The sequence below is a fragment of the Lemur catta genome, chromosome 3 (genome assembly GCF_020740605.2).
Source record: "Lemur catta isolate mLemCat1 chromosome 3, mLemCat1.pri, whole genome shotgun sequence".
Lineage (NCBI taxonomy): Eukaryota > Metazoa > Chordata > Mammalia > Primates > Lemuridae > Lemur > Lemur catta.
In genome coordinates this window covers 10016920-10156472 of record NC_059130.1, presented here as the reverse complement: position 1 = coordinate 10156472, position 139553 = coordinate 10016920, and the positions used below count along the sequence as shown (strand labels likewise).

At 38.5% G+C, this 139553-nt stretch overlaps 2 protein-coding genes and 1 pseudogene across 2 annotated transcripts; 2 read left to right on the top strand and 1 right to left on the bottom strand.

Moving 5' to 3' along the window:
• Nucleotides 1-266: 266 nt before the first annotated feature.
• Nucleotides 267-48249, top strand: LOC123634575 (calcium-binding mitochondrial carrier protein SCaMC-1-like). Its single transcript, XM_045546305.1, has 11 exons — nucleotides 267-440; nucleotides 4065-4191; nucleotides 5295-5382; nucleotides 9704-9815; nucleotides 14373-14528; nucleotides 22122-22274; nucleotides 24377-24484; nucleotides 28509-28676; nucleotides 30766-30907; nucleotides 39539-39622; nucleotides 48113-48249. The coding sequence occupies exons 1-11, from the start codon at nucleotides 267-269 to the stop codon at nucleotides 48247-48249; spliced, it is 1449 nt and encodes a 482-aa protein (XP_045402261.1).
• LOC123636101 lies at nucleotides 4419-4587 on the bottom strand (annotated as a pseudogene).
• Nucleotides 48250-76246: 27997 nt separating the features above from the next.
• Nucleotides 76247-117110, top strand: SLC25A24 (solute carrier family 25 member 24). Its single transcript, XM_045546672.1, has 10 exons — nucleotides 76247-76568; nucleotides 85410-85536; nucleotides 89126-89213; nucleotides 94967-95078; nucleotides 96872-97030; nucleotides 99386-99538; nucleotides 105437-105544; nucleotides 107452-107619; nucleotides 112795-112945; nucleotides 115179-117110. Exons 1-10 carry the CDS (start codon nucleotides 76386-76388, stop codon nucleotides 115361-115363), a joined length of 1434 nt encoding a protein of 477 aa, XP_045402628.1. The 5' UTR covers nucleotides 76247-76385; the 3' UTR covers nucleotides 115364-117110.
• Nucleotides 117111-139553: the final 22443 nt, after the last annotated feature.

The following is a 139553-nucleotide window of genomic DNA, read 5'->3' as shown; positions in this document are numbered from 1 at the left end:
AGGACAGGAAGGTGGGCGGCGGTGGCGCCCGGGCGCAGGGTGGGGGGAGTGCGCGGCTCGAGGCCGGGTGGAGAAGACCCCCCAGACCCCCCAGCACTCCCGCAGCTCCCGGCGGGGCTCCGACGCCCCTTCCGTGCGAGCTGCTTCTCTGCAAAGACCCCGCTTCCGAAATACTTCCCGCACGCTGGTTTTCTGTCAGCGAGCTGCTATGGGGGAACACAGGGAAACTTCACCGTCTTGCCTAAGTGGGGCCCGGCCATGGGGACATGTGGAAACCCGGGTTGCATCACTGTCACGTCAACTACTCCCTATACCCGCGCTGGGAACCAGTTGCCAACGCCTGTGTCCGAAGTCGGTTATATCTTGGGAACCTGAGGGCCCACCTTGGTGGCCGGCGAGGGCCCATCCGGAGCTCTCTCACGGGCATCCCACAGCTTGCGGTCAGCACAGGGCCTTGCTCCAGAAAGCCCCATCCGCAGGGCCAGTGCTCACCCCGAGCTCCAGCACCGCTTTTGGGGCTTTCTTGTGTGTGTGCACGTGCCGTTCGTCTGACGCAGCCAGTGGGCGATGCTCTGAGACTAATCCATTAATTAGAGCCACGTATTTTCAGTTTAACCTAATACCATAGAAATACCTGTACTGTACTATAATACTAGACTATACGTTATGGTATAGAATTGTCACTAAGCTTAACAAATGACGATATAAATAATTACTGTTGTATTTTCAGAGGATCCACATTTCCACAGCTGTTCATTTGACCAGTTGACCTGTTGGTTAAAAAAAAGTCAGTCTTTGTTTTACTGTAAGCTTCTCGGAGAGACCATAAGGTTGGGCAGCAGCATGGGCGTGTGGGTCTATGTACATTTGAAAAGGGGACACCAGTTTTTGTAGAAATCTTTTTCTTGTGAAAAGACTGAATTTAATTCGGTAAGAGAAAATACATAATATTTAATAAGTTTCTATCTGGCAGGCTTGAATTAAATGATGGATGTGAAGGCAAAGATCTCTGAGTCCAGAAAAAGCATATATTTCACACAATACCATTTAGTGTTAAGCCTGTAATTCTTAGGATTTATAAAGTTTGTGCCAGAGAAATGGGGAGATAACTACATACCATAGATAATGCTATATCACATTTTTATTATGGAAATTGATGATTTAGTCTCTGAGGCCTGCCCCACCACAGATGCCAGTCAGTTAGAAACAATATGCATTGATTTCACTGGATTCTGTGTGCCAAGGCTTGTTGCTGCATTCGCTTTGAATTACACAGAATCAGAAAACAAACTGGTGATATTATGCTTTCTTTCTGGATGTATCCCCAGAATCTTCTTAATTCCTTTCTCTTCGCAGTGAAGAGCTGAGTCCTCTGCTTCATCGGACTATGTGCAGTCAGCCCTCTCTTCTGTGCAGCTATCCCCGTGGTTCCCAACCAGGGAGGGATGATTCTGCCCCTCCGGGACATTTGGCATTTTTGACCTTTTTGATGGTCATGACAGCAGGGTGTGTGTGTGTGTGTGTGTGTGTGTGTGTGGGCGTGTGAGACACTAGCATCTACTGAGCAAAGACCAGGGGTGCTGCTAAACATGCACAATGCATGGGACAACAAAGAATTATCTGGTCCCAAATGCCAGTAGTGTTGAGGCTGGGAAACCCTGACTTGTCTCAACCACAAGCCCCCAGGGTCCCTTGCTCTTCCTCATGCCAATGAATATGCCACTTACTTCACACACTACATTGAGGTGAACTGGCCTGAACATCTTTGGATTTCTGGCCCTCTCAGGAAGTTTCCTCAACTGTAAAGTGGGGATATTAATAGCGCTTACCTCATAGGATTGTTATGATGATTAGTGGGAAAGTAAATAATGAAAAATGCTTAACATTGTTTATTGAGCTTAAAGCCATTAGTAAGTCTCAATAAATATAGTATGAGTATGATCTTACCTTTATTTACACCCATGATCATTTTCTTTCCTTTAGTCTCAGGGAGTGAGGTGTTTCTCCTCCTTTTCAAGGTTGATTATTCTACTTACATTTTCAATCTCATGTCCTTTCATTTCCTTTAAAACATGGAAAGTACACTTGCCCTTCATTTATCCTCTATTTCTGAGTTCTTCCTCTCTAATAACAACAATCCTCCCTTGGCCCTGGTCCCCCATCTAGATATTGTCCTACCTCTGTCCTCCCTTTGCAATCAAGGCAGAGCTAAATCTACACTTTCTGCCATGACTTCTCTTACTCTTCAAGGTGGGGCTATCATCTTAGTGTGGGTGACTCACAAATTGATAGCTGTCCCCAGCTTCTGAGTCTCTCCACTTCCTCTGCAATCACAGTCTTGGTGAAGCACTCCACTACCCAGTCATTCTAGACTTTTCCTTTTTCCTCATCTCACATCCCGTTAATCACAGGGTCCGGTGTAATTCCTTAATATGTTTCATAACCAACTCACTTCCTCCCCATCCCCTATTGCTCTTGGTAAGCCCAGGCCCCCACCATGTCTCTCATGTAAGTTAGTGTAACAGTCTTATAAACAGTCTTCCTGCCTTTACTGTTTGCCATTCCTTCCTCCACACTGTTACCATATGACACTTCTGAAAGGTACATCTGATTATTTCATGCTCCTGCTTAAAAGTATTCAGGGGCTTGACAATGTCAGTGGGAAAGTCCAAGACCCTTAGTCTTGTACACAAGGCTCTTCATGATTTCTTGGTGGGTGTTGAGTTTGCTGGGCAGTTCTCCACCTTGCATTTGTTTGGGGATCCAGGCTCCTTCCGTCTGTGGGTCTGCCATTCTCAAGGGTCTCATCATCTTCATTCAGCTAGTGAAAGTGGAGTGAGCATGAAGTAATATGTGTGGGAGATTTATTGGCCAGGCCCGGAAGTGGTACACGTTACTTTCATTCATATTTCACTGGAGAGATCTTGTTCACACAACCATGCTTAACTACAAGGGAGACTGAGAAATGTAATCTAGCTGTGTGCCCAAAGAAGGTGAGAAGAAATTTTGGTAGACAGCTCATGGTCTCTGCCACATCCTTCACCCACCCATCCCTTTGCTCCCCTTTTGCTATTCGTCTTTTTTTAATTTCAGAATATTACAGGGGTACAAATGTTTAGGTTTCATATATTGCCTCTGCCCCACCCAAGTCAGAGCTACAAGCATGCCCATCCCCCAGATGGTGCACACCACACCTATGAGGTGTGAATATATCCATCCCCTCCTCCCCCCCGTACCTGCCCAACACCTGATGAATGTTACTACTGTATGCGCACATAACTGTTGATCAATTAGTACCAATTTGATGGTGAGTACATGGGGTACTTGTTTTTCCATTCTTGCAATACTTCACTTAGTAGAATGGGCTCCAGCTCCGCTATTTGTTTTTTACTATTTAGCTTGTCATCTCTTTTACGAAGATTTCCCTCATCTTTATCCCTTCTTCAGAGCTTACCACTTGCATCTTTGTTCTCCACTGAACCTTGAATATTTTCTGTTGTAGTGGCTTTAGCACATTATTACACTTACTTGCTTACATATGTGTGTACATGTCTGTCTGCATTATTATACAAAATCTATTATTTTTCTCATTTCACAGATGAGGAAATTGTTGAATAGAGAGGTTAAATAACTTGCCTGAGCCTCTCCAGTCTCTTTGTGTCTTGGCAAATAGAAGAAATAATTGGGATATTAATATTTTATGGAGTGTTGCAATATGTGCTAAATATTATACTGTAAAGTTCTTAAGGACAAGGACTATGGCTGATTCATTTCTTTTTCCCCAAGTGTTTAGAGCAGTGCCTTACAGATTTACTGAGTGAATGAATAAATGAATGACTCCTGAGTGGAAGAGCAGACTAGTCAGTCTCTAAAGTTCTTTAAAGTTCTAATACTCAAATATTCTATGCTTTTAGTGTTAGAAATTTTACTCTAAAATTAGGGTACCAGTAATTTATGGCAGAATATCTAATTTACATGAGATAAAGGTACAACTGTTTAAATGCTGCAATTTGTAATCTACCTTGCCTGAAGCTGTCTTTAATATCATTTTTTCTTTCTTGTAGATAATTTTACAATCTGTTGATAATGGCAAGCATAATCTGCTGACCCTTGGCACATTTATGCAGTACCTTAGAGATAATGAGAAAAAAATGAAGTTGACTTTTAAGAGTTTGGACACAAATAATGATGGTTTGTTTTTATATAGTTAGCAAACTTGTATATCTATAAAGAGTAAAGTCTGTTTTAGTAAAGGTTTATTATTAGATATCTGGCTTTCCTTAAGAGTTATAAAAATCTCATTTATTTAATTCTTTCATTTTTTTGCTGTTATTTCTTCTAAGGAATATTTTTAAATGATGTAGTTTTTATTTACATACTATCTTTCAAAAATAAAAACCACCAACAAAAAAGGCTGTACCCTTTGAACAATATGCTTTTTAGCAAGGGTCTGAGGGACTGTTAAAAATTGCCAATGCCAACTGTATTTCAAGTCGTCATGGCAGGGTATTGGGAAAACTTTTCAATTAGCAATAATCGCGCCTTGGATAAACCTCATTGGCTATGATACTGCCACTGTGCAAAGCTCATTTGTAACATTTTGATAGAGTTTTTACATGAAAAAAGGTCCTTGTGGCAGTGGTGGTTAAGGTGTATCTTGAGAGATAAATGTTAGCTAAGTGAAGAATGGGGAAGAGAGTTCCTGACAGAAGAACTAGCTCACTGGGAGGTCATGTCTGAGGAACTAGAGGAAGACCAATAAGGCACAAATGGAGGGCAAGGGGAAGCATGGTCAGAGATGAGGCCTGAGAGCCAGGGGCAGGCAAGATTATGTAGGGCCTTGGGGCCTGGGGAAGTTTCTGGACTTGATCCTAAAGGATAGTGAGGTGGGAAGCTACGGAGGAGTTTTCAGCCGTGGGAGTAATACCATCAGATTTGTGTGGAGCATGGATTGACATCAGAGCTAAAATGGGACTGTGGTGTTGGAAATAAACGATTTGGGAGATATTTGAGAGATATTTAGGCATAGACTATATCCCATTTGGTTATGGGTAAGGGAATGGAAAAAGGCAAGAATGATTGATTGGTTTGAGCAACATTGGAGGGTGGTGGTATTATTTTTTGACACAAGGAATATCATATGGGATCTCCAGTCTCTTTGTATCTTGTCAAATAGAAGAAATAATTGGGATATTGATGTTTTATGGAGTGTTGCAATAATGCACCAACTACTATTTGCCTTTGTATCTTTTCAAACTTTCCAGTTGATCCTAATTTTCTTTATTCCTTTAAAGGGGTGATTGATGCTTCAGAAATTGTCTATGCTTTCAAGTTAATAGGTATAAATATTTCTAAAAAAGAGGCACAGAAGATTCTTGAAAGGTCAGTCCTTATATATGTATATACATTTTAAAATTATTTTTTATTTACTTTAAACCTTTTTAATTATAAAAGTGACAACTATGGACACTTTAGAAAAGTGTGAATAACAGCTTATAGTTAATCTATTAGCAGTCTTCTAAGACCTTCACATACTTTATTTCATTTACTCCTCTCAAGTCTTTAGAGTAAAATCTATTATTTTCCTCATTTCATAGATGAGGAAATTGTTGAATAGTGAGGTTAAATAATTTGCCTAAAGTCACCATAATACATCACCCAAATGTTAACCCATTGATATCATTTCAGTGCATATATTTTTTGCTTTTTATTATTTAAGATGATATACCTTTTATATTATTAGTCAATCAACCAATCAGTAATGTTATCTATCAACCAAATATTGATCCTTTTTGCCAGGTGTGTACTAGCTAATGAGGATGCAATTGTAAACAGGATGGCCCTGGTGCCTGCTTTTACAGAGCAAACAGTCCAATGTGTGTGTGTGTGTGTGTGTGTTTGCATGTGCACGCTAGCAGAGAACAGGGAGTTGCAGTGTGGCAAGGGTTATGATAAGACTATATAGAAAAACAACAAAGAAAAATATCAGGAGAGAGTGCTGAAATTTATCAAACAGTATTTTGTTTGTCATTTGACCTATTTATATCATGAATTACATTGATGAGATATAACAGATTTTCTGATGTTAAACATTCCTAGTATAGGTTAAGTTGTTAAGGACTATTTCATACAGGAACGTATGCAGAACAATAAAGAGAATAATATAACCAAAAAACATAACCTTCATTGGATTTATCATATTTAATATTTTACTATATTTGGTTGAGTTTTTTTTGAGGGGGGGACAGAATCTCACTCTGTTTCTTGGGATAAAGTGCCATGGTGTCAGTCTAGCTCACAGCAACCTCAAACTTCTGGGCTCAGGCAATCCTCCTGCCTCAGCCTCTTGTGTAGCTGAGACTATAGGTGTGTGCCACCACACCTAGATAATTTTTTCTATTTTTAGTTGCCTGGCTACTTTTTTTCTATTTTTTAGTAGAGATGGGGTCTTGCTCTTGCTCAGGCTGGTCTCGAATTCCTGACCTGAAGCCATCCTCCCACCTTGGCCTCCCAGAGTGCTAGGATTACAGGCATGAGCTGCCACGCTGGCCTTGAGATTTTTAAAAATAAATAAAATATTACAGACGGCCATTTTCTGTGCATTCTCCACTAAACCCATTTCCTTCTTTACTGCCAGAAGTAGCTGCTATCCTGAATTTATCCCTCATATAGATTTTTATATTTGCATTTATTTTATTATATATGTACCCTTAAAATATATGATATTGTTTCTGAGGTCTTAAGACTAAGTGGTGACATACTGCATATATATATTTTTTGATGACTATTCTCTTATCCTTCAATTTTGGAGATTTATTGATATTAATGCCTGTAGCTCTAGTTCAATCAATTTATCCCAATGGGATAAAATGGGTCCCATTTAATAAATATATCTCAATTTATTTATAAATTCTCCTATTGATGGTCATTTAGGTTAAAAAAATTTTTTTTGTTGCTAATGTGAGACATTTTTGCAATGAGTATTTTTGTATAAATCTCCTTTTATATTATTTGTAGTGGAGTTGCTCAGTTGTAGGGTATACAGACTTTAATTAGGTATTCCAAATTGCTCTCTAAAGTAGTTGTACAACTTTATGTTTCTACCAGAAATGTATTTTCATCCCAACACTTGATACTGTTGTATTCTAATATTTTAATATTTTCTAAACCTATGGCTCAGAAATATTATCTCATTGTTTTTAAATTTAATGTAACTTAATGTAATTCATTACATTTCACATTACTGGTGAGACTATCTTTTCATGTATTTAGTGGCCATTGGATATTTCTTTTATATAAAGTACTTGTTTGTGCCTTTTGCCAGTTTTTCAGCTAGATTGGTTGTCGTTTTCTTAATAACTTGTAGGTGTTCTTTCTAAATTCTGAATATTAATCCTATGTTGGTATTATGCATTGCAAATATCTTTTCCTGGCTTTTGCTTATTTAAAAAACATTTGTAGGGTTTTTTTTTATTCTGTGCAGAAAATTTATATTTTAATGTAGTCATATTTGTCCATCTTTTTCTCGTTTGGTTGTGCTTTTGACATCTTGAGAAAGTCTTTCTTACCTTGGGTCATAAAGATATTCATCTATATCTCATTTAAGTGTTTTTTTAAATATTTTGTATTTAGTTTTTAAGTTTACCTGTAATTTATGTTTGCATATTGTATGAAATATGGGTCCCATTTCATTTTTGTCTATATAGTCAGTTCTATCACCATTTATTGACTGGTCCTATCCTTTTCCCATAGATTTGAAAAGCTTACCTCTCTCATATATTAAATTTCCATCTGTGTATGGGTGTGTTTCTGGTCTCTTTATTTTATTACATTGGTTGTTGTCTATAATGCATCAATACCATATGTCTCATTACTAATACTTTATAATTCATCTTGTCATCTAGTTTTACTTTCTTCATTTTCAATAGTGTCAGTGCTATTCTTGGCCCTTTGCTCTTCAATATGAATTTCAGAATCAGCTTGTTTAGTTACATACACGTGTGTACACATGTACACACTCACCCACACTGTCTTTTCAAATTTTGATTGTAATTTATTGAATTTATAGATCAATTGAGGGGGGAGAATTGCCATATTTGTGATGTTAAATCTTCTCTTCCATTAACATTTTATGTGTCTTCATTTATTTAGATCATTTTTTAACAGAAAGAAACAACAATGAAACTATTGAAAAATATCCATTGGATCTGGCATTTGGGAGATTTCAGGAAGCAGTTTGAGTGGGACAAGAAAGGGTTAAGTCAGATTGAATATGGCTGTTGAGTGATTGGTGGTGAAGACTCTGGACAGTGCATGTAGCTTGCTGATTTGGGAAATTTAGATGAGGAGAGGACAACTAAGTAAATCTTTTAAAATTGTATTTTAATTATTTTTTAAGGATAAGTGAGATTTTAGGAGAGGTACCTGCCAGAGAGGGAGACTCTGGATATGTTGTAGAGAGAGGACATAACTGATTGGGAGGGAATGGCACCAGCAATGAGAGAGAGACAGAGAGAGACAGAGAGAGACCTTAAATAGGACTCAACAATTTATCCTCTGAGTGTTCACTTAGTTAACAAATACCTACTGAGTGCCTGCTATATGCCTGGCATTCATCCAGGTGCTAGGGTTGCAGTAGTGAAGGAAATAGGTAAAAATCCTTGCTTTCATGGAGTTCACAATAAATAGAAGGAGAAAAACCATAAACTAGATAGATAAGTAAACTATGTTAGATAGTGAAAAGTGCTAAGGGGAAAAATAAAGCAGGGGAGGGAAACTGTGTGTGTGTGTGTGTGTGTGTGTGTGTGTGTGTGTGTGTGTGTGCGCGCGCGCGCGCGCGCATGCGTGTGTGTGTTGGGGAGCTGCAATTTAGACAGGGAGAGTAGGAAAGCCCTTGAAGGTTACAGTTGAGTAGAGATCGGAAGGAGCAGAGAGGAGCCATTATGATCTTTAGGGGAAGAGCCAAAGGAAATAACAAGAGCAACGGGCCAAGTGGGCAGTGTGTCTGACAGGGCTAGGGCGTTGAGAGGAGGCCAGTGTGTTTGCAATAGAGTAAATGAGGGAGAGCATGGTAGGAGAAGAGATCTCCTAGAGAGGTTACAAGAAGCTACAAAATGAGGTTATAAGACAGAAAGAAGGAGAAATGTTTAAGAGATGCTAGAAAATTAGGATGCAGTAATACTGACACAGTTCTGTAGTTCTTTATAATTTACAAGGCCATCATTGTACATACAGTGTCATATTAGTACTGTAATAGCTCTGTGTTGTAGGAATTATTCCCATGTAATCTGACGTTCAGAAATGTTAGTTGACTCTATATCACCAAAGTAACAATAGGCTCAACTGTAGCCCAGGTTTTCTGACTTTGAGAATATAAGATTTCGACTCCCTCTCCACTTCCCACCTCCACATACCACTATTTTCATATCACAGGTCCTGTCATGCTTTTAGTCCTCTGGACCTTTGCATGTGCTTCTCAATCAGTAATTGAAACGTCACTGTCCTTTCATCTCCTTCCCCATTGTTCTCTACAAGCACTTACAGACAAGGAAAAAGAATTTTTCTTCTACCCTTCTGAGTTCTCAGGTGTGACTCCTGTACCCCCCCCCAAAAAGAATATAAAATTTCACTTTGATAATATTTTTTGAAATTTATGAATCATAATTTATATTTCAGTGTATTCCTTTTTTTAAAAAATATGCAGCATGGACATTGATGGGTCAATGACAGTGGACTGGGCAGAATGGAGGAAGTATTTTTTACTTGAACCTGCAAAAAATGTTGAGGATGTTATACGTTACTGGAACCGTTTTACTGTAAGTGGTCTCCTTTTTCTTATTTGTATACTTTATGCCATGAATCATGGCATAAAAATGTAATAAATTGTAAACTGTTAGAAAATTATGGGGTGAGAAAACTAGCTAGTTAGGTCTTGATTAAACAAGTCATGCTATAGAATGTTGTTTCCTCAGAAATTTGTACAATGCCAAAAAGAATTGGCATATATCTTCAACCAAATTTCGACTTGCAAAAGGCACCCATTTATTGAGAATAACCTCACACTTAAGAGTTGATTATTCCTACTCAGCACCATCATTCTGTATTATAATTGCCTATTTGCCTGAAAATGGGGATTGTGAATTGAGGATTGCTGTGTCATAGAGTACTTTCCAAGTGCGTGTGTGTGTGTGTGTGTGTGTGTGTGTGTGTTTTGAGACAGCATCTCACTCTGTTGCCCTGGCTAGCATGCAGTGGCATCATCAAAGTTCACTGCAACCCTAAACTCCTGGGGTTGAGCAATCCTCCTGCCTCAACCTCCCAAGTAGCTGGGACTACAGGTACATGCCACCACGCCTGGCTAATTTTTCTATTTTTTGTAGGCATGAGGCCTTGCTCTTGCTCAGGCTGGTCTTGAATTCCTGGCCTCAAGCTATTCTCCTGCCATGGCCTCCCAGAGTGCTAGGATTACAGGCATGAACCACCGTGCCTGGCCCCAATAAATATATATTTTTTCTTTTCTTATTTGTTTATTTTTTTGATACAGGGTCTTACTCTGTTGACTGGGCTAGGGTGCAGTGACATTAACAAAGCTCATTGCAACCCCAAACTCCTGGGCTCAAGTGATCCTTCTACCTCCAGATTCCCAAGTAGCTGGGACTGTAGGCCCATGCCACCATGCCTGGCTAATTTTTAAAAAATTTTTTGTAGAGATGGGGTCTAGCTATGTTTCCCTGTCTTGTCTCAGAATCCTGGCCTCAGGTGATCCTCCCACCTCAGTCTCCCAAAGTGCTAGGATTACAGGCATGGGCCACTGCACCTGGCCCCAATAAATATTTGTTGGCTGAATGAATAAACCATAACTGGAATTGAAAGAGTGGCAAGTTTCATATTCGTATATATATCATAGTCTGCATAGCTCTTGTCTTCAAGTACACTTAGAGATCTGTGCTTCATAATTTCTTCAAATTTTCAAAGTTTCTTAAAATTGTATAAAATTTTTGCTTGGTAATTCTCAATTATATTAAATAATCTACACTGTTCTTCTATGTCCCATGAATATATGTACATCCTTGTACAACTCTTTGAGATAGGGATTATTATTCCTATGTTATAGATGTGGAAACCTAGGTAAAGAGAAGTTAAGTTATTGGCCTCCCCCTTATGAGGTAAGGAGGCCAGTGTAACATTTAAGGCCATCAATTCTATAGCCATACTACCTGGATGTGCTTCCTAGTGCACCTACCTACTAGCCCTGTGACCTTGGGGACATCATTTAACCTTTCTAAGCCTCATTGTTTTCAGCTATAAAATAGATATGAAAATAATATTACCTACTGCATAGGGCTGATGTGAGGATGCAAGAGACAGTCCTACTGAAATACTGAATGCAATGTCTGGTGAACAGAAAATTATTTATTTATTTATTTATTTTTGAGACAGAGTCTCACTCTGTTGCCCAGGCTAGAATGCCATGGCATCAGCCTAGCTCACAGCAACCTCAAATGCCTGGGCTCAAGCAATCCTCCTGCCTCAGCCTCCCGAGTAGCTGGGACTACAGGCATGCACCACCATGCCTGGCTAATTTTTCTATATATATTTTTAGCTGTCCATATAATTTCTTTCTATTTTTAGTAGAAACGGGGTCTCGCTCTTGCTCAGGCTAGTCTCAAACTCCTGAGCTCAAACAATCCGCCTGCCTTGGCCTCCCAGAGTGCTAGGATTACAGGAGTGAGAGGAAATTATTAATGAATGCTGGCAGGTGCTCAGGAACAAGGGCTCTGGAGCTAGTCTGCTTGAATTCAGATGCTAGTTCCACCCTTATAAGCTGTGTGCCCTCTCTTTACCTCAGTTTCGTAATGTTTGTAAAATAAAACAAAGAACGATACCTACTCCTTAGGTTTCTGTAAGGATGAAATTAGTTAATATGTGTAAAGCACTTACAACAGCAGCTAACACGTGTTAAGCACCATATGCATTAACTATTATTATTACTGGTAAAAAATAAAGGACTTTGAACTGAACTTGTATTTCAAATCCTCTGAGGCCTAGTCTTCCTTTATGAAATCTGTGTCTCTTTTTTCATTTTTAACACTTGGGCTTTCTTTCAGTAGTCTACATTAAGTTTAAGAAAAGTTGCATTCTGGGATCTGGCCTGGCCTTTGTCTTTCAAGCCTGCATGTCCACTGCTGAGGTCCATCTTCACTGCTCCTTCTCCTTTGCTCTGGGAGGTCCTGGTGGCTCTACCACAGCCTCTGTGTCAGCCTGTGACCAGCAGGTCCTGCAAGATCCATAGGGAGGATGGGGCGACACCCCTGTCCTGTAATCAGGAAAAGAATATTGTGGACCTATGGATAGCTCTTTTGTGAGGAACATTGTGAAACCCCAGAGAAGTGAGGTAGGACACTGGACTGAAGAGAATTTCCAGCTCTGAGGCTCTTGTGCTAGAGCTTGAGGCTCCACCCTGTTCACCACCTCCAAGATTCTAGCACTGCACCTGGACCCCAAGATCCCACCTCTGAATCTCTACCACTGCCACTGGGTGGGCAGAATGTCCCAAGGGGGCCCTGCCAGGGACCTCCCACCCTCGAGCTGCTGTTACACCTGGACCTGGTTCAAGCAAACACCCATAGCCTGGGTACCCATGACTTCTGCCTAGATAGCCTCACCCAGCTGCCACTGTCACTTCTACATGGAGAACCTGGGCAGAACAATCCCAACATTGGCCTTTGTGGAGATGGTCTCACCCAGTCCCCAACAACATACACTGGAGAAAAGACGCCCTATTCGATAAATGGTGCTGGGAAAATTGGATAGCCACATGCAGAAGAATGAAGCAGGACCCCTATCTCTCAACATTTACAAAAATTAATTCAAGATGGATAAAGGCTTAAATGTAAGACATGAAACCATAGAAATTCTAGAATAAAATGTAGTAAAAACTGTTCTAGACATCAGTCTAGGCAAAGAATTTATGACTAAGACCCCAAAGGCAATTACCGCAGCAACAAAAATAAATAAATAAATAAATAAATAATTAAATGGCACTTGATTAAATTAAAAATGTTCTGCATAGCAAAGGAAATAATCAACAGAGCAAACAGACAACTTATAGAATGGGAGAAAATATTTACAAACTATACATCTGATAAAGGGCTAATATCCAGAATCTACAAAGAGCTCAAACAAATCAGCAAGAAAAAAACAAACAACCCTATTAATAAGTGGGCAAAAGACATAAACAGAAACTTTTGAAAAGAAGATAGACATATGGCCAACAAACATATGAAAAAATGCCATCATCAGGGAAATGCAAATTAAAACCAAAATGAGTTATCACCTTACCCCTGTTAGAATGGCTTTTATTGAAAAGTCCAAAACCAATAGATGCTGAGGTGGATGCAGAGAGAAAGGAACACTTCAACACTCTTGGTAGGAGTGCAAATTAGTACAACCTCTATGGCAAACAATATGGAGATTTCTCAAAGAACTAAAAGTAGACCTACCAGCAATCCCACTATTGGGTATCAATAGGAAAAGAAGTCATTTTATCCAAAGACACCTGCACTCAAATGTTTACAGCAGTACAATTCACAATTGTAAAGATGTGGAATCAACCCAAGTGCCCATCAATTCATGGATGGATTAACAAAATGTGGTGTGTGTATGTGTGTTTATTAGTAGTTTGTGTAGCCTGTGTTTCACCATAGCTAAAAATATTTATTAGAATTTGAAAGATTCTTCTTTTTGTATTCAATCTTAGACAAATAATTTTTAATTGAAAATGGTTTAGATTTTTAGATTTATGGGTTATTTAAAATTGTACCAGTTAGTGGAGCATAATATTCTTTTTTTTCCATTTTAAATTTTTAATTACTATGGGTACATAATATTTCTATGTATTTATAGGGTACATATGAGGCTTTGATACAGGCATACAATGTGTAATAATCAAAGCAGGGTAATTGAGGTCTGCATCACGTCAAGCATTTATCATTTCTTTGTGTTAGGAATACTCCAATTCCACTCTTTTAGTTATTTTAAAGTATACCACAACTTATTATTGACTATAGTCACTTTGTTATGCTATCAAATATTGTTCATTCTATCTATCTAAATATATTTTTGTATGCATTAACCATCCTCACTTTATATCCTGTCCCCACTACCCTTCCCACCCTCTGGTAATCATCATTCTACTCTCTGCCTCCATGAAATCAATTGTTTTAATATTTAGCTCCCACATATGATGAAGCACAATATTCTAGGATAAGATATTACTGGGGAGCTGAGATATATAAAACATTATTTAGATCTTGTAAGGAGGTAAAATTTTCGCTTGAGATCATATAATTATTATTTTTTCATTTTAAAAGGGAATTGATATGGGAGATAGATGGACTTTTCATAATTTAATTGATGAAGAAAGACAATCTGGCCTCTTGTGGAAATATCTATTGGCTGGAGGCATAGCTGGCACTTGTGCTCGGACATGCACAGCGCCATTGGATCGCCTAAAAATCCTGATGCAGGTATGTTGCATAGTTCACGTGTATGTGTGTGAGTAATGTGGATAATGTTTGATGATTTTAAAAAGAAGGATTTCAGAGGTGTTAATACTATTCTTTGATACTCTTACGTGCAAACTACTTCATTGCCAGTAATCTCCTAGACTCATTTATTCAACAAGCTGTCAGGCACTGAGCTCATCTTGAAGGTACAAATCCCAAATAATACACCATTTTTATTCATATGCATTTTGGAATTTAGTGATGGAGACAGATATGTAAACAAATAATTAAACACAGTCTGATAACACAGCACTAATATTCTAGGGAGGGCCAAAATTAGAGAAGTCTCTTTTTTTTCAGGGTATTGGGGGTGGACCTAGACCAGTCTGTCTCCATGAAGTAGAAATTGTGACACCAAGAGACAGAGATTGGTCAAAGAGTTGCACTCACTGTTTGTTCCTTACCAAATGCAGGGTCCTATAGGTGGAATTCTTCAATTGTCTGAAAGGTTTTGGGTCCTAGAACTGTTGTGGTTCCTTTGGAAATGGGACAGGTGATGGAGAGATTGATGAGCAACTGGGAGGTGGGGGTTCCACCCTCTTCATTATTCTACTCAAGGCAAAAATTATGGGCTCATGAGAACATTGAGTCACTATGTCCTTTTACAGTTTTGGGACCACCAAGGAACAAATTTCTCTCTAATTTTTATAGAAACATGCAAAGCAAGCAAAGCAAGCAAAGATGCTTAGCTGCTAGTGTTCTGGGTTCAAAGTAAGGTAAAAGGGAAGAAGGCCTACTGTCCACTGTGCATATTTTTTTCACTGAACCCACCTGTTTCCAGTCCTGAGCCTCACAGAATTATTGAATTCTCTATTCCTGAATAAATAATCTCTTTGCTTTCCTCAGAGAATAAAGCCTCAGGGATTTCCAAGGGCACATTGACTTCTACGTGCATTCCCTTCTGCAGAACTTAAGTTGTAATTTTTATTCTACTAAATAAGTTATCATTTTTCTGTTTGTTTTCCACCTCCCCCAGATCTGTTGAAATTGCTAGGGCATTTTTTTCCCTTGCAGATTAGTAACAGGTGACCATATAATTTTCATTTGGACCAAGACATTTTTGAAAGTGAAAGGGAGTGCTGAATAATGGTGGAGGGACAACCCTTGGGCAAACTAGGATGTGTGGCCACCCTAACTACTGCCTTCTTTATTACTTTACTATTGTTTTTGTGTGGCTTTGGGAGGGAGAGGGAATAAACATATGTGATCACCTGCCATTTTTACTGAAAGTTAATATCTTACATGTCTAGAATTATTTTATTATGCTTTTCCCCTTGACTGGCAGTTTGCTGAGTATAGACATCAAGGTCAAAAATGCTTTAAAAGGTCGAACTTTTAAGCCATTATCCTATTATTTTCCAGCATCCAGTGTTATTTCTGTGAAGTCTGAGGCCACTCTGATTTTTGTGTGTGACCTCTCTGGAAGCTTTTAGTCATGCCTCTACCCTGGCTGTTGTGAAATTTTGCAGTGTGAGTTTAGGGAGATTCTTTTTTCGTTTACTGTGCTTGCCATTTGGTGGGTTCTTCCTAACTATAAACTTATATCTTTCCTAAGCATTAGTGTATTTTATAATTTCATTCTTAATTTTCTTCCTTCTATTTTCTCCCTCTAGAATTCTTATTAGTGGGATGTTGTACCTTCTGGATTGACCCTCTGTATTAGTCAGGGGTCTCCAGACAAACAGAACCAATAGTATATACATATGCTTATGGAGATTATGTGATTATAGAAGCTGAGAGGTTCCATGATTTGCTGTTTGCAAGCTGGAGAACCAGGAAAGCTGGTGGTGTAATTCAGTCCAAGTCCAAAAGCCTGAGAACCAGGGGAGCCAATGGTGGAACTCCTGGTTCAAGGCCTGAGAACTGGGGTGGAGGGTGAGGCCATCAATGTAAGTCTTAGAGTCCTGTGGCCCAAGAATCATAGGCTCTGATGTCCAAGGGCAGAAGATGAATGTCCCAGCCAAAGGAGGGCGGGGGGAGAGAGAGAGAGAGAGAAAGAGAGAGAGAGAGAGAGAGAATGAATGAATATGAATTTGTCCTTCCTCTGCCTTTTTGTTCTATGTGGGCTCTCAAAAGATTGGATGATGTCCACCCACATTGGTGAGGGTAGATCTTCTTTACTCAGTCTACTAACTCAAATGCTAACGTCTTCCTGAAACACTCTCATAGACACACCCAGAAATCATGTTTCACCACCTATCAAGTTAATACATAAAATTATAGTCAAGTTGATAGGTAAAATTAACCATCACACCCTGTATGCATTTTAGCTTTTCATAAATATTTTCTATCACTATGTCATTTTACTCAAAATTCTGGGAAATTTCTTCAATCGTATTTTTCAACCCGTCTATTGAACTTCTTATTTCAACAATCACATCTTTACTTCTAAGAGCTCTGTTTATCTCTTTGATTGTTATCTTTTCATAGTATTTGCTTCTTGTTTGGTATTTTTTTCTTGAGTCGGTATCACCTTGATTCTTTCTGAGGATATTAAAAAGTACTTTAAATTATTTTGTTTTAGTTAACTGTAGTTTCCTGAATTGTCACTGTTTCCTCAGGAACTAGTTACTCTGTTTATCTTAGTTTTAGATTTTTATGCTGCCATTCGTGCCTCCACCCCCCACCATATATGGTAATCCTTTATTATTTTTTGCTGGTCAAAATGAAGGACTAGATATTTTAGGTAGCTGGTATAGATTTCCTCTACAGTTAGTTTTATTTTACAGCTATGTTCCTCCCACAGAATTTTTGTTATAAAAGGAATTTACACATCCTGTTTATTTGCATTCTCTCTTTTTCATCAAGAGGCCCAAGGAATGACCATAGAACTAAATTCCCTACAAATCAGTTTCTTGAGAATTCCACAATCTTTTGTACCTTCATTGTTTCTTTTGCCAGCTTTCTTTCCCCTCCTTACTTGAACGGGTTAAGGTTCTGCACTCTGCCACCCTTCCTCAGACTTCTCTGCTGAGGCTGAGCCTGCAGGGCCAGGCTGCAGAAACTCTCTCCCAGGCTTTGTCCTCCCCTTGTAGCTCTATCAGTTTTTCCATAATATATCTTTAGTCCAAACATTTGTATACTCTTGGTGAATTAGACCTTTCATCATTGTCAAGTGACCCTCTTCATCTCTGGAAATGCTTTTAGTTCTATTTTGTCTGATATTAATATAGATAACCACATTCCCTTTTTCTGGTGGAATTTGTGTGATATATCCATTGCCACCCTTTTGCTTTCAAACTTTCTGTAACTGTGTGTTTTAGGTAAGTCACTTGTAAACAGCATATGGTTGGATTTTTATTTAATTATTTATTTATTTATTTATTGAGACAGAGTCTCACTCTGTTGCCCTGGCTAGAATGCTATGGCGTTAGCCTAGATCACAGCAACCTCAGACTCCTGGGCTTAAGCAATCCTCTTGCCTCAGCCTCCCGAGTAGCTGGGACTACAGGCATGCGCCACCATGCCCGGCTAATTTTTCTATATATATTTTTAGCTGTCCATATAATTTCTTTCTATTTTTAGTAGAGACGGGGTCTTGCTCTTGCTCAGGCTGGTCTCGAACTCCTGAGCTCAAACAATCCAACTGCCTCAGCCTCCCAGAGTGCTAGGATTACAGGTGTGAGCCACCGTGCCCGGCCTGGTTGGATTTTTAACTGGGAGATTTATTCCATTTATAGTTAGTGTGCTTATTGACATTTTTGTTTAAAACTACCATCTTATTTTGTGCTTTCTATTTGTGCTGCCTCATCTAAGATTCTCTTTTTCTCGTTTCTTGACTTCTGTTGTAGTTTTTAAAACCAACCTGATTTTTCCCCCTCCATTAGTTTTTTTTTAAAATATCATTTGTAGCAGTAATTTGAGGACTTGAGTGATCATATCCAATTTAAGATTAGATTTTTGTTTGTTTCTGTCAGGTGCTTGGGAGGGCTGTTAGTCTGGGATCGCTTTAATCCCAGCTGAGCCTTGAGACTCCCTGGATCACTCAGGTGATACACAGCCATGCTGCAAGTCCTGGCAGATGCTGGGGTATTTTGGTTAATTCTTATCATGAGTATAGCCCTCCAAATTCCCAGTTCAAAATGTAGGTGATTTATCTGAGACCTCCACCTTTGGTGGGCCCTAGGCTTTGTCTTTTATTCTTTCTTAACCTTATGAAGCCACCAAAACAACATCCTATTCTCAAAATTATTTCTTCTGGATCCAGAAATACACTTGAGTCTTAGTCTCACCTTTCTGGGTTTTCTCATTCTTTCCTAGATATTGGCCCTATAATTTGTTTCTGTCTTGTTAGCTTATAGGTTCCTTTAAGGAAACTTTAAGAAATATATATTTCATCAGCTTTTTCAGTCGTCATTAGTACGAAGTTCATTTCTGATTATGTAGCTTGCCATTACCAAAAGGGGAATCCTCCTATACATATTTCAAGGCTTTTGATATATTGTCATATTTCCCTCCAGAAAGGTAATATCAATTTATATTTTTCCTAGTAATGTGTGATATTACCTGTCTCCCTGTATCCTCGCCAACACTAGGTAATATTATTTTACAAAAGGTCTTTCTGGTAAGAGAGACAATAATTGGTGGACCAAATTTCCAGAAGGATCTAAATATTGGAATAAACCCTATCACATATACTTTAACCTTATTATTGGCATTTTTGACAATATGGGATAGTGTTGGAGTGTAACCTTTTCAAAACCATAAAGGTTGTTAATATTGCATGCTTTCTATAATATAATCATTTTTACATCTGCTATGCTTTGCCAATAGGATAATTTTAAATGTTTAAAATCAATAAATAGCATATACATTCTTATGATGATATTATTTATTATAATGCCAAGTGATGTGCTAGAACTGTATTTCTTTCCCTGTGAATCTAATGCCATACCTCTTTGTGGTAGATTGTTTGCATACACAGCCTTCATCATTCTTCCCGTGTTTGTATGCACACCACTTTGCAACGTGACTTTGCTTCTCCTTCTATCAAGAGGTGGAATTTGGCCGGGTGCGGTGGCTCATGCCTGTAATCGTAGCACTCTGGGAGGCCGAGGCGGGTGGATTGTTTGAGCTCAGGAGTTCGAGACCAGCTTGAGCAAGAGCGAGACCCCGTCTCTACTAAAAATAGAAATAAATAATTTGGACAGCTAAAAATATATATAGAAAAAAAAAATTAGACGGGCATGGTGGCGCATGCCTGTAGTCCCAGCTACTCGGGAGGCTGAGGCAGGAGGATTGCTTAAGCCCAGGAGTTTGAGGTTGCTGTGAGCTAGGCTGAAACCATGGCACTCTAGCCAGGGCAAAAAAGTGAGACTCTGTCTCAAAAAAAAAAAAAAAAAAAAAAAAAATCAAAAACAAAGAGGTGGAATTTTTTTCTCCATTCTTTGAATCTGGACTGGCTTTGTCCAGTGATGTTGAGGGACTTCCAAATCTAGGCTTCAAAAAGTCTTGCAGCTTTTTCTCTTACCCTCTTAATGCCATGAGACCGTTATGTAAAGAAGTTTGTACTAATCTCCTGTAGATGAGAAACCACATGGAGAGAGAGAGAGGCTCAGCTAACAGCCAGCACAACCACCAGCCATATGCTTGAAGCCAATTTGGACCGTACAGCCCTAGTGAAACTGCCAGATGATGATAGCCATAGCCACTTAAGTGGCCACAGGAGAGAATAGCAGAAAAACCATCTAACTGAGCCTAGCCAAAATTGCTAATCTACAGAATCAAGAGAAAATAAAATGGTTGGGGTCAAGTCACTAAGTTTTGTAGGGTAGTTTGTTACGCAGCAATAGTTAACTGATTTATACCTTTTTATGTCACTCAAAGGAGAATATTTGAGAAAAACTAAATTACATTATGACTTGACTCTATAGGAGTGATTTAAAAAAATATTTAACAATCTGTGAAGACTAAAGAATACCCATAGGCTGCGGTACCAATTAATGGCCACATGAGGGTAATTTTTGGAATACAGTGGCTGTACTCCAACCTCTGAGACCACATGGATACCTAGCATTTGCCTATCAGGGCACAAATGTTACCATCATGGGTCTGTCTCCACTCTCTTGGTCTGGACGTGCTCTGAACAGAGAGGGCCAGGGATGATGCGAGGGGTGGTTGGCTGGTAGGAAGGCAGGTATGTACACTGATTGGTGGTCACCTGGGCAAGCACCCCTTCAAGGTGGAGCCCACTGGAGACTCCCTGGAGCCAGAATGACTATTCAAGAGCTTGGTGACTATATACCAGCAAGCATAGAACTATTTCCTTATTTTGAATATTGGCTGAACATAGGCCTTCCTACGTTCACTCATATGCCGAATGACATTGCTCTAGGCTTAGTTTTTCTTCTGCAGTACTCAGTATGTTCAATGCACAGGGCACATTCTCTGATGCTTTTATTACCTCCCAACCAGCTTCATGGCCTGCTGCTCAAGAGGAAGCCAATACACTGAAACAGCAGGGGTTACAGCAGAGAGAGTTTAATATCACAAGCACCATGTGAGGAGACAGGAGGAATTTCTCAAATCTGTCTCCCCAAGAATTTAAAAGAAAGGGTTTGTAAAGATAGTTTGGCAGGCAAAGGGCTAGGGAATTGGGTCTGCTGATTGGCTGGGGATGAACTCATAGGATTGGGAAGCAGAAATTGTCTTCTCCTACTGAGTCAATTCCCAGGTCGCAAGACCAGGTGAGTTCGTTCCTTGGGCCACTGGTCTGGTAGGGTCAGTTGGTCCACCAGAATGCAGGGTCTGGAAGTTATCTCAAAGACCAGCCTTAGGTTTCACAAGGGTGATGCTATCTATGGGAGCAATGAAGAAAGCTAAGAATCTTTATGACCATCAGCTATATGACTCTTGAGTAGTAAGCAATTATAGGAAAGCAAGCTAGGGAACAATTGCTGGTGATATATGTAAATATATATTTTAACTATGCCTATACCTTTGCAGAGCTCAGGCCCCTACCACAGTTCCCACCTTGCGGCACTTTATTAATTTTATAAAGGGTGGTTTCACTTTCTCAAGTCTTAACTGCATATCCCTTTTCCAATATGCACCCTGGAGAAAGGTCTCAGGTCTTTTGGCCACGGAGTTAAGTTGGATTCCTTCTTTTTTCTCTGTTCACACTGATCCTACTTGTTAGAGCCCTCACAGCTTTTTCTTAGCAGTAAGTTCTGAGTTTTAGTGGCCTTAACTTTTCAGGAATGTTGCTTGCCTGGTTATTCTTTTGAAATTTACACCCAATTCACTCTTTTCATGATGGGGAGACATTGGTGTGTCCCCTTGAAGAGTAGGAAACAGAGCAACCACTTCTCCAGCATGTTTGTGTGTGTCCCATATCTAAAGCGTCCTCCTTAACCTGTCGTGTGGGCACAAGAGACACACACTTCCAAAGCTGTCTGGTCACCCACACAGCTGCCACTTCCCTAACAGGAGAGACTTTCAACATTTTTGGACCTTTAACTCTTTCCTGCCTACCACATGAAAATCACAGTATGTGATTTCAAAATTCCTCAAATCCTATTGTGATTTTTCAAAGTTCTTCCTTTCCTTTCCAAGGCTCACAGCTTAGAAACAAAGAATGTGAAGATAATGGGCCGCTTAATAGAGATGGTGAAAGAGGGTGGAGTAATTTCTCTGTGGAGAGGAAATGGTGTGAATGTTCTCAAGATTGCTCCTGAAACGGCTGTTAAAGTCTGGTCATATGAACAGGTAAAGCCATACGGCTGTGACATTTACTAACAAGGAAAAGTCATTGCATTTTATTTAAAAAAAAAATCACCTGAGATTATTACAAAATGGAAGGGAAGAGTTGCTAATGTCTATATTGGAACACTATCATAAGGTTATGTTGTTATATTATTTTTATATAATTATAATGGTGTTTTTTCTTAATACTGTTTTAAAAATAAATCCCTTCCTTTTGGTCTTATTATTTCCCCAATAAAAGATATTTCACATAAATAATTTGGGCCTCTACAGGAAAACTCACAATAGTCTTCTAAGTTCACCGAAGTCTGACGGGAATATGGTTGAATCGAGGGAGACAAAATGAAGCAATGGGCAGAGGAAGGCTTTAGAGACGGCAGACTTGTAGTTGAACTTCAGCTCTGGCACATTTTAGCTGTGTGGACTTGGACAGGTTCCCATAATGTCTCTGAACTTCAGTTGTCTCACCCATGAAATGTGGAAAACAATATCTACTTTTCAGGGGCCTGGCACGCAGTGAGCGCTCCATAAGCCGTGCTCACAAGTATCTCATATAGCACAGCGCAGGATAAGGTGGGGAAATGATACTGAGGGACCCAAACTAGGCCAAAGGCCTCCTTGAGGAGGAAATGTTTAAGTTGAAACCCAAAGGGTAAGTGGAAGATTTCTAGTCAAAAGACAGAGAGAAGAATGTTCCAGGCAGAGGGAACAACGTGTTCAAGGTCCTGGAGGCGAAAGGCGAGGTGTGTTTGAGGTACAGAAAGAAGCTCAGTGTGGCGAGAGCGGAGAGAGTGGCTAAGGATGAGGCTGGAGAGGCAGGCAGGTGAAGTGGGGACGGGCATCGTGTATGCAGAGGACCGGTTAGGAGGGTCTGCAGTAACCCAGGTGGGGCATTAGAGGAGGGGGAAGGTGTATGTTCAGTTTGGGGCATGTGGAGCTTGAGGTGCCTGTATCAGTTAGGAATCTTTAGGTTATAAATAAGAGAAAATGGCTTACTGACATTTTAAACGGAATTTATTTTCTCACAAAACTGAAAAGTCCAGAAATAGGGTGGACTTCTGATGAGGCTTCATTTAGCACTTAACAATGTCACCCAAAACTCTATTTCTCCTCATCCCTTCTCTCTGTCTTCCACTGAATGCTTTATCCTAACACATGCTCCCCTCGTGGTTGAAAGATGATCGCCAGAAGCTTCCAGGGGTTCGTGCTTCTTTGTTCATGTGTAGAAGGCAGAGAACTGATTCTTCCTGCAGTTCTCTCAGAAAAGCAGGAAGCCCCTTTTGAATCTTAAGTCTCCCCAAAACATTTCCTTGAGTCCCACTGGTCTAGACTGTGTCAGATGTCCACTCTTGAACTAATCACTATGGGAGAGAGAGAGGATACACTGATTGACTTGGAACAAGAAGCTAAAATAGAGACCACAGAGGCCAAGGAAATATGTTACCGAAAACCCATTCTGTCAGGAAAAGCTTATTCTCATTAAATATGCAATAGCAATGACCACTTCTTCAGTTTCTGTGTGGCAAGTGCATTACACATCTGCATTATGGCATGTAGTCTTCACAGCAGTCCTGCGAAGTAGGACCTGTGGGTACAATAGTGACCACTATAGATAAACAAGGAAGGCACTTGCCTTTATTTTCCGGCTGAAGAAACTGAGTTATAGAGAAGTTAAGTGACTTGTCCTGGATCACTCAGTAAGTGACTGTGCCAAGATTGAAACTTGGGTTTGTTTGTCCTGTCATATTGCTTCATTAAAATTTGACACAGTTGTCATCAGAACTTATTGCATAAGATTCTTAGTTTCTATCTCGGTGGTTCTATTCTCATGATATTAATATTAATTCCTAATCATAATCAACACGTATTAGATGTCTGCTGTATGCCAGGTCTTATTCTAGGCAAAAAGAGGTACAAAATGAAGTCTCTACTGTTAGGGTTGGGGTCTGTTATCTAATATGCATGACTTTATTTAGGTACTGGGTAATGTGCATCATAGTTTTTGACTATGAATTAAATGACCAGGTATTCACTGATATTAAGTAAGTTGTAAGCCCTCTGAGGAGTTTAAGTGCTGACATAACTTTGACCTCTTATTTTCCCAGTTTAAGAGGTTTCTTGCTGAAGAAGAAAGCAAAGTAGGAACTCTTGAGAAATTTGCTTCTGGTGGTTTGGCTGGTGCGACTTCACAGTTTTTAATTTACCCTTTGGAGGTAAGTACTGTTGAACAAATTATGATCAAATTATGATTTAATTGCTATCTTTAATGAAAATTCTGGCCAACTTTCTTTTCAAATGGGCTACAGTCCTCTTCTAAGTAGTACATACAGAGCAGGGAAAATCTGCTGCCAGGGCAGTGTCAACCAGAGCTGTGACATCAAAGCTGGTGTTTCTGTTGATGGTTTTTTGTTTTTTTTTTTTTTGCATTTTCCTTCAATATGAACTTTAGAATGGTTTGCCAAGTTTCTTTAACAAAAAAATACACGAAACATTCAATTGGGATTTTTGCCTCTAGTTGTACTGAATAAATTTTGAGAAGAAATAACAATTACAATATTGAATCTTTTTGTCCCGGAAGGAGATATGTCTGTCTCTATTTAGAGCTTCTGTTATAATTTTTGATAAAGTTTTATAATTTTTTCATATAGGTCTTGCACATTGTGAGGCTTTTATATTACTAGATACTTGTGATATTTGATCCTGTTAATGTATTCCATTATGTTTTCTTCATATTTATTGCTGGTATGTATGAAAACTCTTGAATTTTTATGTTTAACTTGTATCCAACCACTCTACATTACTCTCATTAATTATAATAATCTGGAAGCTCTAAAGATTTTCTTTTAATCCTTGTTTTTCTGAAATTTCACCATGAATGTCTAGATTTGGACCTTTTTTCCTCATCTTACTCAATTAATTTTGGGTATTTTCAGTGAAAATGCTTGCATTTTTTAAGCCCTGGACAATTCTGCTATTAAATTTTGGATTATATTTTTCTTGTTGAACTTTCTGTATTCTTCTTCTGGAACTCTTATTTGATGGATATTGGAATTCCTTATAATAGTATCCAAAAATCCATGAGTCTTTTTCTTATACTTTCTCTTTCTGTATTATGTTCTTGGGAGAGTTCATTAACTTGATATGCCTGTCATAAATTTACTCCTTATCTGTTTCCATGATGCTCTTCAGTCTATTTTGTTGAAATTTTTTACAATGATAAAAATTTAATTTCCAATGTGTCTAGTTTTTTTTAAATAAAAAGTTTTTTTCCAATGTGTCTAGATGCAGTATATTCTTGAATTCCTCTCAAGATTTTAATTGTACTTATTTTAAAATATTCTCTAGTTTAATCTGTTAATTTTTAACTTTATTTTTCCTAACTTCCAAATTAATGAATGCACCGTGACCTGGATTAAACATGAAAGTGATTAATTTTGGAGGTATGAGTCAGAACAACTATAAGTAATTTAAATATGGTTTGAATACTTTTTTCTATAATGTTGATTCTTTTTTACTCCTTTGTAATCACAAGGATGAAACATCCAACTTTTAAAAACAATATAGATTTTGCATTTGGCGTTTTAATTGTAAGGTTATTTTCCCCTAAGGTCTAAACTGGCCTGTGTATTTGTGTCACAGGATTTATATATAACCTAGGATAAATAGTGCTTCCTTTAGATTATGTAGCTTCACATTTGCACAGTAAGGAGACAATGAATTTAGTAGGAAATGAGGAGATTCTTTCATATACATTTGTATCATAGCATCTCTTAGCGAAAAAGTATAAAATTGAGGACTGCTTACTTGGTAAAGAGCTATAGCTCTTTTCTCTCATACTGAACTTTATCATCAGCAGGATTTTCTGTATGTTTTCCTTTCTGACTCCTGTCTATGCCTCTTTGCCTTTCAATTTTATTCTGTCATCTCCCCAGGGGTTCTAGATTCCTGTTACATATGTTGTATCAGCTTTTGTACTTGCCCAGGATTAGTAGAGAAGTTGTAGTTTGGTCAAGGCAAGTCTAAAAGAAAAATGTGTAAGGAAACCAATCACTGTGGGGTGTGGGGTTTTTGCTTCTCTTTTTTGAGGAGGTGAGATACATTTTTGTTCTGATAATAATTTCAAACTAAACTTATAGAATAATTCAAGGAAATCCTGGATAGCCTTTACACAGATTCCCAATTTACATTTTGCTGCATTTACTCACACACACGTGCATGCACCCACACATTCTCTCTTTCTCTTCACATACGTGTGCAGGTGTGAGTGTGTACTTGTGTGTGTGTGTGTGTGTGTGTGTGTATGGCATAGGGAAAGAGAGAGAGGAAGTTGAAAATCATTGTGCCCTTTTACCTCTAAATATTGTAGTGTGGATTTCCTAAGAAGAGCTTTCTTTTATTTATTATCAAAATCAGGAAGTTTAACAATGATACAATGCTATTATCCAATCCACAGTCCTTATTCAAAGGTCATTAATTTTTAATTGTCCTAGTAATGTTGTAATTTAAAAAAAACTTGTCTGGGATCCAATTCAGGATCATGTGTCAGGTCTCCTTAATATCTTTTAATCTGGAATAGTTACTCAGTCTTTTCTTTTTGGTCTTTCTTTACCTAGCTCGGTATGGGGGGGTTAGGGCTTTCACTTTTGCTTTTTTATGTGTATCTCTACCTTTAAAAATAACACCACCACCACCAAAGAGAATTATTACTTTGTCCTTAAAAGAAGAAAGTCATTTTGATTGTAAGGACCCTAGACTGGACTTTTTAAACTTTTGAAATCAAGGAATCTTTATCCTCTTAAAAATTTATGGTACTTTGATTGATTTATTCATCTATTGAGTGCCTATTACTTGCCAGGCACTCTTTTAAGCACTTGAGAGACTTATGTTCTAGCAGTGGAGATAGACAATAAACAATAAATGTTGTGAATAAGTAAATAATATTTAGAAAGTGAAAAATACTTTTTAAGGTGATAAGTGCTATGGGAAAAAAAATTAGAAGAGTGGAAGGGGAAGCAGAAGAAGTATTGGGGGTGGGAATAGCAATTTCAGAGAGGTTGGGGCAAGCTCTCTCAGAGAGTGGCTTTTGAGCAAAGACTTGAGGGAACAGCCAGAGGGGTACCTGGGGGTGCGAGCATTCCAGGCAGAGGAAACAGTGCAGAGGCTCTCAGGTGGGACAGTGTCTGGCTGCTTCCAGGAAGAGTAAAGGGAGTGTCCGGAGCAAAGTGCATGGTGGAGGAGGGTGCAGCTGTAGAGGTGAGATTAGAGTAATGGAGAAGGCAGATCAGATAGATCCAAGTAAACTTTGCCTCTTACTCTGGTGATATGGGGAGCCAGTGTTGGACTAGATGACCTAACTCTCTTTATAAAAGGATCACTCTGGCTGTTGTATTGAGAATAGATTGTAGTTGGCAAGGGAGAAAGTTAGGAAGAAGTGGAACTGATCCAGTAGAAAGAATGTAGCAGTTCAAACCATGGTGTTAACAGTGAAGTTGGTGAGATTCTGGATGTATTTTGAAGGTAGAACCAATAGGATTCCCTGACGGATTAGACGTCAGGCGTAAAAGAAAGAGGAGACAGGGTAACTTCAAGTTTTTCATCTTGGGCAGCTGAGAGGATGGAGATACACTCAATTAAGATGGGGAAGGCTGCAGGTAGAGCAGGTTGAAGAAGGAAGATCAAAAGATCAGTTGTGGAAATCTTGATCAAACAAAATGTTTATTGACTTACATGACAAGTATAAGAAATAACTTTTATCTGTAGCTATTCACAAGATACAAGTGTATATATGTGTGCAGATGTGTGTGAAATCCTATTATGAGTTTATTAGGGTCTAAGGTTGGGGAGGGGGGTTGTAAGAGCCTCTCTTTTTTTATGGTTCCTTATCTGAGTCATAGTACAATAGCTGTGGCTATACTCTTGTAATTTGGACAAAAAGAAGATGGTGCTGAATGAGATACTCGATCTTATAAAGTTAAGTTCAGAAATTTGGCAAAAGAATTTAAGCACTGTATTTATAAAATACTTCTATGGAAGACTAAAATGTCCCAGGGAATAGTAGGAAAATATCTAGATATACTGTCATTGACAATACAGTTTAACCTAAGATTGCTTTCTCTTTTTACTTCTTTAATAATAGATGAGCTCTGTAGCCCACAATTTAAATTAAATTTAGCCCACAATCCTCTGAATTGCATAACTGTTAAATGACCTTATAACATTACTTTCTTTCACATTTAGGTTTTAAAAACTAATTTGGCTGTAGGTAAAACTGGACAGTACTCTGGGTTGTTGGATTGTGCCAGGAAGATTTGGAAGCTGGAAAAGGGTAGAGGCTTTTACAGAGGCCTTATTCCTAGTCTTTTGGCTGTCATACCATACGCAGGCATAGATATTACTGCTAATGAGGTGAGTTTGTTTCCATCATGGACTTACAACAGGTTTATTACACCTGAAAATATAATACAATTTTTAAACTTTTTATCAAATCATACATTTAAGGCAGAGTTAATAGAAAAGATGTTTTCCAGAGCCTATTTTGATGGTTCCTCTTCTTTAGGAATATATGCTGTAATGGTTTCCTAAAAGTGTTGGCCTCAGTCTCCTCTCTTCTCTCCCTGCACACAACCCCCTTGGTGACTCTGTGGCTGGCTTTCAGCACAGCTGGCATACCAGACCCTCACAGATCTGTGGTTTAACTTCTCTTCTGATCTCTAGACCACCAAGGAGATTGAATGACATTGTTTTGCTCTCCATATTTTCTAGCATCAGAAGTCTGATTTGGCTCATGTTACTTTTGCTCTGGGTTTCCTTGTGAATAATTTCTGGTAATAATTATCTACTCTAAATCAATAGGCACTTAATTCTCAAAAAAAAAAAACAAAAGTAAGAGAAGAATGTAAGTTTTTTTTGGAGTGGGAGAGGAATGTAAAATAATGACCTATTTTCTACATTAGTAGTGTCCAGTTTCACTTTGGTCATTCTCTGGAACTGATAACTGATTCTGACAGACCATTGAGCACGGCCTTCCTCACCCAACTCCCTCCCTTTTGGTGATCCTGAGTACCTCCTGCCCCACCAGACTTCTTAGCAGTGGTTAGGATAATGATTAGGATCATGGGCTCAGACTGCTGGAATTCACATTCTGGCTCCGAGCTTTGCTTAACCTCTCTGTGCCTGAATTCTCTCACCTTTAAAATGAGAATTATTGATTCAACAGGGAATTATTGAGTGGCATGTATCACGTTCTGTACTAGGCGCACCAAACACAAGAGACAGAAATTCCTGTCCTTGGGGTGCTCATGTTCTTTTATTGGGGGACAGACAATAAACAATTGAAACTTATGTTATATAGGTGACAAAGGGTATGGAGAAGAAGTAAGGAAGGACAGTACATATTGTTAGGCATTGAAATTTTAGAGGGGGATGGCCTGGGAAGATATTCCTGAGAGGGTGAATTTTGAGTGAAGACTGAGGGAAGTGGGGGTGAGCCATGCATACATCTACAGGGAGAACAGTTAGGGAGGGTGATGCCTGTGCAGCTGACATGGAGTGAAGCCAGAACAGGTTAGGGGATGAGGTCAGAGAGCAAGTGGGAGACCAGATTTAGCAGGGCCTTGTAGGTCATAGAAAGGACTTTAATTTTTACTCTAGGTAAAATGGGAAACCATTGGAGGGTTTTAAGCAGAGGCGTACCATATCTGGGAAGTATTTTAAAATAACAGCTTTATTAAGATATAAATCATATACAATGTAATTCTCCATTTTAAAGTATACAGTTCAGTAGTTTTTAGTATATTCACAGGGTTATGCAACCATCACTACTATATAATTTGAGAACATTTTCATCACTCCAAAAAGAAACCGTGTACCCATTAGCAATCACTCTCCATTCCCATCTCACCCTAGTCCCTGGCAACTACTAGTCTACTTTCTCTCTCACTAGATTATTCCAACTAGGACACTTTATATAAATGGAGTCTTACCATATGTGGTCTTTTGTGACTGGATTCTTTAATTCAGCATGTTTTCAAAGTTCATCCATTTTGTATCATGTGTTAGAATTTCATTCCCTTTTCATTGGCTTCCCTATCTTGGTTAGGCGATTGGGGCTCTTATAGTCCAGGGTGAGTAGTCAGTTTCCATCACTAAAGTTCTCTGATTTCTTGTTGTTTGTACATAGAGAACACTTCTGGATAAATCTAATCTCTAGGTTGGTGCTTAGAGAAAGAGGCAATACTTAGATAATTTGAGTCCTTGAAATATTGAGGGCTTTATTAACTTTAACTGCATTAAATTACAGTAAAAATTGGCAGTTTGTACGTGTATGTCCTATGGTTCTTCTTTGTACTGGATTGCTGCATTCTGTATTTTATGCTCTTCGATATAATGTAACACAGATGTTAGCAGTGTATGCCTATGGTGAGAAAAGATTATTATTATTTTGGTTCATCTTGTAGTAATTGTTAAAGTGTATTCATACTTTGTTCTTTGTCAGCTTTTGAAGACTTATTGGCTAAACACCTTTGCAGAAGACCCTGAGTTGGTGACTTTGCTGGGATGTAGTGCCTTATCTAACTTTTGTGGGCAGCTTATCAGCTACCCCCTGTTCTTAGTGAGAACTCGTATGCAGGTCCAAGGTGAGTTTTTGTGAGAAGAATGCCAGTGTAAAAAGTTCTATGTAGTTTATGGATTTCTTTTTTACTTCTGCTCTGAAGAGTGTCTTAGAATCCTCCTCACTTCCATCATTCAATACTGGCTTTTTTTTAAAAAAAAACAAACAGGAAATCCTTCTCATATGAGCAGTAATGATGCTACTTATTTCATATTGAGTTTTAAAAACCAAACCTGAACCTTATAACCACATAAAGATGGAATATACTGTGTTGGGCGATTATGAATACCTCCACATTGGAGGAATGCAGTCTATTCTTAAACTAAAATTCGTAAGATTGTGATAATAAAGGATTCAGAATTTAGACATCCATCTAAATGACTTTAAAAGTTTTTTGTGACATAAGATGTAATGAATCTATTTCACTTAAAAAGAGCTCAATGAAATACTTGCTGATTATTAGGAAAAATTATTTATTGAATTTAGACTGGGTGTGGTGGCTCACGCCTGTAATCCTAGCACTCTGGGAGGCTGAGGCAGGAGGATTGCTTGAGCTCAGGAGTTTGAGACCAGCCTCAGCAACAGTGAAACCCTGTCTCTCCAAAAAATAGAAAAATTAGCCAGGCTAGGTGGCATGTACCTATAGTCCCAGCTACTTGGGAGGCTGAGGTGGGAGGCTGAGTCAGGAGGCTTGCTTGAGCCCAGATGTGTGAGGTTGCAGTGAGCTATAATCATGCTACTGCACTCTATTCTGGGCAACAGAATGAGACTCTGCCTCAAAAAAAAAAATTATTTATTGAATTCAGAAAAAGAAAATTCTATATTTCACTCCAGGGTAGTTGATTGTAGAGATTTTACAATTGCATGCATCCCATCCATGTAATTACCAACTAGATCAATACCTAGCATACTTCCAGCATTCCAGAATGCTCCTTTATGCCCCCTCAGTCAATAATCACCTCCACCCCAAGGTAATTATTATTCTGACTTTTATCTTCATTGATTAGTTTGCCTGTTCTTGAAAACTATGTACTAGGAGAATCATCTACGTTGATGCATATAGCATTTTTCTTTGCTGTATAGTATTTCATTATGTGAATACCACATTTTATTTGTCCATTGTACTGTTGATGGACACCTGGGTTGTTTCCAATTCAGGGTCATTATGAATAAAGCTGCTATGAACATTTATGTACTTGTGTTTTGGAAAACACTCATTTCCTTCAGGTATATACCAGGAGAAGAATTGTTGAGTCACAGGATAAATGCATATTCAGCTTTAGTAGGCATTTGCCAAATTGGCTTTCCAAAGTGTTTGTGTTGCTTTACACTGTACCAGTAATGTGAAAGATTTCCAGCTGCTCTACATCTTTGCCAACGCTTGTTGTAAGTCTTTTAATTAATTAATTAATCAATTAATTATTATTATTATTTTTTAGAGACAGGGTCTTGCTCTGTTGCCCAGGCTGGGGTGCAGTGGTGCTGTCATAGCCCACTGCAGCATCAAACTCCTGGAGTCAAGCAATCCCCCTGCCTCAGCCTCCTGAGTAGCTGGGACTACAGGTGTGTGCCACCATGCCTAGCTAATTTTTCCCATTTTTTTTTTTGTAGAGATAGGGGTCTTACTATGTTGCCCAGGTTTGTCTGGAACTCCTTGCCTCATGTGATCCTTCCACCTTGGTCTCCCAGAGTGATGAGATTTCGGGCAAGAGGCCACTCTTTTAACTTAGATATTCTGATGAATGTGCAATAAAGTCTCATTGTGGCTGTCATTTGCATCTTTTGATGACTAATAAAATTTAGCAACATTTTATATGCTTATTTGACATTTTGATATCCTTTGCTTAAAGTGCCTGACCAAATATTTTGCCCATTAAAAAAAATTAGATTGCCTTTTTTTTTCTTTCTGATTTGTAGAAGTTCTTCATATAGTCTAGGTAAGAGTTCTTTTTCAAATTTATATATTGCAAACATCTTGTCAAAGTCTCTGGCCTGTGTTTTCACTCTTTTAATGGTATCTTTTGATGAACAGATGTTCTTAATTTTAACAAAGTCCAAATTAGCAATCTTTTCTTTTGGTCTCCTGTTTAAAAAACTGCCTACTCCAAGATGACAAAATTTTTCAGTTTTCTTATAGAAAATTTATTGTCTTATCTTTTCATATTTTGACCTGCAACCCATTTATGATATTTTGTGTGTATTTATTGTTTGAGGTCAGGGTCAAAATTAATTTTTTTTCCATGTAGATATTCATTGACCCAGCACAATTCATTGAAAATACCCATTCTTTCCCACTGAATGTGGTAGACCAGGTTAGTCTATGCGCATGGGCCTGGAATGCTACACTCCGTTTAATTGGACTATTTGTTAATCCTATCAGTAGTCAACTGTTTTAATTACTGTAGCTTTATAAGAAGTCTTCATATCAGATATTATAAGTTCTCCAGTGTTATTCTTTAAAATTATCTTGGCAATTCTTGGTTCTTTACATTTTTATATAAATTTTAAAATGATCTTGTCAATTCCCTCAAAAACTATCCTCTGAGCTTTTGAAATTGGTTTGAATCTATAGATCAACTTGGAATGTTTACATCTTAAAAATCCATGAACATGATATTTCCCTCCATTTTCTTAGGTCTTACTTAATACCTAATGTTTTATAATTTTCAGTGTAGAGGTGGAGTAAATCTTTTGTTAGGTGTATTTCTAGGTATTTGATGTTTTGGGTATTTGAATAAATGGGATTTTACACAAAATTTGTTTTCTAAGTTATTTTTGCCAGCTTTTAGAAGTACAGTTGGTTCTAGAACATTGATCTTGTATCCAGCAATTTTGCTAAACATATATATTAATTGTAATAGTTTATATGTTTTTTTGGATATTATGTGTATACAATCATGCCTTCTATGAATAATGATAGTTATGCATATAATATATGTAACTATGTATATTATATATATGTAATGATAATTTTCCACCTTTTTTTCTTTTCTAGTATATGAATTTAAAGTTTTGAATTTCCCTCTAAGTACTGCTTTACCTGTACTCCATAAATTTTGATATATAATATTTTCATTATTATTCATTTCAAAATATTGTCTAGTTTCCACTGTGATTTCTTTTTGATCCATTGGATTTTTCTGAAATATATTTTAAAATTTATAAACATTTGAGGATTGCCAATTATCTTTCTGACTTTGAACTTCTATTGTAATTGTACTGTGGTCAGAAAATGTGCTCTGTATGATTTCAATTCTTTGAAATTTATTGAGACTTATTTTATTGGCCTACAATATGGTCTATTTTGGTAAATATTCATTGTATACTTGAAAAGAAAGTGGATTTTGGAGTTGTATTCAGGGTTCTACATATGTGTTCTGTAAGATCAGTTGGTTAAATGTGGTTATTCAATTGTTTTATATCCTTACTATTTTTTTTATATGTTTTTCCTATTGGTTACTGAAAGTGGTACTTTTAAATCTCTAACCATGATTGTGAATTTCTCTATTCCTCCTTTAATTTTGTCAACTTTAGCTTTATATATTTTGAAGCTGTGTTATTATGTGTATACAAATTTAGGATTGACCCTTTTACTACTACAAAATGTCTTTATTGCTAGTAATATTTTTTGCCTTTAAAAGTCTACTTTGTCTGATAGTAATGTAGTTACAATAGCTTTCTTTTGGTTAGTGCTTGCTTGGTATAGTTTTTAAAATCCTGTTGCTTTCAGCTTTTCTCTGTCCTTGTAATTAGTGTGTCCATTTTGAAAAGCACATAGTTAGATCTTTTAAAAAAATCCAGTGTGATTTTAAAAAATCTTAGTGTTCAGGACATTTATATTTTAAATTATCGTAATAGTTGGGTTTAAGTAGACACCACGTATTATCTTGCTACTTATTTTCTATTGATTATAGATATGTCCTTTTTCCTTCCTTTCTTTTTTTGGCTTCCTTTTGAATTAATCAGGTATGTTCATTATTTCTCCTCTATTAGCTTGTTGGTTGTATATTCTTTTCTTTTTTGATGGTTACCCTTGAGATTACAATAGGAATGCTTGTTAATTACAGCTGACCTTACATTAGTATTTTTTATTGGTAATTTTTAAACTTAATTTACACTGCCCCCTTTTGTGTGACTGTTGCCATATATTTTACTTTAGAATGTATTTTAAACCTCATAAGACATTATTATTTTAAAAATAAATATTAATTTATATTTTCTTCTCTTTTTGTTTGTCTGTTTTCCTTCCTGAATTTCTTCGCTTCCACCTGGGATCATTATTCTACTTAAAGATGTCCCTTTAGTATTTCTTCTAGTGGATATCTGCTAAACAGATTCTCTTAGCTTTTGTTTGTCTCTTTTTATGGCACATTGAAGGCATTATTCCAATGTCTTCTGGATTCCATTGTTTTTGTTGAGAAATTTGCCATTGGTTATATTGATGCTCTTTTAAGGTACTTTTTCTTTCATTTTTCTTTAAATGATTTTAAGATTTTCACTTTATCTCAGGTTTTCAGGAGTTTGACTACGATGTGCCTAAAATGTAGTTGGCTTTCTGTTTACCCTTCTTATGGTTTTAAAATCTGTGATTTGATGGCTTTTGTCAATTTTGGGAAAATTTCCAGCCAAAATTTCCTCAAATATTGCTCCATCATACTCTCTCTCTTTTCTCCTTATGGTTTTCCAGTTACATACATGCATACTACATCTTTTCCACATGTCCCATATATCTTTGTGCTCTTTTCTGTGTCTTCTATTCTTTTCTTCTCTCTCTGTGTTTTAGTTCGGATGTTTTTTCTGACTGGACATATCTTCCAGAGTTCACTAATCCTGTTTTGTTTTATCTAATCTGCCATTAAATTCATACATTGAAGACTTAATTTTAGTATTTTTAAATTTTAGACTTTCCATTTAATTTTTTTTAAAGTAGATTTCAGGTTTCTTGTGAAAGTCTCTATCTTTCTCTCTAATATCTTGAAAATATTACTCACAATTATTTAAAAATTTAATATATGAATTGCCTGTGGCCTGTTTTGTTTTTATTGTCTATTTTTCTCTGTAAGTTTTGAGTGTTTTCATTCTGTTTTTTTAGCATGCTTCATTATATTTGCTTGAATGATGGACATTTTTGTGAAAAGTTGTATACTCTGGGTGATGTATGTTTTAGACTTTGTTGGGGATGATGTATTTCAGCTTTACCCTTTCTCTGTGGTTCTTACTCCTAGATAGCAACCCTTATTGGGTATTCCCTGAAAGCCTAGAGTGATTACCAAGGCCCCTGCACCTTATTGAACTTGAACTACAACCTCTGTCTACCCAGAACTGTAACACTGTTAAAATCTCCCCTTATGTGTTTAGCCTTTTGGCTGCTTTTTCTCTGCTGGGCTTCTTGGGTTCTTATCTTGTGGCCCTTTAGATTTGGCAGTGCCTCAGCACAGAGATTTTTGGGCTCGCTTCACTAGTAGTAACTCCAATTCCGAATTTTGCTCTTCATGTCTCAGGCACTTTGGCATTCTTGAGCTCCAACTTATGTCTCTTCAGCTCAATAACACTTCTGTTTTCTCTTTGAAATACTCTCTGGCCAATAACTTGGGCCCTATTCTTCCCTGCTGAAAATTGTCAAGTGCCTAAGGAAAAACCAGGGTGAAGGCATTGCTTACCTCATAGTACTTTTCTTCTTTCTCCTAGTCTTGCTTGCATTGTTTGCTCTCTCATAACTTTAAACAGTCACTTTATGTATTTTATTCACTTTTTTTTTAAGAGACAAAGTCTCCTTAGGTTGCCCAGGCTGGTCTTGAACTCCTGAGCTCAAGGTATTCTCCCAGCTCAGCCTCTTGAGTTGCTGAGATTAAAGGTGTGAATCATCACGCTCTTGTTCACCTTTTAACAGTTATTTTTATTTTGAGGGTTTGTCTAACGCAAACTACTCTGTCATAACCCAAACTGAAAATTATCCTTTGTTCTTTCAACATGTCAACATTAATTTCTGAACTTTTCTGTGTTTTCTGGAAAAAGATGTCTTATGATCACTTGTACTTTCCCTGCCCTCTAACCTGTAGTCAACTGTTTTTTCTTTCGGTGAGCAGTGATAGTTCAAAATCAATATCTGAGTGTTAGGATCACCAGTGGGTATTAAAACCATTAAGTTAAAGAGAGTTAGGGCATAGTATAATATGTTCGTTCACATGGTGCCAAGGTATTATCCATCAGATTTCTTGCTGATTGCAAAGAGGAAAAAAATACCTTTATAATGGAGAGACTTAGCATTGATAACAGTTAAAAAAAAACCAACCTGACCTTTATGTGCTTCCTGATGTAGTGTAATATGGATTACATGGCATCTCCTATGAAGTATTTTTGCCAAAAATGTTTTATTGACATCTGACCATGCATTTACACCTATATATAGGAAATATAGGGGATGGAGGAACAAGTTAAATGATACTATTAAACAACAATCAGACAAATCCAGAATGTGGGATATTCTATAAGACAATTGGCCTGGACTCTTCAAAAAGTCATTGTCATAGAAAAAATTGTGGTTGTGCTGGTGGTGGTGGACTGGTACTAGTCTTGATTTAGAGAATAAAGAAACATCACAATCAAGTACCATGGGTGAATTTTGTTAGGATATCAACTTGAAAAAAAATCTATAAATGGCATTTTGGGGACAATTGGGAAAATCTGAATATGGAATGGTTATCTATGGTATAGAGATCTTTTCTTTTCTTTTGTTTTCTTTTTTATGAAACAGAGTCTCACTGTGTTGCCAGGCTAAACTCAAACTCTAGGGCTCAAGTAATCCTCCCACCTCAGCCTCCTAAGTAATAGAGAATTATTTTTATTTTTCTAAGGTGTAATTATGGTATTATGGTTATGTAGGCTAATGTTCTTGTTTTTAGGAGATGTCTGAGTATTTAAGGGTGAAGTGTCATGTCTGTGACTTACTTTCAAAATGGCTCAGACACACATGCACACACACACGTTTATATATGTATAGATAGGAGAGAGGAAGACAAAACATAAGTATGGCAAAATGTTACATTTTTAATCTAGGTGGTGAGTGTACAAATGTTCATTGTGCTATTCTTTCCGGAGTTTACAATTTTCACAGTAAGTTGGGGGAAGTCAATGGGGCAAGTAGGTTCAACATTAGAAAAAAAGTAAGCATGTTCCATATTCCATTATAAAATTATAGAAATTGGAGGGGATGTTAGTTTCTGATTAAAAAAATGCAAAAGAAGTGCGAATAGTAGTAGAACATTCTCTAAGAAATTCCTTGGCAAGTAAGAATTTTCTAAATTTTCAAAGCACCTTTTCTAGATTTTAGAGGAATTATTTAATTTTGGGGGTGGGTGGGAGGAGGGATGGAATGTTTAGACTAAAATAGTGAAAGTCATACTTTTCAGTTCTCTACTGATTTTTACTCAATTTAGCTTTAATACATCATTTTTGAGAACCTAATATAAGAATTAGAGAGAAAAATGCTAGCTAAAGAGTATGAGAATTTAATGTTGCCAGGTATTGTGCAATGTGCTAGATATATGGGGTTTGGGTGAGCAAAAGGAAACTGGTCCCTGTCATGAAATTGATAGTCTTGTATGGAAGATAGATATTAATTAAACATTTATACAAGTATATAGTTATAAACTGTGATTAGAGGTACAAAGAAAAAGCAGAAAGAATCCTCTAAGGGCTGTAATGGGGGCATCTGAGGGAGTTCTGGAAAGACTTTCCTAGAGAAGTGTTCTTGAACTGAGAGCTGAGGGCTGAGGGGAGTTAAATAGGCAAAGAGCAGGCAGTGACTCTCATGCAAAGGGAAGGTCATGTGCAATTAGCCTGAAGAGGGAAGCAGCCTGATATACCTGAGAAACTGAAAAGTGGCCTGAGTGGCTGGAGTGCAGAAAGCAAGGGGTGGTGCAGGGGAGGTAGGAGTAGGAAACAGAGGCCAGACCACTGTCTGTACTCACAGTGGGAAATGACTGAAGCAGGAGAGTTACATAATCAGATCTGCATTATTAAAGGTTCACCCTGGTCATAGTATGGGGAAAAAATGGAAAGAATGGGTAAAAGCCTGTTCTAACAGTCTAGGCAAGAGATGAAGGTGGTTTGGGTGGCATGGAGAGAAGTGGATGGATTTGAGAGACACTTAGAGAGTAAAATTGATAGGTCATGGCTTGGATGTGTAAGATGAGGGAGAGGGAAACGTCATGGATGCTTTCCAGTTTTTCAGTTTCAAAAGCTAGGATAATGGTGGAGCCATCCCCTGAGAAAGGAAATATTGAATGAGAAACATATTTTTGTTTGTTTCCAAGTTTGAGATGGTCTTAAGACATGAGATATTGAATAAAGGTAACTCTATATATCTAGAGAGTTTTTAAAATTATAAATCTACAATAATAATAAGTAAATTTCACCACTAGTGGACAAACTTTGTTTCTAAAAGGAAAGAAAATCAAATAGTGATGAGCATGAAATATTTCCATTAGAGTGCCTGATTATATGCTATGATGAACCAGAGATGTGCCCTTGGGGCTCCTTTGAAATAATTTAATTTAATTTTATTATCTGTTTTAGCATATGTTTTACCTTAGTATTTGAAAGAAGGCTAAAATATCAAATTAATTTGACTTTTCCCCTTCCTTTCATTTTCTAGCCGTAATAGGAGTTCCACAGCTAAATATGATCAGCTTCTTTTCTCAAATTTATAAAAGGACCGGAGTGACAGGATTTTTCAGAGGCATGACTCCAAATTTTTTAAAGTTGCTTCCTTCAGTATGCATAAACTGTGTGGCTTATGAGTCAATAAAACCATTCTTGGGAATATTTTAGAAATGAAATATTGAGCATTATCTGTACACTTTGTTTATAAGCATGCAAATGTCTTGGCTTTTTCCTTAAATTGCAAAAGATCTGTGTGAAAAGATGTTATATCCATTTTCCAAAAAGGTAAACATGCAAATTAGACTTAAATATCAAGTTTTAATTTTATATAAGCCAGAATTGTAGTTTACTAATTTCTTGATGAATTAAAAATTTTATTTTTAAATTTAGAGATGAGATCTTGCTCACCCAGGCTAGAGTCTAGTGGCACAATCATAGCTCACTGTAACCTTGAACTTCTGGGCTCATGCAATCCTCTTGCCTGGGCCTCCTGAGTAGCTGCAACTAAAGGCTAAAGGCATGTATGACAGCACCTGGTTAATTTTAAAATTATTTTTAGAGACAAGGTGTTGCTATGTTACCCAGGCTGACCTTGAACTCCTGCTTCAAGCAGTCCTCCCTTCTCAGCCTCCTGAGTTGCTGGGATTACAGGTGTGAGCCACTGCACCTAATAAAATTTTTAATATTCATAAAATGTACTTAGATTTATCCAAATTTTAAGGAATATTCACAGCTATTTGCATTTAAGTGGATTAAATGAAATTTATATTGCCCATTGTGACCTACTTATATAATTAACCTAATATAATTTCATATTAGAGAGTTGGAATATTTGGAAGCTTTTCAGAATTATCTACTTGATATTTCAAAAAGCTAACATTTCAGTGCCTTATATGTATATTTTAAATGTTTGAAAGCATTAAAAGAAAACCAATGCATTTCAAATTGCAAATAATAGCAAAACAATGAAGTGTGAGGTCCTTTTCTTTCTCTAAACTAACAGAACAAAATAGAAAGTACTAAATAGAATTGTGTGGCATCAGAATACCTCAGTTTCCTACTAGTGTTGTGTATAGAATAATGGTGGCCTATTGCTCTTTTACTGAGCACTCTTACTTGTAGATACAGACATTTGTAGCTTGTTCTTTAATATTACAAATAGTACAAGAAAGTCACCAATGTGAACACAGTAATTCAGAAAAATTTGAGAGCTCTGTACTTAAATCTGTATTTTTAAAAAGGCAGGAAAATTACTGAGTGAATTCTTCATATTTTTTCCTGCCATTTATACTGTACTTTTAAACTCAGTTTTATTAGAATAAAGAAAGGCTGACTGAAACTCCCATTTGAAATTTTAAATATATGAAGGATGCAAAATATTCTTATCCACACCCTCTTTTTTTGCCTCTATCTTTTCAATTTATGTCAAGAGAGAATAGGCCAAAGATATTGTAAGATGTCTATATATAATTACATTATAAAGATTAGAATTATTCTAAAATTGTGATTTAATAAGATACAACTATAAATTATATAATTTATAATATATTAATAGCTAATAACTCATAACTACATTTGATCAGCCCACTTTTTAGATTTTTCAGGACACAGATATTTCTGCCATTTTATTTATTTATTTATTTATTTATTTATTTATTTATTTATTTGAGACAGAGTCTCGCTCTGTTGCCCGGGCTAGAGTGAGTGCCGTGGCATCAGCCTAGCTCACAGCAACCTCAAACTCCTGGGCTTAACCGATCCTACTGCCTCAGCCTCCCGAGTAGCTGGGACTACAGGCATGAGCCACCATGCCCGGCTAATTTTTTCTATATATAGTTTAAGTTGGCCAGATAATTTCTTTTTTTTATTTTTAGTAGAGACGGGGTCTCGCTCTTGCTCAGGCTGGTCTCGAACTCCTGACCTTGAGCGATCCACCTGCCTCGGCCTCCCAGAGTGCTAGGATTACAGGCGTGAGCCACCGCGCCCGGCCTATTTCTGCCATTTTAGATAACATATTTTGAGTTACCTGAATATTTGGAATCTTCTCATACTTCTCAAGGTTATTAAATTTAATTAAAATATGCTCTCACTGTAAAGAGTGTTAAAACTCAAAATAATAATTGATATAGTCTTTTCCTGTCTTGTTAAATGGAATGATTTCATTTGCTGTGAAATTCGAGGAATTTAGTTTCCTTAGGTTGGAATAGGGTACTTAATAAACTATTAATGATGGGATTAAGTTGTTAAATTTTCTAAAAGTTGAAATGAATATAAATGCACAACTAACATAAATTTGAGTAACAAAACCGCACCAATTATTTTAGTCAGATTCCCCCCCACTTTTAAAAATAGGGTTTATTATAAGGATTCTTATTAATTTATAATCAGTTCCTAAAGTTCACATAATTATAAATGCCAGTATTTTATTGCATAGTAGTATTCCACTGAATGGATATATGCAATTTGTTTATCTACTTATTTGTTGAAGAACATTTGGGTTGCTGCCAGTTTTTGACTATTATAAATAAAGATGCTATGAACATTGGTGTATAGGTCTTTTTTGGAGATGTATTTTCATATCTCTAGGGTAGAATCCTAGAGGTGGACATGTGTATATATATATACACACACACACACACATACACACACGTTTTTTCTCAGTAATTGTCTTACCTTTCCATTTTCTTAACAGTGTCTTTTAAAGACACAAAGTTTCAAGTTTTTTTTTATGGATACCTTGTTGTTCCACTGCCATTTGTTGAAAAGACCATCCTTTCCTTGTTTAATTACATTAACATCATTGTTGAAAATCAATCAGTCATACACATGTAGGTTTATTTCTGGACTGAAAGTTTTTCTTTTTCCAAAGTTGTTTTAGCTATTTGACATCCTTTGCATTTCCATATAAATTTTAGAATCAGCTTATCAGTTTTTACAAAAAAGCCTGCTGTTCTTTAGATTGGGATTGCATTGAATCTCTAGATCAAATTGGAGAGAATTGATATCTTAACAATATTGAGTCTTATAATCCATGAAGATTATTTTTCCATTTATTTAGGTTTTCTTTCAACAATGTTTTCACTTTTTTAGTGTCATGAGTCTTGCACATTTTTTTAATCACTATTTCACTTTTGATGCTAATGTAAGTGGTATTAAATTTTGTTTTCCAATTGTTGTTAGTATATAGAAATATAATTGATTTTTTAAATTGACATTGTACCTGGCAACCTTGCCAAATTCACTTATTAATTCAGTAGCCTTTTTGTAGATTCCTGAGGATTTTCTAAGCACATGATCATGTCATTTGAGAATAAAGAAAGTTTGACTTGCCCCTGGCCGACATATATGCCTTTTACTTTTTCTTGCCTTATTGCACTGGCTAGATATCCAGTACAGTATTGAATAGAAGGGGTGAGGACATTCTTGCCTTGTTCCCAATCTTAGTGGGGAAAACATTTAGTCTTTCACTGTTAAGTATGATTGATAGCATTAGGTTTTATGTACATGGCTATTCAGATTTACCATTTCTTCTTGTGTCAGTTTTGTTAATATGTTTTTCAAGAAATGTCTCCATTCCAAGTTACCAAATTTATTGGCATGGAGGTATTCGTATGCTTCCTTATTATTTTAGCATGTATAGAATTTTTAGTGATGTCACCTTGATATTGATAATTTACATTTTTCTTATTTCTTGATTGGTCTAGTTATAGGTTGACCAATCAATTGGTCAACTTTTTATTAATTTTATTAATCAATTGTATTAATTTTTTCAAAGCAAATAGTTTTTGTTTCTCTGTTGTCTTCTATTTCATTGATTTCAAGTCCTTATTTCTTTCTACTTATTTAGAATTAATTGGCTTTTCTTTTTCTAGTTTCTTAGGATGGGACCTTAAATCACGGATTTTAGACCTTTCTTGTTTTCTAACACAACCATCTAAAGCTGTAATGTTAATTCCAGGTACTGTATTAGCTGCATTCTACATATTTTGATATGCTTTCATTATCATCCAATTCAAAATATTTTCTAATTTTCCCTGCTATTTCTTCTTTGATCGATGTGTTATTTAAAAGATTGTTATTTAATTTGTACATGTTTGGGTATTTCCAAATACCTTTTTATAATTGATTTCAAATTTAATTTCATTGTGGTCAGAGAACATACTCTGTATGAGTTCAGTCATTTAAAATTTATTGACTTGTTTTATATCCTAGCAGATGGTCTTTCCTTGTGATTTTTACATGTGCAGTTGAAAATAATGGGTATTTTGCTGTTGCTGGGTGTGGTGTTCTATAAATGTCAATCAGTTGGTCTTATTGAAGTCTTCTACACCTTTACTGACTTTTTGTTTCCTTATTTTATCAATTGCTTGGAGGTTATTGACATCTCTGACTCTAATTGTGGATTTATCTATTTCTTTTTGCAGTTTATCAGTTTTTGCTTCATGTATTTTAAAGCTTTGTTATTAGGTGCATACACATTGTGATTGTTATGTCATCTTGATGAATAAACCCTTCTGACATTATGTCTTTCTTGTCTTGAAGTCTTGTCTGATAATTAATATAACCACTCATGATTAGTGTTTCTTTTTTCATTTCTTTATTTTCTTTCTTTTTTTTTTTTGAGACAGAGTCTTGCTCTGTTGCCCGGGCTAGAGTGAGTGCCGTGGCATCAGCCTAGCTCACAGCAACCTCAAACTCCTGGGCTTAAGCAATCCTACTGCCTCAGCCTCCCGAGTAGCTGGGACTACAGGCATGCGCCACCATGCCCGGCTAATTTTTTCTATATAGATTTTTAGCTGTCCAAATCATTTCTTTCTATTTTTAGTAGAGACAGGGTCTCGCTCTTGCTCAGGCTGGTCTCGAACTCCTGAGCTCAAGCGATCCACCTGCATCGGCCTCCCAGAGTGCTAGGATTACAGGCGTGAGCCACCGTGCCTGGCCTCTCATTTCTTTATTTTTAACCTTTATGTGTCTTTATATTTCATTTTTATAGAAAACATATAATTGAGTCTTGCTTGCTTTGCCTTTTAATTTGGGTGTTTAGAACATTATTTTTATTTTTTAATTTTTTATTTCAGCATATTACAGGGGTAAAAATGTTTAGGTTACATATATTAGAACATTATGTTTAATGTTACATACATGGTTGGCTGTAAGTCTAACATCTTATTTGTTTTGTTTATACCAACTATTTCTTCTTTTTTTTCCTCTTTTGGATTAATTCAGTATTTTTTAATATTCCATCTTATCTCTTCTATTGGTTTATTAGCTACAACTCCATGTTTTTTTAATGGTTGCTCTAGGGTTTATAGCATGTATTTTATTTTATTTTATTTTATTTTTTTCCAGAGTTTTTTTACTTTATTTGTTTATATACTCTAACAAGCACAAAGCAAGCACAGGATTCTCAGACCCTTCAATGGGCTGCTCTGAGTTTATGTGTACTTTTTATGGGTGCTTTCAGTTTTATTGTTCTTACCAAGAAGGCAATCATAGCCAATATGTTCATATAGTAGCATATGAGAGTGGCTAAGAATGACAAAAACTAACAATTGACTTTGCATTTAAAGTTCAAACAGAATAATGTGTATTTTTCTTTCTTTCTTTTTTTTTTTATTTCAGCTCTTCATGGGGGTACAAAAGCTCAGGTTATATACATTGTCCGTGTCCTGCCCATCCCCCTGAGTCAGAGCCTCAAGCGTGTCCATTCTCCAGACAGTGCACCTGGCGCTCACCATGTAGTCATACCTCCATCCCCTCCTGCCCCCCACCTCCCCGAGTCAGCACTTTCAAGCATGACCATTCCCCAGACGATGCGCAACGCACTCATCATGTAGGCATACACCCATCTCCTCCTCCCACCCCCTGTCTCAGTCTGATATCCAATTGGTGTCCTTCCCCGATGGGCATTTAGGTGATGGGCTCTGGCACCTGCCAAGCTCTGAACGTTCTCCCCGGATGCTGGCGACTTGCCATCTTGGGACCCACAGAGTAGCCGCTGCGGATCCATAGGGGGCCGCGCAGGTCCCCGCGCAGCTCCCTTTTATAGTCCGTGACCCCATGCTAAGAGCTGTGGCTTTATATGAACTCTGTGGACAGGAGACATCAGCGGGAAAGAGCTCAGACTCTTGGTCATGGAATAACAGGTTTTTTTTTTTTTCTTATTTTCTCTTTTTCTTTTTCTTTTTATTCATATTGTTTTTTTTAAAATATTATTATTATTTTTTATTATTATTAGTTTTTTGTTTGTTTTTTCTTGTTTTGTTTCTCTTTTTCGTTTTGTTTTTATTTGTATTTTTATTTTATTTATTTATTTATTTATTTTTTTTCTCTTTCTTTCTTTTTCTTTTCTCCTTTTCAGTGGCCCTCTAGCTGGGGAGCTACTGTATACTCCTAAGGTCTCCAGGCCCCCAGCTCTGGTTCCTACTGGACCCCAAACATTCCCCCTCAGTGCCGGTGATCTGCGGGTGGGCAGCGGCCATTGTGGGGTCCAAGGCCTAGCTGCTGCAGAGCCATAGGGTGCCAGGCGGCTCCCTAGGGGGCTCCATCCCCTGGTCCATGGACCCTCTCCAGGTCCCCTTCCCGGGTGTGAACACTGAGTGCTTCCCCAGATGCAAGAGTGTGGAGCCTGGACCTTGGGGACATTGGGACAGGGTAGACCTTTGCACGTGGGAGCTGCAGCTGCTGGGGCACTGAGTGAGCGAGGGCACCGCCTCCTCCTCCTAGCCAGTGTCTTTCCTGCGGAAAGAGACAGAAACCACACATCTAGAGGAAGAACCAAAAGACAGGGAAAAAAAAAGAGAGAGAGAGACTTTCTGCTTGCAAATAGTGTGAATCCCGCCTGCTAACTGAAAGTCCACAACACAGTGACTTAACATGCCAAACCGGTCTTAGGTCAAGCCAATCCTCTGAGGGTGGACCCATCAGAAGCAGTCCCCCAACTGAGATAGAAAAAACTCTAAACAACACACAACAGTCTCCCCCTCTGGACAAAGGAAGCAACATATCTAGATTGTTTCACAGCCTAAGAACAGAGTACAAGGCGTGCTGTTAGCCAGACTAAAGCTGTGAGAAAAGATCTAACGATAGAGCCAGATGGGAAGGGCTCAGCAGAAAAATATGGGGAGCACAAAAAAACCAAATGGAAACCTCACCCCCAAAGAGAAATACCAGCTCTCCTCCAATTGGCACAAACCAGACTCAAAATACCAACATGTTACCGGAAGAATTTCAGTTATGGATTATAAATAAGCTGAATAATATACAAGAAAAAATGGATAACCAACACAAAGAAACCACAAAAAAAATCCAGGATTTGGAAGAAAAATTCACTAAGGAAATTGAAATATTGAAGAAAAACCAAACTGAACTCCTAGAAATGAAGAATTTATTCAGGGAGCTACAAAACACAGTGGAAAGTCTCAAGAACAGGGTAGATCAAACAGAAGAAAGAATCTCAGAGATTGAAGATAACTCTTTCCAATTAAATACGTCAGTCACAGAGATAGAGCAAAGAAATAAGAAAAAAGTATAGCATGTATTTTAAAAATGTATATGACTTCACATTTAATGCAAAAACCTTTTAACTATATAATTCCATGTCCCCCCTTCCATCCTTTTTAATATTCTTGTCATACATTTTATTTATACATATTAGCACCACAATATATTGTTATATTTGCTTTTGACAGTTAATTGTCTTTTAAAGAAAAGTCTTTTATAATTATAAATGCCTAGCACTTATAGTATTTTCTAAAATGTTAATAGCTTTGTTTTATTATTAGTTTGTAAGCTTATTCAACTAAATAATACATATTTTATTATATTTTGTCACATTTTTATTATAGTGCTTAAGTTGAATTTTATTTGTTTAAAATCCTAGAGCACACTAGATGGTAACCTTTTATGAGAGCAGGTTTAATATTCTCTATTTTTATATCTTTAGCACTTAGCAAAATGTCTGGTACAAAAAAATATACATGAAATAAGTAACATTATAAAATATATCTGTTATTTTAGAAATAAGTGAATTTTACTCTGTAGTCTAAGACTTGGGATTTTACAAGAAACAATAATTCATTTAGAAACACTGGTCTGGGCCTGCCATTATCCTGTGCTGCTGGTTTTCAAAGGATGTGACCAGAAATCAAGGACACAAAGTTTCAACGCAATAAATTACAGCACTGGTTTTCTACGTAATCCCCCAAGCCCCATCTACCGCAGTTCTCCAGGGCCTCAGCTTCGGACGATCTCAGGCGCACGCAGGAGCCAGGGGAGGTCAAGACGTGGCAGAAACGTGTGCTGTCTCAGAAGACAAAGGAAAAGGTGTTTCAGGATGGAGGGCTTGGTCGGCACCATCTATTAATAAATGGGACCTGGATTAAACAAATCAAGAATTTTAAAGTGTCCTTTGTATGTCGTGACAAAGAATTTCAGTAATGCAGGTGGTGGTGGCAGAAATGAGACTGCGGCTTTAGGAGGAAGTGGGCGGCGAGGGAGGGGAGAGAGAGACGGGGATGGGGGCAGAGGCTCCGGGGAGGACTCTTGTCCTCAGACCCTGCCGCAGGGTTACGGTCCGATCCCGAGGCGCTGGTCTTCCCTGGGAGGAGAGGTGGCAGCCAGGTCACTCACTACATGCTGGGGTCGGGGGAGCGCTTTGGCGCGACTCACTTCTCCGCGCCCCACTGCCGCTCGTCGCAATGACTCCTTCCTTCGGTCACTTCACACAGACACCGCGATTGTGCAGGGACATTCCGGACACCCTTCCACCGCGCAACGCCCTTTCGACGCCACCTAGGGAATGCGCGTCCCTTCCCCAGACTGCCCTCAGCTCTCCCGTCGGCCTCCGCTCCGGACCGTCCAGGGTATCACACGCGGCTGGGTCAGGCGCCTCAGCTTCCGGCTTCCGACTTCCGGTGCTGGAGGGCTCTCGCGAGGCGCCTCGGCGGGGATCCCCGGCGGCGGCGCTCCGAGTTCCGCGGGCCGTTCCTTCCGCAGCGGAGAGCCCAGGGGCACCGGTGCTGTCGCCCACGCGGGCTCCGAACTGCAGCCGTTCTGCCAGGCAGCTGCTGAAGCTGCGCGGACGGCGCTGCCCGGCTGCCTTGCGCGGGCTGCGCGTCGAGGAGGCGGCGGCGGTGGCGGCGAGCGGCACGGGGCTGGCGGGGCGGCCGCAGGCCCTCGCTCAGGCGCCCAGTGGTCCCCGCCGTCGTGCGCTGGCGCCAGACGGGCCATACTGCGCTGCCTGCGGGGCTTCGCGCTGCCCGCGGCGGCCCACCAGGAGGAAGATGACTACTTACGCCATGGGATCCTCCTCGAAGACCTGGACCGCAGTGGGGACGGAGTGTTGGACATCCTTGGGCTCCAGGAGGGGCTGAAAAACTGGAGCTCCTCGTTTGGCCTGCACTCGGAGAAGGTGAGCGACCGGAATGTGGCAGCGCGAGTATGGAGACGCTTTGGGGGAAGTCAGACTTGCCTTTTCCAGAGCTTCTTTCAAAGGCACATGGGGTAAGGGTGGGCTTCTCTGTGAGCCTCCAACACGCAGACTAATGTGCCCCAGCGAGACATGTTCTCAGACTTCTTACAATAAAATAGTCACTTTTCACAATGACAAAAGCCGTCTGGGCTATTTGGGAGATGCTCAGTGCTTCTGGTGACTCGTTCAGCATTTACTGAACCAGCACAGAATGTCAGGGGCTATGTTAGCCTTCGAGTAGAAGTAAAGGACCGTTTATTTCTTTTCTCAGGAGGTTCTCAGCCCAGGGGAGTGCTTCAGGGTCTCCTCCAAAGGACAGGCCCGTGACTGTCACAGAGCTGCTCTCTCTCTGGCATCCACATCGAAAGTCTAGAGGGAGTCAGACCTTGATCCATGGTTTACACTTCAGCTGATTGTTCTAGAACTTCGCCTAAATTAGGGATGCTTTCTTACTCTAAAGTGGTCTTATTTTTATTAATAAAACCATTTAGATGGAAGTTTCAGGGTATCAAGAGAAAGATTGTTTTGTTTCACCTTCCTCAATGCTAAGCAGTCTTCAGATATTACTCCTACTGGTTTCAGCTCTCTATCAGTGAACTTTTGTTGTAGTTGTTAGAAGTCCAAACCATCCAGACCCCTATTTATTTAGCCATGGAGCCAGACACAGGAAGGAGATTTGCTTTCAATTTACAGCCAGGTTTTGCAGGCAAGACAGACAGGCATTTGTTTTAAAGGTGAGGGATCAGAACATCTAACCTCTCCCCTCACTTTTTAAAGTCACGTTATTTGAGTCAGATTTTTGGTCAGGTCTCTCCTTATTTATTTATTTTTTGAGACAAGATCTCTGTCACTCAGGCTGTAGTGCAGTGGTGCAATCGTAGCTCACTGCAACCTTGGACTTACAAGCTGAAACAATCCTCCCACATCCTCCTCAGTAGCTAGGATTACAGGTGCTTTCCAGCAGGCCTGGCTAACTTTTAAATTTGTTTTTTTTTTAAGAGATCAGGTCTTGCTATGTTTCCCAGGCTGGTCTGGAACTCCTGGCTTTGAATGATCCTCCCACCTTGGCCTCCCAAAGGTCTAGGACTATAGGCATGAGCCACTGCACCTGGCCCCCTCCCTCTTTTTTTTAGTAGAAACCTTAAAATAGCAAGCAAGCAGAAAGTTCTCATTCTTTTTAGGAAGACCATAGATGGGTTCCCAATCTCTTCTGGCTTGTAAGGTCGCCACTGAGAAGTCTACAGTTAGGCTGATGGGTTTTCTTTTGTAGGTTAGTTGTTGCTTTCGTCTTACTGCTTGTAGCATTTTCTCCTTCATTTTGACCTTGGCCAGGTTGATTACTATGTGTCTTGGAGATGTCTGAAGATGATGAATCTTCCTGGTGTTCGATGATCATCTTGTATCTGGATGTCTGAATCTCTGATGATACCAGGGAAGTTTTCCTCGATAATTCCCTGGAATAGGTTTTCCTCACTTTCTGCCCTTTTTTTTTTTCTGCCTTGGGAATAGCTATAATTTGTATATTAGTTTGCTTTGTGTAGTTCCCTATTTCTCTGAGTGATTGTTCAGTCTTCTTTATTCTCTTTTCTGCATCTTTGAATGACTGTTAGCTTGAGAGGTTTGTCTTCAAGCTCTGAGATTCTTTCTTCTGCTTGGTTTAGCCTGTTGTAGCTTTCTGCCATATTTTGAAATTCTCTAAATGACTCTTTCATTTTTTTAAGTTCTATTACAACCTTTCCTACGTTTAACTTTTTAGTGACTTTTTCATTTTTTAATTGATTTCCTGAAATTTTTTTTGGTCTCTTTTTGTTTCTTTCAACTTTCTCTTCAATTCCATTCATCTTATTTGCCATCCATATTCTGAATTCCATTTCTGACATTTCACTTATTTCCTTCTGTTCGGGGTCCACTACTTGAGCTCTGTGATGCCTTGGGGGTGTCAAACTGTTTTGTTTTTTTTCATGTTGCCAGAGTTCTTTTGCTGGTTTCTTCTCATCTGAATCCTTTTCTTCAGCTCATGGCTGATAGGTTTACAGGGCATCTGTTTTCCTTTGTTGGGAACTGTCCTATTTAGTGAGAAGAAGTGGACGTCCCTAGGTGGCACTTTTGTGTCCTTTTCTGGAACATTGATCTAGCCTGGGAGGGGCGGGTGCACTGAGTGCCTGTAGTGTAGCTGTTCGTATTGCCCCTTTCCCTTGTGATTGTCACAGTTCAAGCTGGTGCTGGATGATCTTTGTGCAGTGTAGTGATCTGTTCCCCAGATTATTGTTGGAAATTCGAGTTGGGGTCTGGGTGGGACCTCTCCATGGAGGCTGGCATTGTGGGCGATTGCTGTGCCTGGGATCTCCCTGCAGAGGTGAGAGTGGCAGCTGGGTGAGGCTATCTAGGCAGTGGTTGTGGGTGTCCACATTGTGGGTGTTTACTTGAACCAGGTTTGGGTACAATGTCGGTTTGCAGCTGGGGGATCCTGGCAGAGTATTGGACCCTGGGGCTATTCTGTGGTCCCGGGGACAGTGATGGAGCCTCAGGGAGGCAGCTCTAGTGGCATAGGAACCATGGTGGTGGAGTCGTGCCAGGTGGGTGGCAGTGTGAGGGTTGCAACGGGTGGGGCTGTGATCTAGGGCTGCCAGGGGGGTGGGGTTCTCCCCCTGCCCCAGTCCTGTTGAGGGCATTGCCACAGCCTTTCAGGTGGTGTCTGTGGTGCCTTAGGTGCCCCCTCTGCTCAGATCCTGCATTTGATCTGGCTCGATACCCAGTCACAGGGTACCACACTGGGGAGCATCTGCTCTGCCTACTCTCTCCCCAGCCTGGCCAGGGTATGTGAAGGCTGATGTTGCAAAGCCAAGCCCTGTACCGATCTGGTGCCCTGTACCTGAGAGCTCACAATGGTATCAGTTGTAGCAACCTGGGATCTGTAGCCTCCAAATCCCTGCTGTGCCTGCTCTCTCCAATGCAATGTCTGCAGAGACTCCAAGCAGCTCCTGGATCAGTGCCTGCAGGGTGAGTGTGGAGCCCCTGGGTTCTGTCCTCCTGATTTTCCCCACATATGGATGCCCCCCTACAATAGTTCCCTTTGATCTTGCCAATTGAATTGCCCTATCACCTTGTCCTTTACTATGAATGCCCCCTTTGCTTCTCTGGAGTTTTATAATGTTCTTTTGAAGAAGAGCCATCCATAGATAGGCATCTGCTGCAACTTTTGATCCTCTTCTTGAGAGCTGAGTGCATGAGCTGCTTCTAGTTCACCATCTTCTCCCCTCTCTCCAGTATGCATATTTTTGTTTTCATTTGTCTAAAGATATTTTCTAATTTTTCTTGTGATTTTTCTTTGACCCACTGATTGTGCAAAGTGTGTTATTTAATTTCCTCCTATTTGTAAATTTTCCTGTTTTTCTTCTGTTGATTTCTATTTTCTGTTATTATTATTATTAGAGATTGGGTTTCACTCTGTTGCCCAGGCTGGAGTGCAGTGGTGTGGTCATAGCTCAATGTAGTTTTGAACTTATGGGCTCAAGCAATCCTCCTGCCTCAGCCTCCTGAGTATTCGGGACTATAGCCATACACCACCACACCTAGCTAATTTTTCTTTCTTTCTCTTGCCTAATTTCTCTGGCTAGGAATTCCAGTACTGTGTTGAACAGAGGTGGTGAGAATGGGCATTCTTCTTTTGTTCCAGATCTTAGAGGAAATGCTTTCAATTTTTCACTGTTGAGTATAAATCTACCTGTGGGATTCTTATATATAGCCATTATTGCGGTATATATTATTAGGTATATGTTCCTTATATACCTAATTTGATGAGAGGTTTTATCATGAAAGGGTATTGAGTCTTGTCAAATTCTTTCTTTCTGTCTGATGAGATGATCACATGGTTTTTGTCCTTCATTCTGTTAATGTGATGTTTCACATTTATTGATTTGTGTGTGTTGAACCATCTTTGCCTCCAAGGGATAAATACCACTTGATCATGGTAGATGATCCTTTTAATGTGTTGTTGAATTTGGTTTGCTAGTATTTTGTTAAGTATGTTTGCACCTATGTTTATCAAGGATATTGGCCTGTAATTTGTTTTCCTTTTAATGTTGTTGTCTGGCTTTGGTATCAGGGCAATGCTGGCCTTGTAAACAGAGTTTGGAAGTATTTTCTCCTATTTTACTTTTTGGAAGAATTTGAGAACTTGTTCTTTTTAAAATGTTTTTAATTGTATTTATTCTTTTTTAAATATTTAGTAGGATTCAACAGTGAAGCCATCAGGTCCTGGGCTTTTCTTTGATGAGAGACTTTTTATTACTGATTTATTCTCCTTTCTTATTATCGATCTGTTCTGAATTTCTGTTTCTTTATGATTCAGTCTTGGTAGGATGGATGTGTCTAGGAATTTATCCATTCTTCTAGGTTATCCAGTTTATTGGCATATCATTGTTTATAGAATTCTCTTATAATTCTTTGTATTTGTATGGTATCAGTTTGTAATGTCTCCTTTTTCATTTCTGATATTATTTATTTGAGTCTTCTCTTTCTCTTTTTTTAGTTAGTCTAGCTAAAGGTTTTTCAATTTTGCTATATTAAAAAAACCCAACTATTAGTTTTATTTATCTATTTATTGTTTTTCTACTTTTTATTTCATTTATTTGTGCTCTGATTTTTATCATTTCCTTTCTTCTGTTAACTTTTGGATTAGTTTTTTCTTCTTATTCTAGTTCCTTTAGGTATAACATTAGGTTGTTTGAGATCTTTCTGCTTTTTTAATATAGGCATTTATTGATGTAAACTTTCCTTTTAGAACTGCTTCTCTGTATCTTATCAGTTTTGGTATGTCATGTTTCCATTTTCATTTCTCTCAAAATATTTTTAAATTTCCTTTTAAATTTCTTCATTGAACTGTTGGTTGCTTGGGAGCATGTTTTTTAATTTCTATGTATCTGAATTTTCAGAAATTCCTCCTGTTATTGATTTCTAAATTCCTAGTATTGTGTTAGGAAAGATAATTGGTATTATTTCATTTTTAACTTTGCTAAGGCAAGCTTGTTTTGTGCCCTAATATGTGAACTATCCTGGAAAATGTTTCGTGTGCCCTTGAGAAAAATATGAATTCTGTTGCTGTTGAATGAAAGGTTCTGTGTATGTCTGTTAGGTACATTTGGTCAAAAGTGTTATTCATACCCAATGTTTCATTATTAATGTTCTGTCTAGATCATTTATCCTTTGTTGAAACTAGGGTATTGAAGTCCTCTAGTATTATTGTATTACAATCTATTTCTCTCTTCAGGTCCTTTAATATTTGTTTTATGTATTTATTGTGTTCCAATGTTGGGTGCATACATATTTACAGTTGTTATATCCTCTTGATGAATTGACCCCGTTTATCATTATATAATATCCTTCTTTGTCTCCTTTTATAGTCTTTGACTTAAAGTCTATTTTGTATGAAATAAGTATAGTTATCCCTGTTCTCTTTTGGTTTCCAAAATAATTACAGTTTGTATATATCCTTAAAAGTGAGGTGAGTCTCTTGTAGGCAATATATTGTTAGGTCTTGATTTTTTAAATTTATTTAGTTACTCTATATATTTTTATTGGAGAATTTAATCCATTTATATTCAAGGTAATTGTTGATAGGTAAGGACTTGTAAGTGCCTTTTGTTACTTGTTTTCTATTTGTTTTGTAGATGCTTTGTTTCTTCCTCTTGCAGTCCTCCTTTGTGGTTTGTTGGTTTTCTGTAACAGTATGCTTTGAATCATTTCTGTTTTTGTTCTACTAAAGATGTTTGCTTTGTGGTTACCATGAGGCTTACATAGAACATCTTATACTTATAACAGCCTATTTCAAGCTGATCAACCTAACTTTAATTGCATATAGGAACTCTGCACTTTTACTCCTCCCTACATTTTATGTTTTTAATGTCACAATTTACATCATTTATAATGTGTATTCCTTGAAAATTTATTGTAGCTACTGTTGTTATTAGTAGTTTTATCTTTTAACCCTTGCACTAGGGATAAAATTGCTTTACTTGCTATTATTACAATCTTAGAGTATTCTGAATATGGCTCTATTTTACTTATACCATTGGGTTTTATGTTTTCATATGTTCCATGTTATTAATTAGTGGCTTTTTGTTTCAGTTTAAGGAACTCCCTCTAGCAATTCCCATATGATAGGTCTCATGGAAATTAACTTTTGTTTGGGAAAATTTTTATCTTGTTCTTTCTTTCTTTCTTTGAGAGGTTAAATTAAGTTTTATTTGTTCTCTCTCATTTTACAGTAATCACTCACAAATATCCTTCACAGAGCATATATACAGGGTTGTGATACAAAATTGTAAGTTAGTTGTGTTTTTCACACAAGTTGTAAGGTATCAATGTATCATATGAGAGTTCTCCTAATAGGGCACCAAATTTAAAACAAAAAAACTATCCTGAGTTTACTAAGCAGAGAAATTTTTCAGTAATCATTTATCTCTGCATTCACATTCTATGTATTTTCTCATGGTCAACAAAGTGATTCAAATGATTTAAGTTATCCCACCATTTAAAGAGAAAAGTTCCTACAATAATTTTAAACCATGGCATTATCTTAATTTCACCACTGGCTTCTTTTTTTTTCCTCCAGAAGTTCTTCCAGTTCTTCCTTTGACACAAAACAATAGCTTTTAATCTCATTGGGACCTGGATTCAAAGTTACATTCTTCCTCACAAACACAATGTAATAAATTTCATGTTCATCTCAGATACCATCAGACTGAACCTTGTAGCGAATTTGTGTTAGATAATCAATTTCTTTTGGTTTTTCCTTTAGCACTTGGAATAATCATCCCATCCATCCCGGCCTGCAGGGTTTCTGCTAAGAAATCTGTTAATAATCATAGTGGTACTACTTTGTATTTGATGTGTTTCTTATCTCTTTCTGCTCTCATAATTTTTTCTTTTTCTTTGAATTTTGATAGTTTGATTATTATGTGTCTTAGTGAACTTCTTTTTGGGTTGAATTTGATTGCACATCTCTGCCCTTCCTGTACCTGGATGTTGGCATCTATCCCCAGATTAGGGAAGTCTTTAGCCATTGTATCTTATATATATATATATATATATATATATATATATTTTTTAGTTGTCCATATAATTTCTTTCTACTTTTAGTAGAGACGAGATCTTGCTCTTGCTCAGGCTGGTCTCGAACTCCTGAGCTCAAATGATCCTCCCGCCTTGGCCTCCCAGAGTGGTAGGATTACAGGCATGAGCCACCATGCCTGGCCTCATTGTATCTTTTTTTTTTTTTTTGGGGACAGAGTCTTACTCTGTTGCCCTGGCTAGAGTGCCATGGCGTCAGCCTAGCTCACAGCAACCTCAAACTCCTGAGCTCAAGCAATCCTCCTGCCTCAGCCTCCCGAGTAGCTGGGATTACAGGCATGTGCTACCATGCCTGGCTAATTTTTTCTATATATATTTTTAGATGTCCAAATAATTTTTTTCTATTTTTAGTAGAGATGGGGTCTGGCTCTTGCTCAGGCTGGTCTTGAACTCCTGAGCTCAAACCATCCGCCCGCCTTGGCCTCCCAGAGTGTTAGGATTACAGGAGTGAGCCACCATGCCTGGCCTCATTGTATCTTTTTTTTTTTTTTTGGGGACAGAGTCTTACTCTGTTGCCCTGGCTAGAGTGCCATGGCGTCAGCCTAGCTCACAGCAACCTCAAACTCCTGAGCTCAAGCAATCCTCCTGCCTCAGCCTCCCGAGTAGCTGGGATTACAGGCATGTGCTACCATGCCTGGCTAATTTTTTCTATATATATTTTTAGATGTCCAAATAATTTTTTTCTATTTTTAGTAGAGATGGGGTCTGGCTCTTGCTCAGGCTGGTCTTGAACTCCTGAGCTCAAACCATCCGCCCGCCTTGGCCTCCCAGAGTGTTAGGATTACAGGAGTGAGCCACCACGCCTGGCCCCTGTATCTTTAAATAAGCTTTCTTGACCTTCTTCTCCTTTTGCACTTCCTATTTATATGCAGGTTTGGTCTTTTGATGACCCGTAATTCTGATAGGCTTTCTTCATTCTTTTTTAGTCTTTTGTTTTTTGCTCCTCTGACTGGATAATTTCAAATGTTCTGTCTTCTAGCCCACTGATTCTTTCTTCCGATTGATTGAGCTTGTCGTTGATGATTTCTGTTCTTTTCTTTTTCCTTTTTTTTTCTTTGAGATAGGGTCTTGCTCTGTTGCCCAGGCTAGAGTACAGTGGCATCATCATACTTTACTACAGCCCCCACTCCTGGGCTCAAGCAATCCTCCTGCTTTAGCCTTTAAGTAGCTGGGACTACAGGCATGTACCACAATGCCTGGCTAATTTTTTTTCCCTATTTTTTATAGAGATGGGGTTTCACTATGTTGCTCATGCTGGTCAACTCCTGGCCTCAAACAACCCTTCTGCCTCAACCTCCCAAAGTGCTAGGATTACAGGCTTGAGCTACTGCACCTGGCCTGTTATTTATACTTTATATTGAATTTTTCAATTGAGTCATTGTATTTCTATTTGGTTTCTAGGATTTCCATTTGGTTCAGTTTAATGTTTCTATTTCTTTCTCAAACTTCTAACTTTGTTTGCATATTTTTTTCTAAATTTCATTAAATTTTATTTTTGTATATTCTTGTTCACTAATCTTGTTCACTAATAATTAGTATGAGTGAAATGTGCAAATGTTAGCATGGTATAGTGGTTTTGCTTATGATGTATTTCTGCAATGAGTTTCTTCATTCTTGTAGAAAATTTTTAAGGCCGTAGATACCAACGCTGATTCAAAATTAGACTTTGGAGAATTTTTGCAGTACCTTCAAGACCACGAGAAAAAAATGAGACTGGCATTTAATAGTCTGGACAAAAATAATGATGGTATGTATGTGGGTTTTTAAAAAAAATTTTATTTCAGCATAATATGGGAGTACAAATGTTTAGGTTACGTATATTGTCTTTGCCCTGCCTGAGTCAGAGCTTCAAGTGTGTCCATCCCCCAGATGGTGCGAATATAGGTGTGAATATACCCATTCCCTCCTCCCTGCTCCCACCTGCCTGACAGCCGATTAATGTTACTACTATATGTGCTCATAAGTATTGATCAACTGATACCAATTTGATGGTGAGTACATGTGGTACTTGTTTTTCCATTCTTGTTATACTTCATTTTGTAGAATGGGCTCCAGATCTATCCAGAATAATACAAGAGGTGCTAGATCACCATTGTTTTTTGTGGCTGAGTAGTACTCCATGGTATACATATACCACATTTTATTAATCCACTCACGTATTGATGGATACTTAGGTTGTTTCCACATCTTTGCAATTGTGAATTGTGCTACTATAAACATTCTAGTGCAGATGTCTTTTTTATAGATTGTCTTTTGTTCTTTTGGGTAGATGCCCAGTAATGGGATTGCTGGATCAAATGACAGTTCTACTTTTAGCTCTTTGAGGTATCTCATATTACTTTCCATAGAGGTTGTACTGGTGTTCGGTTCCACCAGCAGTGTATGAGTGTTCCCATCTCTCCATATACATGCCCACATTAATTGTTTTGGGAGTTTCTGATAAAAGCCATTCTCATTGGAGTTAAGTGATATCTTGTGGTTTTGATTTGCATTTCCCTGATTATTAGAAATATTGAGCATTTTTTCATGTTTGTTGGCCATTAGTCTGTCTTCTTTTGAAAAGTTTGTTCATGTCCTTTGGCCACTTTTTAATGGGTTGTTTGATTTTTTCTTGCTAATTTTCCTGAGTTCTATATAGTTTCTAGTTATCAGTGCTTTATTGGATGTATAGCATGTGAATATTTTCTCCCATTCTTTAGGTTGTCTGTTTGCTCTCATGATAGTTTCTTTGGCTGTGCAGAAGCTTTTTAATTTGATCAGGTCCCATTTATTTATTTTTGTTGTTGCTGTGATTGCCTTTGGGGCCTTCTTCATAAATTCTTTGCCTAGGCCGATGTCTATAAGAGTTTTCCCAACATTTTCTTCCAGAATTCTTAAGGTTTCATGTCTTAGGTTTAAGTCTGTTATCCATCATGAGTTGATTTTTGTGAAACATGAGAGGTATGGATCCAGTTTCAATCTTCTGCATGTGGTTATCCAATTTTACAGCACCATTTATTGAATACAGATTCTTTTCCCCAGTGTATATTTTTGTCTGCTTTGACAAAGAGTAGATGACAATATGAGGATGGTTTTATATCTGGGTTCTCAGTCTTATATCTCTGTTCTAGTGAAGCACCATGGTATTTTGGTTACTATAACATGGTGGTATAGCTTGAAGTCTGGTAGACTGATGCCTCCCAATTTGTTTTTTTTTTTTTACTTAAGATTGCTTTGGCTATACAAGGTCTTCTCTGGTTCCATATGAAGTGTAAAATTATTTTTTCTAGATCTACAAAAAATGATGATGGCATTTTGATAGGGATTGCATTGATTCTGTAGGTCACTTTAGGTAGTATGGATATTTTAACAATATTGATTCTGCCGATCCATGAGCATGGTAAGGTTTTCCATCTGTTTACGTCCTCTATAATTTCTTTCCTCAGTTTTTCATAGTTCTGCCTATATAGGTCTCTCACCTCCTTCGTTAGATGTATTCCTAAATATTTAATTTTCTTTGATGCTATTGTGAAAGATGTTGCATCTCTGATTTGATTTTTGGCTTGACTCTGACAGGGATAAGGTGATATCTCATTGTGTTTTAATTTTCATTTCCCTGATGATGAGTGATGTTCATCATTTTTTCATATGATTCTTGGCCATTTGATTATCTTCTTTTGTTAAATTTCTGTTCCTATTTTTTGCCTACCTTTTAATGGGGTTGTTTGTTCTTTTCTTGCTGATTTGTTGGAATTCTTTGTAGATTCTAGATATTAGCCCTTTACTGGATGTATAGTTTTCAAATATTTTCTCCCATTCTGTAGGCTGTTTGCTCTGTTGATTATTTCTTTTGATGTGCAGAAGCTTTTAATTTAAAGAAGTCCCATTTATTTATTTTTGTTGTTGCTGTAATTGCCTTTGGGGTTTTAGTCATAAATTCTTTGCCTAGGCTGATGTCTGGAAGAGTTTTTACTAAATTTTCCTCTAGAATTTTTGTGGTTTTATGCCTTAAAGTTGTCTTTTGCCCATCATGAATTAATTTTTGTAAATGTTGAGAGATAGGGGTCCTGCTTCATTCTTCTGCATGTAGCTGTCCAATTCTTTGAGCACCATTTATTGAACAGGGCTTTGTTTCCCCAGTGTATGTTGTTGTCAGCTTTGTTGAAGATCTGTTGGTTGTAGATAGATGGTTTTATATCTAGGCTCTCCATTCTATTCCATTGGTCTATGTCTCTATTTTTATACCAATACCATGCTGTTTTGGTTACCATAGCCTTATAGTATAGCTTAACATCTGGTAATGTGATACCTCTAAATCTGTTCTTTTTGCTTAAGATTGCTTTGGCTATCTGGACCCTTTATTGGTTCTGGATGAAGTGAAGAATTATTTTTTCTAGATCAATGATAATATTTTGATGGGGATTATGTTGAATCTGTAAATCACTTTGGGCAGTATGGACATTTTAACAATGATGAGTCTTCTAATCTGTGAGAATGATATGTTTTTCCATCTGTTTGTGTCATCTGTAATATTTTTCATCAGTGATTCATAGTTCTCCTGTAGAGAACTTTCACCTCCTTGGTTAAGTATATTGCTAAACATTTTATTTTCATTGTAGGCATTATGAATGATACTGAGTTTTTTATTTGACTCTCAGATTGACTGTTATTGGTATATAGAAATGTTACTGATTTGTGTACATTGATTTTATATCCTGAGACTTTGCTGAATTTATTTATCAATTCTGGGAGTCTCTGGGTGGAGTCTTTGGGATTTTCTAGATACAAGATCATATCCTCAGTGAAAAGTGATAGTTTGACCTCCTCTTTCCCAATTTGGATACCCTTTATTTCTTTCTCTTGCATGACTGCTCTGGCTAGGACTTTCGGCACTATGTTGAATAGAAGTGGGGACAGTGGACACTGTTGTCTTGTTTCTGTTCTTAGTGGAAATGATTTCACTTTCCTCCATTTAGTATGATGTTGGCTGTGGGTTTGTCTTATGTGGCTTTTATAATTTTAAGATATGTTCCTTCTATGTTTAGTCTGTTGAAGGTTTTTATCATCAAGGAGTACTGGATTTTGCTGAATGGTTTTTCTGCATCTGTTGAGATGATTGCATGATCTTTGTTTTGGCTTCTGTTTATGGAGTGAATCACATTTATTGATTTACATATGTTGAAACATCCTTGCATCTCTGAGATGAAGCCCACTTGGTCATGGTGGATTATTTTTTTGATGCATGGTTGAATTTGGTTTGCTAGTATTTTATTGATGATTTTTTCATTTATATCCATGGGAGATAGTGGTCTGTAGTTTTCTTTTTTTGATGTGTCCTTTCCTGGCTTTGGTATCAAGGTGATACTGGCTGCATAGAATGAGTTAGAAAGGATTACTTCCTTCTTGATGTGATAGAATAATTTCTGTAGTATGGGTACCAGCTGTTCTTCATAGGTCTGATAGAATTTGGCTGTGAATCCATCTGGTCTGGGGCTTTTATTTGTTGGGAGATTTTTTTGTCACTGCTTCTACCTCCCTGCTCATTTTTGGTCTGTTCAGGAGTTCTGTTTCTTCCTAATTGAGCCTTGAAAGGTTGTGTGTTTCCAGGACTTTGTCCATTTTCTCTAGGTTTTCTAGTTTATGTGCATAGGGATTTTTATAGTTTTCATGGACGATATTTCGTATTTCTGTGGTATAAATTGTAATATCTTCTTTTTCATTTCTGAGTGCAATTATTTGGGTCCTTTTCCTTCTATTCCTGATTAATCTAGCAAGAGATCTATTGAATGTGTTTATCTTTTCAAAGAACCAACTTTTTTTCATAGATTCTTTGTATTTTTTGTTTTGTTTTGTTTTCCATTCCTTTAGTTCTGCTCTGAGAATTATTATTTCTTTTATTCTACTGGCTTTGGGTTTGGTTTACTCTCTCTTTTCTAGTTCCTTGAAATGTGACAATAGGTTGTCAATGTCTGATCTTCCTGTCTTTTTGATATAGGCATTTAAGGCTATGAATTTTGCCCTGATGACTGCTTTTGCCTAATCCCATAGATTTTGATAGCTTGTGTCCCCTTTGTCATTCAGTTCAAGGAATCTTTTGATTCCCATCTTAATTTCATTATTGACCCAATCATTGTTCAGCAGCATCAAATTGTGTAATTTTCATGACTTTGTGTAGTTTTAAGTGTTTCTGTTGGTATTGATTTTTATTAATAGTTTTATTCCACTGTGGTCTGAGAAGATACATGGTATGATTTGAATTTTTTGAATTTGTTGAGACATGTTTTGTGGCCCAAGATATGGTCAGTCTTGGAGAATGTCCCGTGTGCTGATGAGAAGAATGTATATTTAGTAGTTTTGTGGTAGAATGTTCTGTAAATTTATGTTAGTTACATTTGTTCTATTGTCCCTTTTAAGTTCAGTTTTAACAAAATTTATTTTCTGCTTCAATGACCTATTCAGTTCTGAAAGTGTGGTCTTGAAGTCTCTGGAAATTATAATGTTACTGTTTCTCTGTCTGCTTAGATCTAGTAGAATTTGCTTTATGAATCTGGGAGGTCCTATGTTAGGTGCATATATATTTGGAATTGTTATGTCTTCTTGTGGAATTGCTCCTTTTACCATTATGTAATGACCATCCTTATATTTCTTTACTATTGTTGATTTAAAGTCAATTTTATCTGATATGAAAATGGCCACACCTGCTCTGTTTGGTTTCCATTTGTGTGGAACATTTTTTTTCCATACCTTCAGCTTTAGTCTGTGTGAATCCTTGTGGATTAGATGTGTTTCCTGGAATTAGCAGATGCTTGGGCTACAAGCCTCATGTAAGAGTAGTATCATTTTTAGGGGAAATAACATGTGTGGTGAGGTAGAAAGTAAGGGTAGTTTGATTCAGAAAGACTTAAGTTCCAGTGCTGTCTTCATCGTTAATTATCTAGTGATATGTGGAGATTCAGTTAACCTTGGAGCTTCAGTTTTCATGTTTTTTTATGTGGGGATGATAACATTGCCTTTTATAAACTTTTATTTCAGTATTATCTTCAGAACTGAATGAGATAAGGGATATGAAACTGATTTTGTAACATATGAATAGCCATATAAGCCTTAGTTTATTAATTAATTCAGTATGGGCAGAATACATGTGGACTTTGTAGGACATACTTAGACTTCACAAAATGGGCAGCTATAATGTTGGTTATGATCCAAATTATTTGTATAATATACAAAGATGGTAAACTCTTATATGCCATTGTCTAGCTAGGAAGGAGTCAAGTATCACTTTGGCTGCACAGGGGAAAACTGTACAGAAGTTGGACCAATTTGAGGGTCCCAGCTTCATAATGACTGCTCTGCAGACAGATTATTCAATTCTGACATTTCTGTTTTTCTTCTTGCGCAAGGTTGTTTATATCTGAGGCTTAGGTCATGGGTATAGGAACGCTCTAACATCTAATAATAGTTCTAACCAAAACAATGGGACGATTTCTTTTCTGTTTCTTCTGAGGTTAGGTAGATAGCAGTCAATTTGGATAGAGAGCCTAAAATGTCCTTAGACTAAGGGAATTAAATGTTATTGTTTGTCTGAGCCCATTGGTCAATAGTAACTAAATTTTGACTCCAAAATATAATATTATAGATAATGAACCCATTTTATTCTCATCTTTGTTTCTTTGTAAACTAACAGGTAATTGCAATTTATTGCAGCCCCACTATGTTTCTTACATATTTTACCTCATTTAATTCTCTCATGTTTTCTATAAAATAAGTCACCACCATTTTACAATTAAGACAGACTCATTATGAAGCTGCGACCCTCAATTTGTCCATAGAGAGATAAGTAATTTATTCAAGGTCACACAGTTGTTAATTCAAATTCAGTTCTTTTGATACAAAGCTAACGGCTAATGCTTTTTCTATGATTGCATAATCAACCTAGGTATTACCTAAGTCCTGTGCAACTGTTTCAGCCCCTTACAAAAATATGACATTGAGACAGAATGAGATTAAACAGCTTATCATTTTTTCTGCTTCACTCAAGACAATTTTTTGTTTAGACTAGCCTGGAAGTCTGTACAAAGCTGGGTTTTGAAGGCTCGTAACTCTACAAGGATGGGTAGTGCTGTAGACTGAATTGTGTCCCCTGCAGATTCATATGTTGAAGCCCTAACCCTTAATGTGACTGTATTTGGAGATAGGGCTTTTAGGAGGTAATTAAGGTTATAAGGTCATAAGGGTGGGGCCCCAATATGATAGCATTGGTGGCCTCATAAGAAGAGGAAGAGAGAGATCTTTATTTCTCTCAGCCCTATGAGAACATAGTGAGAAAGTGACTGTCTTTAAGCCAGGAAAAGAGCCCTCATCAGGAACTCTGCCAGCATCTTGATTTGGACTTTCCAGCCTTCAGAACTGTGAGAAAATCAATTTCTGTTCAAGCCATCCGGTCTGTGGTAATTTTAAAAGAATTTTTTTTTTTTTTTTAAATTTTAGAGATGGAGTCTCACTCTGTCACCTAGACTGGAGTTCCTCAGACTACTTTTTAAATTTATAATCTTTACTGGGGTAATCATACATAGTCTCAAAGCTTTTGTTATACCTATATGCTGACAACTTTACAATTTTTATCATCAACTGAATATTTCTCTGAATTTGTGACTTGTTATTCCAGCTGACTACTTCACATCTCCACTTGGATACCTAATAGACATTGTCAAAAACTTATTATTGTCAAAACAGCTCCTAATATTTCATTCACACTCAAACTGCCTTTCTGTCTTCCCCATGTCATTTAACTGCAACTCATTTCTTCTAGTAATTTGTGACAAAAACAAAACAAAAAACAAAGAAAAAACTCCACCTAAATGAAAAAACCTATGGATTCATACTGGAGGGTTTTTTTCTTTCTCTTATACCTCATATTTGGTCTAACATGAAATTCCATCATTCTTACTTTTAAAATATATACAGAATCTGGAGAGTTCTGTTTCTGGCAATGGAAGACTAGCTTATATTTTACAAAGCCTCCAACAAATAACAAGTATAAGCTCTTTACAAAATATAAAACGTAACTATTCGACAGGACTGGAGAACAACCAAAAATAGACAGAAGCTGGAGAGGATGTGACCTCTCATTAAAACAAGAGAAACAAATCAGGTGAGCACAGCATTTACTTTACCCTGAGGGCTTCTCCTAGTTCTTGGAAACACACATAGGGCAGAGTGCTCAAATTGAGACAGGGCTGAAAGACAGATGTTGGCATTTGGGATTAAGACACCAGCTGGAAATTAAGAAGATCCAGAAAAGAGAGGGCCATAGGGTGGGGAGATCCAAAATCTGCATATAACTTACTCTTAAATCTTTGGTTGACTCCTATATTGCTTATGAGAAGGGAAACACCCCAAGGAGCAAAACAGAAAGTAGCATCTGTGAAGTAGGAATTTCAGCAGCTGTCTGGTTCTGTCTGGGAAGAGAGAGTTTGAAGTTCAAATCCTGCCAAGTTAGCAAGGCTTGGGTAAAACTTTCCACTGAAACCCCAGAAGGGCGATGCCTTAGAAGTAAGTCTAGAACTAAAGTCTACTACTTAGAACTAAGGGCTAATATAAACCTGCCCTAACAAAACCTAAAGCGCTACCTCCATAGAATCAAAGTGATCCATCAGTAATTTTAACTCATCAGAACAAAACTCAACTTTCTTTAGTAAGTATAACAAAATCCAGAGTCTCTATAATGTATTTTCAATAATTTCCAGTAAAAAAACAAGCAAAAAATTACTGCAAGTGAGGAAGCAGGAAAAAAATCACCCATAGTCAAGAGAAAACCTCTCTATAATCTAGCAGACTCACAGATAATCTAAGTGTTGTCATTAGCAGAGAAAGACATTTTGAAAAGATACTATAAGTAGGTTAAGGATTTAAGGGAAAAAATGGACAAGATGGGTTTAAAGATGGGGAATCTTGGTAGAGAAATGAAAATTATAAAAGAACTAAGTAGAAATTCTAGAATTATATGTGGAAAAAAACCCTACATGCAGTTAACAGCAAATTAGAGATGACTGAAGAACGAGTCTATGAAATGAAAGATCAATAGAAATTATCTAATTTGAAGAACAATTTAAAAAAAAGATTGGGGAAAAATGAGTTTCAATGGTCCGTGACACAGTATCTATAGGTCAAAATGCATGTAATTATAGCTCAGAAGATGAAGAGAGAGAAAATAGGGTATAAAAAATATTTATAGAAATAATGGGCAAAAATATCCCCAATTCAGTGAGAGGCAAATGTACGAAAAGTCAACAAACTTTAGGCAAGATAGAAACAAAACATATCTGAACACATAACAGCAAAACCACTGAAAAACAAAGATAAAGAGAAATAATGAAAGCAGCTTTCAAATTAAAATCCCAAAATAATCTTTTCCTTCTGTTACTTTTCTTGAGTTATGTCACTTCCCACTTCACATCTTCATGTTGTCTGGTCATAACCTCCTGTTTGGCCATCTCTTTCCCAAGTTTCTCTATGTCTGCTTATGTTCTTCCTTCACAGTTTCAACAGCTTCATTGCATTTTTTTCTTTTTAAAAACTATAGGTAGGAATGTTATAATTTTCATCTACACGTAGCAGGCATTTTTCTGCATGTGAGTTTTCAATTATAGGAAGGTTAGTACTATAATTTTTTTCTCTAATATCTTAGTTTAAATGTTGATCATGCTTATTTTTGTTAATCGTAGTTGAATGAGATGGGAATTTCTGGATTAGAATTAGAAGTTCCAGTGGAGTTCATGAGGGAAGCCAGGGTAGATTTCCAAGCTTCACAGCTCAGGGGAACAGCTTAAAATAGTTGTTTTTGTAACTCATGTCTTTTCTGGTCCTCAGAATCTAGCCTTGTTTAGGACCCCTGGGCTTCCACAGATTTTTTTATAGGTTGCTATCACCAAGAAACCCAGTAATCACATTCCAAGAGAATAAGCTCACTTTTCTTTATTTCCCTTTTTTTCTTTTTAAAATTTATTTCAGAATATTATGGGGGTACAAATGTTTTGGTTACATAAATTGCTTTTGTACTGTTTGAGTCAAAGTGTGCCCATCCCCCAGATAATATGCATTGTACCCATTAGGTGTGACTGCAAACTGGTACAACCTCTATGGAAAGTAGTATGGAGATAACTCAAAGAACTAAAAGTAGAACTACCATTTGATCCAGCAATACCACTACTGAGTATTTACCCAAAGGAAAAAAAGACATTCCATAAGAAAGACACCTGCACTCGAATGTTTATAGCGGCACAATTCACAATTGCAAAGATGTGGAAACAACCCAAGTGTCCATGAATACATGAGTGGATTAATAAAATATGGTATGTGTATACCATGGAGTTCTACTCAGCCTTAAAAAAATGGTGAATTAATAACTCTTGTAATTTACCTGGATGGAACCAGAGACCATTCTTCTAAATGAGGGATCACAAGAGTAGAAAAACAAACACCACACATACTCACCATTAAATTGGAACTAATCAATCAACGCTTATGTGCACATATGGAAATAACATTCATCAGAAGTCAAGCAGGTGGGAGGGGGGAGGAGGGATGGGTAAATTCACACCTAATGGGTGTGGCCATTTTTCTGTCGCTGGCATGCCTTTCTTTTAGAAGTAAAATTTCACCTTGAAAATATACTAAAGATGGACTCTCTGCAAATCCAATTTCTCTCAAACTACTTGAAACTTGTTATAAGTGGTGTTGAGTTTGAAGATACTACAAAGATACAATGAAACAAAATGTAAAGGACATTCAGTTTTTGAGTATATGTAGCGAAAAAGCATGAAAGAAATGAAAGAACAAAAAGTCCTATTTTCAAAATAAGAAATAAATATTTTAAAATAGGAAATATGCATTTAAATTTTTTCTCTGCACAGTATTAATTTTTAAAATGAATGTTATGGGAGCAATTTTTATAGTTGTATAGATTTTTAGTTTTACTGTTATTTATATGACCCAAATTTCTTCTAGCTATGGAAACTAGCTTAGGTATAATTAAATTATTTTCTGTCTCCCTTGACTAGATTGTATGCTCCATGAGGACAGAGACTTTTGTTGGTTTTCTTTACTGCTTTATTCCCTATATGGAGATCTGTGTTTGGCACATAGTGGGCACTCAATAAATAAATATTTTCAACAAATATTTAATAGTTGAATGAACAAAGTATGTAGGAAGAAATATCTATTCACACCTGCTTTGTAAATCGTAAAGGACAAAAGATTTTCTTATAGAACCACTTGTGATTAGTCCTTTTCTTTCAATCTTAATTAAACCCTTGTCTTCTTAGAACTTTGATCATCATTATTATAATGTGGTAATAACTTTTCAGTGTTTAAATCTCTTTTCTTCTAGTAATACTTCATATATCTAATATTATTGGAGAGAGTAGTTTGTATAGGAGAATGAATATAACTGTGGTTTCTCTTCTCTTTAAATAATCCTGTGTAAGTTTTTGTTAAAGTATTAGTAATTTCCCTATCTTCTCAAGCAAAGAATGTGGATAATAATTAACCTTATCTAGGAGTCATGCTTTCTTTTTGTTTTAACATATTTTATTGTCCTATGTTGTAATAAAATTGTAGCTTGGATTTTAGTTTTTCCTCCACCCAGTGGTCACTTCTGTCATTGTGCCTCAGACATTCCTGACCATTCCCAGCTACCCTTTGGACTTTCTGCTTTGAATCTGCTCTCTTGCTGGAAAGCAAGTAAACAAACATGACAAGAACTGTGTATTACATAAAATTGAATATGTCTGTGGATGAGGATCAAAAATCATGGTTTAAGTGTATATGCTGTGTGTAGAGTTGACAATACCATCTTTTTATAAATGAGACGCTACTCCCATGTACCGCCTTAGAATTACAACAAATCAAGCTTTCTCACAGCATATGAAAGTTGGGCAAGTTTGGAATTTCTATGAACTTTTTCCGTAGAATATATTCTACAGGTAGGTAAGAGATGACATAAATTATACTCAGTGCCCATTGTATACATTGCATCTTGCCTGTCAGTGCTTGTTTGAAGCATCTCCTATCGAGGAAGAAATGTGAGTATTAGGAGAATTTGGTTTATCCTTCATTCGCCCTTTCTTTTATAAATTTGGCGCCAAAATAAGCAGATGAGAGGTGTTATACAGGGACTTTTTGAAACTGATGTCAAATTAATCTTACCCTGTGATCCTTTCAGGTTAAGGATGTATCATGTACTCTGTTCCCAGTATGCTATTTCCTTTTTCCTAAGAGACCAGTGGGTATGGAATAACCATTGCTTCCACTCACCTTTGTAGCCCTCTTCATGCCAGCGTCCTAACTAAATCCTAACCTCCCCTCCATGGTGCTAGCAGCATCAGAGAAAGAAAGCATCACAAGTGAAGAGAATGCATGGAGGCAAATTATTAATATCTGCTGTAACTTCATTCCTGGGCATCAAACTAGGCGACAGTAACTATTGTTCCTGCTGCACATAATCACCTTGACCACTTTTACTGTACTGTGCTGCTGATTGAATAAATTAAAGTATTATAAGTTTTGTTTTGGTTTTGTTTTGATCATACAGAGCCAGTTTTATTTAGTTAGCTACTGCAAGGGAAAATATATCATAGGCAATCCTGAGAAGTGTTTCAATCTGAGGAAGTCAGCAAGGGCTTTTTAAGAAGGGTGTTAGGGCTTTGTTCATTTAAAAGATTAATTAACAAAAAAGTTGCAAACACAATTCAAAGAATGCTCATATATGTTCATCTGGGGATTACATTCCAAGTTTCACCCAATAATATCCTTTGGGATCCCACATTGCACTTACTTGTCATATTTATTTAGTCTCCTTCATCCCAGAACAGCTTCTCAGTTGTCCCCTGACCTTCGTTATCTGTGTATATTTTAAGGTTACATGCTGGTTATTCTGTAGAATATTCCCAACTTTGGCTTATCTGATATTTCCTCATGATTAGATTCAGGTTATGCATTTTGGTGGGACTATTGCAGAAGTGATGTTCTCTCTTCATCCCATCAGGTGGCCTATGATCTTATGTCCTGTCACTAGTGACATTAACGTTGGTCATTTGAGTAAGGTGGTATTTGCTAGGCTTCTTCACTGTAAAATTATTCTTTTTCTATTTGTAATGTATAATATTTTGTGGGACATTGTTTGAAACAAGGTAAATATCACACTTTTCATCCAACTTTCACCCACTGGCATTAGCATTTATTGATATTTCTTGCCTGAATTAATTACTGATGTCATGATGATCACCAGATGGTCATATCCTAATTCCATCATTCCACCAGCATTCAACTATAGAGAAGAATTTTCTCTTATTTGGGTTGTATGACATCCATGTGGACCGATGGATTCCTGTTATATTTAATCTGCTAACATCATTTACTTTGATGCTCCAATTATCCTAGATTTGGACAATGCGAATTCCTTCAAGCTGACTCTGTGACTGTTTGGCACATCTCCATTTTTTGAGCACTTTCTGCTGAAACAAGATGTTCTATGCTCATCTTATACCTTTGCTGTTCCTGTCCTGGAATCAGCATTTCTCCAAGGTGCCCGGGGTTATTTTGGAGAATCGTACCTAGAAAGAAAGATCTGGAGCTGGATATGCTCATTGCCATGTGGATATTACTGCTACTAGGCCCTGTCCGTGGACAGAGCTAGGAAATATATGTATGTGTGTACACACATGCACATGCCCCTTTATTTTTTTGTATCTAAAAATATTTAAAACCATGAATTCACACCAATACCGCTAATTAAAATCCAATACTACAGGGTTCATTCTAGCTTAACCCTTTCCATATAAGTAACTTGCTTCTCTGACAGCAAGACACCTAGCTCTCACTGTCCTCAGCATGTTTATTTGCTCAATCCCTTTGCATGTAACTGGTTTCCCAGCCCCATGGGGCTAAGGCCCTGCTCAGCCACCTTCCTTCCTTGAGCTCTGACTCCTGCTGGGCAGCTTTCCTCATTCAAACCTGCCTAGTGGTTTTTAACTGGTGATTCAGGAAGAAAGGAAGAAAGGGAAGGGAGTCTAACTTCATCAACTATACAATTCATCCATTTTTCCAAAAACCACTTGGACTGCCTAAATCTATTGAAATAAAAAAAATTTTTAACAAATACATAAAATTTAAAAAAAGAGAAGGGAAAGAGGAAGAGATGAGGGAGAGAAGGTGATGGGGGTTTTACATATAAAAATGTAAGTATAGAATATTGATCCAATGTCAATAATTATTGATTTTTAGATGTGCAAATTAATTTTTGCATTTTAAAATATCAATCTTCAGAAAATAATTTAAATAAACTTGGAAAAACTAGAGACAGTCTTAATATAGCCTTTTTAAACATTTTCAAAATGCTGAAGTTTGTGGTTTTGAAGCCAGTTTGAATTCCACATACTTGTTTTGAAATGGGAAGTATTTGCATGATTAGTAATTAGGGCAATTTTCCAGTAATTAAGTGCCATGTTTTTATGAGAGTTCTTTGCATTTATTTATTTATTTTATAAATTTTTAAAATAGCCTTTATTCTCTTAAAAGTTAATATATGCAGTACAGAAAACTGAAAAACACAAGAAGCAAAGAACAAAGTCATCCACAATCACAAGCAGTTTACAGTTTGAGTGTCCTTCTAGGTCCTGAGTATATATATATGCAACATTCAATTTTATGAGATTGAGATGATACAGTAGGTATCATGATTTTTCACACACCGTGAATATTTACCAATCCAAAATCCCAAAGATGTATGAGTATTTTGATAACTAAGAATATACTACATCAACCCAATCTGTTAGGAAAAAATGTAATCCTGCCTTTCTTGGGACAAAAATTTCATAGAAGACAAAAATGGCAATAGGCCTCTAGATAAAAGTATTGGCAGATAAATACTGCATTCCCTTAAATGTTCGATTTAAAATGAAACATAAAGCAACAGATTACACTAAGTGTAATGTTTCAAAGAGAATTCATTATCAAATATATACCATTAAAATATTAACAGGAAGGTATGTTTCCACTGAATTACTTAATATATTCTTATAGCCAAAAGAGATGCATATACATCAATGGCTACTGTCAAAATGTAAACAGGAACAGATCTGCATACATCTCTCCTTTCATACTTCCTTCTGCCCCTCTGCTTTCAACCTAATGAACAAGTTCTGTTATACACTGGTCAGAGGTGGTTTAGCAATTCCATGTCCAACATGCATCTTTTCTGTCAATTGTAACAAAAAAATACTCACAAAACGTCTAATTCACTAGTTCTACTTTTTATCATACATCTCAGGACATCTCCAAAGCTTAGATGTTGCAAAATAATGAACTTTGTCCACAATAAACACAGACACTTTACTAAAAATGCACATATAGACCTATGGTTATAATCTAAAACCATCTTCTAGATACGGAGATACTAGCAAAGAGCCCTTCCCTTTACCCTTCGTATTCTCCCTCTTCCCCTACTCCAGTGACTAAGCACAGGACTGCATCTAGCTTCAAGCAGTGGATAACAAAGGTCATTCCCAGAAGACAGTCCTTCCTAAAAACTAACAAAAGGACATTTATAAAGGGATTATTTTACTACCTCTACTTTTAACATACTTTGAGCATTAGGACATGTTTATCCTTTAATACACAGCAATATTAACTAAAATGCACATACAGCGCAATGGTACATTTATTTTTGAGGATGGGGTAGGGTTAGTAGACAAGCTGAGCAAGAAACAGAATTCACCTTATTTGGAATTCTGTCTCCTAAATAACTTGGAAAAATCTGATGGACTTTCCAGTTAGCTTAATGTGGTATAAATGAGCCAAAATTTAAAATGATTATTGTTTTACTAAAAACTACTAGGACATCCAAGTTCAAAATTCATCGCATAAAGTTATCTTCCCAGTGATAGTGATGGCTTTACTCTGGACCAATCAAATTCTCTTACATAGCCTACTTTGTGATGACTCAAATTTAAAAGAGCAATGACAGGGATTTTGAGATAGAATCGGTCCTTTGAAGAGGCTGATACTTTGTTCTTATTAGCACCACACAATAACTAAGTGGTTCAGCAGATAAAAAGGGTAAGCATGTTTTCCAGCTAGAACTATGAGAATCTAGAGTGATTATTCAAGGAATTCAAAGTAGGTGCTGAAAGAGGTCTTCAAGGACCAAAATCGATGACATTGATAAAGTCTGAAGTTTGTTCTGGTGGAAAATGGTAGTATCTGAAAAGGCTACAGAGAAAATAGAAACAGCTGAATTGTGCTGAACCCTAGACTTTTATTCTGACCACAGAAATGAATTGGGTTGAGGAATTGTGAGTTCCGGTTTGCTACTGCTGCCCTCTTTAGGAACTACTGGTCTTTGGGCATCACCAATAGAAGCAGGCAGGGATGCCTTCTCTCCTGCAGATGTTTAAATGACTATATAAAGTTTTCTTCTCTTATGCGGGGAATTGCTAGTGTTAATTATATCATTTATCTGCAAGGTGTTTCTCAATCCATTGCAGACATATTTTTGTAAAATACAGTAAAAATGAATTACTAGAAAATTGAAATTAAAAAGTCAAGCCCTGAGTTTTTATTATTAGATTCAACGAACATAAAATTACCTTATCAATTTGCTATAAAGTTTCTAAATCCTTCCTCTCAATCTCTGATTTCTCTTGTAGCAGACAGGTAACAGCTTGCAGACTGGCATGAGAGTGCCAACCACACCTCGAGTGGTATGGCTTTACACTAGCAATACTTCTCAAACTTTAACGTAGGAAACATTCATTCAGGGCTGTGATTTAAATGCAGTTCTTGTTCAGTGGGCTTGCGCAGGCCTGAAGTTCTGTATTTCTGACAAGCACTCAAGTGACACCACTGCTGCTGGCCTGTGGCCCACACTTGATAGCAAGGCTTAAAGTTTAAGTACTGTGTAAACTATTTTATTTGATTTTCACAGTGATCTTTTGAGCTAAGAATTCTTATTCCAGTTTACTCATATTTAAGTCATATTTTAAAGTCAGATTTATTGAGATACTTTACATAGAGTAAAATTAACCCTTTTTAGTGTGCAGTTCTGTCATTTTTGACAAACACAGTTGTGTAACCACCACCACCATAATTATTTAATAAGCTATAGGACAGTTTCATCACCTCCAAAAGCTTCCTTATATTCTTCTGTAGTCAACCCCCTTCCCCCAACTTCCAGCTATGGCAACTACTGATCTATTTTCTGTCCCTATAGTTTTGCCTTTTCCAGAATGTCATATAATGCATTGTTGCATGTATCAGTAGTTCATTCTTTTTTATTGCTGAGTAGTGTCACACATGAATGCAACACAGGTTGTTTACCAGTTCACCCATTAAAGAACATTTTGGCTGTTTCTAGGTTTGGCAATTATGAATAAAATTTTTATAAATACTCATGTAAAAGTTTTTGTGTGAAGATTGGTTGGCCATGGTGGCTCACGCCTGTAATGTTAGCACTCTGGGAGGCCAAGGTGGGAGGAATGCTTGAGGCCAGGAGTTCGAGATCAGATTGAGCAAAAGCGAGACCGCGTTTCTACTAAAAATAGAAAAAATTAGCCAGGCATGGTGGCGTGTGCCTGTAGTCCCAGCTACCTGGGAGGCTAAGGGAAGAGGATCGATTGAGCCCAGGAGTTTGAGGTTGTGCTGAGCTATGATGATGCCACAGCACTCTAGCCCAGGTGACAGAGCGAGACTCCGTCTCAAAAAAAGAAAAGTTTTTGTGTGAAGGTAAGTTTTGTCAATGAAAGTGCTGACAGGTAATTCTTCTAATTATTACCACCCCCAAAAGAAAATTAGAGAAAAACAAAAGTATGTTAAGTTTGGAGTGACTTTCAAGCAGCCTCCCTTCAAAAATACAGAGTATCCACAGTAGTAGGGGTTAAAATAGGTTTTCAAGGACAGAGAGAAAATTTGATGAAGTTCAAGGAAAGTTGTTCCAAAGGAAGGGGATAATTCTTAAGACTGGAAGTTGGAAGTAATATAAACATAACTTAGTTTCAATATGATTTTACTAAACAGGCAGTCTGTAACTTACGAACTCTAGATTCATATATGTCTTAAACATATAAAATGGTATGAGGGGAGGTAAACTCAGGGTTTGAGTTTCTGGCTTTTGTTGGAACAACTGGTTTTTGTTCAGTGATTCAGACAGAAGGTATGGGGCGATCCTAATCTGCAAGTACAGAAGTGTCTTCTCTCCTGCAGACAACGGAAGTACAATTGTTCCTATGAAGAAGCTGTGAACGAACAGAGAATTATTACAATTAATGACACCTCATTTTATTGGGGCTTTAGAAAATTAAGACCGTTCACACACAGTGTGCAATCGTGTCCTGAGGCAGATATTCATCCTCTCATTTTACTGATGAGAGGCTACTCAGAGACCATACCACATCTCCACGTTTGCACAGCTGAAGGGTTAGCACTCTGTATTTTCTCTGTAAGTGCAACGTCCCTTCCTTCATCCCATGTTATTATGCAGTAAGAAGTTCTGTCTCACTGAGCAATAAATCCCAAACCTCGGAACTGCACCTTGAGCGGGAGGGCCCCGAGGTTTTTCTGGCAAGTACTGCTGGCAGACTGCATCACCCTTTTATCACGGGCAGATCATGCTAACTAAGCTATTTACCCAAGTAGTCCCTGTTTTTACCTAAATGCGTGCCCGGCCGGCCGGGTGTTGATTTTTTCTGCAAAAAACCGTTGGGCTTTTCCTTTATTATTATTATTGCACCAACAAGTTCTTTTGGATTTAACCCCTCTGCTTCTTAAAGCAGAATTCCCATCCCAGGTAAGCAACCACCCAACTCTCTTTTTTGTGAATGGAAAACAGGCCCAGAGATGTGGAGTTACACGAAAAAGTCGGAGAGCCGCGTGCCGCACACCCGCCGCGGCCGTGTTTCCACGCGGAGGGGAGCGCCCGCCTGCCCCGCACCCGCGGCCCTGACAGCCGGACTCGCGGCCGGCAGAGCTCACTCCCGGGTGCGCGCTCGCCCTGCCGAGACCGCCCCGCGGCGCTCTCACTTCCTCCCGCGGCGGCCCGCGGCCCGAACTCCGCCCCAGCCGCGGCCACACCCTGCGCGCCGCGCGGCCTCGCCCCGACGGCGGCCCGCGCTCCCCTCTCCGCCAGGCCGCGCGGGTCCGGCTCGCGCCCGCGGCCCTCGGCCCCCAGACTTCCCTCGGCCGGCCCGGCCCGCGCCCCGGGACCATGCTGCGCTGGCTGCGGGGCTTCGTGCTGCCCGCGGCGGCCTGCCAGGACGCGGAGCCGCCGACGCGCTACGAGGCCCTCTTCCAGGCGCTGGACCGCAACGGGGACGGCGTGGTGGACGTCGGCGAGCTGCAGGAGGGGCTGCGGAGCCTGGGCATCCCGCTGGGCCAGGACGCCGAGGAGGTGGGTGGCGGCCGGGCGCCGCGGGAGCAGCGCTCTGGGGACGCAGCCCGGACCGGGCAGGCGCGGCCGGGCTCAGCCGGGGAAGGCGGAACTGGGGCCCGCAGCCCCGGCGGGTTCGGGAACTCGGGAACGGGGCGCGCGGCCGGTTACCCCGTAACAGAAGCGGGTCGGCATCCGCAAGGCTACCGGTATTTTTCCAGATAAAATCAGCGTGGTGAACACTCTGGCCCACGGGCACTGTTAACTTTTTAAACCCTGTCCCACAGCACTTTTGTTCTGGATCCATCCCAGGTTCTTTACCTGTTTTTTTTGTACCATTGCAAACATTTAATCATTTTTTCTTTTCATTTTTTTTTTTTAGCTCTCAGACTTAAGGGGGTCCCAAGTTCTGTAAAAAGGCTCACGTTTTGTATCTCTTTGAAGCTACATTGTTATACCAGCCAGTGTTGTCTACTGTTTCAAAACTGTTTGAAAACCAGTTGTGTTTCCCTCAACTTCCCGTTGAGGAGGAATGGCGACATTCCATTGTTCAAGACATTCCTAAGTGAGTGCCCTAACTAAGTACATAAATTGATCTTAAGGGTTGACCCCTCGCTGAGCAATTTCACTTTCTCTGAGTCATTTTAATTGTGTCTCTGAAGTTCACAACTTAGCAGGGTGGAGATAGTTGGAATTTCTCCAACCCCGTTGAAGGGTTAAGAGGACAGCAGTGGCCTTCCCTGTCCAGAGGGAAAGTGATCAGGTTACTATGAAGGCCAACAACTGTTTTATCGTTGTAATTTAAACCACTCTTTCACCGTCTTTAGTAGTTACAGGCTCTTCAGTTTACTATTTCTTCTGGAGTCAGATTAAGTTAAGACACTTTTTTGGAAACTGCCCGTTTTGCCCAAAGTACATAATATTCACTTATGATTTATAAAACTTCTGACTGATCTGTAGGTAGGTTTGCTATTTCATTCCCGATATCTATCCTTTTCCCCCCTTAAATCTTGCCAAAGGTTTATTCATGTTATTCACACTTTGAAAGAACCAACTTTTGGTACTTTTTGCTGATTGTCTCAGAAACGGCCCGGTTCAGGTTTCTCAGCCTGTCCATTCATTGGCTGGAAGCAGCACAGGGAAAGGATGGCCTTGGAGCTCCCTGCAGTGCACCAGGAGGTGCCACGACTAGAGGATGTCAGTCAACCGTGCTAACCACGGAGGATCTGAGTGGTACAACTCCATGGTGCCTACAATAGACACAAGTTGTTTGGCGTCCTCAAGAATTTTTGAGACTGTAAAGGAATCCTAAAACCAAAAAGTTTGAGAATTGCTGCTCTACATCATTTTTTAATGACTGCATCATATTCCGTTGTATGTTTTTATCATAGTATATGTTATCAATTCTCTATTGATCATTATTTAGTTTATTGATAGTTTAAAAGTGATTATAAGTGAAATTGCAATGGAAGTCCTTTGTATTCATTTTTTCATTTTGTTCCAGTTATCTTCGTAGGATAAATTTTGAGTAGTAGAAATTGCTGAGTCTGAGGGTACACATATTTTAAATTGTGATATGTATCGCCTTTCAGAAACTTTGCACTCATTTGCATTTTTTGTTGATTGACACTGTTTGCGCCTCACCCATTCAGGATATCAGTCTTTATAAACTTGCCCATTCTGAAAGTGCAATTCCTTTCAGTTTCAGTCTTAGTCCCTTTAGTGTTGCTATAATGGAATACCTGAGGCTGGGTAATCTATAAAGAAAAGAGGTTTATTTACCTCACGGTTTTGCAGGCTGCGAAGTTAAAGGAGCATGGTGCTGGCAGCCACTGGGCTTCTGGTGACAGCTTTCCTGCTGCATCACAACATGGTGGAAGGTCAAAGGGGAAGCAGACACATGCAAAGGGGCAAAATCCAAGGGCTGTCCTGGCTTTATAACAACTCATTCTCTCCATTTGGGAGACAGGGAGAGCAAGAGCGGGAGAGCAAGAGTGGGAGAGGGAGAGAGAGCACTCACTCACTCAGTACTGGGAGAATGGCACCAGGCCATTCATGAGGGATCCACCCCCATGACCCAAACAGTTCCCTCTAGGCCCTACCTCCTAACACCACCACATCAGGGGCCAAATTTCAACATGAGTTTTGGTGGGGACAGACAAACTGTTAAAGCATAGTAGTTTCTCTGCCTTTTTATTCTATTCAGGCCCTCCAAAGGATTGGATTATGCCCGCTCATGTTGGTGAGGCTGCATCTTCTTTACTGAGTCTACTAATTCAAATGCTAGTCTCTTCTAGAGGCAGCCTCGCAGACACACCCAGAAATACTGTTTTACTAGCTATTTGGGCATCCCTTAGTCCAGTCAAGTTGATACACAAAACTAACCATCACACCTGGGATGGAATTAGGATTACACAGTCAATCTTTGTGGGAGAAAATTTCAGAGGCGTAGGTCAGGGGTCTCTGTAATGTCAAGGATTGAGGAGTTTGTCTACTCGAGTACCTAGAAATGAGGATTGTGGGTGACAATAGTTTGCCTCTAAGACAAATACTGAACTTGTAGTGAAATCTCTATAAATTTTCATCTGATTGGATCTCTCCATGTTTCCAAACTTTTGTAATAAATTCAACATTTAGAAGACAGCCAGTTTTTAAGTTTCTTTAGATCTTAAATGGAAAGAATATAGAAATAAGAGTAGAATGTAGAAAATAGGCATAAGGAAAGCAATAGGTAACTGTTACTAAGTTCCAAAACCATCCAGGGAAGAGAAAAGACTAAGTGTTGAGACAAAATTAAGAACCAGTTGGAAGTGAAATCACTGCAGTTTTTTTCTGATATGACTCCTCTTTTCTATATGTTCCAAGTTTCTCCTCATTATGAAATTACTGGCTTGGAAGAGAGAAAATTCATATTAAGTTTTCCTAGGACTCAGGAATATGAGAATATGAACTAAAAATAGAATGTAGTATGAGGAACAGGCAGATACAGTATTTAACCATTACTAATTTTCCCATAATTGTCTAGTAATTCTGTTTCCTTTTAAGAGTCTTTGTTCTTTTTCTTCTCTTTTTCCTTCCCTTCCCCTCACCTCCCTCTGCTCCTCCCTCTGCTCTAGCTCCTTTCTGTTTGTTTTTCATCAGAGGTCCCATTAGAACATTCTAAAAGAAAGTCCCAATATTTGGGTGTCATTTGAGATGCTCTGATGAAAAAAATCACATTTCAAGACATTAAAGAGTGGAGGAAATAATTTAAGTTTACTGAAATGGAAATCATAGGGAAAATAAAATGATGGTGAAGAGTCAGTAGTTTTAGCATGAAGTGTGTTTACTTTGGTTCAATTTAGGCTTGGAAGACTTTGGAACACTGTAGGCCCACTCCCCCACCCCATCTGGATTTAGAAATAGGGCAATAAAATGAAAAAAAGGAGATCTTATCTGCTAGAACTTTACGGATATTTTCATGTCCTTCTCTAGTCCTGACGTCATAGTGGCAACTTTTTTATTAATATGTGAAGGGGAAAGGGGAATTGGTTTTGTAGAGTACAAAGGTGTTCCTGTACCTAAGTTAAGTGCTAGATGATTTAGCAAATGTGTTACGTTAGCTTGGGGAAATTATAGGCAATTCTAAAGCTAAGGTGTTTGCCAATTTTTATAGATACACACCCTTACTGTAATTTTCTTAGGAGAGATTTAGAGTCATAGGAGGTATAGGACTTTTGAAGCTGAGAAAATTACTTTATGGACTGAATATTTGTGTCTCCTCCCAGTTCCTATGTTGAAATCTTAACCCCCAGTGTGATGGTATTAGGAGGTGGGACCTTTAGTAGGTGATCAGGTCATGAGGGTGGAGCCCTCATGAATGGGGTTAGTGCCCCTATAAAAGAGGCCTAGAAGAATTTCCTTGCCACTTCTGCCATGTGAGGACGCAGCGAGAAGGTAGCAGTCTATGAACCAGAAAGGGGCCCTCACCAGACGCTGAATTCGTTGGCACCTTGATCCAGGATTTCCAGCCTCTGAACTGTTGAGAAATAAATATTTATTGTTTAAGGCAATTATATTTGCTCTTTAGATGATTGACCCAGTAGACTGGGAGATCCATGAACATAAGGACTGTTGAATTCATTTTGGGTAATTGGTACTTTGTGCTAAAATAAAATAAAAAACAACTGTTGGTTGAGTTCTGTCTTGTTAAGATTTAGTGAACTCTTCCTGTTAGCCATGTGAACTTTGGGAGTCTTTATTTTAAGCTTCTATTTAGTCACGGATTTAGTTGTATTTTGAGCATGTACCATATGCCAAGCACTGCATCCTGGTTTCCTCATCTGCATTATCAGAGGCCTGATCTGGATGCTGTATGTGGACCAGTCCTGTCCAAAATGTTATCTCTGTAAAGTTCAGTTTTTAATTCCTAAAAAAAAAACTGGTGTGTTTTTCCTTTTAAAGCTAAATGCTCTTTATGTTTGTGTACAGCTACTCTCTTGTATTTGGATTTGCAAATGGGACTTGTATTTGCTTATTTGATATAAACTAGCCTTTCATAAGAAATACCAGATTATGCCATAAACAAGTTCAATCCTTTGAAACACATTTCTTCCTTATGAAAACAAAGTCTTATGCAAATCTGTCTTTTGTTTTTGGTAAGAGGTGGTGTGAGCCATATAAAGGCTTTGTATACCCAGTGATGACTGATGAGGGCTCACATATCAAAACCAGGCTCATGCCTGTAATCCCACTGCTTTGGGAGGCTGAGGTGAGAGGATCATGTAGGGCCAGGGGCTCAAGATGAGCCTGGGCAACACAGCAAGACCCCATCTCTGCAAAAAATAAAAAAAGACAAACTAGCTGGGCGTGGTGGCATGTGCCTGTAGTCCTAGCTACTCGGGAGGCTGAGGCAGGAGGATCACAGCCAGGAATTCAAGGCTGTGGTGAGCTGTGGTCATGCCACTGCCCTCCAGCCTGGGTGACAGAGTGAGACCCTGTCTCTAAGAAAATAAACAAATAAAATTAAAAATTAACAAACAAACAAACAATCAAGGGAAAGGCATTCCTGGAGAGCTCTGCACCAACCACACAGAACAGTGTATTTCAGAGGAACACTGTTATGGCTTTTTTCAGGTGACAGTGACATCTCTAGGAAGTTCTGATAAGAGGTCTTTTCTCACATGTCTCCAGCTTTTCCAATATGAAACTCTTTTAAATAGACACAATTCAGTTGGTTAAAAATCATAGAAATGGCGCTTATATCATGTAGTGTTAAGACATAAAAGGTAAAACTTTTTATTGCGATAACTAATTAATTGGGTTTATGAATAATGTTTTGTTTTGCTTTTTACTGTGAAAGTTGAGAGAGTGAATATACACATGGATATTGGCCAGACAATAAATGAAAATAGAATTTTGACCCACAACCTGCAGCAATCTGCTGAGGAAACCAGCCCCTTGTCTACAATAAACAGACCAGAAAAGTAATCTGTTATATCAGACTTTCAGAAAGTCAGATTGCTATCTCTAGTGACAATATAAGAAGCTAAGCAGTAACTTCTGAACAATGAGCCCCAATGGCCAGGACTTGATTAGTAACTGACAGCTGACAGCTTCCCTAATTTTTGCCTCACTTCCAACTTAGGACCAACCAGGGAAAGCCGAATATGCATCCCTAACCAATTATATAGGGTGTCCTACTTCAGTTAGCCAGACTATGTCTTCCCCATGCCCTGCTTCCAATCAGGACATACACGAAGCCTACCTTTTTTTTCCACTGCAAAGCTTCCCTACTCCTTTGTCTGCCTTTGGATCTCTGTCAAAATGCAGGCAACAGTGTCTGACTCCCTTACTGCAGCAAGCTCAGGATAAATAGCCTTTGCTTTTCTCATTTGGTTGGTCTTCATTTATTTCCACTGGGGAATATATAAAAAATTTCAAAAGAGAAGCCCTAGTTTTTCACATTGCTGTAGTCCTCCCTTATCTCTGGGGGATGTGTTTCAAGACCCCCAGTGGATGCCTGAAACCAAACCTTGTATACACTGCTTTTTTGACAAAAATAACCAAGACAGCTACTAAGTGACTGACAGGTTGGTAGCACAGACAGTGTGGATACGCTGGACAAAGGGATGATTCGCCTCCCAGGCTGGACAGAGCAGGATGGCATGATACTTCATCATGCTATTCAGAATGGCATGAGTATGAATAGTTTATTTCTGGAATTTTCCATGTAATATTTTTGGGCCATGGTTGACCACAGGTTAATGAAACCACAAAACAGCCAAACTGCAGATAAGGGAGGACTACTGTATTGGTAAGTTGGAGTCATTAGGTGATTATAATTCTAGGAGTCTTTATTTACCCTAAGAAAGTTTGCAGAAATAAGGGTAAAAAAAATTGAGCTGTTCAAAGATAGGGTCAGGAATGTCCTTTAACTTGTAATTGCCAAAATGATAGCTGTTCACTGATATTTCCATCGACTAAAATATAAACTTCAGTACACAAATGGGGCCCCAGAATGCTGTGACATTTACTCTTGGATTATGCAAGTCTCAGTAGATGTTTTGAGTAATCAGGAAATAATTTCCAGATGAAGATTATTCTCAATCTAATTTGTAAAAGGAATTAAATAGTAATAATTATTTTTAAGTGATGTAAATATATTTGCTTTTAAAACTGTCAGTAGTAATTGATATTTTAATCAAGTCTATTTAGGTTGCAGGTAAGAGATACCACTCAAACTAGCTTAAATAAAAAAGGCTAGAATTCTTTGCAGATACTCTTTATCAGACTGAGGGAGCACTTTTCTATTGCTAGTTTGCTAATAGTTTTTAATCATGAATGGTGTTGAATCCATCAAATGTTTATTAAGATGATCATATGACTTTTCCCTTTTATTCTGTTAATGTAATTTACAAGATTTCTTTTTTAGAAAAAATATTAACCCAACTTGGCATTACCGAAATACATTCATCTCGTTTATATATATATATATATATATATATATATATATATATATATATATATGTATATATGTATATGTATGTGTACATATATACATATATAGTATGTGTGTATACACATAAATATGCAGTCATGTGTTGCTTAATGACAGGGATATGTCCTGAGAAATATGTCGTTAGGCGATTTTATCTTTGTGTGAACATTGCAGAGTGTGTTTGCATAAACCTAGAAGGTATAGCCTTGTACATACCTAGGCTCTGTGGTACAGCCTGTCACTCCTAGGCGACAAACCTGTGCAGCATGTTACTGTACTGAATACTGTAGGCAAGTGGAACACAATGGTAAGTATTTGTGTATGTAAACATATCTAAACATAGAAAAGGTACAGTAAATACATGGTATTGTAATCTTACGAGACCACCATTGTGTGTGCTTTGCATCCTTAACTGAAAAATTACTATATGTTACATGACTGTATATATAATTTATTATCCATTTTATGTATTGTTAGATTTAATTTGTTAACATTTTATTTAGGAATTCTGCATCTACTTCAATAGTGACGTTGCTTGTAATTTTCCTTTTTTGTGATGTTTCTGTGAGGTTTGAATCAAAAGTATACTTATCTCATAAGATGGGTTGGGAAATGCTCTCATCTCTTCTATTCTCTGGGAAATTGGTGTTATTTCTTTATTAAAAGTTTGGTAGACATTACTGTAAAACCATGTGGGCCTAGAGTTTTCTCCATGGGAGTGTTTTAAAGTTACAGGTTAAATTTCTTTAATACTTATAGGAATATGCAGATTTTCTGTTGTCTTATAGCAATTTTTAATAAGTTTTTCTGGGCATTTATCTATTTTATCTCATTTTTTATTTTTTTAGTAAACCTGTTCATAGTATCATTAATGTTTATAGTGTCTAGTGATTTCCATATTTATATTCTGACATGGGTTATTTGCCAATTTCAGGAGTCTATCAATTTTATTGGTCTTTTCAAAGCACCATCTTTTGACTTTCTTGATCCTCTCAGTATATGTTTTCTTTTTCATTACTCTTTGTTCTTTGTCTCTTTCCTTCAACTTCTTTTTTGCTTAACTTTTTTCTAATTTCTTGAGATTGAAGTATGACTCAATGATTGATCATTGATTTTTGGTCTTCTTTTCTTTATGCATTTAAAACCATAAATCTTCCTCTACGCATAGCTTTAGTTGCAGCTCACAAGTTTCAGACCTGTCTCAGTCTAGAGCTTGGAAGTCTGACTGTCATACCATCCTGCCACATGTAGCATTATTTCCCCAGGACAGCATGACAGTCAGAATGATAGAATTTTTAAGTTTTGGGTGGGTGATTGTGAGTGGCTTAATAGGTAGAAAGTTATATTTTGGGTGGTGGTGGGAGAAGTCTTACATGTATTATCAAATTTCATATGATCTTATTTCTTTCTCTAAAGCAGTGACTTCTATGGATAGAAATGGACAGTTTGATATGACAGCTTTTTATGAGGATCATCTTTAGGAAAAGATTATTTAATTTTGGAAGTCATAGGAGAAAAATACTATTTTAGACATTTAAATCCTATGCTAGGTCAAGTGTTTGTCTTCTATCTTGGGGTTTATAAAGTACATGTCAAGAAATTTAGGGTGTGATTACATTAACCTTAAAAATACTGTGTTTCATAGAAATCAGCGCCTCATTTTTCTAATTAAAATTTTAACACAAGATCTGGAATCTTTTTGCAATGGTAGGGTGGTTGCTTTTATTATAGATCTTTGTCATAATGAAAAATGATATATCTGGCCAAAAATTGGTACTTTAGTCTTATAGGAAAATAGCCAATCTGCTTGAAGTATGTGTACAAATAATTTAGTGCGATAGCCCATACTGGCAATAAAATATCTCTAATTTTCTTTTTTGCAGAAAATTTTTACTACTGGAGATATCAACAAAGATGGAAAGCTGGATTTTGAAGAATTTATGAAGTACCTTAAAGACCACGAGAAAAAAATGAAACTGGCATTTAAGAGTTTGGACAAAAATAATGATGGTGTGTTTCTTTTCTATTCATCACCAGCTGTGAAGAAGTACTTCTCATGCTTCCAAGAGTCTAAAACAATGCATGTTTAGTCACTCATTTTTGAGATGATAACTATTACTTGTGATAATACTTATTTTTCTTAGTAATGTGACTTTTATATAGAGTTCATACTTTTAGTGAAGAAAACGTAGCAGATAGCTTTGTCTTCTGAATTAAAAGCTGTGGGTAGGGCCTATTGTAAAATGTTAACTATGGAACATTATGCCAATTTTACTAAAGCTGTGTGTTAAAAATAATAATCATGTTCTCTTGCCTTCTGGGTAAGAGAAATTCATTTTTGTTTGTATACAGGCATAACTATTATGTATTCTAAAACTTAAAAAGCTTTCAGATTGTCTCACATTTGATAGTCATTTTGGAGAATTAATTTAGAGAAGATACTATTTGATACTGAAAATTAGAAAAAAATAACATATAATCGTTTAAGTATGTATCTGCTGGTTGGGATTATGGTTTCTCTATTTAGATTAATAGTTTGGAGTTTGTGTTAGTTTGTTTTCTGTTGCTATAACAGAATACCACGGACTGGGTAATTTATAAAGAAAGGGAAATTTATTTCTTAACAGTTCTGGAGGCTGGGAAGTTCAAAGTTGAGGGTCCGCGTTGGGTGAGGGCCTTTTTACTGCGTTATAACATGCCAGGTGGCATCCCATGGTGAGACAGAGCAAGTGTCCTACCTCAGATCTCTCTTCCTCTTCCTATAAAGCCACCAGTCCCATGGTGAGGGCTGCACCCTGACAACGTTATCTAATCCCAGTTACCTCCCAAAGGCCCCACCCCAAATTCGTCATCACATGAATTTGGAGATTAGGTTTCCAACACATGAAATTTGGAGGACATATTCAAACCATAGTAGAGTTATAGTCCCAGTTACGTAGGGCAAAAAGCAAGGGTCATGGTAGGAGAAAGGGAGTCATGAAGCCTTTATCACCAAAGGCAGTCTTTTATAGGAAGAAGGAATTATTAAAAATTTAATATAGCTCCAAACCACTCCCTACATATGATTAATCAGGGTCATCCCATTCACAGACTTGTTATTTAAGAAACAAGTTAAACAAATGGATTGAGAGAAAATATAGTTCATATCAGGGGTTGGCAAACTTTTTTGTAAAAGTCCAGATAATATTTTGGCTTTATGGGCCGCATAGCCTCAGTTGTAGCTATTCATCTCTGCCGCAGTACCTCAAAAGCAGCCACAGGCAAAATGTAAATGATGAGCAGGGCAGCATCCCAATAAAACTTTATTTGTAAAGACAGTCAGCAGGCCTATTTGGCTTAAGGATTATAGTTTGCAAGCTCTTGGTTTACACTGAATATTAACTAAAGTTAAATTCAAAGTAAGTTATTTCAAACAAACAACTAAATCCTTTGAGTGGTTTTGATGATCATTGAAGTCTGTGTCTCTTAGCCAGGAAGACCTGAGTTTGTGGTGGAAAGTAGTACTTTTGGAACGTTTGTTGCCTCTAATAACTTTACATTATATGCCTCTAAGTCTAGCCTTAGTTTAATCTTAGAGCAAATTTCAGTTCTTGCAATCAACTTTCCTCCTTCCTTGCAAACCTTCATCCCCACCTGGACCCTCGACAGTTCAGTTACAGAGATAAGATTGTGAACTGTCAGGGCAGGCAGTCGCTGGGAGGTGGAGCTACCTCAGGATCTACTGCCACATAATTAGAGGCTGATCACCTCAGTACAGAAGTTGTGCACACATCAACTGTCAATTTCAGAGAATTCTAAATGAACCAGAGGAGACAAAGATGAAATTTTAATGATACATTTGTAGCAAATATAAAGTATCCCTTTACTTTATCTTGTTTGTGTATTTTGAAACAATTTCTCATTATAGATACATTTTTATTTATCAGACTTCCTTAAAGCAAAGCATTTACAGTTGATCCTCATTATTCACAGATTCTATGTTTGTGAATTTGCCTACTCACTAAAATTTAACCCAAAAGTCACCCCAAAATGTATACTCGTAGCTCTTTCCCTATCATTCATGAACTCGCACAGAGCAGTGAAAAATATGAGTTGCTCAATGTGCACATTCCTAGCAGAGGTAGAATATGGCAACACTGTCTTCTTGTTTCAGCTCTCATACTGTAAACAAGTAACCTTTTCTAGGTGTATCTTGTGCCACATTTTTTGCAGTTTTGTACTTTTTATTGGTAATTTTGCTTTTTAAAACGTTCCCCTAATGTAATGCTGAGGCACTATCTAGTGCTCCTAAGTGCAAGAATGCCATGGTGTGCCTTATGGAGAAAATATGTGTGTTAGATAAACTTCACTATGAGTTCAACATTAGTGAATCAATGATGTATGTTAAATGAGGTGTCTTTAAACAGAAACACACATAACGCAAGGTTACATATCGATCAGTTGATGAAAATGTGATCAGAGGCTCCGCAGGAACCTAACCCTGTGTTTCCCCTAGGAGCAGTGGCTCAGTATTTGCTAATTCAGTGTTGCAGCCACTTTATAGAACATGAGTACTGTGAATAATGAGAATTAACTGGATCTCTTTAAGAGTGCAGTTCTAAAGGAGAATATTCAGAGTGATATTTGAAGAATTTCGTTGCTAATAGATAGTGCCTCTAACTGTCCTTGCATTGCCTGGATTTTTATGCTGCTGCTTCCCTCTCCCCAGGAGGATTCTCTCAGAATGCTGTCCCTTCTTTAGGGTCCCTTCTCTTAGACTAAGTGTTTCCTTTCACCACTAACTGACAGTAATTTTTCTCTTCCTCTTTTCCGGGAGAAGTTTTCTGTTAATGCAATGCTGGATTGGCACAAGACCCTCTCTTACTTTTGTTTTCATCCTATTTCATGTGTATTAGTCTTAGGATTCTCAAGAGCCCCTAAGCTACTTGAGGGAAATGCAGTAGTGCTTATGTTCATTGCAAATATTTTCTGTTTTCTCTTTCTCTCTTCTGATTGTTTTCCTTATGTCTATAAACATGCTCTAATTTCCCTAACACTAAAATCTTCTCTCTTCTATCGTCTTTCTATCCTTGCTCTCTTTATTTTTAGGGCCAGATTTCTCGAAGAATAGTCCACCCTTTGAGTCCATTTCCTCATTTTCTGCTCCTTTTAACTCAGTCATATAATATGAATTTATGCATAATAAATGTATAGTCATTTATGAAAATGTGGAATAGGTACTGTTAAAATGAGTAGATGCTAGTTTAATTGAATTTACCTCAGAGTTAGAATATCTTGATTTGAATCTCAGTTCTCCTACTCCTTAATTACATTACTTGGTAAGGCCAGTTGAGGTCCTGGTCTCCTCTTCAGAGGAAATTATTATTTATCTACAAGGCTGTTATAATTACTGAATTAAACAAATGTTTAATGTATTTGTTAAATTTTGAATATTGATGTTATAATATGTATTTAAGCAAATCTGTAACTTACCTAAATGCATAATTTTGCCTTAATCAGGTCAAAGCTTTCTCTTAAATGAGAGATTTGAAATTCATGGTTTCTAAGGTCCTTGTCAATTCTGAGTCTGAGTTTATACCCTTTTCATTTTTTTTTAAAGGAAAAATTGAAGCTGCAGAAATTGTCCAGTCTCTCCAGATCCTGGGTCTAACTATTTCTGAAAAACAAGCAGAGTTGATTCTTCAAAGGTAAGCTCTTCATCTTATTGACAATTGTTTTGACTTTCATTTTAATATCCTGCATTAGAGATCTGCATTTGTTAAGTGTGGCTTTAAAACACCTTCCAGCATGTCACCGTTCTTCAAGTACATCTTCCCTTTTTCTTCCTTTCATTTTGTATATGCACATATCTCTAAAGTATAGGAATGGGAAATGTAATCTCAGGCTGAACTCTTTCTTGCAAAGCCTCAAGGGCCAGTGGAATGGTGGTAAAATTTTAAATCTATAGATAAGAGTTTTCACATTGCTTTTTCCCCCCCATTTGGGTTCTAGAGTGACAGCAGATACATCAAGTTATTTAACCTACATGTGACTGGGTAAGAGGGAAATTCCCAGGCTTTCCTGATTAACAAAGAAATACCTATTTAAACTTTCAGAAAACAGAATGCCGATTTGAACCTTATTGTCCAAGGCAATTATTTCAATTACTTAGTAAGCCAGATGTTTACAGACTTAATGCTTTGTTGCACAGGATAGAGCAGTAACCTCTGTAGTCCAGGTGCTCTCAAATATTCTTCTGCTATAAACACAGTACAAGGACCAATTTTTTTATGATAACAGAAAACAGGAAAGGATTGTTACATTATATTAATATTCTTGTGAATGTGTTCAGTCTTCACATTATCTAACAAGTTTCTTTTAAGTGGCTTTATTGTTGAATTTAATCTTCTTTCATATCTGCAGCAGTAGCATTTTCCTCCTTTCTATCTGTTCAGAATTTCTTTTATAAACAGCTGCTCAACAGGAAGGCTCCAAGTCTGAAGGCTTAGCACAGACAGAGTCACTTTTGTTAGCTCTGGATGAGAAGGGCTTTCCTGAGGAAATGAAAATCTAAAACATGAAAAGGAGATAAACAGAATTTTGACAGTGAGATAGGCAGCATATAATATTCTGCTTATAAAGTCACGTTCTTCCAGGAAAGTGAGAGTTTTTTCTGGTTCTTAAGCCAAAAATCATATTCCTGTATTTCCTATGATAGTTTTAGGAATAATGCAAATTCCAAGCCCAAGCTTCAGAATAGACTAAGATGTATTAGCTAGCTCGGCTGCCATAACAAAATACCATAGGCTGTGCCTTAAACATCAGAAATTTACTTTCTCACACTTGTGGAGGCTGGAATTTCAAGATCAAAGTGCTAGTATGGTCAAGTTCTGGTAAGGGCTCTCTTCCTGGCTTGCCTTCTCACTGTATCTGTACATAGGAGAGAGAGAGAGAGAGAGAGAGAGAGTTCGTTTTTGCTTCCTCTTCCTATAAGGCCATAGTCCTATTGGATCAGTACTTACAACCTCATTTAACCTAATTACCTCCTAAGCACCCTGTCTGCAGATATAGTCACATTGGAGGTTAGAGCTTCAACATATGAATTTTGGTGGGGCACAATTCAGTTCATAGCAAAGGGTAATGCAGAGGGATCATATTTAAAAGTAGCTATACAATTATTTATATAAATATCTTATGACAGCTTTATTGAGATATAATTCACATGCCATAAGAGTCACTCTTTCAAAGTATACAACTCAATGATTTTAAAAAATATATATTTATTTTTAAATTGACAGATAAAATATTATGTATTTATCATGTACATCATAATGTTTCGAAGTGTCTATAACATTGTGGAATGACTAAATCTAGCTAATGAACATATGATACCTCACATAGTTATGATTTCTGTGGTGAGAACAATTTATACCCACTTTCGTAGTATTTTTCAAGAATACCACATATTGTTATTAACTATGGTTACCATATTGTACAGGTGATCTCTTGAACCAAAATTCTGTATTCTTTGACCGTCTCCTGAACACCCTCCCACCCAAACCATTCTACTCTGCTTCTATGAGATCAACTTCTTTAGATTCTACATATGAGTGTGATCATGTAGTATTCGTCTTTCTGTATCTGGCTTATTTCATCTATGTTATCACAAATGACAAGATTTCCTTCTTTTTTATGGCTGAATAGATTTCCATTGTGTATATATACCACATTTTCTTTATCCATTCATCTACTTGTGGATACTTAGGTTGATTTCATATCTTGGCTATTGTGAATAATACTGCAGTGAACATGGGAGTGTAGATATCTCTTCAACATAATGATTTCATTTCCTTTGGATATATACCCAGTAGTGGAATTGCTGGATCATATGAGTTCTATTTAATTTTGTGAGGAACCTTCATACTGTTTTCCATAATGGCTATACTAATTTGCTTTCCTACCAATAATGTGCAAGGGTTCCCTTTTCTCCACATCCTCACCAACACTTGTTATCTTTTGTCATTTTGATAATAGCCATTCTAACAAGTGTGAGATGATATCTCATTGTGATTTTTGTTTGCATTTTCCTGATGATTAGTGATGTTGAGCATTTTTTTATATACCTGTTGTCCATTTGTATATCTTCCTCGGAAAAATGCCTATCCAAGTCCTTTGCCCACTTTTTAATTGGGTTATTTCTTTTCTTGCTATTGAGTTTTTTGAGTTTCTTATATATTTAGGATTTTAACCCCTTATCAGATTTATAGTTTGCAGGTATTTTTCCCCATTCTGTAGGTTGTGTCTTCACTCTGTTGATTATTTTCTTTGCTGTGCAGAAGCTTTTTAGTTTGATGTAATTAATTCCATTTGTTTATTTTGATCTGGTTGCCTGTGCTTTAGATGCCATATGCAGAAAATCATTGTCAAGTCCAATGTCATGGAGCTTTTCCCGTATGTTTTCTTGTAGTAGTTTTATAGTTTTGGGTCTTTAAGTCTTTATTTGATTTTATTTGATTTTTTTATATGGCATGAAATAAGGGTCTAATTTCATTCTTATGCAGGTGGATATCCGGTTTTCCCAATATCATTTATTGACTAGACTGTCTTTTCCCCATTGTGTGTTTGTGGCACCTGTGTCAAAAATCACTTGGCTTTAAATGCATGGATTTCTGGGCTGTCTATTCTGTTCCATTGGCCTATGTATCTGTTTTTATACTCTGCTGTTTGGGTTACTATACTTTCTTGATAGTTTGAAGTCACATAGTGTGATGTCTCTAGCTGTGTTCTTTTTTTTTTGAGACAGTGTCTCACTCTGTCGCCCTGGCTAGAGTGCTGTGGCGTCAGCCTAACTCACAGCAACCTCAAACCCCTGGGCTTAAGCGATCCTACTGCCTCAGCCTCCCAAGTAGCTGGGACTACAGGCATGTGCCACCATGACCAGCTAATTTTTTCTCTCTATATATTTTTTAGTTGTCCAGATAATTTCTTTCTATTTTTAGTAGAGACGGGGTCTCGCTCTTGCTCAGGCTGGTCTCGAACTCCTGATCTTGAGCGATCCTCCCGCCTCGACCTCCCAGAGTGCTAGGATTACAGGCGTGAGCCACCAGGCCCGGCCCTTAGCTTTGTTCTTTTTGCTCAAAATTGTTTTGGCTATTTGGAGTTTTTTGTGATTTCATATGGATTTTAGGATTGTTTTTTCTATTTCTGTGGAGCACGTCATTGGTATTTTAGTAGGGATTACATAAAATCTGTAGATAGCTTTGGGTACCATTGACATTAACAATATTAATTTTTTCCAATCAATAAACATGGGATATCTTTTATTTGTGTCTTCTTCAATTTCTTTCATTAGTGTTTTATGGTTTTCCTTGTAGAGATCTTTCACCTTGTTGGTTAAATTTATTCCTAAGTATTTCATTATTTTTTTGTAGCTAATATAAATGATATTATTGCCTTGATTTCTTTTTTAGATATTCCATTGTTAATGTATAGAAATGCTAGTCATTTTTGTGTGTTGATTTTGTATCCTGTAGCTTTACTGAATTCACTTATCAGTTCTATCAGTTTTTTGGTGGAGTCTTTAGGGTTTTCCATATATAAGATTATTTCATCTGAAAACCAGAACAATTTAACTTCTGTCATATCAATTTGTATGCCTTTTCTCTCTTTCTCTTGTCTAGTTTTCTCTGGCTAGGAATTCCAATACTGTGTTGAATAGAAGTGGCAAGATTGGACATCCTTGCCTTGTTCTTGATCTTCAAGGAAAAGCTTTCAGTTTTTTTGCCTTTGAAGATGTTAGCTGTGGGTTTGTGATATATGGCCTTTATTATGTTGAGGTACATTCTTTCTATACCTAATCTTTTGAGTTTTTTTTTTTTTTTATGAAAGGATGTTGAATTTTGTCAAGTACTTTTTCTTATCTATTAACATGATTATATGTTTTTGTCTTTCATTATGTTAATGTGATGTGTCACATTTACCGATTTATGTATGTTGAAAAATCCTTGCATCTCTGGGGTAAATCCCACTTGATCGTAGTGAATCATCTTTTTAATGTGTTTTTTAATTTGGTTTGCTAGCATTTTGTTGAAGATTATTGCTTTTATGTTCATCAAGGATAAAGGCCTATAGTTTTCTTTTTTTGTAGTTATCTGGATTTTGGTATTAGGGTAATGCTAGCCTTGTAAAATGAGTTCCCCTTCAGTTTTATGGAAGAGTTTTAGAAGAATTGGTATTAATTCTTCTTTAAATGTTTGCTACAATTCATTAGTGAAGCCATCCACGAGGTGCTGGGCTTTCTTTGATGGGAGACTTTTTATTACTGATTCAGTCTCCTTACTCATTATTGGTTTGTTCAGATTTCCTTATAATTCAATCTTTTTAGGTTGTATGTGTCAAGGATTTTATCCATTTCTTCTAGGTTATCCAATTTGTTGGTATATAATTGTTCATAATAGTCACTTATGATCCTTTGCATTTCCGATGTATCAGTTGTAATGTCTCATGTTTCATTTCTGATTTTGAGTCTTCTCTCTTTTTTTTCTTAGTCTAATTAAAGGTTTGTTGATTTTGTTTAACTTTCTAAAAAACCAACTCTTATTGTTATTGTTCTTTCTTCAGATGCAAAAGGCCCAATCACCAAGAGTTTGATTTTTTTATAATCACTGCTAATTTTCTTAGGTTGGAGGAAATTGATAGCCTATTTTTGAGTATTCAAGTGTTCAAACATTCAAATGTTGCAGCAGAACATTAAGAAATATCTTCCTAAAGTAGTACAAGAAAAAATGGATTGAAATTTCATTCATTACTACCTCTCAATATTTTTCTTCCAGTTTTTTCCAGTTTTTTTTTTTTTTTTGAGACAGAATCTTGCTCTGTTGCCTGGTCTAGAGTGCTGTGGTATCAGCCTAGCTCACAGTAACCTCAAACAACCTCAAACTCCTGGGCTCAGGCAATCCTCCTGCTTCAGATTCCCGAGTAGCTGGGACTATAGGCGTGTACCACCACGCCTGGCTAATTTTTTTCTATTTTCAGTTGCCAAGCTAATTTTTTTTTCTATTTTTAGTAGAGACAGGGTCTCGCTTTTGCCCAGGTTGGTCTTGAACTCCTGAGCTCAAGCAATCCCCCCACCTCGGCCTCCCAGAGTGCTAGGATTACAGGCGTGAGCCACTGTGCCTGGCCCAGTTTTTACATTTTATAGCTCATTGACATAGAGTTTGACAGAGTGCTAAAAGTCGTCTTTAGTGAGCTCTGAAATTTTTGGATCCATTTTTATCTAAATAATTAAAACTATCTGACAGGACCGTAAAATGCTTGTTACCATTTCCAACAACCTGTAATTGTGAATGAGATTCTTTAATAAGAATATTAAATTGGAAAAATAACTATCATTCTGTAAAATGGCCAATATGTTAGTTTTATTCATCAGTTTTGTTCTTTAATTTTTTTTTTAAACTTTCAGCATTGATGCTGATGGGACAATGACAGTGGACTGGAATGAATGGAGAGATTACTTCTTATTTAATCCTGTTACAGACATTGAGGAAATTATTCGTTTCTGGAAACATTCTACTGTAAGTAGTGTGCTTTATGTTTTTATACTTACTTGGTGCTGTAAGCAATAAGTATAGTTATCACCCAAGAACACTCTAACACTTATGAACCAGGATGCCTAAGTCCCAAAAGTTCCTTAACATACCGTAGAGTTCTGCTTCTCCTATTAGGCATAGATTTATAGCATCTTTAAAAAACCCAAGACTGCATAATCAGCCATTTTCAAAAGTTGGAGGACAGCTTGATGAATAAGCTGTCCAACTTTATTGACATTTAAGTATTCTGGCATAGGGAAGTATAAAAGTCATAGACTTTTACTTTTTGTAGATACTATATTGTCTAAATATCTCAACACTCATGATTGCTAAGGATCTGTTTCCTTGGCCATTGATGATATGGCCAAAGGTCCCTTCTGAAACTTTTGCTTATTTGTCTCTCATGTAAGGAACTTAAAATAATCATTAAAGGTTACAAAATCTTTTGGCTCATCTGCTCAGCATTTCACATCAATTTGTATTCCCCAAAACTTTCAAATTTTGATTACATTTCATTAATATACTGCTAAAATATACTGGTGTAAATCAGGTTCTGTTACTGTGCAACATGCTCCTGAAACCATTGGGAGCTCTCTTAAGGAATTTTCTTTTCCTCACGGGCTTGCCTTCTGTACTTATTCATGGATTTCATTAAATTTAATATGCACTAAATGAAGCCTGGAGTTCACATTGCAACTAGTACAATGCCTAAGCTTACACAGAGCATTATAAAATTATTGGTGATTAATGCTTTTTCAACTATGAGTATATAATTATATTAGTAGTTTAGTTGCCTAGATAAATTTTATACTTATGTGTGGTTTTATATACTTGATTCTTTTTGTATCTTTGAAGATAATCGATAACACTTGAGGCTACAATCATGTCTATTGTACTGATGATAAAATGAAGTAAGAGAGGGCTACTACCATAGCATAGCTCCTTACCCTTATATTCTTGCTTGTAAAATCTTTTATGCCAAAATCATTTAGATAATAAAGTTGTAAAAACGTTATCATTGTAGATAATATTTCTCTCAAGCTTTATTTATAAATCTATAGTAATGTTTCTCTCAAGCTATATTTGTAATCTATAGTAATGTTTAGAATAGATTGGTGGGGTGATTATTTCAAACAATAATTCCTGTTAGCTAAATTTTATATAGAATCAATTGCATGTTTTAAATGACAAGTCAGATTTATCAAAATATTTATAGACAGGCAATATAGAAAATGAGTTTGGTAGAGTATCCACAAAGATAGTTTTAATTTAATTTCTATTTACTTATTTAAAGCATATAGCATGGTATAAAGTATAATGTAGATATAATCTTGAGATAAATGGAATATCACTGAAGAATTGACAGACTAATTTCTTAAAAGATATCATCACCAGTTGGATGTGGTTTTCTAGCCTTATGAAAAGTGACTATCTAAAAAGGATTCACTACACTTGATAAAATGCTGTTCTTTCATTCTGACTTAGACCAAGAGGAGAAAAGTTACTCTGAATGTATTAAGAAAGTAAGATGTAACCATTGGTTTTGTAACTTTGTAATTACTGTCAATTTTCATTTCTTGTGAACTGATACTATAGTGTGAATAGAGTATTTATAATCTGTGTGCTCAAATTTGTTCAGTATAAATTCTAAGGAGTAAAGTTTATCTTAACTGTAAAATAATACGTGGTTTTTCTCTAAAACAAACAAACAAAAAGCCCTTCTGTTATTATCTGTTTTTAATTGAAGGAGCATGGAACTCTTTTTTACATTTTAACAGGGAATTGACATAGGGGATAGTTTAACTATTCCAGATGAGTTCACGGAAGATGAAAAAAAGTCTGGGCAGTGGTGGAGGCAGCTTTTGGCAGGAGGAATTGCTGGTGCCGTCTCTCGAACAAGCACTGCCCCTTTGGACCGCCTGAAAATCATGATGCAGGTGAGCTTTATGTTCGTGTGTCTAAGTTTGTCTTAAATAGTCTAAGAGAATGAGAAATGCGTTGCTTTGAAAAAGAAGTTTTAAGACTTCTCAGTAATAGTCTTTCATACCCTTAACAAAAATTCTCTATTTTGTTGCTGTCAATGCTGAATTCAGTTCATGTAAGTATTGCATTGCTGTACCAGACTTTACATTGTTGGTATAAATATGTAATGAACTTTTAATCTTTGGCATTCTGTGACTATTCAAATGTTTAATTAAAAAAAATCTCTAGCCATTATTGTAGGATTCTTATTTATGTTTTCCTTCTTGTTTATGTATTTGATCAAAAGGCAGGTATTTCTGAAACCTAGAATCTTAGAACAAGGAAATAATTTTTAAAATTATTCTAAAGCTAAGATTAGCAGAAAAAGATCTGGATTTATAGATGACTTTGCTATTTACTAGCAGGGTAGCCTTGGGCTGGCCAGAGTAGAAAGAAAGAGAGAAAAGAAAAGAATTAGTGTTTATTAGGTGCTCACTATGGTAACCTGTTTAATCCTCACAGTAGCCCAATGAAGTACGTTTTTTATCCTCATTTTATGGGGAACCTGAGGCTCAAAGAATTAAAGACCTTTTTTTTTTTTTTACATAACAAATTAGACAAGGAATGGAATATCTTTGCCTCCAAAGCTTGTGATTCTCACACTTCATGAAACCTCTGAGTTCTCATTTTCCTTTATTTGGGAATGGGAATAAGAATATCCAACAAGATAGTCTTGTTCAAGATACAAAAGTTGTAAGAATTAAATAATATAAGGTGTATGGAAATGCCTGATACGCTGGAATAATCCACCAGAACACAGTAGTTGTTTAAGAATGATCTACCAGAACACAGTAGTTGTTTTAGAAGTTTGTTTGTTATATCTGTGCTGAACACTTTTTATATTTGTCCTTAGCTTTTTGTAGAAAAATATTTCTGACAATATTTTAAGCTAGCATCGATTCAGAATATACCCAAATCTCAAAACTTATTAGGGGAAGAGATAGTACTTTAAGGAAAAAGGGGAGACAACCGGTGTGTGTGTGTGTGTGTGTGTGTATGTATGTGTGTGTGTGTGTGTATGTGTGTGTGTTTCTTTACGAGCAATAGTAATTGAGAGAGCTTGAATAAGCATTCATCTTTTACTTTGTCATATTTTATTGTGAAGTTTACTTAAAGTAGATTTCTCTGGGATTCAGTTTCTGCAAATTTAGACGTCGCCACTGTCACCTTCAGGTTCACTAGAGGGACTCACAGAACTCATTGAAAGCTGTTTTACTCACAGTAATAGTTTATTACAGGGAAAAGTGACAGATTACAATCAGTCAAGTAAAAATATGCATAGGGTGAGTCTGGGGAAGTACCAAAGGCAGAGCTTCTGTTGTCCTCTCTCTGTGGAGTCATTATGTGTTATTTCCCTGGCATGTTGTGTGACAATATGTACAGAATACTGGAAACCAACCAGGGAAGCTCACCCAGCCTTTGGTGTCCAGAGTTCTTACTGGGGCTCAATCACACACTGACCACATGGCTGACCCTAGGTCTGTAGCCCCTTCCATCTTGTGTATGTGGGTTTGTTTTGTTTTGTTTTTTGGTGGTCATCACTGCAGCACTCAGTAGAATAGCTGATTTCTTTAATTATTTTTGGTTTATTAGATTTAATCAGTTTTTATAGTAGGCAATCATAAGGTCTAGTGTATTTAAATGACTACCACATCTGTAGTATAAGCTGAGTAATTCATTAGGACTCACTGGATTAGACAGTTGGCACATGTTGTCATGAATTTATTGCCCAGAGGAGCCTCGAGATATGCCACAGAAGGTACAATTTTTATTTTTGGTTTTCAGGCTGTGTGCATTCCAGTGTCTGTGGCTCTGAGATATACACACTATCCAAACCACTTTCAGACCCATTTACAGTTCATGTCTACACTACTTCTTGAAGGAGTAATGTATTACTTGCAGTGTAGTTCTTTTTTATTTCTCTTAAACTGAACTTGTACCTGTTTCAAAGGGTGTTCCATAGCCTAATACATAATTTGGTTCATGTTATCTTTGAATATTATTCATAATAATTTTAATTTTCTTGTGTCCTCTCTATCTGCCTTCCTACCCTTAGAAACCAATTATTCTTAGTTTTAGATTCAGAGACATGCCTCTAAAATGGTGGTTATACTCCCTCCCAGCATTATATATTTTCTCAACCTTCTATATTTTATTTTTAAATATATCTTCCTACAGTTATAAACAGCACTGAAAAGGGATTGGTTACTTTAGAAATAGTAACAATAATATTCTGCCAGTATTTTATATCATTTTGCTTTTATTTTTAGGTTCATGGTTCAAAATCAGACAAAATGAACATATTTGGTGGCTTTCGACAGATGGTAAAAGAAGGAGGTATCCGTTCCCTTTGGAGAGGAAATGGTACAAATGTCATTAAAATTGCTCCTGAGACAGCTGTTAAGTTCTGGGCATATGAACAGGTAATTATCACCTGTGGAATTTATTAACAAAGAGGAGTGAGAAAACTGATTCAATAAAGGTTAGCTTACAATGCTTTTGGGATTCTTGTTTTAATACATGATAATTTTTTCATATATATTCAATGAGGAATTTTTCTTACAGGCAATTAGATAAACTCAGATTCCCCATGACTAAGTTCTGAGATTCTGAATTTTATAGTATTATTTGTAAAGAAAGATTTTGTGTTCTTTTCTAAGTATCTCTTAAATGAAAGGTAGCATTTTGTCTATTCATTTTGAATTCTGAGTAGAAGCAGCACACTAACATAAGTTTGATGAAAGTACCCCAATCTAGCCTCTGAAAGAAAAGTTTTCAGTTGAAGTCGTTTGTGTAATTTGACATTGCTATGAAATTGAGTTGCATTTAGAGTGAAAGCTCCATGAAGGCAGGGCTGTGGCTGCTTCTCCGTGCACTCCAGCATTTAGACAGAGCCTGGCATGTGACAAGTGCATAGTAAATGTTTGTCGAATGAGTGAATGAATGAATTTAACTCGGAATCAACTTCTCAGGCTTTTGTTGACTTAGATTGGTTAGCATATTGCTTCCGCCTAACTTGATGTGTTAAGAGGAAATATAGTAGTGAGTTTTAGAATTTAGTGTCTCTTTATGGTTATTAGCAGAATTGTCTAGTTGAGCATCCACAAAATTATTTTTCCCATTATTTATTCCATCATTGCTTATTATGGACTATAAGGGCCTTGACATTTAACTCTACCCCATATTTTTTGTATTATTTCAAATAAATTTTGGATTATTCTGGAGAGCGTTTTGTTCTTGAACAACAGAATACTCTTGAAAAGATCACATTGTCCAATAGTGTCCTTTTCTTGGCTTAGGAAATAAAGAAACAAAGAAAAAAATTGAAGAAACTCTAGCCTCCAGGGCTTTAATTAGAACCTATCTTGGGAAAGATACTTTCCTTGGCTAGTGTTTTAGATACTGTTAGGTTATTCTGACCACATACTTGGATTTTATGATAGCAAAGCTGGGGCCTAAAATAAATAAATATTAAAAATAATGTGATTATTTTAATATACAGGAAGTTTGGTATTTTCAAAAGTCCATGGTTATTGCAAGCAAATGTGTGCCTTACACTTTATGCCATTTGTCAAATTCTTATCCTTGGATACTACCCACAGGCATCCTCTGCTTCTATCCAGCCAGGCTTCTTTCTGAGCCCTCTTTGCAGTATTCTGATTTCTGCATGGTAACTTTTCTCAGACGTCAAGAGAAAGCTCTCTCCATGGTGTGGTGTGTTCTCCTGGGCTCCAGGACCTGTTATGTCTCTCCGTTTTCTCCCCTTCTGCTGAGGGTCCGTTCATCCTCGGGGCTCTCGTTAGGCCACCTTCCTATGAGAGCATCGCGACTCAAACCAGTGCCTGCCCTGCCCAGCCTCCTTAGCCTGCTGAATTGCAGAATGTCCAGTTTTCCATTGGATCATTTCTTCAGGGTACATATGCCATATCTTTTCCTAAATTCCCCAGAGTACTCAGCTGGCCCACTTCTAGATTCAGATAGATTCTGTTCATTGAATAGTAGTTTAGAAAACTAGGAAAAGGATATTTTCCGCTTGGTACGTAGCTCTCTCAAATACATCATCAATTTGGGATAAAGCTGTGGTCTGTTTGTGTTGTCATTACCGTAACAGTGTTACTGTATCATTGATAAGGTGGCAATGTGGTGCAGCGTCCTCATGGTTTCAGCTGCCATCTGTATACTAATCGCCCTCCATCCTGACATCTTCATCTCTGTACCTGTGTATCCACCTGGGTACTGTATGTCTCTGCATCTCTGGTTGCGTATCCCAGGAGTGCCTCAAACTCAGCATGTCCACAGTACAGCAGACGTCTTTCCACTACTTTCCACTCCAGCAACACACACACCCCCTTCCTCTTTCTGTGTCATAGAGTGGGGAATGTCCTTCAAGACTTTACTCAGGAGTTAGTTCCTCCAGGAAACCTTCTGCATTGTTGTAGTTCCCTTTGTTTCCTTTTGTTACCATCCTTTCAGAGTGAATTCTGATGATGTCAGTATTTTTTTCTCTCCTTTGTGAGACGGTGAGCTTCCTTAGGTGGTAGCTATTTGTTTTCAGGTTTGTATTCCCAGCACCTTGCCCAGTGCCAGGAAATCCTTATTGAATGGGTGAAAAGGCAGAACTGCCAGTACTGGAATTTGAACTCAAGCCTGCCTCAATCTCAAGCCCATTCACATGAGGGCAAGGGTGAGGATTATACGCAGAAGCAGCAGCATATGGATGGAAATGTAGGCACAAGATGGCATCAGTCACGGAGGAATCTATGCCTCAAGAGTGGTGGAGTATGTTTCTGGGAAGATAATGATGAAGGCTGCACAGATAGGCAAGGAGCCAAATGTAATTGGAGTCTGGCTTTTATCCTGAATATGGTGGGGGCTATTGGAGCATCTACTGTAGGGAAGTGGAATGAGTACATTTACATTTAAGGAAGATGAACCTAGAAAAAGAATAGAGAAAGGATTGGAAGAGAGGGAGGCTGGGCTGGAGGCAGCGAGACTATTTAAGGCAATACTTCAGTAATTCAGGTAAGAAATGATGAGCGCCAGTATAAGGTAATGGCTGTGGGGATTGTAAAAGAAGGCAATGAACTCAAAAATATTTTGGAAATAGAATTAGCAGAACTCACTGACTGATTAGATGTGGGTGAGAGAAAGAGAGAGGTTCATAACTTTAGTAACTATATACATAGAGAATACAATGTCAGCTTCCATTTTGACACGCCAAGTTTGAGATACCTCTGGGCTATGCAGTATGCAAGTGGATATAGCATCTGGAAGTTAAGAGAGAGATCTTTGATAGAGAGGTTATTGCTGAGTCACAGCCATTGGAATGTGCAAAGTCACTCAAGAAGAGCTTACAGAATGGGAAGAATTCTGGGAATAAACCCAAAGGGAGAAGTAAAGGAGTAACTTGCAAAGGAGACTGAGAAGGAACAGCTCGAGGGACAGGAGATATCCAGAGGAAGTGATGGCCTGGAAGTCAGTGAAAGAGAAGGATTTCATGAAGGGTCAGATGCCTCGTAGGCATCACCTCGTAAGGTGATGAATACAAAAAGAAAAGTATATTTTAGGATTTATCCATCCAGAGATAGATAAGCTTAGTATATATGTTTCAGTGAAGTAATGGGAAGAGAAAACATGCTGAAATGAGGAGGGTTTTAGTCTCTTTTGGGAGTGATTGGGAGGTAAAGGAACTTGGATAATGTAGACACCCTTTTCATGGAGTTTGACTGGAAAGGGAAGGAAAAAGAAGGAGGGAGAGGGTGACATAAGGATGTTAGGGTACAGGGAAGGTTTTGATTTGTTTTATTTTAGTGTGCCTGTTGCTGAAGGAGCATGTCAATGCAAAGGAGTTGAAAATGCAGGTGAGAGAGGTTGATTAACGCGTCAGAGGAAGCTTGTGTGTGGGGAAAGGGGGTGGGCTGGGAAGGGCTGGGGAGGAACAAGCACTCTCCAGAGACTATTGGAGGGGTTGGCCTTTGACTGCAAGGAGGACTCTTCTTGTGCCATCTTGGGAAGAAAGAAATATATGTGGTTGTGGATAATTTTGTGGGCGGTGGGCAGGAATACCAGGACATTCTTGCCTGGTGGCCTTTCTGTTCTTCCTTGAGTTCCCAAGTAAGGGCCTTTCCTGCAAATGAGGGAGGAGGTTGGGTTGGAAGCTAGAGGAGAATGGAGAAGATTGAAGTAGGTATTCTAACAAAGGGAGACAGAACTGAGATAGACAAAAGGATTCCAGGGTGCCATTAAGAGCCCAGTTAAGTCTCCTTTAGGAAAGTCAAATTCTGGGGCCTTGCCAAGTTGCTTCAAGTCTCTGTGACGGTTACCTCATCTCTAAGATGGAGATTAAGCTTGGTGACATAGTGTTAAGTACCTGGCACAGTGCCTGACCCTTTATGGACTCTGTCCTCAACTCTTTCCTTTGTATGTGCTGTGTTTTGGGGGAACAGGAGCCCCAAACAATTTTCCTTTAAATATTATTCATTAGTCACTAAATAATTACTGTGTACTTTTGACAGGTTCTCTGGAGGGGGTGTGGTACAAGGTGTAAAAAGTGCCTTCAGTGTTCCTCTTAATATACAGGAAGGTTTTAAACAAATCATATTTAATGATTGTGACAATCTGATGTATAGGAAAATTAAATGGGTGTAGGCAGAAGAGGAGTTTTACGTAACATTTCGGTAGTTCAGGAATCAGAAACCTTGGAAGCAATAATCTCTTTTTGGAGGAATACACCTGCTATTTGAGAACTTCATGAAATGATAATATGTTTAATTTTTATCATGTGCAGAGAAACACAATTTTGCTAGGGAAAGTCCTCCTGTATTGTTGCATTGGGCTCTTTGGATCCCAAGGAACAGAAACTGGCTAGCTCAGGAATGGGGGTCACTGTGGGGATACGGGTGGCAGTAGGGAAGGATCCTCAGAGATGGTCAGGCAGTGGGACTTCCCTGACTCTTCCCTTCTCCACGCATGTGTCTGCTTCTCTTTGTTGATAATCCACTTTTCCCTGTGGTGTTAGTAACTGATTACCTCTGTAGACCCCCCATCCCTCCACCCCAATTTCCAAAAGAAGGATTCTGGTTTGCTCAGCTAATTCCCATAGTCTGTGTTTGGGCAGAGCTTTTCTCTCCATGTTGTACAAAGATAATATGTTAGCAGTAATAGTAATAATAATAATAATGTCTGCTGAACATCTGCCAAGTGCCCAGAACAGTGCTGTGTTACAAAGTTTTAATTTAATCTGCTCAATAACTCTATGAGATAGTTACTGTTATCACAGATGAGGAAACTGCACCTGAACATGTTCACGAACTTGTCCAGGCCACACCACTCTGGGATTTCAGCCCAGGTCTGCCTGACTCTGGAGCCCATGATACTAACATCCTCCCCAGTCACTGTTTTGACTGCATTTGGTTCATATTCCACCCTTGGTCCAATCAGCTGTGTTGAGTTGCTTTAGTGGTTGACCAGGGAGATGCTGGGGTTGACATGTTAGTATACTTATATGTATTACCTACAAAAACTGTTTTTCGAAGTTGTTTTATTAATACTTGTTTATCACCTATTTATTGATGAAAATAAACTCATCTTTAAAAAAACTATTAGAAAACTATCTAAAAATTGTGAAAACTTTATTAGCCCTGCATCTAGGAGAGAATGCTATTACACCGTTTTAGCACAGGAACAACTTGGTCCAGTCTGTGGCACATCTGTGTTCTGTGGATATCTAACTTGAACACCACCATAAACCTGTCCAGTAAACTGAGTGTGTTAGCATTTAAGCCTTGCTTTTCTGCTAGGTGTTGTTAATGGTAGCGTATGCCTTTTGAGATACATCATCACATTGTCAATTAATTATTGATTTCTAGAAGCTGATTTGTGTGTTGATACTGTCTTAGTTAGCTCTGGCTGCCGTAAAATACCACAGACTGTGTGGCTTAGACAGCAGAAATTTATTTCTCACAGTTCTGGAGGCTGGGAAGTCCAAGGTCAAGGGGCCAGCTAGTTTGGTTTCTAGTGAGGAGTCTCTCCTGGCTTGGAGACAGCTGCCTTCTTGCTGTGTGCTCACATGGCTTTTCCTTGATGCCTGTATGAGGAGAGAGAGAGAAAGAGAATAAACTCTCTGGTGTCTGGTCTTAGAAGAACACTATCCTATCATTAGGGCTCCTCCCTTACGACCTCATCTAACTCTACTTACCTCCAAAAGCCCCATGTCCTAATACTATCACATCCGGGGTTAGGGCTTCAACATGTAAATTTTGAGAGGCCACAGTTCAGTCCATAGCAGATATTAATGTGAATTTTAAAACTTATTCATACAGTACAAGAAGTTGCTTACTGAGGAAGGACAAAAAATTGGAACCCTTGAGAGGTTTATTTCTGGTTCCATGGCTGGAGCAACTGCACAGACTTTTATTTATCCTATGGAGGTAAGTACATTGTGAAGTCTGATTGCTTGACGGTATTTGCATTGGTTATCTATTGCTGTATATCAAGTTATCCCCAAAATTAACAGTTTAAAACAGCAAGCATTTATCCTAGCATCTTAGCTTGGTGTCCCTGGCTCAGGGCTTTTCCATCTCACAATCAAGGTGTTGGCCAGGGCTGCTCAGCTGGCACTAGATCTGCTTCCAGGCTCACTCATGTGGCTGCTGCCAGACCTCACTTGCTGTTGGCTGGAAACATCTGTTCCTTATCACATGCGCCTTTCAATAGGCTGTCTGAGTAGCCTCACATCATGGTAGCTGGCTTCCCCGCAGTGAGTGATCCAACAGAGTGAGAGATTGAGAATGAGAGAGACAGAGAGAATGCCCAAGACGGAAGCTGCAATCTTTTGTCACTTTTGCTGTATTCTCTTGATCACACAGACCGATCTGGTAGAGTGTGGGAGGGGACTATACAATGGTGTGACTACCATGAGACAAGGATCATTGGGGGACATCTGAGAGGCTGGCTGCCACTGTGTTGATGAGGATTATAACTCCCATTCCTCTCTAAAGCATTCCTGTACCATAAATTTAATAATGGAACCTTGGGATTTGATTATGTTAATGTGATGGTAATCCTAACTAGACATCTTTCCATAGAGCATGGGTTGGCAAACCACAGACCTGTGGACTGTTTTGTACAGTCCTTGAGCTCTAAGTGGTTTTTCCATTTTTAAAAAGGAGATAAAAATAAAAGAAAAATAATATGCAATAAAGACCTGATATATTAGACATGGAAAGACTAAAATATTGATTCTTTGTCCTATACAGAAAAAGTTTGCCAACTCCTGCTGTAGAGCAAAAGTAATATTGTTAGATATGGATATCTTTATTGATATAACAAAGGGTTTTTTGGTAACCAATAAGACCTAAGCAGGATACACCCTTAACTTTCACCACTCTGTGGTATGCATGTTAATATAGCTTTCTTTGCAAACTTGGAGTAATACGATTGTTCATATTACTCCACATATCTCTCGAAAAAGTATCCTAACTCAATAGCTTTTCTTCCTCTTACATCCTCCATATCAGTTAGTATTAGTGGCATCACCTCCCCACTGCTCCCCTCCTATGTTCCATGCTGGAAACACAGGAGTTATTCTTTACACCTGCGGTCCCCAAACCCCAGGCCGTGGACCGGTACTCGTCTGTGGTCTGTTAGGAACTGGGCCGTATCACCTCCCGAGCTCCATTCTCCCCCCACTTCCCCCTCCCCCAACTGCCCTGGAAAAATTGTCTTCCATGAAACTGGTCCCTGGTACCAAAAAGGTTGGGGACCACTGTTTTACACTACCATTTTCCTAACCTTCCATACCTAATTGGTGACCAGTCATTTTTGCTAAGACATCTGTAGATTACTTGTCTCCGTTTCCTCTGTCACTGCCCTCATTCAGATCCTCTTTACAGTAAATAGGTCTCCCTGGCTCTGGTCTTAGCTCCTCAAATGAGGTAATACGGACAGGCACAGTGGCTCATGCCTGTAATCCCAGCACTTTGGGAGGCTGAGGTGGGAGAATTGCTTGAGCCCAGGAGTTTGAAACCTGCCTGAGCTACATAGTAAGACCCTGTCTCTATTAAAAAATTAGCCAGGCAATTGCGTGAACCCAGGAATTCAAGGTTGCAGTGAGCTATGATTGGGCCACTGCACTCCAGCCTGGGCGATAGAGCAAGACCCTGTCTAAGAAAAGGAAAAAAGTAATATGTGAGGGAGAATATATCAACAAATTGGACAGTCATTTGAGTGACAATATGTGCTGGATGTTTGTTCTTTGTAAGGTGACTTCTTTTGAATTCCATGATGATAGAATTAATATGAACAATAGTATTTTGTTATATTCTTTTATATCCAGGTTGTGAAAACCAGGCTGGCTGTAGGCAAAACTGGACAATATTCTGGAATATACGATTGTGCCAAGAAGATTTTGAAACGTGAAGGTTTTGGAGCTTTTTACAAAGGTTATGTTCCCAATTTATTAGGCATTATACCTTATGCCGGTATAGATCTTGCTGTGTATGAGGTGAGTTTATAGCAATCTTTTGAATCTGAAAATGTAGTTAAATAGCTCTTGTTGTTAGAATTTGACTTTATATGAAGAAGTAGGTATATACCAGTAAACGATTTGTAGATTCAAGTGTATGTTATTTGAACTTTCTTTTTAAGCGCCTTGAATATGAATATTCATGGAGTCACCTTTGTATTAGATTTCCTTAAAGAGTATACTCAGATTTAGGTATAGTTGTTCATCTTAGAAGATGGTACTAGAGATTGTTTTGAGGGGAGAGAAAATAAGCAAAAATGTCACATTTTCTTTAATGTTTTAAAATCTGACATTGATAAAGCCAGGTGACTGATGTGGCTAATTCAGTTTCATTCCTTGTACCGACTCATAATACAAATCTTGGATCAGCCCTGCCACCTAAATCATTGAACAATTTATGAATCTCATAAACATTTATTGAGCACACACTATACAAACCACTGGGTTAGACATTGGATCTAGGGATTCAAGAAGGACTCAGCATCTGCCTTTAAGAAACTGAAGGTTTGGTGGGGGAGACAGACTAGCCAACAACTAGAGCATGGTGTAGTTAGTTGTGCTGTGGTAGGTGTGAGCCAGGGCACATGCTAGGAAGGGACCCAACCTACAGCTGAGAGGAGGGGTGGAATGTGAAATGAAGCTTTGTTTCCTTTGCTGCACAGAAACTTCCAGTTTGATGTGGTCCCATTTGTCTATTTTTTGTTTTTGTTGCCTATGCTTGTAGTGTCATATCCAAAAAATTGTTGCCAAATCCAATGTCCTGAAGGTTTTCCCTTGTGCTTTCTCCTAAGAGTTTTATAGTTTTAGGCCTTGCATTTAGGTCTTTAATTCATTTTGAGTTAATTTCTGTATGTGGTGTTAGATAAGGGTCCAACTTCATTCATTTGCATGTGGATATCCAGTTTTCCCAGCACCATTTGTTGAAGAGACTCTCTTTTCCCTAGTGTGCGATCTTGGCTCTCTTGTTGAAAGTGATGTGGCTGTATACACAAAGGTTTATTTCTGGGCTCTCTGTTCTGTTCTGTTGTGTTAGTCTGTGTATCTGCCTTTATGCTAGTACCATACTGTCTTGATTATTGTTGTTTTGTCATATGTTTTGAAATCAGAAAGTGTGAAGCCTCAAGCTTTGTTCTTCTTTTTCAAGATTGTTTTGGCTATCTGGGATCCCTTGAGATTCCATATGAATTTTAGGATGGTATTTTCTGTTTCCACAAAAAATGCCATTGGGATTTTGTTAGGGATTACATTGAATCTGTAGATTGCTTTGGGTAGTGTATTAGTCTATTTGTTATGGACTGCCATAACAGAACACCACAGTCTGGGTGGCATAAACAACAGAAATTTATTTTCCTACAATTCTGGAGGCTAGAAGTCCAAGGTCAAGGTTCTGGCTGATTTAATTTCTGGTGAGGGCTCTCTTTTTGGCTTGCAGATAGCTGCCTTCTCACTATGTCCTCACATGCCTTTCCTTAGGTTGGGGTCGGGGCGGGGGTGGAGATACCTTGTAAATTCTGTGGTGTCTTTTCCTATAAAGATACTAATCCTGTTGGATCAGGTTCCTACCATTGTGGGGTAATATAAACATTCAGTCCATGGCAGGTGGTATGGACATTTTAACAGTATTAAGTCTTCCAGTCCATGAACATGAAATGTCTTTCCATTTATTTATGTCTTCTTTGATTTCTTTTAGCAATGTTTTGTAGTTTTCAGTGTACAAGTGTTTCTTTCACCTCTTTGATTATGTTTATTCCTAAGTATTTTATTCTTTTTGATGCTAATGTAAATGGGATTTAAAAAAAATTTCCTTTTCACATTGGTCAATGTTAATATACAGAAGAAACACGTTTGATTTTTCTGTGTTAATTTTGTATCCTGCAACTTTGCTAACATTGTTTTTTTAATTTTAATAGTTTTATGTGGAACTTTTAGGGTTTTCTGCATATAAAATCATGGCATCTGTGATCAGAGATAATTTTGCTTCTTCCTTTCAAATTTGGACCCTTTTATTTTTTCTTGTCTAAATGTTCTGGCTGAGACTTCTAGTACTACATGGAATAGTAGTGTTGAGAGTAGGCATCCTTGATAAGCTGGATCTTAGGGGGAAAGTGTTTGGTTTTCACTGTTGAGTATGTCAACTGTGGGCTTTTCATCTATGACTTCTATTATGTTGAGGTAGTTTCCTTCTAGTCTTAGTTTATTGAGTGTTTTTATCTTGAAAAACATGTCAACATGTTATTACCATGTTGTATCTTTGTCTGCTTTTGGTATCAGGGTAATGCTGGCCTCGCAGAATGAGTTTGGAAGTGCTTCCTCCTCTTCAATTCTTTGGAAGAATTTCAGAAGGATTGGTGTTAACTATTCTTTAAATGTTTGGTAGAATTCTGCAGTGAAGACATCTGGTCCTGGGCTTTTCTTTGATGGGAGGTTTTTGATTACTGATTCGATCTCCTTACTAGTTAAACATCTGTTTAGATTTTCTGTTTTTTCATGAGTTAGTATTGATAGGTAGTATGTTTCTAGGAATTTACCCATTTCTTTTAGGTTATTTAATTTGGTAGCATATAATTGTTTGTAACAGTCTCTTTTAATTCTTTTTATTTTTATGACATCAATTGTAATGTCCCCTCTTTCATTTCTAATTTTAGTTATTTGAGTCTCCTCTCTTTTTTTCTTAATTAGTGTAGCTAAAGGTTTGTCAATTTTGTTGATCTTTTCAAAAAAGCAACTCTTGGTTTTGTTGATTTTTTTTCTATTCTCTATTTTGTTTATCTCTGTTCTAATCTTTATTATTTCCTTCCTTCTGCTAACTTTTGGTTTAGTGTGTTCCTTTTCTAGTTCTTTGAGGTATAAAGTTAGGTTGTTGATTTGAGATCTTTATTCGTCCTTGATGGTAAGGATTTATTGCTATAAACTTTACTCTTAATAATACATTTGCTGCATCCCATAAGTTTTGGTATGTTGTATTTTCATTTTCATTTGTCTCCAGATATTTTCTAAATTCCCTTGTGATTTCTTCTTTGACCTATTTATTGGTTACTTAAAAGTGAGTTATTTAATTTCCATATAGTTGCAGATTTTTCTGTTTCCTTCTGGTATTGATTTCTAGGTTCATTCCACTGTGGTCAGAGAAGATACTTCATATGATTTCAGTCTGCTTAAATTCATTAAGACTCATTTTGTAGCTGGGCATGTAGTCTGTCTAGGAGAATGTTCCATGTACACTTGAGAGGAAGGTGTATTCTGCTGTTGTTGGGTGGAGTGGTCTGTAAATGGCTATTAGGTCCAATTGGTCTGTAGTGTTTTTCAAGTCCTCTTTTTTTTTTTAATTCATCTTCTGTCTGGTTGTTCTATCCATAACTGAAAGTGGCGTATTGAGGTCTCCTGCTTTTATTATGTTGCTGTCTATTTCTTCCTTCAGTCCTTTTTCATATATTTAAGAGCTTAATGTTGGGTCCACATATATTTATAATTACTATATCTTCCTGGTAAATTGACCTGTTTATCATTAGATAATGTCCATCTTTGTCTCTTATGACACTTTTTGTCTTAAAGTCTATACTTATATAAGTATGGCCACCTTTGTGCTTTTTAGGTTCCTCTTTGTATGGAATATCTTTTTCCATCCTTTCATTTTCAACCTATGTGTGTTCTTGGGTCTAAAGTGCATTGCTTATAGATAAGATACAGTTGATTCTGTATCGTGTGTCCATTCAGCAATTTATGTCTTTTAATTAGAGGATTTAATACGGTTACATTTAAAGCAATTTTTATAGGGAAGGACTTACTATTGTCATTTTCTCAGTTGTGTTGTAGCTTTGTCTAGTAGCTTTTTTGTCTTTCCTTTCCTCTCTTACTGCTTTGTATTTTGTTGATTTTTTTGTATGGCATGTTTTGAGTCCCTTTGTGGTTACTATTGCAATTACATAAAACATATTAAAGTTAAAACAATCTATTTTAAACTGGTTACAACTTAGCTTCAGTTGTGTATAAAAACTCCACTTTTTTATACATCTGTGACATTCCCTCCTCTACTTTGTTATTGATGACACAAATTACCTTTTTTTATATTGTGTATCCATTAACATAGATTTATAGTTACTTTTTATTCTTTTGTTTTTTAAATTCTGTTTTTGAAATTTAGATTTCAAAGTTATTTATACACCTGCATTACAATACTATAGGATTTTATAATTTCTATATATTTGCCTTTACCATGGAATTTTAAATTTTCATATGGTTTTGTGTTGCTGTTTATCATCCTTTTGTTTCTCCCTTTAGCCTTTCTTGTAGGGAAATTCTAATGATGATGAACTATCTCAGCTTTTGTTTATCTGGGAAGATCTTATTTTCTCGTTTGGTTTTTAAGGATAGTTTTGCTAATACAGTCTTCTTGGTCGGCAGTTTTTTTAATTTCAGCACTTTGAATACAACATTCTACTTCCCTCTAGCCTGCAAAGTTTCCATTGAGAAATCCAGTTATAATCTTATAGGATTAAAACATTTAAAAATTTTAACGAGTTATACAGTTTTTTCACATTCACATGTATTTTTATGCTGAAAATATTTTATGTCTAAAAAGTTGATTAACATATATTTTATATAATTTCTCCCAATTACTGCCTTCTAATGAAATACAGGGACCCAGTATAATAGGGGGGAAAGCATGGCCTGCGGATCAGCACACCTGGTTCTGAGCCCTTCTTAAAATACTCCACTGAGATGAATTTTCCTCATTTCTAAAATCAGAATAATAGATTCATGTCAGAATTTTTAAAGACCAAATGAAATGATATATGTGCAAAGTCTAAAATGAGATACAATTAGTAGGTTTATATGATTTTATTTACCCACCCACCATAAGAGAAGTTTAGATCCTACCACATTTGGTGTGCTGTTGATCTTCATATTTGGTTAGAAGAAAATGAGCAACCAGTGCAAACCTCACATGTTCTGAATCCCCAGTGGCAGCCCCACCTCTCCACAGAGCTGTGGCTTCGTATAGTGGCTGCTGCTCCTGGGGGTGTGCTGCTCCATTTTGCAGAAATGTGGCCTCTCTCTCATGGGGATGAGAATAGCTGTGAAAATGTTTACATTGAGTAAAAGCAGTTATAGAGTTGTTCATTATTTTTCTTCTTTTTTCTGTTTCTCTGGCAGCTCTTGAAGTCCTATTGGCTAGATAATTTTGCAAAAGACTCTGTAAACCCAGGAGTCATGGTGTTGCTGGGATGTGGTGCCTTATCTAGCACCTGTGGTCAGCTGGCCAGCTACCCCTTGGCTTTGGTGAGAACTCGCATGCAGGCTCAAGGTGAGTTTTTGATTACAGAATGACACTGATGAAGTACTGTGTGAGTAATGTGCTTTTGGAACTCCAAGTTCTACTAAAGCAGAAGAATGTAGTTTTAAGACAGTATTTCTCAACCTTTCTTTCATTATTGTCTCCCTAAGGAAACTTTTTAGAGATTCTTTTAAAAAATAAAAACAAAATACTCCCTCTTCTTGAAATTGTAATGCCACAGATGCACTGCATATGCTTCATAGATAAACAGTAAGATTTTTTGGACTGTGTTAAATGCATGTTTTAAAAGTGTAAGCTTTGGTATCTAGATGGAGTTTGCCCTAAATCTCTTTGGGTTTTCAATGACAATGAAAATTATGCAGTGTTATAAGAATTAGTAACAATATATGTAAAGCATGCAGTGTTATAAGAATTAGTAACAATATATGTAAAGCATCTGGCATTTGTTAAATTCTTGGTAAATGGTGCCTAGGATTGTTTATTAGTGCTACTTGAGCTGTGATTCCTCCTCACTGTGACACTGTCTCCACTGTTGGCTTTGATTTTACTCTGTTGTTCTTGTCCAGGTCATTGATTATTTTCCTGTTTCTATTTGCTGGCTTTAATTGCTATACCCACTCTATTAAAGTATGCATTCTGGGCCTTTCTATTCCTTTTTATCCTTTTCCTGGTCAATCTCACCCACTGTCATTTCTTTAAATAGTATACCCTGGGCACCTACAGCTCCATCCTCAATCACCCTTCCAAGTGCCAGCCACCCCTCCCCCAACGAAGCAGTCAGTCATTAATTCACAAATACTTCCTGAGCCATTGTCTGTCTGATGCTAGGGTTAGAGCAGCCAGCAACTCAGATGTGGCCTGCCATTGTAGAGAAGAAATATGTCCAGCAAGTAAACAACCTCGTTAAACCACCTCCCCTTTGTTAGGCAAGCACAGAGCAAGGGGCCGTTACTTAACTTGGGAGCTGCAGAACCCTGTTAGTTAAGCTGAGACTGGAAAGACAAGTGGGGGTTAGCTGGGCACAGTCAGGGGGAGCGGGCAAGGAGCACTCCAGCGGAGGGCAAGCGTGCATGAAGACACAGGGACAGGAGCAAACACGGCGTATTTGAGGAGCTGAAAGACAAGTATATGGCTGCAGAGAAAAATGCAAAATAATAAACTAAACGTTTCTTATGTATTCTGTCATTTAACCACCATAACCATCTTAGGAGGGCATACTACCATTATCCCCAATTTTCAGATGAATAAATAGGGCAAAGAGAGAGTATAACTTCCATAAGCTTGTACATTTGGTAAATAGTGGAGCTAGAATTCAAATTGGTGCAGTCTGATTTAAGCCCTCCTGTCTGCCAGCTGCAATCCAGGGCTTTGCATGGCTGATAGATTTGTCATTTCTGATGACAAGGTCTGACCATTTGACATCTGTTCAGCCATCTTTGAGACTCTTCAGGGTCTTCAGAGTAAATTCCAAAGTTCTTAGTGGGAATTTCAAAGCCTTTAATAATAGGGTCCCGTTTTATTTTTGCTTCTTCTCCATTTTCCTGCCCCTGCTTTGCCCACCTCCAGCCTCTTATGCTGTCTGTGTAACAGCCACACCTGGCAGCCAGCTCTGTCCCCATAGCACACGAGTATTCATGCCCTGGTCTTGGTTGTACCAACAATGTGGACTTTCCTTCCTTCCTTTTCTTGCCTGTTGAGGTCATTTCCAAGGCCCAGATCCCCTGTACCTTTCCTAAGCTTCTCAAAGCTTTCCCCATACTGCCCCTACTTGCCAGGATTTAACTGTTCTCTCTTCAGCACTTGGCTAGTGAGGAGGAGGGGTGGCAGTGTGGTGTGGTGAAAAGTATGTGGGCCTTGGAGTGACACGGACCGTCGGATCTCAGCTCTGCCACTTGATGGCTAAGTGTTTTAGGACAAATTTCTCCATCTTTCTAAGCCTCCAATTCCTCATTTATAAAATGGGTAAAATTTACCATGCAGGATTGGTATGGAAAGTAATGAACCCAGTGTCTAACACATAGTAACTACTCAATAAGTAGCTATTATTTCTGTCATTGTTAGAGCACTCACTATTAGGTGCTGTACAAAGAGAGTTATATAAAGGGGTACTTTCTTGGGCTTCTTGGAATTTTATCTTTTCATTGTATTCTGGAATATCATTCTGAATCGTGATTATTTATTGTGATAATGATGAAACATGCTTGATACTAAATTAGCCTCGTTTCTTTTGTTAATTTTCTAGCCATGCTAGAAGGAACCCCACAGCTGAACATGGTTGGCCTCTTTCAACGAATAATTTCCAAAGAAGGAATACCAGGACTTTACAGAGGCATCACCCCAAACTTCATGAAGGTGCTCCCTGCTGTAGGCATCAGTTACGTGGTTTATGAAAATATGAAGCAAACTTTAGGAGTAAACCAGAAATGACATGTTGAATTTTTTATATTAGCATGATTATTGTAATTTTCAACAATCTCTAGGGTGACTTTTTCCTCCTAGAATTGAAACAAGTCTATGGCAAAAGCTGTATTTTTTTTCACAAAAGGGAAGAGCATATCAATGATCACTTCAAATATTTGGGCTTAATTTTATATATTCAGAAATATTAAAAATCATAGTTTTAATAAGTTTTAAAATACACCTTAGCCAAGTGTTAGGTTTATATTCTTGTTTTTCTTTAAGCTGAAGAGGAATGAACATAAATGGTAGAATTTATAAGGAGGAGTGATGAAATTATATGTATTTCAGTGAGCACATTTTCATTTTACTTGTACTATTATTTGGTTCCTGGAATTATACACTGATTGTCAGTATATTACTGTTAAATTATCAACACGAGACAACTAATTTGAACGACTGTTTATTCTGTCACTGTTTGAAAAGCAGCAGGAAACAAAACCCTTTTACTTGTATCAGCTTCTGAAGAGCATCTCTCTTTTCTTTGTCCTTTGTTTTCTACTTTTTGAACCAGATTCTGTTTTAATCAGGAAGGCTTCTTAGGACCATTCTTAGAAATCTGAAATTTCTCTTTTTTAATTACATAAAGTGGGTTGATCATGGGTGAATGACATGCTTATTTCCTCCTCACTGTTGAATTTCCTTGAACCTGCCATTCTCAATGGCAGCACAAAGCTAAGAGATACATACTAATAGTAGTATGTATTAATCTTACACATTAGATACCTACACTTAAATGAAAGGCCCAATTTGTAAACATACATTCGTATTCTCTCTTGCTCCAAGTTTTAGGAACATGTTATGATATAGAAAACTTAATTTCTAATATTGATAACATTTTTTATTTTACTAAAGCCATTTTTGTAGTGCATGATCTTTTCTGATTTGTAGGACTAGGACTTAGAAAAATATTTATTAGTTGAAGTTATTCTTGCCACTTTTTAATTTAGTTCCTAAACTTGTTTGATTTCTAAGAATTTCTGTTATAAATTGCCAACATTTTAATGAAACTCTAGTGAAATAATAGTTATTTACTTTATTTGAACCTACCTCTTTTATTTTCTGAACCAAAGAGAAAAGATGCACTTGTGTTTGTGAAACATTTTCAGAAATACAGTTTCATTTATATTAGTCATGCTTGATAATATCTCTGTATTTTTATAGTATGTCTGTGGTCCCCAACCCCCAGGCCTCTGCCCTGTACCGGTCCATGGCCTGTTAGGAAATGGGCTACTCATCACTGCCTGAGCTCCATACCGTAGCCCCCCAACCCATGACACCCCACCCCCGACCCCCAGTCTGTGGAAGAACTGTCTTCCATGAAACCAGTGCCTAGTGCCAAAAAGTTGGGGACCGCTGGATATGATAAACATGGGACTCTGCTTTATTTTCAGGGTTATTTGTAGTTTTGAGTGATACATAAAATGGCAATATTAAGGTACATGATTAGCTCTTTTTTTACTGATAAAAATTATGGAAATGAATAATTTTCCTAACATGTTTAAAATTTCAAATTGCTGAAAAATATGAAAATATTCATTGTTCATTATGGATTTAAATTGTTTCCTATTTAACGTTTGTAAGGTATGAATGTGATTTATCTGTGCATCTTGTATCTTTTGGAAAAAAGCCCAGAGTGGAAGATGGTTTATTTCTGTCATTACTGCATGATGACTTGCAATTTACATTAATAAATATATGTTTGTTTTTCAAATGACTTAATTTTTTTTTTTTTTAGAGAAAATTCTTAAGTCTCAGTTTCCTAATTTTTAAAAGAATTTATAAATAAAGCAAAAACTGTCTGTGTCTTACAGCGTAGATCTTTGGCAATGGTTTGGATAATGCCTTTCACATCTGGCTCCATATAATCTCTCCAAATATTTTTGCCTTTCCTGAGCAGCCATAGTAATTATCTGTATGATGTATTTTTGCAAAAGATGATTTTTTTGTGATATCCAAATTCCACATTTACCAATTAGGATGACACCCCTGGGGGCTCACAGTGCCAAGGAGAATCCAAAGCCGCAGAATGAACTTGGCACGTCTTGCTGTGAAGTGTAAGCTTGTCTTAAAATTGTGGGAAACAAAATCTAAGTTGACTTTACTGATAAGCAATTTTTAAAAAATTTCTAACACAGATTACAAGTACAAAATTTGATTTAAAAAAGTGAAACATAAGACTTGAGAGGAATTCTGTGTTCCAACTCCAATACTACCCAGACTTCAGGAATAATCTCTCAGTCCTTGCCTGTTCTCAGGGACTCCTTGTTAGAACAATGCTGATGGCTTTGTTTCTTGCCTGTTGGTCTTGTCTCCCCATCAAGAAAGCAAGCTTCATGCAAGCAGGGATTGTATCTTACAGCATTTTGTTTCTTGAGCTTTGCATCAGGTCACATGTAAAAGTGTGGCATGGTTTCCTCATCCGCAGATGCGAGTTTTGCTGGCCCTTTTGCTGTCGTGGAATTTCCTTTTTTTGAGAAGAGCCACAAAGGAGTAACAGTGTTTGTGGGGGGAGCAGCCAGCAGCCCCTCCTCTCCCTCCTTTGCCGCATCACACCGTTGGGACAAGTGCAGCGTGGTCTGAGCTCACTGGGGCGGCTCTCCGGGACAGCACACCCTGCAGTGTTGGCTCTGCCTGTCCCCTGGGTTGGCTCTGCCTGTCCCCTTCCCCGGGGGCTGCCCTGCTCGGCTACAGTGTGGGTGAGGGCGCCTGTCCCCAGCCCTCTGGTGGGCGTCCGGAAGGCTCCGCCATCAGTGCGCCCAAAGCCCTGCTGCACTCAGGCGCTCGGCCACAGCCGCCACAGCGTCACTCGCTGTGACAGCACAAGTGCCTGGAGCCGGGACCCCTTTGTCATTTGTTGCAGCAGCAGTGCTGGCTCGTTTGTTCTTTCAGCGCGTGTTTAAGTACCTACTGTGTGCCAGGCACTTTTGGGCGCTGGGGGACACGGCATTGCACAAAAGACCCAGTACCTTTGTCGTGGAGGGTATGTCGTGGGGAGAGACGGAGAATAAGCACACCGAGCAGGGCACGTGGCGGGCCAAGAGGCGACAGTGCGGTGGGGCCGGGCGGGGCCTGCGGTTTCGCGGCCCTGCTGGGAAGCGCCGTTGGGAGGAGGCCCGGGTTGCGGGAGGGGACCCCGGGCAGGCTGGCGGGCCACGAGGCAGCGCGACACCGGGGAGCCCTTCCAGCCCTGCGTGTCTCGGTTTCTAGTGCTGCGACAGCGCCAGTTCCTTGACGACGTTCCCTAAACAACATTCAAATGCCTCTCCCCAAGATCATTGTGTGTGTGTGTTGGAGGGGGCAGTTTCATTATTGGAAACGCTGGAAAACGGCCCAGAATGGTGCGCCCTACCGCTGTCCCAACACGTGGGCCCGCTCCCCGGGTGGCACGTCTGTTGGCTTCTCTGTGCCTCTCCCTCTCCAGGGAGAATTTTAATTTTTAAAAAGACAATTAACTTAGAGACCGCAAAATCTTTCTAGATATTTTCCCTAAGAGGTACCGAGGACTTTAATCATACCAAGCTGACAAAGCTACAATTGTTCTCACTTCCTTTCTCTGACCAACTTGTGTCTGCCCAGGGTTTATTTTATTTGTTTTTCATTTGTGCAAGTATTACAAGGTTGGAAACAATCCTTTTATTTGTTTTTTTGTTAGTTGACGTTGTCCTGTTTTGAATTCGCTTCCACAAAGTCGAGATAACAATAACAAACGAGTGATTTGTATTTTGTTACTCCAGAAAGACTGGCTGGTCTGTCCAGGGATTTTGAAGCGTTGTAAAGTACACTTTCCAAGCTAAGCTTGTTACAGCCCCTGGTTTTCCCTAGTCAGCATGTCTTCCAAGGGTTTGCACTCATCTCTTGACACTGGTTCTACAACACAGCCTTGGTCACGGGCTTGGGATGAAGTAGCCTGAATCCCAGCACCATAATCCGTGTCTGCTGCAGATATGCAGCCAGTGTTCGCCATCCTGCAGGAGGTCCCCACACAAATCTCAGTGCACCAAGTGGGATATGCAAAAACCATGACATTTCCTTATTTTTTAAAAAATCACCTTAAATCCAGCTGGAAGCTCTGATACCACTGTTGTGCCAATGACCTAGGGTGTTTGCCACTCTGAACACTGGTCGTGGTTCACACCAGTCACTGCTGAGTGTCCCTTTGTTCCAGCCTGCATGGGCCCTGGGTTCTAGTGGCTATGCCATGCTTGGCATGGGAGTAGTTGGGAAGACATGGAGCATCTGTGCCTGGGGTCTAGCCTTTCTATTCCGAGAGGATGAGGAGTTGGATGTGGATCTATCTCTCTTAGCCTTGGGACCCACTAACCTTTTTCTCCTTCACAACCTCTGATCCACCTCCTTTTTCTCTTTGCTCTTAAAAGCACCCCTCCCCTCTTCCCTCTCAGTCCCCCCCGTCGTCATCCTCTCTGCAGGTAGCTTAGGTTATTTGCAAAAGACAGAAGAGGCTTTGATTGAAAGTGACTTTTGTTTTCCACTTTAAAAAATCACTGAGGGAAGAAAATGCTAGAGGCCTGACTCCTGGCCTAAAATGAGATGAAAGGGAAAATATAGGGGGAATAAATACAAATTATTCAGTTGATACAGGCTAATATGATCTATAAACCAAGGTAGAGCCAAGTTTATCTCAGCCTTTTGGTCCAAAGTTTATATTCCTGACCCTTATAAATTTTAATCCACATACTACATGCTTCTTCTAAGGGGTGTTATTTTCCTCCAGGCAATAAATTGGTACCTGTAATTGGGGGTCTCTATTCTTGTTGATGGTGGCCCTCCCAGGGAGGGTGACTTACAGGGACAACATTATTGCCAATCTAAAGTTAGAATGAATGTCCAGGCTCTTCCCGCCGTTAGAGGAGTCGTCATTGCAGTGCTTATTTTCACTCAGAGCAAAGCCAGATATTTTTATAGACCCTCCAGGAGTTCCAGAGGGAGCCAGTAAATCATGTAAATTCACACCAATTGCAATATAAGGTATATACAAAGTAATGTGGATGAATGGGGAAGTTTCAAATTTAATAAAATTGCTGGCAAGAACAAAAGTAAACCAGTATTTGTAAGGGTCTCATATGGACATTCTACCTTCTCAAGCAGATTTTACTTCTTTGACACAGCTATATTTGAAATTAATATTTTTAAACAGCTCTACTGAGTGTAATTGCCTACAATAAGCTATACATATTTAAAGTATATGATTTGATGTTTTGACATATGTATGGACCCAGAAACACAGTCAAGATGATTAACATACCAGCACTCCTAAGTTTCCTAGTACACTGGGAAACCGCTGACCTGCTTTCTTTCTATTGCTATGGTTTCCATTGCATAGAATTTTATATCTGCATGATTACTCTGCATGATTAGAGACGTATCTGTGTTGTTGCACGTATCAGTGGTTCATCCTCTTGTTGCTGAGTAATATTCCATCATATGAGCAGCCCACAGTGTGACGCACGGCTCTGCAAAGAATCCCTAGAGAAAAGGGGGCTCAATAGAAGACCCAGCCCCTAACTGGTAAAAGAGATTAAGGAGAAAACTAGTGAGAAATGAAGGAAAAAGGTGCAAGAGAATTATTAATAAAAGGCAACTTCGGGAAAAATAAAAACCTCTAAGACAAAAGAAATGAAATTATAGTGAACACTAGCTCTGCAGAGAAAAATACTACAAGTCACATTATCAATGTGTCTTCAGAATCAAACTGTAGGCCTGAAGGATGGCTCTAGAAGAATGTAAATGTGAAAGCAAACATAACCAGGCTTGGGGAGGTAGGAGAGAGGAAGGGGGCAAGAAGGGGATGGTGGGGGTGCTAAAGTCTTCATCCCAGAGGATGAGATGCTGCCCCTTGTAAAGGGAACAAAAAAGACAGATGTTAGCATATCCTTAAAGCTAGAAAGGTTTTCAACAGCAGGACTAAAGATAGTGGCACTGGGGGGACGGGGAGGGGACATGGGGTGTGCAAGCTTCTTGCTCTCCTGAGTGCCTGATAGGTAAGATCTGTGTCCAAATGCCAGCATCTGCATTTCTTTGCTTTGGGGTTCCTCTTTGTGCCACAGCTCCCTTGCTGCCCATGTGCGCAGTGGCCCTGAGCTCTGTTTGACACCGGCTCCCACTGCTACACTGGGGTCTGGTTCAGGTGGCCACGGTGGTAGCTGGTTTGACAATCTGCCCTTTACTGACCGCCTTCCCCTCATCTTACTTTCCCATCCTGTCCTGGAATCCATGTCTCAGTCTGCTTCTGAGAGAACCCAAACTAAGGCGGACAGATGTGGAAACAGCAGCAGAAGCATTTTATTTAGATTATGGAGGAAAGTACAACAAACAAGCAAAAAAAAAGCAGGTAGCAGAACAACAAATAGTTAGCGCTAGGGGGCAAGACCAGAGGTGGGCAGGGGTGAGACAGGGGACTGTGCCTTCAAACACACCCTGTGCCTGTGGGATTTAATATAAACTTAAAACAATCATTTAAGACATAGAGCAAACTGAAATAATGTGACAAATGAAATAAAAAGAAGAGAGCACAAATATGTATGAATGAGGTGGCCTGGGCTCTAGCTCCCAATTCCTTAACTTTACCTGAATGTGTTAATCATTGTCAAAGACAACCAACAGCTGAAATCAGCTATTACAGAGGGAAAATGTTCTCTGTACAGAAATTTCAAAAGTGCGACTTTAATCATTGTGATGGGGGTTAAGTATACTTCCCACCCCGTGTTTTTGCCATTCTATAGGAAATAGCACACCAAATGCATTGACAATCACTGTAGGAATGAGACGGGATTTGTGAATGGAAACAGCACTCCACCTGGCACTGCTTTACGAAAAGGCACTTCGCATAGTGCACTACTGCGTAGCTTTCATTTATAGAAAGGAACATTTTGTGTCTTGGGTTTGAATGCTTGTTGTTGAATATTCTGCTAGTCCACCCTGTTCCCAGTGGAAACTGTGCCCCATCACCAGAAGTGCTTACTTACTGCCCAGCAGGTCCTGGCAGACTATTACAAGTAACTGTCAATGGCCTCTATTGTCCACTAGGTGGCAGACTTCTCCCAGCTCTGAGGACAGCAGGTTTCCCCCCCGCAGAAAAGAATGCAAAGCTTTATGGCTTTGTTTTCTCCCTTTGCCTTGACCTGGAAAATCACTGGGCTACCTCTGAGGCCAGATTTAGATTTCCTGCAAAAACCGTCATTACCTTATTTAGAGGAGTGAAATTAGGGTCGGCCTGTTACCAGTCCAGGAGAGAAGGCGACTGAGAAGGTCCTTTATGTGTGGCACTGAAGAGAAGGGTTTGTTCTTATTTTTGTAGATACTTTTAAAATAGAAAAATTCTATTTATTACAAGTCAAATTAGAAATGATTGAAAACACAAGTATTACTGTTCACATGCAGAGTCATAGGTAAATATTCAGATATGAAAACTGTGACCGTAGAAAATATTTTGGGATATTTGTTTTCAAAGTGTGATGACTATTTTTTCGTTTGCTGAAAATAATTTAAGTGTAGGTGATTCAAGCTTGTAGTATAAGTGTGGTAAAATAAGAACAAAAATAAGATAAAACAAACAAATAATAAAATGTGCTATAAGACTGAGTTTACTCCGTTTCATTTCAGAGATTTTTTTTCTTTTTTTACAAGAGTTACTTTTGTTAATTTGCGTGGTGCTTTGGCTGACATGTTTGAAAAGAAATAAAATTTGGGTTTCAGGTTGTTTGTTCGGATATGTCCCTGGAATAATAAGAATCAGAGGATGATTTAGTAGGAAAATCAGGCAACTACTCAATCTGTATTTTTGGGTTAATCTGGAATATCCTTTAATTCTAGTAAACGGGTAGAAATGGAAATTTTGATAAGAGGAAAATAGCAATTAGGATGTGGAAGAGAAATGTTAGGTTCTGCTGTGATGATGTGATCCACCAGTTGTAACCGGCCCCCCACTGAACAAATTTTAATAACCCCGCTATAATCCTCTCCCTTAACTGACTACTGGACCTTGAGTTGTTTCCCAGGTGTGGTAGATTTTCTGCAAGACAAAGGAGCAGGGTTCTGAAGGCCCCTGGGCAGACTGATGACTCACGATACTCCACAACCTGCCCCCAATGCATGTAGCCCCTTGTTAGTGACACCACTGACCTGCCCCACCGCCCGTGGCCCCTCCTTTAAAAGCCCATGATCTCCTTTAGCTGGAGAGACCGATTTGAGGCAGCTTCCCCTGAGATGTCAGTCATATTAAAAATTGCTTTCTTCCTTGGCAAAACTCTTTGTCTCAATAATTGGATCTTTGCGCAATGAATAACTGGACCTAGACTGAAACCCCCTTGCGGTTTCGACAACACAGCTGTCATCCATTTTCCCAGCTCCCCACCATGGTCGGAACTGAGAAGAGGGGCCCTGGCCACCTGTGCCTCTCCTTACCTCCGTCCTCCCACCCACCCATCCGGAACTGGTTTTTAGCTATCATTTGCTCCCCAGTGGTTTCTTTCCCCTTGTTCGTGAACTTCACATAAAAAACTGCAAAATGGTCTCCCACCCCTATAAATATACCACAGTCTGAATGCCTTTGGAGGAAAAATGCTAGAAAATTTAACAAGAAAATCAAAGTGATATAACTGGCCTTGTTAAACTGCTAAATTCCTTCAACCTGGCCAAAAACTGAAATGAGTTTCAGCTTGTTTTCCCCAAAATTCACAGAAAAAATTACTGTGCTTATTAAAAAAAAAAAAAAAGGATCTAGAGTTGAGATCTAATGATAGTATGGTTAACATTTTAGGCAGTGGTAGGATTTTCATACCAAATTATCAGTATTTAAAACTAATTAAAAAGATTTTTATAAAAATGAGAAATAAAAGGTTATAAAAGTAAAGATTAAAATTATAAGGCTCATTCTAAGAGACTAAGGTATATTTATATAGCTTCCCAGTTTTAATTCCTGACTTATGATGGGGTCATGTCACATCCTGATAAAACCCATCATAAGTTGAAAACACCATAAATCAAAAAAGCACTTTGTACCCCGATAAACCCATCAAAAAACTTGAAAAATCATAAATTGAACCATCGTTAAGTAGGGGACTATCTATATTATTGTTTAGGGGATATTATTTCTAGTGTGTGATACTAAATCTACTTGACATTTAAACATTGATTAAAACTAATGATTTTCACCAGGTCTTTTTTAAGCTCTAACAGAGGCCAGAAAATTTGGTTGAACATTAGAACCACCTGGGTGGGAGCTGAGGGTGGTTTTTAAAAACCTCAGGTCATGCCCCAGACCAATTAAATCAGATCTGGGGGTGGCACACAGGCATCAGTATTTTAAAGTCCCCCCAGGTGATCCCAATGTGCGGCCAAGGTCGAGAGCCACTGCAAACTGGTTTCGTTCTGACCACTGCCTTCAGGTGGTTATTCATGGTTGGGATTGAAGGACTATAAATAAAGGACATTGTTTTCCAGCTCCCTCCAAGGTAGAGGAGACCAGGAGGGAGAGCTGACGGGATTCGTTGACTGATTGGACAGGGGTTTAAAAGAAATTGTTGAGTAAAGGATGACTCTAAATTTTTGACTCGAGAAAGGCAGAATGATGCAGTTACCTTTAAATGGGATGGAAAACGGCATGAATAACAAGGTGGGCAGAGTGGGGAGATGGAGAATTGGGTTTTGGACACGTGAAATTTAAGATGCTCGTGAACTATCCTTGTTAAAAATACAAGTAGGCAGTTCTGCAACTCAGGGCCCAGCCTAGGCTAGACATACACATTTCTCAGCCATCAGCATCTAGATGGTATTGAAAGTCATAAAGTCAGATGATCATCTAAGGAGTGAGGTTAGGTAAGGAGGAGAAGAACAAGGATGATGGCGGATCCCTCTAGCAAGTGGCCGGAGAGAGGCAGGAGCAGTGAAGGAGCTGAGACGCAGCAGCCGGGGAGCTCAGAGGAAAACTGAAGAATGGGACGGGTTGGAGTCCACCCCAGGTAAGATGAGGACTGGAGACTGACCATGGCTTTCACTCTGTGGAGGTCACTAGGGAAAGGAGGGGAATCCTGCTCTCCTACTCCTATTTTCTCCTGCAGCAATGATACCCACGGTGTAAGCACAGAGAGCTGGACTGGCCCAGGGTTAATGGGCTAGTGCTATGGAAGCACAGAGGGGGAGGGAGATGAGATGGGGGCACTGGAGAGGGAATCTGAAGTTAGAGACGTGGACTCAAAGTGTTGTTGAAACTGCAAGAGGTTTCGGTCTAGGTCCAGTTGCTCATAGCACAAAGATCCAATTACCGAAACAACAGGATTGCCAAGGAAGAAAGGAATTTTTAAAAGGACAGACATCCTGCCCTGGAGACTTCAGAATCTCAGCTGCTTTGTCTTGCAGAAAATCCACCATTTTGAAGAAACAAGTAGTTAATTAAGGGAGTCAAGTAGTTAATTAAGGGGGAGGATTACACAGGGGCCATTGAAGTTTGTTCAAGGGGCAGGAGGGTTACAAAAGCAGAGTAAGGGGGAAAGGGGCTGGCCCCTTAGAGAAATGTGAGGCTCTGTGGGTGGGAGGTCCCAAGGAATTTAAACAAGGCTGGTGGGAATGATTGGCAAGTCAATTAGAAGGGGAGAGTTGGGCCAGACAGAGATTCTGAGTTATAAATCTGACAGAGAAACAGTTTGGGGTGGTGACCCAGCTAGCTAAAGTCTTTAATGAATGAGAGGGAGTGACCAGGACATTGGAGAAAATGTTGACAACGGGGCATAAGTGGTCAGATGGCAGGATGGTCGGTCTCACGGGGTGGTCTGTGTGTGGGCATGGGGAAGGGGAGGAAGTGGGTGGACATTGAGGGGCACCATATTGTGCCTGTGGCTCTGTGGAGGGCCAGCAGTGTCCTCGTGGGAGGTCGTGGGAGGTCGGAGGGGGGAGGGGAGGGGAGGGAGGGGAAGGGGAGAGGGAGGGAGGGGGAGGGGAGGGGAGGGGAAGGGAGGGGGAGGGGAGGGTGCAGAGCTTCACTAAGCGAAGATTTGAGGGAAGTTGATGATGGGAGTGTGTGAAAGGCGAGAAGGAAGGCCCAGTAAAAGTGGTGGGAGTGAGGTGTGAGGCAGTGCTGTCATGAGTCAGTCCCCTCCCCTGCCAGGGTGGGCCCCCCCCAGGCCTGAGGCCTCCCTGCTTTCCGGCTGGCCCTGGGCGAGCGGCCTGAAGGCAGAGCTGGAAGCTCCATCCTGGCGGATGCCAAGGCTGGCTGGTCAGTAAGTCCACACTGAGTCACCAACCCATGCTACTGAAAGAGCGTCCCCACCCCCACTCCAAACTGGAGAGGTCGGGAGAGCCACTGGGACCTGGGAGCATCCTGGTGGCAGAGCGGTGACCTGCATTTCTGGCCGGTGACTTTTTGTTACAACTGAATCTTGAAGTCCAGGGTAGGTGGGTGTGGTCACTTAGAAGGGAAGGAATGGGATGAGCGGAGGGCTTGGTTTTCAAAGAGGGCCATGTAGTAATTATTACACAGTGACAAGCTTGGGAAGAATGAAAGGAAATTAAATATTGTAAAATATAGAGGCTGTGCCTTTTAAGTTAAGAATGGCCAATTAAGCTGTTTTGTTATGTAATATCTCATTCATGAGTCATTGGAATTACCTCTGGCTGTATGTACTATTTCCGTGAAGTTAATTTTTATTCCATTATGAAGGAATAAATCAAATCCACTGAAAGGAAATCTGCCCTCTTTGGTATCCACGGGAGGGGCTTGAACCAAGTCTTTCTGTGGTTTAATATTTTGGTTTCAACTTAATGAAGAGGAGCCTGAGGGATAAGAAAAGAGGTCAGGTTTTGTCTCTTCCCCTTGGAGTACACAAATAGAATAGAAAGAAGCAGCAAGATGCAGACAATTGTAAAGAACATGAAATCAACTCAGAAAATGTTGAATGTTGATGTGTCCGTGGTCCCACTGAAGATATAGCAATTAATTCACAAAGCTTTTGTTGATGCCTGCTGTCTGCCAGAGGCTTCGCTGGGCCTGAGGCACACACCAAGGTAAATAAGACGTTTTGTTCTCAGAACTCACCGCCTACTGGAGAGGCTGCGGGAGAAAACAATTCAGTACAAAGTGGTGAGTGCTGTAGTGAGAGTTTGTTCAACGAGCTATTGGAAAGACGGGAGGGCTGTTGACAAGGCATCAGAGGGGAGATGAAATTTGTGCTCAGTCTCTGGAGGATGAGGAGAATATTGCCACACAAAGAGAAGCAAAGGGTGTTCGGGAGAGAGGGGACAGCACATGTAAAGGCAAGGAGGCGGGAAAAGTGTGTCTGGGGAGGTTGCAAAGTTGCTCTGGGTGACTGGAGTGCTCACCGGGGAGAATGGCAGGAACTTGGTCAGGAAGATGGATTAATACCAGTCACAGGCTGTGCTCTTAGCACAGCTGGGTTCAGTAGGAGAACAGTGGGGGATTTCGTCAAAGGGCAAAGCGTGCTGCCTCTTCCCACAGCGTGGATGGGCTGGAGGGGGCGGACTGGGGGCAGCGGCTAAGCCCTCACCTTTCACATCCGTATCTCTAGCACGTCAGGTCTGGCACATGGTCGGTGCTTGATAAATATTTGTTGGATGAATAAATGGAAGGGAGGAGAGCAAGATTTCTGAGTTGAGATTGTGGATGCAAGATGGGAGGAGCCACATCTGGGGATAGTTGTGCCTCTCTTCTGCCCCTTGCCAGATTCATCAACCCATGCCTCACGGCCCTGCTGGCTCATAAAAGCAGAGTGCCAGTTAGGGAGGCTGAGAAGGGAGGGAGCGCTGAAGAGCTGGTGTCGCTGTAGCTGGGGTACGACAGTTTCGAAAAGCAAGGAGTGATCAACACTATCCCGTGTAGCAAAGGCAGCCGGGAAGGTCTCAGGTCTTAGTGGCTCCAGCGAGAAGAGTTCAGCGGGCAGCTGCAGTGAGCTGAGGCATGGATGGGAGGGCAGGAAGAGGCCCGAGGGTAGACATTCTGTCACAAAGCTTGGCTCTGAAGGGAGGAGAGGGAGCAGGAAACCTGAGGGGGAGGCATGATCAAAGGCATGCTTTTTTTTTTAAAGCGTGGTATGTTTGTGAACTTGAGAAAAACCAGTGGAGAGGAGAGGTTAAAGCCAGTAGGTAGAGCCACCATAAGAGAGATCAGCTTGGATATGGATAATTACAATTTAGATTTTTTTTTTTTTAGTTTTAAATTTGAAACCTGATTTTAAAAAGATGGCTGGGTGACAGCCAGGGAAGTAGTAAGGGACTGGGGAGAGAGTGCTGGATCAAGGGGTAGGAACCTGGGTTCTGGTGCCCGCCCTGCTCCTGACCGGCTCAGTGATCATCACCAGGTTGTCCCTCTGCTCTGAGGTGTCATCGTCCCGCTTCTCAAGTAGGTGGAGTTCTGCAGAATGAGTTCCTGGAGCAATAAAGTTCTATGATTCAAATTGTGGTAAGTTTGGCAGTGTGTACAGATGAAAATGAGACTCTTCCCAAAGTATAATTTGCCTCCAGTGTAATTTAGGTGCTTTGTTTTTGGAATTTTTTTGCTTATTTCTCTTATCTTTAAGAATAAATAAGACAGTATGTGTGAAAGAACTTTGGAGACTTAAGTAAAACCGTATGAAAGTCACATTTCTAGTTATTAATAATCATGCTAATATTCTTGACCAAGAGACCTCACATGTTTTCCCTATTTTGTATATATTACCCCAGAGTAAGAAATCTTAGCAAAAAGAGAACCAAAATTAAATTAGCTCCTTATCTACAGCTTTTAGATGCCCTGGTACAAACCTCTCAAGGATAATAAACTAATCATTTCCCTGTGGATGGTGAAATTATGGTTTGCATAATTATTTCCTCATGATTTAATTGAAAATATTAAAGATTAAGCACACAGATACCAGGGCTCTAATACGGGATAACACATTTCCTTCTTTTATCTCTGCAGCACTTGCAGCCCGTAAGGTTTCAATGGAAATGCCTGTGAAAGATACAGCTGAGTTTAGATGGGGGGTTGGGCCATTCCGGGGCACATGTAAGCGCTTGATCACCAGCCAGTGGTTGCCGTTTCCAGGGCTCTATGGAGAGCAGAGGCAAGCAGTTGCTCTTCCCACTCCTGCACATCAGTGTGCCCCTGCGGGATCTGGCAATGCCACCCCGTGTTCACAGCCTCAGACCTGGCAGCACAGGAGTCGGCTGGCTTGTTATTACCTTGGCCTTAGGAACCGGCCGTCTGCCCAGCTCTTGCCTCCTAAACTTTGTATTTTGGAGGCACAACCAGTCACACCAGCTAGAAACCTGACGGCCACCCTCAGCTCCTCTGGTTCTTTCTTCCTCCATGTCCAATGCGTTATCTACTTACTTTGGATTTTGCCTCCTCCATATTCTTTCTTCTAGGTGCCCATTGCCCTTGCTGTGCTCATTGCTCCAACTTCAGCAACAGCCTCCTCCTCCTCTTTCTGCTTCCAAGCCCTCTCCCTTCATCCGCGCACACTGCTGCCAGGGTGAAGTTCTGGAACAAGGCACTCAAGGCCCTTCCTGTTCTGACCTCTGATGCTTCCAGTTTGAAACCCCATTTTCTACGTCCACATCTAGGGTCCCGCAAACAACGGTGGCTCTTGTTTCATCTCTTTGCATATGCCTGCCCGAACTGCTCTGGGTACATGGCTTTTCCTGCCTCTGGAACTTCTATTCATGGCGGTTCAACAGGCGTGTCTGACCTCTCGTACTGTCATGGCTGAGATCTCAGTTGTAAGGTTTCCCTGGGGTCCCCTTGGCTAAGAGGGGGCGCATTCATTCAGTTGAGAGGCTTAGAGTTTTATTTCTCAATTGCTGTCACAATCACCCATCCCAAACCTATCTCTCTGCCTATAGGAACCCACTACTATGAGTTTTATGTATATTCTTCCAGATCTTTTTCTTCCATACACACTGCACATACCTACATTGTATTAGCTAGGGCAAGAGAAAGCTACTTCAGCAAAGAGGCCCCTGAACATAGCTGATTAAAGAAAGCAGAAGTTTATGTTCTCTTATGCATAGTCCCAAGGTGAGCAGTTCAAATGGAGAGATGGCTTTGTCCCCATGGCCAGTCACAGGACTTGCTCCTGTTTCAGCCTTGTCTGCAAATTTCACACCCTTTCTACGACATGACACTGTGTGGATGCTTGTTAGGAATTACTGTCTGCCACTTTACACTTGCTGTGTGTGGTCCACCAAGAACCAGGCTGGGGCTAATGGTGGTTTTTCCAGGTTTTGCCTGGGCATCAGCTTGTCTTTGACCCTTGGTCAAGGATGCCCTGTAGGTCATGGTGCAACCTCAGGAGAACAGAGGAGGAGGGTGGGCCCTGGGCTCAGAAGGAAGCAGAGTGGACTCATCTGAGAGTCCAATTGCTGAGCATGTGTGACTCAGCTCTCTTCCCCTTCCTACTCCTTTTTGGAGTCACCTGTCCACAGAACAGACTTATTTTGCTCTGCTTTCTGCCGTGTACAATGTGGCCTGACCCAGTCAGGGAGGTCTCGGATTGTGCAGCTGGGTTGAGGGATGGGTGCCGGTGAGTCCATTTTACCTGGGGGTGAGTATTGGGAAGTCCACTGTAGCTACACATCTAAGCCACATGCTTCCGTCCAGTTATATCAGTAATAAAGAAGTCTGATTCCTCCTTTTCCTCCTCAATGTTCTGAACCATTGGCTCCTAAAATTCCAAACTAACAGTCGGATTTATTCCCAAGGGAAGAGGGGCATAAAGAATCTCTTTCTATAGGAAACTTTAAATTTGCTCATTTATTCAACAAATATTTGTTAAGTGTACACTAGGTAGATGGTATGATGATAGGTACCAGTTATGTTGTGGTGACTAATTCCAGTAACATGAAGGTAATAATCGTGTGTGTGCATGTATGCGTGTGAGAGAGAGAGAGAGAGTGGTGGCGGGAAGTCAGTAACAGATAATTCTCCAATTAATTTATAACACGTGTTAAGAAATTTTACTACAAAGGAAAAGTACTTTCAGAGTCACTGTTGCTACTCAGCCAGATCAACCTGCCCTTAAATAGCCTCAAACCTCCCTCCCACATCCCATTTCCCACAAGGCACAGGGCTACCCGTGCAAAGTGAGTCCTAGAAATTTATGCCCCCAGGGTAGGTATGCAAATTAAACTCATAGTGATTCTGGGTTACAGAAGTATCCTTAATTAGAGATGTTAAAGTGCCAAATTAAGAGGGAGCAACAGCCAAAAAATATATATTTGAAGAGGGAATTGCATCAAGGAAATAATTGCTTAATAACCTCACACTGTTCTACTCTTTTAAGAATATGAACAGAAACACTCTTTTTGGTCTCTGAGAGCTCAGAGCGGGTGTTGGGCTCATCTCAGAAATCACGAGCCATTACTGAACTGCTGTAAAACATGTGGGTATGGAGAGAGGGACCAAAGAGCTAGGGAGATCCTCCTGTTCAAAATATCTTTCCAGTATCCCCACTGATCAGAGATTTGTCTTGGTTAACAACCTACTCTTAGGGTTAAATCTTTTAACAATTTATTTCTTAGTATAAATTACAGGTTTTGAAAGGTAATTTCTTTCCAAATCCTAGAGAAGATAATCAGCATTGGGATAGTAGGGATTTGAGTTGAGGAATTGAGGAGGTAATAATAATGACTGTTGTTTACTGAGCATGGCACTAGCCAGTTTCCATGAAGTATCTGATCAGGACCTTTTGAGGTGGGTACTATTATTATTCCATGGAATTTAGAGAAGATACATGGCTTGCTTAGGGTTGTACTCCTATTAGTTGGCAGAATCAGGATTAGAACCCAGGATGTTCTGATTCTAGAGTCAACATTTAGTCTTACGGAGCACTTCTGGGAAAATAGGGGTCGGGGGGTATAGGGAGCATGTAGGGGGAAGGCCCAGAGGCCTGTGAAAATGGAATAGAGTAATAGTGATAATATTGATGGGTAGCTGTGGTTTATTGGGTACCTACTCTGTGTAACCTATATGGAGGAAAAAGTTTTCCCTCTACATTTCTGAGTTCTTAGGTGGGCCCCTATAACAAAAGATAGATTATCAAGAGAAGAACAAACGCAAGTTTATTATTTATTTATTAATTTTTTTGAGACAGAATCTCGTTCTGTTGCCTGGGCTAGAGTGCCCTGGGATCAGCGTAGCTCACAGCAACCACAAACTCCTGGGCTCAAGCGATCCTCCTACCCCAGCCTCCCGAGTAGCTGGGACTTCAGGCATGCACCACCACACCCGGTTAATAATTTCTATTTTTAGTTGCCCAGCTAATTTCTTTCTATTTTTAGTAGAGATGGGGTCTCACTCTTGCTGAGGCTGGTCTCGAACTCCTGATCTCAAGCGATCCTCCTGCCTTGGCCTCCCAGAGTGCTAGGATTATAGGTGTGAGCCAGCACTCCCGGCCCAAATAGAAGTTTATTAACATGGGTATCACACATATAACACATGGGAGTACCCAGAGATGAGCAACTCAAAGGCTTGGTTAGAAACTGAGTTTATACAGTATCTTAGCAAAGGAACAATACATCTTTAGAGAAGTGATAGACAAAGGAAAAGGACCTCGAGAATTTCCAGGGAAAGCAAATTGTGGGATGGCAAATATATGGTAAACCAACGGTAGATGAAGCCTATTTTGTAAAGTTTGTTATATAGATTCCTCTGGTGGCATCTTCAGGCTGGTAAGTGTCTAAATTTGTCTCTAGTGATTAACTTTTGTCCTTCCTGGTACAGAGGGGGGAGGGACACCCTTGTAAATTTACATCCTGCTGTTAGGCAAATAGGAGGAAGGCAGAGAGCTTTTCTTGTATCTGCCTCTTCTCAGCTGTCTTCAGGTCAAATAATCCTTGTGCCAAAGTGGCATATTTTTCGGAGGCATATCCTGGTCTCCTGCAAACCCATCTTATATATGTCATATAATTAACCCTCTCAACAATTCTAGAAGGGAGGCCATGGGATTCCTATTTTACAGATAAGAAAAGTGAGGCTGAGAGGTTGTATGACGTGCTGTTAGTCACACCTCTTCAGGGTGCACAAGGCAGAATCCAGAAGGCAGCCTGATTGCCAGGCAAAGTGGTTTCACCCGACTTCCTTGTCACCAAGGCCATCAACTTCTGGTGCTATTTTGAGAAAGACATGCTCTTAGAATCCAGGAAGTTGCCTCAATTTTATGATTCTGTCATAAATTGCCTTGGGAAGCATTTGAGACCCAAGAACTAGAATTCTATTAAGTTTATTTTCCTACTTGGAATTTATTACATTAATATATCTAATTAACTCAGAATCACATTTAGAGTTTAATTTGCATGTCTTCCCTGGGGAGTTTTGGGACTATGGCAGAAAGTCAACTTATAGAGGTAGAACTGGACCCTGGAGGGTAGGGTGGGGAGGTGTTGCAGGAGAAGCCTCTGATAGAGTCAGGTGTTCTCTGGGGCTCTCTGTGAGTGGCCCAGCCTGGCTGTGTGTCAGCGCTGCCTCATCTTCCCCGGACTCTTGGTTCCTCCCGGAACGGTGTGGAAATCCTCAAGTTGCTTGGTGGTACTGAGCAAGATCACCAGAAGACAAGTCACTTGTGAGCGTGAGCCCTGGGAGGTATGGATGGTAATATAAGGTTCTTTTAAAAATGCAATAGGCCAGGTACGGTGGCTCACACTCGTAATCCCAGCACTTTGAGAGGCTGAGTTGGGAGGATCGCTTGAGGCCAGGAGTTCAAGACAAGCCAGAGCAACATAACAAAACCTTGTTTCCATAAAAATTTAAAATATTAAAAAATAATTAACCAGGCATGGTGGCATTCACCTGTAGTCCCAGCTACTCAGGAGGCTGAGGCATGCAGATCCCTTGAGCTGAGAAATTTGAGGTTGTCATGCCTTGGTGATAGAACAAGACCCCGTCTCTTAAAAAAAGAAAAATCAATAACCTCCCAAGAAGAAATAATCTGTGCTATGGCAACTTTTCACAGGGACTGAGCCCAGAGCCCTGAGTCTCAGGGTGGGCTCATGAGTTTGTTGCTAGGATCGGCTGTGCATGGACTCCTGTCATTGTTACTGCTCATATCAGAGCCTAATCTTTCTCAGTGCTCTGACCACCCCCTCAATGTCTTTTGACCTCCAAGAAAGCCCCTGGTGCTCTTGCCATGTTACTCAAGTCCCAGGAAAAGGACTGGGTTCCCCATTTTCCCTTGGTGTATAAATACAAACTAAACGCCACGAGTGGTGCTGGGCCATACTCACAGATTTGGTTGTTTAATTAACTGTGTTTTCTGGAAATAGAATTAGGCATGCTAATAAGACCTTATGAGAAACACAAGCCAGGCTGACTGATGCTAAAGGGTTTTGCTGACAACTTCATTAAACATATATGAAGAAGTGAGTCAAGCATTTCAGTAGAAAGGAAATCCAGGAGACAGTGGGCAGGAAATAATAGGGACACCAGCAGGGCTTACAGATACATGAACATGAAAAGCACAGTGATGAGGATGAGAATAATTGGGTTTGGCTTGGACGTATGCCATTATAGAGAATTAGTGAGGCTTTGTTTGTGCAGTCATTAAAAAATATTTATGGAGCTATTTTTCCATTCCAGATACTATACTAGATGATGGAAAATGGGCTGGAGAACAAGATCTAGTGTCTATCCTCCTGGTACTTACAAATCTAATGGCAATAACATTATCAAAAATTTTCTACGCAAGTGGATAGTTTAGACAAATTATTAATATTCTTATTTTTTAAATCTCTAAAAATATACAGTTAGATGTATATAAAACTCAAATGAATGGCATAATAAAAATAGTCGAACAATAACCTGTCCCATCTTAAGAAGCAGAACATCACTAAAGCTTAGAAACCTCCTGGGATCCCCCTCACAATATAATTCACTTCCCAGTCCCCCACCAAAAGGTATAACTACTCTGAAATTTGTGTTAACTATTCTTCATGGTTGTTTTTCTTTTGTATGTTTCTCTGCATAATATTTTGGAAATCTGAAAGTATGTAAACAAATCTAAAGGTCAATTTATTAACTTCATTATAATACTAAATCTTTCTATCCAAGAATATGGCATATCTCTCCATTTGTTTAGGTCTTTCACAATGTCTTACCAATAAAACTTTATATTTTTTTGTGTAAAAGTTTTTACATCTTTTGTTAGTTTTTTCTCCATAGCTAAATGTATGTATATATTTTAAAAGTATCTTAGGTATGTCTTTTTAAAAATTATGATTTGTGACTCTGTTGAGGGTGTAGAGCAATACAATTGACATTTTCATATGGACTTTGTAGATAACAACTACTAAACTTAGTTATTAACCCTAATTTTTAGTAGCTGTTTTTAGATTTATATGTAGGTAATCATATAATTTGCAAATATTGACACATTTTCCCCCTTCAAATTCTAATTTAATTTTAATTTCTTGAATATTTTTCTTGTCTTATTGTACAGGCTAACATCTCTAGTGCAATGTTAAATAGAAGTAGTGATAAATGGACATCCATGTACAGTGCCCAATGGTGCTTGATAGTGAAATGCTGAAAGCACTCCTTTTAAGTATGAAGTTTGCTATTGATTGTTTTTAGATGCTCTTTACTAAGTTGGAGAATTTCTATTTCTAGTTTGCTAAGAGTTTTTTTAATCATGAATGAATATTAAATTTTATTAAATGCCTTTTATATCTATTGAAATAATCATTTAGGTTAACTAATGCTTAATTTTAAATCAAAACCAACGTGATCATGTTGCATTATCATTTTATGTGTTTGAGGACTTAGGGTGCTAATATTTTCCTTAGGATATTTACATTTGTGTTCCTGAGTTGAGCCCAACTTGGGTGATAAATTTCCTTTCTTGTGCTGTCTTCACCTGGTTTGTGTATGGAATTATAATGGTAGCCTGATAATTTGAGTTATTTTTTTTTATGTTCTCTGGAAGAGTGTATGTAAGATTAGAACTATTTTTTATTTGAATGGTTGCTAGAATTTGCCTGTAAAGCTCTCTGGGTCTAGTTTTCTTTGTGGGAAGGTTTTAAAATGTTGATTAAATTTAATGGTTATAAAAATATTCAGGTTTTCTACTTCTTCAGTTATTGTTGGTAAGGAATCTTCCCCTTAGGGATTGATATCTTTCCACTGACTTTCAAATTTACAAAAAATTGTTCATAATGTCCTCTTAGTATCTTTATATTTCCTGTCTCAGGCCTGAAATCAGCTGTACCTACAAGGAGCCCAATTTCCTTTGATGAGGAATAGTATTAACAGGCTACAATCAGGGTGCAAACAGTACTTATTGTTACTAAAATATTATTGCCCTCAGGTAATTTCAGGGACACAGCTAAGAAAAATGTGTTTTTGAAAACATAAAGAACCTGAGTTCAAACTGATAGTTTCAATTCCAATTTAACACCCAGGGTTTTTACTTTTTTGAGTTTCTAAATTGTATTTTTTTAATCTTATGGTGAAAATTTTGGTTCCTAACAATATTAATATGAGTTCTTATTTGCTTTATCCTATAGAATATATTAATTAGTTTCAAAACAATAATAGCAAATAGTGTACTAACAGTAAGACTATTGAATGAGGTTTAAGATTTCTTTGCATACTTATTTGTCCTTAGAATATATTCCACTAAATAATTACAATCAAAATACAATTATTCTAAAGTCACCTGAAAGAATACTTTTGTCTGTTATGTAACCAATTTGACATATAATTAAGTTCATTTGTTTCAGTTTATGTTAAATTTCTAGGGATTGCTTTTCAACTTCATTATATATTTTGAAATATACAAAACAATTATATGATTAAAAAATCAAACCATGTAATGAGATATATTGAGATAAATCTTGCTTCTAACACTGTCCCCTCCTCCTTCCAATAATTACTTTTTTAAAGTTTTGGTTTACCCTTCTCTTTTGAAAACATGAGGAAAAAACATGTGTATGTGTGTATAAAACTTGTGTTTTAAACAGCCCCAAATCCCAGACACAATATCTTTTCCCTGATCCACTTTTCCAATGAAAAGATTTATTGGTTACCACACTGCTAATTCAACCTCTAACCTCTATGCCCAGCCACCTTAATCAATTTGAAGGTATTTATCTCTGAATTCAGATGTCCATACCCTTGCCCAGAATTCTGCCCCTAAACTGAGTTTTAATTACCTTTTTTTGTGCCAAAACTTCCTCACTGTCATCTTTTACTGTTTGGGGTTGAGAAGCAGTTGCCTTTTGCACTGAATTTGTGGAATTTTCCTTCCTCCTTTCTGAAAGTCAGCCAAATCTTCCCCAACCTCATATTGTCCCTGTGGCTTCTTGTTGAACGCAGCCAATTGTACCCAAAACATATAGCTAACATTTTGTTTTCTGTACTCTTCCCCTAGATATAAATTTCCTAGATATATGATCTGCCTTCCAGGTTACTATAATGACAATTTTTACCAAATGCTTCCCACTGTATAAAATAGGTCACCATTCTAGTCTCTAATTAGAGATCCCTGTTCCTGACCAACGACTAAGGCAATGTCACATATTGAGGGTTTTTTGTTAGAGCAGAATCCAGCTTCTGATACCAAATTTTTTTGTGCCTGTGAAGACAAACCAAGGTTGTGCTGTAGAACCAAACAACTTCAAAATCTCAGTGGCTTCCCACAGTTCAAGTTCAATGTAGCTTAGCAGCGGCTCTGCTCATTGCCACTCCTTGACAAGGGCTTCCGCAGTCATAGCAGTAAGGAAAAGGATGGCTGTGCTGGCCATTTGCCTGCCTTGCTCTGTAAAAGAGGAAGTTGATACCTAACAGCCTTGTTTCACAGGTCCCCATGTCAGCTGACTTCTGCTGGGTTTGCCAGTGGGAGGCACTGGCAGGACATTATTGCCTATTTCTGAGATTTGAAAGGCTGAGATGACTGTCGTACTGCTGATCTTCTCTCATTGCCACGTGGAGCTTTTGCAGCATGACTTGAAGTCTGTCAGGATCCCTCTCAGTTCCACCAGTTGTTCTCAGGTGTGGTTCCTGGGTCTGGGTCTCCACTTGGAAGGAGTCCTCCTCTTCCTTTTCTTTTTTATTACTGTCTTTATTGTTATATTTTTTATTATAGCCATCCTAGTGGATGTGAGTAGTATCTCACTGTGGAAAATATAAATTGCATAGATTTTTAACCTGCAAAATCCTTAATTATTTATTTATTTATTTTCCTTTCTTTCTTTCTTTAGTTTGCCAGAAATTTTTTCTGTTGTCATGTTCAGTTTTCAGGATGAGTTTTGGGGAGCTTCAATAACTTCAGGCTGCTGCCATCATTATTCTTCTTGTTTGTTTCTTTCTTTTTTTTCCCACCATTTTTTTTAAGAGACTAGGTCTCACTGTGTTGTCCAGGCAGGATCACAGCTGACTGTAGCCTCAAGCTCCTGGGTTCAAGCGACCCTCCTCCATCCTCCCACCTCAGCCTTCCAAGTAGCCAGGACTACAGGTGCACCACTCCCGCAGCCCCCGCTGTTGTCATCATTCTCTTGCAGGAAAATCGCCTGGGGTTCCTTAAAATTTTCTGCTTGAGTTTTTGGGCCACAGAATTAGTGTGAATTTAGACTACCAACCCCATGAGAGCCCTCTGTGGTTATGAGATCTAAAGAAAAACACTGTTTTTCCCTTCCCCCCAGGACCAAAGTGGAGGCAGATTGTCTCTTGCTGTATGGAGGTGTTTATTTTTCATTACTTTTAATTTTGTGGTGTAACCCTTTGCAATTTCCGCTTTATGAAAGGTTCTCCCATTTGATTCCCTACCTTGGGTGGTACCTGGGATTTACCTTTTCTGCCTCTGTACTATGAAGTTTTAAGCGTGTTTCCAGGTCTTGAGGGTTCAACACAAACCCATGTGTACCACTCAGGGTTCCTGCTCTCATTTTATTTTTGGACTGTATAGATTCTTTTGGACTAGCTCAGTGATACATTAAAAAAAATTTTTTAAACACATTTTAGCCTGCATTTTAGTTGATTCAATTGAGAGGGGTGTTCAGGGCATCTAATCTGTCTATAATGTCAAAAGGAAGACTACATTTAGCTTTTACTTTTTGTTCTTTCTGTGGCACAGGAAACAAAAGTCACTGGAACAATAGTCTTCATTTTAAAGTATCGCAACCACACTAAAAAGACATGGCAAATAGAAAATGTCCTTAG

Excerpts from the sequence above, each read along its gene's own strand:
- LOC123634575 (XM_045546305.1), top strand. The coding sequence starts at position 267 with ATGTGGAAACCCGGGTTGCATCACTGTCACGTCAACTACTCCCTATAC. Across the intron at positions 14,529-22,121 it reads GCCTAAAAATCCTGATGCAG|GCTCACAGCTTAGAAACAAA; the intron begins GTATGTTGCATA and ends TTCCTTTCCAAG. Across the intron at positions 30,908-39,538 it reads AACTCGTATGCAGGTCCAAG|CCGTAATAGGAGTTCCACAG; the intron begins GTGAGTTTTTGT and ends TTCATTTTCTAG.
- SLC25A24 (XM_045546672.1), top strand. The coding sequence starts at position 76,386 with ATGCTGCGCTGGCTGCGGGGCTTCGTGCTGCCCGCGGCGGCCTGCCAG. Across the intron at positions 107,620-112,794 it reads TAGATCTTGCTGTGTATGAG|CTCTTGAAGTCCTATTGGCT; the intron begins GTGAGTTTATAG and ends TTTCTCTGGCAG. Across the intron at positions 112,946-115,178 it reads AACTCGCATGCAGGCTCAAG|CCATGCTAGAAGGAACCCCA; the intron begins GTGAGTTTTTGA and ends TTAATTTTCTAG.